Source organism: Delphinapterus leucas, chromosome 5, assembly GCF_059928025.1.
Source record: "Delphinapterus leucas isolate spDelLeu-1000000601 "Yukka" chromosome 5, BTC_Dleu_Yukka2, whole genome shotgun sequence".
In the NCBI taxonomy this organism is placed as follows: Eukaryota; Metazoa; Chordata; class Mammalia; order Artiodactyla; family Monodontidae; genus Delphinapterus; species Delphinapterus leucas.
This window is the reverse complement of record NC_143133.1, coordinates 33,434,991-33,579,169: the sequence shown is the minus strand read 5'-3', so window position 1 is coordinate 33,579,169 and position 144,179 is coordinate 33,434,991. Positions and strand designations below refer to the sequence as shown.

The window sequence follows — 144,179 nt, the reverse complement described above, 5'->3', positions numbered from 1 at the left end:
AATAAGAGAGTAGATAATAAAAAGGAGTAAGTGGTATCTAATCAAGAGTGGGTGAAGAGAGTTCTTGGTATGATGGCAAAGGGAAGTCACAGGACCAGACAGAGCTAGGTAGCAGACACAGAAAGCAGTGAGTCCATGTTTTAATAAAAGGTCAGGAGGCCCAGGAAAGATGTCTTCAGGAAAAAAAAATGGAGCTGGCCAATTATTTGACAGTTTTCACACAGTGGAAAATTTTACCATAGAGCATTTTACAGAACTTCTGTGCAGGAAAAGTCTTGGATGTTAAAAAAAAAAAAAAAAAAGTACGGCACAGGTAGTTTTGATTTGAAAGAGCAGTATACATTGATTATATAGAAAAACAGAGGTGGATTTCAGGAAAGAAAACCAATGAGTTGAAAAGCATTAGCTTTGGTCACCAGATTTTCTTTCGGGGTAGAGAAGTATGTACGGAACAAGGAACTCTTTTTGTCATTACATGCCTTTTAGCATTATTTGAGTCATTACGTGCCTTTTGGCATTATTTGAATTTTAAAGCCAATTACCTATAACATAATTGCGTGAAAGTTTTTAAAGAGGAGCAACAGAAGCGCACAACTGGGACCAAGCTTGCTTCTAAGATATCTGGTTAAGAATCCTTCTTTGAGAAGCAAAGGCTCAGAGCATGATTGGGTTGGGGCAAATTTAGAGGTCATTCAGTTCAACCTTCTCATTTTGTAAATATAAAAGTTGAAGCTCCACCTGGGGAACAGGAACATAGCAAGTTAATGTGAGAGCTGGGACTAGAATCCAGTCATTGACTTCCTGTTCACTCCCCACATCGAAAGAAAGGAGTAAATGGGAACATAGAGAATTAGAATAACTTTTGGTGTCAGAGAGATTGAATTTAAATCTTGTCTTCATCATTTGTGACCTTGGACCAGCCACTTGGCCTTTTTGTAAAATGGGGAATAACAACACCTGTATGCATGGTTTGGACTAGGAAAAGGCTAATAAATGTTAAATGAATCTTTAAAAAGTAAACAAACAAAAACCCCCCAAGGACAGGATGCCTAGTACAGTCACAAATACATCTAGCACAAGCTTAGTTTTGGGAGTATGAATAAGGCATAGTCTTACTATCTGTCAAAATATGTCTTACATTAAAAATCAATACATACTCTTTACCAACATATATGTTCTTAGACTGTATGTGTATCTTTACCAACATATGTGTTCTTAGACTATGTGGGTATCTTTCTCAACATATATTTTCTTAGAGAAGAACCAATCAGTTTGTCTAGAATCTTGCCTTGTTTTTTAGAAGCTGCCAGTTGAAAGGCATTCTGAGAGTGAGTGATGATTAATTTTGTTTATTTACCACCACATATAGCAAAGATACGTGGATTGAGGTCTCCTGCCTGTTCGGTTATGTTTCATTGGCTTACATCGTAAGATGTGTTATAGTTAAAACTTTTATGACATATAGATTAATTGAAGTAGAAATGTGAAGGAAAGGTCCTTAATTTATAGTCTGTGAATTCTGCAGCATTTATTTGGATCAAAAATATTTACATTTACTTTGGAATATGCATTACCTTGGCCAATAGATAAGTTTACAGTTCAATTTTTATCCTTTATTAGAATTCAGTGTATGTACAGAGAACCACAATACTGAATTTTGGGGGGTCAGTCAGTGAAACACTTGTTTGCTATGTTGTCAGCGAACCATTGATTAAATATGGGTGTTTTTCCCCCAGCACATTAACCTTTATTAGATACTCATAGTTTATGTTTTGATACTCTTTCTACAGTTGTCAGATCTATCAGTGTGTATATTAATAAATCTATCTCTCCATTGTATGTTATATTACAAACTCTCTGGGTCAGATGCTTTAAATGTAATTAGAAATTAGATTTCATACCAGTTTCTGTAGATAGGAATGGTTTAAGAAAAAAATTTAGATGTATTTCTCTTCATCCTTTCCTTTCTTTGTCACTTCCTTTATGTGTAACCAGCACATATCCCCTTCCTTCTTCTCTTAAATCAGTGGTGAACCTAAGAGTGATACCCAGAAATTCTTCATTAAAAAAGATGGTCTCTAAGGTTCCTTCCAGCTCCAAGTATGTTGGTCAGAGAAGGCATAGCATGATGTAATGGAAAACCTGTGAGCTTTGGAGTCAGACCTGGATTCAGAGTTCATCTGGAATGTTTGCTGGCTAGGTGATCTTGTCATGTTATTACAAGAGATAATAAGAGCTATTTAAAGTATTAAATTTTTTTTAAAAGAATTAAATGATTAAATCAAGAAAAAATCTATGTAAAGATCTTGACATCTAGCAGACACTGCATACATGCTAGTCCCCTATGGTGTTGTAATTCCAGAAGATAGTAGGACCAATGTGATGAATAAAATGAGAGGAAGTATACAATAGTCCGCCCATATCTGTGCTTTTGCTTTCCTCTGTTTCAGTTACCTTTGGTCTGTCATGGTCCGAAAATATTAAATGGAAAATTCCAAAAAGAAACAATTCATAAGTTTGAAATTATACACTCTCCTCCAACCAGCCCAGGACATGAATCACCCCTTTGTCCAGGGTTTCCATGCTGTATACCCTCTCCCCCTGCCAGCCACCACCCACACCCCCAGCATAGGAACAAGCATAGTATAGTTGATTGACCCTTGAACTACATGGGTTTGAACTGCACGGGTCCACTTATTTTTTTCAGTAAATATATACTACTGTACTACATGAGCTGTGGTTGGTTGAATCCACAGGTGCAGAACCATGGATAACGAGAGCCAACTCTAAAGCTTTAGTTAGATTTTTGGCTGCGTGGGGCGGGGGATAGGGGGGAGAGGTCAAAGCCCCTAAACTCCGCATTGGTTAAGGGTCAACAGTATTTATAGAGTTCGGTACTATCCCTGGTTTCAGGCATCCACTGGGGGTCTTAGAACATATCCCCTGTGGCTAAGGGGGGACTACTGTATTTGTATAGAGTAGTTATCTAGGCTGGAAGACTCCAAACTATCTGAGTTGGGGTCCTTAATTTGTTGTGTCACCTGGAACAAGTTACTTGACCTCTCTGGGCTTCAATTTCCTCATCTTAAAACAGTACCTACTTTAAGATATTTGTACACCCATGTTCATAGCAGCAGTGTTCACAATAGCTGAGGTGGAAGCAACCCAAATGTCCATGGATGGATGAATAGGTAAACAAAATGTGGTACATATATATACAGTTGTCCCTTGGTATCCATGGGGGATTGGTTTCAGGACCCCCTCATATACCAAAGTCCGAGGATGCTCAAGTCCCTTATAAAAAATGGCATAGCATCTGCATATAACCTACACACATTCTTTCATATATTGATACCTTAAATAATCTCTAGATTACTTATAATACCTAATAGAATGTAAATGTTATGTAAATAGTTGTAGGTACAATGTAAATGGTATGTAAATAGTGGCTGGTGCATGGCAAATTGAAGTTTTGCTTTTTGGGAACTTTCCGGAATTTTTTTTTAATATTTTCAGTTCGAGGTTGACTGATCTGCAGATCTGAGACCTGCAGATATGAAGGGATGAGTGTATACAATGGAATATTATTAAGAAGTCCTATCAAATGCTACAACATGGATGAGACTTGAGGACATTATACCAAATGAAATAAGCCAGTCACAAAAAGCCAAATACTGTATGATTCCATTATATGAAGTATCTAAGGTGGTCACATGCATAGAAACAGAAAGTAGAATAGTGGTTACCAGGGGCTGGAGGGAGGGAGGGAGAAAAGGAAAGTTGTTGTTCAATGGGTATAGAGTTTCAGTTTTGCAAGATGAAAACATTCTGAAGGTCTGTTTCACAATGATGTGAATATACTTAACACTATTGGGCTGTACACTTACAATGGTTAAGATGGTAAATTTTATGTTCTCTGTTTTTCTACCACAATAAAATAGGTAGAAAAAATAAATATATATAGTACCTACTTCATAGGGTTGTGCATTAAACAAGTAAATCCATGTAAAGCAGTTAGAATAAGCACTTAGCATTACTCAAATCTATATTATTATTATTAGCATTATTATCAGTGTCACTCCATGCTTCAGGAACGTGCTTTCTGCTGTTTGCTGCTGTGCTTCTTGCTCCTTTGCTTTCGGAATTCCTTTCTATCCTACAAGGCCCTCCTCAAACACCACCTCCTCCAGTTCACCATCCCTGATTTTTCCCCATCTGAATATCCCACTCCCTCCTTTGATGTTTCTATTTGTACTTTTAATGGCACTTAATGCATTCTGTCTTGTATAATACAGGTTTGGGTACTACTTGGTTGCTGTTGGTGTGTAGTGTTTTACTCTTCTTTGTATCCCCTGTGAGTCACACATGTTAGCACATGAAATAACCAGAACTTTGTGAGTTGCTTAAACCTATGCAATTTGCACTTGAGTTAATTAATGTATTACGTGATTTGGATTAAGTTGTCACTGTTGACAGAGCATCAGAAAGGGATCATAGTTTTGACCTTTGTATTCCAAGCCACTACCATAATACTGATATATAGGAAATGCCCAGTGATTGCTGAGTGAATTAATGAATGAACCGATTAATGAATCAATGAATTGTGCAGTTTCTAGAACTATTAATAATTATAGACTTTTAATGATCAATAAGAAAGAATAACAAATTCCTCAACAAAATCACTCAACTTCATGTTGCTGCAGAAGCTCTCCATGCCACTTGTCTCATGATTTTTTTTTCGTGTATTTATTTTACTAAGGATTGAAATAAGATACAAAAATGGAAATGGTTGATGTGAATCTTAAGGCTTAATAGCTATAGGTTTTCATCTGCATTCATTTTCTATTTCTGCTGTAGCAAATTACCACAAATTTGGCAGCTTAAAAATAACATATATTATCTCAACATATAACAAATGTTATCTTAAAATAACATATATTATTTCTGTAGGTCAGAAATCCGGGTGAACTCAACTAGTTTGTCTGCACCAGGTGTCATTAGGTCAAAATCAGCTGTTGACTTGGTTCGGCTCTTACCTGAAGTCTCTGAGGGAGTGGTCCCAGGACTGTTCAAGTTGTTGGTAGAATTCAGCTCCACACAGTTATAAGACTAAGGTTCCTGTTCCCTTGCTGAGTCAGACGGGAGTCGTTCTCAGGTTCTACAGCTACCCACACTCCCTGTCTCATGGCCTCCTTCACCATGAAAGCCAGTAATGGTGGGTCAAGTCCTTCTCTCTGACTTTTCTTTCTATTTCATCTCTTGTTTCCTGCCTGAGAAAGTTACTTTTTTTTTTTTTAAGAAGATGTTGGGGGTAGGAGTTTATTAATTAATTTATTTATTTTTGCTGTGTTGGGTCTTCGTTTCTGTGTGAGGGCTTTCTCTAGTTGTGGCAAGTGGGGGCCACTCTTCATGGCGGTGCGCGGGCCTCTCACTATCACCTCTCTTGTTGCGGAGCACAGGCTCCAGACGCGCAGGCTCAGTAGTTGTGGCTCACGGGCCTAGTTGCTCCGCGGCATGTGAGATCCTCCCAGACCAGGGCTCGAACCCATGTCCCCTGCATTAGCAGGCAGATTCTCAACCACTGGGCCACCAGGGAAGCCCAAAAGTTCTTTACTTTTAAGGCCTCACATAATTAGATTGAGCCCACCCATGTAATCCAAAATAATCTTGTTATTTTAAGGTCTTTAATCTTAATTACATCTGCAAAAATTTCTTGCCATGTTGACGGATTCCAGGTATTAGGATGTGAACATCTTTAGGAGATCATTCTGCCTACCATACCATCCCTGTCTCTTTTTTTTGCAATTTATTTGTTTACATAACCATGTCATTTGTCCTTTAGAGTTTCCTGCAGTGTGGATTTTGCTGATTTCATCCCCCTGGTTTTGTTGCACGTACTACCCTGTTCCCTGTATTGCCTAGAGATTGCTACTTAGGTCTAGATTGTAGAGACATAATCAGATCCAGGTTCACTTTTGGGATAAGACTACATCACAGGTGGTGGTGTGTTCTATCAGTAGACCCATGTCTGGTTGTCTCTTGTATAATGTGAGCAGCATTCATGGTCATTGCCCCAACTCATTATTTCAATAAGGATTGCAAATTGCTGACAGTCTTCTATTTTAATATTCTGCCTCATTTACTTTCCTTTATCAACTATTTGGTTACACTGAGGTACAGTTCACATAGGAAAGGCCAGAGAAAACTTTATTATTTTTCTGTATTTTCCAGTTTTCAAAGTGAATTGGTTATATGCCAGATGTGACCAGTTAGGCTTTTTTTTTTTTTGGTATAATTATTATTGACTCGCCAATTTAATATTTGAAATACTTCAGTCCACTGATGTTACAGTTCTCATTGATGCTTAGATATTCCCATTGGCTCCTGAGTGTTTTTGACAAGGCTTCAATGGTATCTGATAGCATCCATGCTTTCAGTATAACAAGACGTTCCAGCTCATCTTGTGTATTTCCTGCCTCATGTCTGACATCAGCTATGTCTCCATGGAGCTCAAAATTCTTTTAAGAGCAGATGCTATTATTTACCACAGTGTAGGTACTCGGGATGGTCATTGCTACTGGTTTGGTCTTTGTTTCTAGGCTTTTCAGTCATCTGAACTAGGCAATACCTTTTATTTATTTATTTATTTGTTTGTTTGTTTGTTTATTAAACAAAACCTTCATGGGTTCATACTGATACTTCCAACTTAAATTCAGCGCTGTGGGATTTTAACCTAACCTCACTTGTCTATCTCTTATATTTTCTTCTATGCTAAAAACAATTCTGTTTCCTGATGACATAGCATGTTTCTTGTTTTATCCCATAATATGCACATTAGAGTTCTAAAACAACAAACAGTAACAATAATTACTGAAAATAGTTTTGAGAATTTTTAAACGTTATTTTTTATGCAATAGCATCTTCCATAGCCATGTATAGTCTTCATTCCTTTTTATAGCTGCAGAGTACCCCATTACATTTATTCTACCAGTGCTCTGTCAGTGGGAAATTGGCTTGTTTCCATTTTGTTGTTATTTCAAATATTACTTCAGTGAATAAATCTTTTTATATGTTTGTCAGAGTGTCCACTGGATAGATTTTATTACAAGTGAAAGCACGAATTACACATAATTTTGCTGAATATTGCTAAGTTCTTCCTCCAAAGGGTTGTGACATTTTTGTATTCCCACCAGCAATATATGATGGTATCTGTTTCCTTACAGTCTGGCTGATAGACTGTTATCAAATTTTAGGATTTTTGCCACACTAATAGGTGATCATTAGATAATTATCTTAGTATAATTTCAATAATTATTTCTCTTATTTTGAACAATATTGAACAACTTTGGTTTATGGCCTATTTGCATACTATTGTTCACGAACTGTCCAAATCTTTTGCCATTTTACTATGAGATTATTAGGCTTTTTCTTTATATTTAAAAGCTTGTTATATATTAAGGATATTAACCTTTTGTGCTATAAATTGCAAATCTTTTTCTCTCTTTATCATTTGTCTTTTTACATATAATTTTTGGGTTTTGTCATTTGAAAGGTTTTTTTTTTTTTTCATTTTTACTTTGATGTACTTATTAACCTTACCCCTTATTATATGTGGACTTTCAGACATAGTTAGGAAATTATTTCCCACCCCCCTAGGTTATGGAGAAATTTACTTATGTCTTTTTATCTGTTAATTTGTTTTTGCATGTTAAATCTTTAACCCATTTGAAATTTATGTGTGGTGAGAGGAAAGGATCTAATTTTATTTTTTATAGAGCTATCAGGTTAACCCAACGTCACTTATTAAAAAGTCCATCTTGTCCCCAGTGGTTTGAAGTGCCACCTTTGTTGCATGTTAAATTTTTGTATTCATATGGTTTCATTGATCTATATCATTATTTGCCTGTTTTTTGTTTGTTTGTTTTGCGTTACGCGGGCCTCTCACTGTTGTGGCCTCTCCCGTTGCGGAGCACAGGCTCCGGACGCGCAGGCTCAGCGGCCATGTCTCACAGGCCCAGCCGCTCCGCGGCATGTGGCATCTTCCCGGACCGGGGCACGAACCCTTGTCCCCTGCATCGGCAGGCGGACTCTCAACCACTGCGCCACCAGGGAAGCCCTATTTGCCTGTTTTTTTCTGACCTGCGTTTGATGGCATGGAAATTAGGAGCATGTGATGCAATAAAACCTTTTAGACCTAATAAAATCCATCATGTAAATAGTTCTTAGAATTAGTTGTTTTGTTTAAGTGAGGGAAATAAACTCACTCTTTAGCATGTAGCAAAAGGAATGTGAACCTAAGTAAAGGGAGATTTATAAAAATAAATTGTCGAAACTTTTCTTTAAGAGAGTTTCATGGGGAAGTAGCCTGATGTGATTAACACTTGAGGTCAGGCTCTGGGTCAGGATCCCACCCTTCAGGAGCTGCTATGTTGTGAGCATATTCTTCATTTCCCCGAGCTTTAGTTTCCTCACTTCTCAGATGGAGATAATAAAATCTTTCAGGGCTGTTGTGAGCACAGAAGGATCTGCGCACCGTCACCCAGCATAGCTGCCAACACATAAAGGGCACTAGGTGAGTGTTGGGTCTCTTCTCTCTCCCTCCAGGGAAAAATGCATCTATAATTTTTACTATGAGGTTTTCTCCAGCTACTCACGAAAATAAGAACTAGCCCGATTTTTACCCTGCAAAGCTGGTTAAATAAAGGGGCAGATGAGAAACCAAGATTCTTTCATTCTCCAGTAGTTGGTGCTGCCTTCACTGGACGGCAGCCTGCCTAGGCTCTTTTTTCACGGTGGGGCAGGAAGGGAGGTTGACAGCAACCATAGGGATTGTTGACTTCTATGGAGGTGATGGACGCCTGGTAGGAGGGGAGAATTCAGGAACAGTGTTGCGAGCAGAGAGCTTGCTTTCCTCTTCTCAGTACAACTTTGTTTTTGGTTTTCCAGTTCAAAAGGGGAATCTGACTTATACTTAACATCCAGAAATTTCCAGAAAATCTCTTTGTCTTTACCCTAAAAGTGCCTCCTTACCCTGAAGTTGAGAGATTTGTGTCTAGAAAGAACAATTATTATCCAATACAATTTGCCTCTGTTCAGAATGAAATGGAGATCTGAGCATTTTTCTGACAAAATGCTTCATCTTTCAAGATCCCTACATCTGATTTTCTTTCAGGGTTCTAGTTTTCCTTATTTAGTCTAATAATTTTCACAATTGTCTACTTTAGATTGTAAAACAGTATAGATATATTTAAGGGATTTGTTCCAAAAACATGTTTTAAAATCATTTTAAAGTTATTTTTCTTTTCATGAATTATTGATGTGCTAATCATGACTTCAATCCGTAATGTTTTTCCTTTTTAAATAAACCCATTAAAAATATTTCATACAGTTCATCATTCAGTGTTAAGAATTGTAATTATATGAATATGAACAGGTGCTACATAAATATGATTTGATCAGTTTTAGACAACACTGATTAGAGTCTATTCAGACAGCATTTGAAATACTGTTTTCAAATACACTTCTATTAAATCTTTGCAACAGCATTGTCAGTATTATTAACCATAGTTTATGTTTGAGGAGACTGCGGCCCAAAGAAGTTCAATTTTAAGCAGCCCAGGATCACACAGCCAATTGCAGTTCTGGACTAGAAATTCTGATTCCAATGTAGAGTTCTTTCCGCAATGCTACAGCTGAACTGAATTTTCAATCAGCAAGAGCATTAGTTTAGACATGCATACATATTGAATTCTCCATATTTAACATGACATCAGATTTTCCATTGAATGAATCCTGTGCTTCATTACAAATGTTCCATTTGTAATCTTGCAACCTCTTGCTTAATTTTCTTAATTAATATGAATAGCTAATTAGTCCTTTGGTATGTCCAAATGAGAACTATTTAAACTACTATGAAATAATATTCTGGTAACTTGATACCTCTTAAGGAACAGTCCTCACAAAAGGTTTTTTTTTTTTTTTTTAATGGCACAAAGTAGCACTCTTAGTTAAAAAAGAACTTAGTGCTGATGTCTGGTTTTGTTTTCCAGGTGGCGTTGCATGCTTGTGGAGTGGCAACAGACATGGTGATTGAGCAGTGCATCAAAACACGGGCTTCCTTTGTCACGTGCCCTTGCTGTTATGGTTTCATTCAGAACACCTCAAAGTTTAATTTTCCAAAAAGGTGAAATCTTGTATTCTGCCAAAGGCACCAATATGGGTATTAAATTGGTACACAAAACTCATTTGGTATAAAGTTGCAGGGAGGTTTCAGTTTTGAGCTCATTTCCTTTTTCCACAATGGCAAGTATTGTTTATAAGCTGTATAAGGAAGAGAGGATCTCCTCCATGTCTGCCCTTGATTTTTTTCTCCTAAATCCAGCTCTTGCTGAAATTTAGAAGCGAGTGTATACAGGAGTCAGCTGACTGGAAGTCTGCCAGCTTCAGCACTTCTCTGTGTACTTCTAAATGGAAATCATCACCTGTGAGAGGCAGTAGAGTGTAGTGGTTAAGTGCTTAGGACCTGGAAGTATTCCACCTGGATGCAAGTATTGACTCCTCATGCTTTTTTTTTTTTTTTGTGGTACGCGGGCCTCTCACTGTTGTGGCCTCTCCCGCTGCGGAGCACAGGCTCCGGACGCGCAGGCTCAGCGGCCATGGCTCACGGGCCCAGCCACTCCGTGGCATGTGGGATCTTCCCAGACCGGGGCACGAACCCGTGTCCCCTGCATCAGCAGGCAGACTCTCAACCACTGCGCTACCAGGGAAGTCCAACTCCACATGCTTTTGTAAATTGTTTCACCTCAGGCAATCTACTGAAACTCTTTTTGCCTACATTTTCTCATCTACAAAAGGGGGATTATAATAGTAACTACCTCAAGGTTTTTATGAGAATTGAATGATATATACGTTAATCACTTAGAAGTGGCACAGAGTAAGCACTCCATAAATGTGAGCTGTTGCTAACTACAGTAGTAACAGTAGTAGTTTTAAATTCTGCCCGCGAGTGGTGGTGGTTAACCTGCAAGCTCAATGGCCATTTTTACAGTCCTCCTTATCCCACATAGAAAAGGGAGACATTTTAATTCTCACCACTTTAACTCAACCTAGTGGAGGGCCATTCTTGGTGTTTATGACATTTCACTCTGACTTACAGTTACGGAGAATCCAGCTGATCATTTTAATTATAGGAGAGATTAAATATGCTAGTTTTGGAAAGTCTATCCTATCATGTGTCAAAAAAGACTTCTTGATCATTTTCATCATTGCTTTTTAGAAACCTTCGAAATTTCCATTTGAATTTGTACTTAAGAGCTTCTAAGTAATTTAAAGTAAAAATAATAGCCTTTTTCTTTATTTCATTATTTTGTTGTTTCCTATAATTTGCAACTGTTGAGAGAAGAACAAAGGATCTCTGGAAAAGCAAAAAATAAAATATAATTTGAGGGTTATTCAATACTTGAAACTTTATTTTATTCTAAATCTATACAGATAAAATGTGTAGTTTAAACCCATCAAGAAATTTGTAAGTCTAGCACTATAAAGATTCTTAAGAATGGTAATTTGAGTTGTTCAGCCTGCAGTCTCACTTAACTGATTTTAAAGCCTCAATTTAGGGACTGTCAACTTTTTCACATCTGTAGATTTACTGAGATTTGCCCCCTTTGTCATTAGAGGACAACTCCCAGGTCACTAGCCCTTTGCCCTCATCACCCTAGGGCCAGGTGCCAGACAACTAAGGATAGCCCCTATGCTTCAGAACCTACTGACATTGTTCCAACCGGCCAGTCCTAAGCTTGATCACTCTGCCCTGCCATTCCTGGAATACGTAATAAGGGCTATTGACCGTGTTTTACCCCATTGTCTCTGCCTCCTGATCAACCTGGTGCTTTCCCATGTGACCCTGTATGACATGGCTTGCCCCCTCTTCTTGGGAACTCTGAATAACAAACTTTCTTTTCAGTGGCAGTCCTCTCCTGATTTGTTGGCCTCACCGCACCTGAATAACAATAAAACCTACATTTTTAAAGTGCCTGAATCTGTGTGCACCCATGTGGGGAAGAGAAAAAAGTTATACTTCTCTAATAGTGTAAACAATCTTTGAAAGAAATTCTTTAAAATTCATTACATACCGATGGTATACTTTTGTCTTTTTATAAAGATATTTCAAACTGGCGTAGTTTTTAGTTCAGGACAGTATTATATACTCTTCAGATAAAATACATATTTTTGTTTATAATTTAATTTCTTCAAGACTATTTCTACTCTTAATCTTTGGTATTTAAAATGAGTAATTCTTTTCTCTTTTCTATTTCAGTGAACAATTCAAGAAAACTTTATCATACAAGGTAACTTTAAAAAGATCTAGATGTTTTCCTCACATAGTTTTCATTGCTTCTTTATTTTCCTTCTCAAATTTGTAATGGAGTATATAATCTATAGTTATACTTGAATTACTCATGAACATCTAATACGGATTTTTTTTCTTGTTGGCAAATCAAGATTAATCTTCAAGTAGTTGACAAGATTTATGAAAGGTCCGAGAGTTTACCCGACTCACCAGCTAACAAGTTAGCCTGCCACAGTTTCATGGATGCTGGCAGAAGATAGGAAACTCCCGAGTCAGAGACAAGGGATAGAATTGCTCACAGCAGTAGGAGTAGCCAGACTATCATCATTTTTACACTGACTCTCTGAGGCCCAGTTCCCACAGGGCAGCACAAACAGGGCTAGCGGACACCTACATATATACAGTGAGTTGCATTATAGGGGAGGAAACCTGAGTTTAGGAAACTCAGATGTTTTACGATGTAGTCTTTAAGTAAGCATGCCTCCCCTTTTCTCTAGAGGGAAACACTGTATAGCTTCCAAGGCCATTCACTATACAAATGTCTTTGAAAAGATAATCTGGAACAGAGGTGAATTTTTCTGTAAAAGGTAAGATAGTAAATAGTTTAGGCTTTGCTAGCCACTTGCAAATCTCCCACATACTCTACATTGTCCTTGTCATTGTTTTTATTGGTTTACAACCCTTCAAAAATGTAAAAGCCATTCTTAACTTTCAAGCCATACAAAAACAGTTCATAGGCTAGATTTGGGTTGCCAGCCCCTGGTCTGGAACAGAGACAGTGCCTCTGCTTATAAGATGTGAAGAAACACAAGAGACCCGCAGAGAATTGTCTTCCAGCGGTAGTCAGAACATTACATAGTTTTGAGACCCACAGAGAATTGTCTTCCAGCGGTAGTCAGAACAATACATAGTTTTGAGACCCACAGAGAATTGTCTTCCAGCGGTAGTCAGAACATTACATAGTTTTGAGTCACCAGTCTGAGCAAAAAATAAATAACCAAAAACTAGACCTTTGTTTTTAATCCGTACTTGAGTGATGCTGGGTAAAGCAAACTCTTAAGAGGGTATATGGGAAAAACCTAGGGCAGTGAGGAGGTAGGCTGCCACAGCCTCACTGGCTGGGGAAAAAATGTAAACTTTCTAGAGTTGGGAGAGATGGGACACCCAGGCTCTTTCAGAGAGCATAAAACTCCCTGGTACCTCAGTTCATCTTTATCTCCTCTTTCTCCCACACCCCCAGAGCTGCTTGACTACCCGCCCTTTGAGTGTCTTAGGTGTAAATGCTCTACAGAGAAGTCTTAACCTCTCGGATGCTATTGCAAGATGGTATCTCAGTATTTCTTAACCATGGTGGGTGGACTGGCAGGCAGAACTAAATGAACCTAGTGCCCGGATATCTTGAGAGTCACCTTGGAAGTATTTTCCTCCATAGTTCAATTTAGGCAGCAAGCCTTTACTGAGTACCTACTATGTGCTTTCCCCTTTCAGAATTTAACTTCTACTGGGGAGAACACATACACAAATAATTCCAATAAAATATGATGAGACTTATCAGGACAAGGGAAACAAACCTCATCTGAGGTTGTGATTGCCTTGACATTACCTTTACTTAAAGTGAACCTTAATTTACAAACATGAGGACAAAGAGCATGCTTTTCTTCAAATTATATAATTCTAAATTCTTCAGTCTCTTTATGCCAGTTCATGGGAGCTTAGTAAATGTTATTCATTTGAATCATTTTATTAGTATCCTACCCATTGCCACTAAATTTTATAGTGGCCATTAAAGAAGTTTTTTTTTTTTAGAGTTGAGACAAAAGTAACCCTTCTAAAAGAACCAACATCACACAATCACTTATTTAATAAGGTAATCAGAATAAACTTAAAAGTTGAGACAAAAATAACCCTTCAAAAAGAACCAACACTGCAAATCACTTATTTAATAAGGTAATCATTATAACCTTTTTAAAAGATGTAAGCCTCAAATTGAATGTACAAAAGACTAAGGAGACAAATGATTGATCTGAGTTCAACACTGTTTGCTAAGCTGACAGGTGAGATCATTTACACACTTGGAAACTACAGCTGTTTTTTTTTTTTTTTTTTTTTTTTTACTACAGCTGTTTTGAATGAACAGTTGTCACGGGAGCAGTGCAGTCATCTCAACTCTGAGTAATCACTCACCTTGGGCTACTTGCAGATAGATATAAGAGTGCAGTGCAGACTCATCACCTCTCTGTCCCTTTAAAGGCTTGTTCTTTTCATTAAATTAATCTTTCCTAAAATTGTTAAGCAGAAGCAATAATCTCCCTCCCATTCTCTCCAGTCCCCTTTACAGTCTGTCTTAAAGCACAAATAATGCACCTCCTGCAGCCTTCTGGAGTGGGAGGAGGGAGTGGGCCAGCCTTCTCTCCTCTGAAGGGATGGAGGGAATGGAAGGGTCCAGCCAAGCAGAAGAGGAGCCAGCACCCTGCTGGGGATGTGGGAGAACTGCAGAGGCCACAGTAGTGATCTTCTATAGTACTTCCTTTCCTTCTCGTAGTAGAGGCAAAGCCACTTAGAATGTCTTCTTGGAGCCATGTTCCTGAGACTCAAATTTTATTCAAAGGAGAATATAAGTGACTTTTAGGTCTTTTAGTTTAACACATTATAACCACAAAATTGTAAGCATATTTTGGCTAAAAGCAGCTGGGTAAGGAGCCCTGAGGCCCTTCCATGCATCTGTTCTTAAGAACTATATCTGAAGAACAGTCTACTTGAAGGGAGAAAAAGTTATTGAGTACCATTTTCTGAAAATGTGCTTCTTTCAAAAATACTATTTGTGCAGCACTTTATGCAATTAAACAATGTAGAGTTCCAGAAAAAGTAGTTCATTTTTTGTTTTTTAATTTTGAAGCAGATTAAAATAAAGCTACAGTCTATTGCTTTTTCTTTTAGGAACACATGATTCTATGCAGATTTGCAGATCAGACAGCTGTCCAGCTTCCACCCCAACGAAGGCTCATAGGTATGTGTTTTCACAGAGCAGCTGTTGAGTAGATTACGTACAAGATGCCTAGGAATCAATGGACCAACTCTATACGGGAAAATAGGGAACCCCTATTTTGTCCATTTATCAACAAGGCACTAAAGTTTGTTTTTCCCAGAAAAAAAAAATCTGTCTTGAAAAGGGCTCTAACTATAACAATATTTTGTCCCATTTTTGTCAACATTAATACTTTCCAATGTATCTTCAGTGTTTGTACATTGAATAGAATTATTATGTTAAATCTTATTGTTACAAACAAACTGAAGAATCTATCAAAAGCCATAGAAGAAAATATTAAAGATGGAAAAATCAGCTATGCATGCCAAAATTGATATATTACAAAATCTATAAACAAGGATGATAATGTTTTCTTTTCAGAAAAAAGTATACTCGTATATTATTAATCATAGACCAATTTATTTGACATTTGTAATATTAAACATTACCTAACTTGGAAGAAAAATAGCATTTCAAGTTTAAGTAATGAATTTATCCAAGACTTTGCTTTAGAAAAAGTAATCACATTTGGAAGGATAATAGCAGCTAACAGCTATTGCACGTTTAAGCTCTGAGCTAAATGTCCTCCACCCATGATCTCAATAAATTCTTATAAAAATAATTATGGAGTATGTGCTGTTGTTTACATTTTATGGATGGGAGAGCTTGGCCAGGATCCTTCAGCTGGTGGATGGTGAAGCCATACTGTAAACCCTAATTATTTGATTCCAGACATAAAGCTCCATTTTTGCAATGACCCCCAGTGATAGAGTCACATCACTGGAAGGTTAGGTTCCAAAATTAGGGCTTAACATGATTAAATAAAGTCAAAACTAATCTTAAAAATTATTCAGAAAAGCCCTGCATTGGAGACCATCATGATATAGCAGAAAACAGATTGCTGTTTCTTTGGCTCAGCACCAGGTGTAGTAATTAGCTTGCATTCAGGGACCATGTTGCATGAGAAATAGTTATCTTTAAACTGTAAACTCAAGGTCAGCATAGCAAGATAATCACAGTTGGAGAGGCATTTGAGACGTGAGTCTGAAGGAACAAGTGATTTCCTTCTTTTTCTACACCCTGGAGCATAAACATATGGAAGAAGCTTGCTCTTTCCTGCATGCAACCTCTTTCATTCTCTTTCCCTCTTCCTCCTCTTTTTCCCATTCCCAACATTTTGAGTAGTTGAATGCACAGTTGAATCTATATATAGAGAGAGGTATAATTTACATATGTGTGTGTGTGTGTGTGTGTGTATATATATATATTTATATATATCAAGTTACATTTGCTACAGCTCCACTAGAGTCAATGAAGGCATAATTGGTGTGATGGATGGGGGTGTATATGTTGATGTTTAGGCATCAAACCAGAAGGGAGTGGCTGGGAGGGAAATTGCTAGAGTGGAGGAGGAGGACCATTTGGCAAGATCGCTGGCATGAAGGGAGGGAAAGTCAGGTTCAAAGTCACAGACCCCATGAAATGTCTACATCTATTCTTTGAACCATACTTTTGTTCTGTGAACATTTTAGGAAGCTTCCCAGACCCCGAAAGGTAGACTACCAACAACTGACTTTCAGTTGTGAAGACACTTCTTCAACATGTAAAAACATGAGACTCTTCTACGTAATGCAAAAGGAAAAATTAACTGGACTGGGGTCAAAGCCAAGGGTAAATGAGCTGCAGTGTAAACCCAGAGTGGGTACTGAAGGAATGTAGAGCATCCCATTCTGACAGAGAATGTTTCATTTTAAATTGAAAGGTAGGTGGGGTGGAGGGGGGAGCATTTACAGATCTTAAAGGAGGAACAGTATTTTAAGGAAAAAAAGAATGTCAGCCATGCAGCTGTTGATGAAGAGGGGGCCATTTAGCCTAAATAGAATCCTAGACATCTCTTTTTATATCGTTTCTATCGCAGTTCATCCTTTTTGGCATGGGGCCTTTTAGGGGAAATGTACAACGTTTTTTTTGGTTTTTTTTTTTTTTTTGCGGTACGCGGGCCTCTCATTGTTGTGGCCTCTCCCGTTGCGGAGCACAGGCTCCGGACGCGCAGGCTCAGCGGCCATGGCTCACGGGCCCAGCCGCTCCGCGGCATGTGGGATCTTGCCGGACCAGGGCACAAACCCGCGTCCCCTGCTTCGGCAGGCGGACTCTCAACCACTGCGCCACCAGGGAAGCCCATACGACATATTTTAAATCTGAATCTTTCGTTGTCAATTTCTTACCTACTGATTTCACCTTCCACTGTTTTTGTGGGAGGATTCATCTGTCTTCCACAGAAGAACTTTTCTATTTCAGTTACGTCTTTACTTTTAAAGCTGTTCTAGCTTAGCAATTTCTGCTGTCATTCAAATAAATCATTTTAAAATAATGTATAGGAATTATTGTAATTATTGAGGAAAAAATGGAACGAATGAAGTTCTGCATAGTCAGTAACCTTTTTCCAAGAAGATGAAAACGTTTATATATTGAATTTAAAGAAATTGAAAGTGTAAAAGTAAACCTTAGCTTTGAATGTATTCAACCCCAAATCAGTTTTTTTTCCTTAGCTACTTTGAATTAGAAGTTTGCATTTGCCAAAGGACACAAAATAACTGCTTTGCTTGCCAGTCAAGTTTCCTCTTTTGTTTTCCAAGATTAGAAAGAAAATTGAATTACCGCTATTTCATAAGGGTACAGGAGCTCTATTAAATTAAGATTATATTACACTCAACATTACACATCCACCTGAAATAATCAGCACACAGTTGAGAATTTTCTCAAATATTTTTCTGTTATTTCTTCATTGTCCTAAAAACTCCATGTGCAAAATGTAATATGTCTTTCAGGTATCCCTTTGTCTGGATGTTATTTTAGATATTCTTAAAGACAGATTTTTTTTTTTTCTTTTACAATATTGCAGATAATGTATCTTCATAGGGCATGAAGAGGAAAGGTGTTAAAATGGATTTTTAACCAAAGCGGGAAATGGAATCTGTAATTTTTATTTGAGATTTATTTATAAATACATTTTAAAAGGTTAACATTCTTTAAATTACTAGCAGAAACAAATCTGTGAAATGTCCTATATTTGTAATTGTCTTCTGTCCATACTGATCAAGAATTAAATTGAAAGAGACGGAACAGAACTTGGGGGCAAACATCATTTTGCGTAGTACTCGTAGATTTTGTCATTGTAGAGAGTCCCTTAAACAAATTGAAGCTGCACTGTTAGCTGAAGAGTGTCTCATGTTACCATTTTACTGTATTTCAGGAAAACAGTGCATGTTCCTGGTGGATCTGGATCGAGCAAGAGCTGCAGAAGAACGTGGCTACTCCATTCAAGTGATGTCCATGGAGCCAGAGAGCTGCTCTCCCAAAAATAACATGATTGTGGGAGTCCCCATTTAGAATGAGATATTCCACGTTTGATGTTTTGCCATCCATCTCTGTGATGAAAGCCCAGTGGCATCCAGGAGGGTCTTGGCATAACTAGGAAACAGCATTAGCCATCTTGAACCTATTGTGCTCAGGGAAGAACACAGCAGGAAAGTCTTGGAGGAAGGCTGCCTGCAAAGCATCACAAATGCTCTTGTAATTGTGATTAAAGGACTGCTGGTTTTCATAGTGAGAATCCCCTGAAGTCTCAGCTGCCAGCAGAGTGATACTCACAAGAGGAGTTTCCATTACTGGAATAGTGATTTCTTTCTCAGTTCACAGCTTTTCTGATCTTGCCAGTGTGGGGTTCAGTTCAAAAGAATGTACTTGCGGCCTTAAAATCATTTAGAGATTCAAGTGGAGACCAAAACTAGACTCAGTGGGGTTTGTTTGTTTGTTTTTTATATTTTTAACAATTGTACTTTTTAAATAATTTTTTCAAAAATCTAGTCAGATAGTTACAGTGTGCTTATATTTTTAAGCCAGGGTGAGTTGGACTTATATATCATTTCATATACTCCTTTAAACATATTTCTCATAAATTACCAAATAAGATCATTGCTGGTTCAAACATCTTATATGAAGGCATTAAACAATTTCAGTAAATTTCCCATTACAGGAACATGTAATTTGGACCTAAATTCTAACTAAGCAGTAAATACATTGATTTATTAATTCAAGTCAATAAATAATTGTTGCAGATCCATTATTTTCAAGATCCTGACCTAGATTCATCTAAGGATACAAAGATGAGTTGCAATAGACACAGTGCCTTGCCTGTAAAAGTAAATTATGTACAAGAGAAAGATTCATGAATTAGTTAAGTTCTTTACATCATAATATAATGTATGGTCACAGGATTTGTTTTTCGGATACCAATCATTTTTTATTTTTATTTTTTTGGTAAAACATACTGAGTATAAATTGCAGGTGGAAGGAGTTGAGTATGGAAGCTTATTTGAGTAGTTCTCTCCACCCAAATTGTTCTTATTCCACCAGCCAAAGTTTTTAAAACCAGATGGCAGGTCTTTTCTCACATGCTGCTAATTATTTTTTACGTGTCCTGGGTTATTCCACTTGAGCTGAGATTTATTTCATCAATTTTGATGTTTTCAACCCCCCGTATGACACATATCATGAGGAGAAAGGGCTTTAATAAATAACTCTTTCATCACTGTGGATTAAAATACAGGAATAATTTATAAAGGGGACGGGGGTTTGAACTCTTGCTTTCTGGGATAAAATTAAAGAAAAGAATTAACCATCAGCCATGAGTATCTTAGTCATTTGCACGTATAAACACACCATGCTCTTTTAACCAGGGCTTTCTTTTTCAATTGAGGAAAAATTTACAGCCAATAAAATAGCAGATTTTAAGTGTTCAGTTTGAGAAGTTTTGACAACCATATATACTCGTGCAACCACCACCAGAAATAAGATATACAATATTTCTGTCAGTCCAGAAAATTCTCTCATGTTCTTTCAGTTCAATTTCCCCCACCCCAAAGGCAACCACTCTCTGATTTCTATCACCCTACATTTGTTTTGCCTATTTTTGTCCTTCACATACATGAAGTCATTTAGTATGTAGTCTTTTGTGTCTGGCTTCTTTTGCTCAACATGGTATTTTTTGAGAAATATCCACTTTGTTGTGTGTCTCAATGCTTTCTTCTTATTCCTAAGTAGTATTTCATTATATAAATATATCAAAATGTGTTTATCCATTCTCCTATTGGTATTTATTTGGATTGTTTTCACTTTGAGGATATTAAGAATAAGGTCTATGAATGTACAAGTCTTTGTACATTGTACAAGTCTTTTTGTAGACATATATTTTCATTTCTCTTGGATAAATACCCAGTAGTAGAATTGCTGGGTCATTGAAGAAATGAATGTCAGTTGCCAAACAATTTTCCAAAGTTGTTGTACCATTTTATATTCCCACCAGCAACGTATAAAGGGTCTAGTTCTCTAAATCCTCACCAACATTTGATGTCAGTTTTTTAAATTTTTACCATTCTGGTGGATGTGAAATGGTATCTCATTGTGGTTTTAATTTTCATTTCTCTGATAACTAGTATGTTAAGCATATTTATAAAGTGTCTACTCAAGTCTTTTGCTCATTTTTAAAATTAGGTAATTTGGGGTTTTTTATTGTTGATTATATATTCTGGATATGAGTCCAATGTCATATAAATGTATTGAGACTATTTTTCCCAGTCTGTGGCTTGCTTACTCATTTTTATAATGAATGTTTCAATTTTTAATAAGCCTAATTTATATTTTTCTTTTATGGTTAATATTTTCTGTGTCCTCTCTAATAAATCTTTACCTACCCTAAGATTATAAAAATTCTTCCTATGTTCTTATAGAAACGTTATGGTTCTAGCTTTTTACATTTAGGTCTATGATTCATCTCAAATCAATATTCACTTATAGAGGTAAGTTTTGAGGAATATACAGTTGTTTCAGTGCCATTTGTTTAAAAAACTTTCCTCCTCATTGAATTGACTTTCAACTGAATTCTCAGTTGAAAAACGATAGATGTATATGTATGAGTCTATTTCTGAATTCTCTGGTCTGTTCCATTCATCTGTTTGATTATTGGAGCTTTATAGTAAGTCTTGAAATTAGGTAGTTTGTCTTCCAATTTCACTTTTTATTTTGCAGATTATTTTGGCTGTTCTAAATCCATTGTTTTTCCATATAAATTTTTTAATTGGCTTATCAGTTTCTTTTAAAAACAAAAAGGCTGCTGAGATTTTTGGTATTGCCTGGAATCTTTAGATCAGTTTAGGGGAAATGGACACGTTAACAATATTGAGTCTTACAATCCATGAACGTAATGTACCTTTCCATGCATTTAGATCTCCTTTAATTAATCTCAGCAATATTTTGTAATTTTTAGAGTAGATGTTTTATTTATTATTCTTTGATAGTTCTGAGGCTGTTACCTTGAGTTTTTGCATGCTGTTCCCACTACCCAGAATAGCCTCTTTTACCCCTCCCACTAACATAATCTCATTCATCCTTCTGTTCTTAAACTCAACCTCCTGAGGGACGCCTTTCCTAACTTCCCTGGAGTTAGGTACCTGTTATAGAATGTGCACCATCCAGAGGAGTCTTCTCCATCCTCCCCAAGTGACTCAAAGCACCCCTTCCCCACGCACAAAAAAAAAAAAGCCCATATGATGAATATGGAGAATAAAAAAGGAAGTGATCCCACTGTTCTCCCACCCTTGTTCTCAGGCATGGAATTCTTCAGCTGTGTTGGCTGTGGCCAGTTCTAGACATGGGTATTAACAATTGCTCTTGATTTTTTCTGAGTAAATCCTTGCCAAGGCTTCTTCTCAGCCAGAGCAAATAAAAGGGGTTGGATACAGGCAGCAAGGTTGTTGCAGTGACAACAATACCAGAAAGTGACCTGGTCTCACCCCTACCCTTGTCCATCAAAAGCAGCGCTGCTCCTCAATGATTTGTCTCCCCCATGGTTGTAATATTAGAAGCCAGAGCTTATCGTTCATTGACTTTTGAGCCTGGCCCAAAGAAGCAGGGGACAACTTTATCTTATTTAAGGAGACAAATTTCAGTCATATTAGAAAACAAAATATTTTCAGAGCATGCATGCAAAGTAAAATGTGCATAACAACAGTTAAATATTTTACCTCATTCTCAAGATTTTGGCTACAAGTGTTGCCAGCTCTGTGGTTCCAGAAAATTGCTGTTAATAGAACTTCCACATACTGACACCTGTTTTTCTATTGACTTTCATAGTATAATTAGAGCTATGTTCCTGTGGAAGTCAGGGAATTGTACTAAGGCATACATTTTGTTTAAAGTACAAATTTTTGAAAACAGACTCTCAATGCAAAGTAGTTAGGAGTTTTTGAATAGGTTTTTAGATTACACCAGAAATACATGCCTGTTGAGGAAAACCTAGATGTGGCTAAACAAAAAGAGGAAACATTTTAAAGTAACTTAATACTGTGTTGTATTCCTTCCTAGACTTTGTTCTGCACACGTGCGCGCGCACACACACACACACATACACGGATTTATTTAACAAACACTAATACTGTATTTAGTATTTGCTAGGTACTGTTCTTTACAAATAATAACTTATTTATTCTTTTTTTTAAGTTATTTAATCCTCATAATGACCCTAAAAGCTAGACACCATTAGTAATCTCATTTTACAGAACTAAGGCCAACGTTTCATAGTAAGAGCAGACCCAGATTTGAACTTAACCAGTGAATGGCAGAGATAATATTCAAATTCAGGCTCCTCCACAATCCTCTTAGGATCGGCTGAAACAGCCTATACTAACTAAGTCCCTGTACCTTTTGAAGTTCTACACAAGAAAGATGTATTTTTTGCTCACACTACATATCCACGTTAGCGCTGATTCTACATTATCTTCACATCTGACCAGGCAGCCTCTACTAGGAACGTAGCTTGTCTCATGGCAAAGGAAAAATAGGCATGGCAAACTATCAGCTGGCTACTGAAGATTCTGCTCAGATCCGTTATACTGCACTTCCCTTATTTTGTTGACAAAAGCCAATTACATAGCTACTCCTGAGTTTAACAGGGCGGGGATGTGTATATAACCTTGGTGGGGGGCGTGGGGGGAGGCGGGTTGCAGATAATTGCAAACAATAATGTACCACTAACAATATAGTTGAAGGAGAAAGAGAAGAAAAGAAGGAAGAAGAAAACAGAAAGAAAAGGCCATTGTATCTTCCAGTTTAGAAACAGATTCTGAATGCTATTGCCTTGGTGTAGGGCATTTTACTGGATCCATCAAAGAGAGAAAAGGCATGTATGTGCCACAAGCTTTTCTGACATTGCTCTGTGGACTTTTCATACTTACTTTCAGAAAGGAATTTTCCAGAAGACGCTCAAAGGGGTTGTTTTTATTGTTATAGAAGGTTGGAGAAACTTCTACTAAATGGAGTTTCAAATTTGCAAATTCTGCCTCCTGTGTTAAAGTGCTTGATCTATAATGCCAAATATTCCTTCAGGAAGGTATGAGTTTACATGCCTAGGAATGTATGATTGTTTATATCCCTGTACTCTTAACCAACACAGGCATTATCAGAATTTTGTTTTAATCTTGGCCAATTTGATGGTCAAAAATCCTATTTTGTTTTGATATTCATTCTTGAAATTATTCATATAATTGCATATTTTTCATATGTTTATTGGCCACATACATTCTGCCAATTCATCAATTTGTTCATTTAATCAACGTATATTGACCTCTTGCTTTGAGGTCAAGTATTGTGTACATATTTCTGGCTCATTTTTCATCTGGTACTTTCATTTTTTATATAAGGATTAGTAAAGGGTTTTTAAAATATATATATATATATTTCTCAGTTGTTTTATTTTTTAAATTTTTATTGGAGTATAGTTGATTTACACTAAAGGTTTATTTATGGGTTAAAGACTTTTGTTAATTACATTACAATTTAAATTGGCCTTTATGGGGGAAGGTGTTGTGTCTGTTTTTGTTTTGCTGTTATAAAATTTAAAATACACATTTCATCATATATGTCACTCTTTTTCTTGTGATCTCTGCTTAGAAAGATTTTTCCCACCCAGTGATAAAAAAATACTCACCTATATTTTTGGTATTCTAATTCTTTAATAATTTTAGTTTTTACATTTAAATCTTTTACTCAGCAAGAATTCCTTTCAGTGGGTGGTTTGAGGTAGAAATCTAATATTTGTTTTCATGTTATTAGTTACTTTTCACCATACTACTATAAAAATCTAACTTTTTCCATTGATTCCAGATGCCTTTAAAATACTAAGTATGCACTGGACTTTCTTCACTTTTATTCTTTTCTATTGAATTCTTGTACCAGAATCATACTCACTAAATTATTGCAGCTTTATAAGACATTTTGACATCTAGCAATGTCAAATGTTTATGTTTGGTAATAATTTCAAGGGTTTGTGACCTGAGACAGAGAATGTCTCTCTCCTGAAATTGTACCCTATGGTTCAAATAGACATGCATTTTCCTAGAGAGAGGGGCCATAGTCTTAATTAGATTCTCAAAAGGATCCGTGACCCCAAATAACATTATAACTGATCTAAAGGAAGCAAAAATGTAACAGAATTCAATGTTCTGCCCGAAAGAATTAGCCAAATATTAGAATCTTTTTTCAATATTTACAATAAAAGAATCATTATTTGCTTTTGCAGGATTCCTTTTTCATAGCTCTCTAAAGAAGCCAGGTTTTGTTCATTTGTATTTGTTTGTTTGCTTGTAGGTCTAGTTTATCTGACCTGAATAACAACATTTATAATCGAGCAAGAAAACAAAGTTCAACAGCAAACAGAGGAGAATATTTACTGGATGACTGATCTAAAGCATCCTGAACGTTTCCGTAATGTGAGTCAGATACTGTGTTAGCTGCTGTCACCTTCTAGAAGGAAGCTTTCTGCCTAACTAAAGTGGCCTCTCCCGGTTACTTGCTATCTCCCCACCATACCTCTGTGTACATTTATTATTTGTCCCTCCATAGAATTTAAGCTCCAAGCAGTCTGTTTTATCTACCATTATACTTTCAGTACTTAGTCCAGTGTCAGGCACATAGTAGGAACTCAGTGAATGTTTATAAAATGAATACTATATATTTAACACCTTCCATATGGGGTGAAAATGCATATGAGGTTTTCCTTTCCCATCTGTAGACATACATCCAAGCATCAGGCGTGTGGGCTTTTCTTATTGTTTGGGTTTATGTTGTTTTTATTTTGTTTATTGTTCTTCAAACACATTTAGCAAATCCAGTGTAAAGAAGAATTAGCAGTGACAGTTATTGCCTATGTCATCTGAATAGCTTTTATGCAGAAACTACTGGTAAATTATTTTCGCTGTCCAAGGAGGAAAAGGCAAAAGGGAATATGCTTAAGCTAAAGTGAGAAGAAAAGTTTCTCAACAAATGTCAGTTGGATGTTTACCGTTATAAACCTGTCCCAGCATAGAGCAGGGCTCACTCGAAGTGATTAGTAAATATCTGTTAAATGAGTGTTACTGAACGACCATTAAAGAAATAAAACCGTGGAATGTGTAATCTGTAGGGAGAGGCCATTTCTCGGTCACTGGGGCTGCTTCAGTGAGAAAAGAGATGCTTGCTCTTCACATGTCTGATGACTGGGCTCAGTTACTGATCAATTCTCACCATCTGACTGCCTTTCAGTCAGAAGCGGACCGTATGCGTATGCACAGCCTGGGAGTCTCACAGACTACTTTCCTTGTATGATGCTTCCTCCTTTGCACAGAATAGCTCGCTCAATTATCTGAAAATAATAGATATCCCAGTGTAATTTTGGAATGCACCACATATTTTGTTGAGAACGACAAAGTTATCCCTTACGAAGTTCTCAGTAATTAAGAAAAGTGAGCTAGAACTTCTTGGATAGGCAAGGAAACACAGCATAAGGGTAAAAATTTACCATACACAGTTAAGACCATGGTCTATACACATAACCAACTAGGCATTGACTATATATAATAGTAATAAAGGTGACTTTTCTGTATAACCAAATTTACTTTCACTGCAAATTTTAAATGATCATCTGACTCATTTCTTTGTTTCAAACCTGTCTATTGTTTCTATTAGATCCTTCATAGATCATCCCACAGTTTACTTTGAATTTAATGAGACTAAAAACATAAGTACATTCCTAGGTAAATGGCGACTGTTCTTCCTTTATTATATTTTGAGTTTAGAACTTCCACAATGCAGGGATGACAATGATACTCTTTAATTGGATTTTTAACTGAGTACTTGGAGGCACGTTTGCTGCTGAATTGAGAGCAGATAATTACTTTGGGAAAGCATCTGTGTGTGTATTTGGGGAAGTGAAAGAAGTTCATGGGGAGAGAGGAAACAATGCATATAAATTAATACAGCTCAATTCCCTCCTCAATCTCCCCATAAGAGAGCATCTTCACGTTATTCCCAGAATTACACAACTAGAAATAGTTGATGTAGCAAAACATGAATTTCAACACCTTTAGTAAATTGAGCACCCAAATTTCCCGACAGACTAAAGTCAATCTGATTTTTGAAGAAACCCCCAGCAGGAGATTTTAGCTTCTTTCTCCATAAATCTTTAGTATATTTTCCATATCTCACCTCAAGGAAATTCTGTTTTAACCACATTCTTCGTGCTACATTTAAAAGGCATCTCAGGTGCTTATGTCAGTGGAAAGGAGTGGGAGCTATGAACTAACTTTCTTTGTTTTAAATTTGAAGAGACTTGAAAAGTATTATTTTTACCTGTTTATTATTGCTTATGTAGCATTGTTAGAATTATCATCAGAATGAACCGTCCTAATTTTACCTTTTGAGTCTTAGGGCTAAGTCTTTCAATATTCCTAAGGCTCCCTTCCAAACCTAGCTCAATTTCCACCTCCTCCTGGGCTGTAAATCTTGGATGCTTTACAGAAGCTACCTGAATAGAATCATTAATGCTAATTACTGTCTTAATGACCTGCAGCCTTCTAAGTCTAGATGTCTGGCAGGGAGAAGCCCTGCCTTTGTTCTTCCTCAAAATAATCTTGGCTATTCCTGCCCTTTTGCTCTCTTCCATCTAGAATTTAAGATCTACTTGTCAAGTTCTATGAAAAAGCCTTTACTGGATTTAGAGATTGCGTAGAGAAGAATTAACATCTTAACAATGTCCAGCCTTCTTACTTCTGAGCTTGGTGTATATGAACAAGGTAGTTCCCTTCAATTCCCACTTTATCATGTATAGATTGCTGATTTAGCAAATGCTTTTTTTGTATCCACTGAGGTGATCATCTCTTTTTCCCCTTCTAGTATTTTAATGAGGCTAATTCCATTAATATATTGTCTAATGTTAAACTGTCCTTATACTCTTGGGAAAAACATAAATTGCTCAAGGTAAGTTTTTTTCTAGCTATTAATGTTTTATTTTTAATTTTATCATCTTTGTTCATAAGCATTATTGTCATGTGATTGTCATTTTCTGATGTTATCCTGATCTGGTTTAGGTATCAGGATCAAGGCTATTCTAGCACCATTAAGTGATAAGAAAATTATTGTTTCTGTTCTCTAGTACAGTTTTTATAACCTAGAGATTGTCTTCCTCAAATGCTTCGTTCACTGGCCTGTAAAACCATGCAGTATATTTGGGGACAAGATAATAGGAATTAGATTTTAAGCTGCTTATTAAATGTCTTTGGTGATCATTGGTATATTTAGATTTTCTATTTCTTCTTAAATCACTTACCTATTTCTAAGACACTGTCCGGGTTGACTTTTTTATTTCTTTATCTAGGCTGGTGATAAAACTTTAAAAAAAAAAAATCTAGGCTCCTACCTGACTTTGAAACACCTTGTATTATTTTTTGACCCTCTAGCAATTTGTATTCTCATCTAATAGTTATGCTGTGCAGACCACGTTTTCTAAATTTATTGCCTCATACAACTGAATCACCTAACCTTCTGAGAGCCAAGATAAATTAGAACTATCTCTTTTTCTTGATCTACCTGGGACTTTTATCCTAATAGATGAGGTTAGTCTGACAATGTTTATTCTTCACGAAGACTTGCTGGCAGCTATCAGCAAGATGCTTGCAAGTTTTTCTTTCAATGGTGTTTAAATGTACAGACATTTACTGTATAGAATTTATACTCACATTGCTACAGTTTTTGGAGGATTTTACTGTGAATGTCATCAAGAGTGGTTTCCAAGAACAAATTTTAGAAACAGTAATAATAGACAATAGAATGGAACCCTGAACAGATTCCTTAAAGAGGCCTCTTGTCCTTAAGAAGACAAGGTGGGATTAAGTATTGAGAAATGTGTACTAAATCCTGAGAGTTTGCTACCTCCCCAGTCAGAAATTAAATATATTATGACTTATGTCACTGATAAGCACTAATGGATAGCTCTGGTGATGTTCCAAAACAACTGAAAGAAGACACCAGCTGCCATCAGATGCAAATTAAAAGATTGTTATCAAATATGATAGGAGAGGGAAGATCATCTTATCCCATCTTAGGCATTCCAGAGGAAAGGATATATAGCTGCTGCTACTCTTACTGTGGATTTGTATGGCCTTTATAGTGTGTCTGTGTATGTGTGTATTCAGGAGTTTCCCAGTTCTTAACTACTGCAATCCATTCAATCCTTTGAAATAATTAATTCATGGATTGCCAGACTACAGCCCAAGAGCCAAACCAGCCCAAAGCCTGTTTTTGCAAATAAAATTTTATTGGAAAGCAGTCATGCTCATTTGTTTATGTATTTTCTATAACAATTTTTGAGTGCAAATGCAGAGCAGTTTCAATAGAGGCTAGGTGAAAGGTGAAAGTATGTAACCTCCTGCTTTTCACAGAAAACACTTGCTAATCCCTGAGTTAAGTCATTAGGTGTCGAAAAAGCTGGAGAATCACTTAATCTAGGCAAGTGACCTTAAACTGGCCTTCATAAATATGTATCTGGGGTCCATCATTTCAAGAAATAATTTGTGTTATTTATTGTATGTGTGCATTTTACTGGTAAGAGAATCCTGTGTCTTTCATCAGATACTCCAAGAGGTCTTGTGATCCAAAATGTGTTAAGAACTAACTTTTAGGTGAATACTGTTTATTTGTTTATTTTGTTTATTTGTTCTTTTGAAGGCTTATGGGCTAGAAGAAAAAGCAGTTCACAAAACTGACCCAACACAATGAAATACCATTAGACCTGTTAGGATGGCTATTATCAAAAAAAAAAAAAAAAAGATAAATGTTGGCAAGGATGGGGAGAAACTGGAACCCGTGTACAATATTGGTGGGAATGTGAAATGCTCCAGCCCCTACAGAATCAGTACAGAGGTTCCTCAAAAAATTAAAATAGAACTACCATATGATCTAGCGATCCCACTTCTGGGTATATACCTGAAAGAAATAAAATCAGTTGCTCAAAGAGATAGCTGCACTCCCATGTCCACTGCAGTATTATTCACAGTAGCCAAGCTATGAAAACAACCTAAATGACCATCAATAGATGAATGGGTAAAGAAAATGTGATATTGATATTATTCAGCCTTAAAAAAGATGGAAAACCTGTGATATGTGACAACATGGATGAACCTGAGGACATTGTGCTAAATGGAGACAGGCCAGTCACAGAAGGACAAATACTGAATGATTCCACTTATACGTGCTATCTAAAATAGTCAAACTCACAGAAACAGAACAGGATGGTGGTTGCTCGGGGCTGGGGACGGGGGCAATGCTGTTCAATGGGTATAAAGTTTCAGTTAGGCAAGATGAATGAGTTCTAAAAATACGATGTACAAAAAATACAATGTACAATACTGTGCCTATGGTTAACAAACTGTATTGTGCACTTAAAATTTTGTTAAAAGGGTAGATTTCACATTATGTGTTCTTACCACAATAATAATTAAAAAACTGACCCAAAGAGTTTTTTGGAAGAATGAGGAAGTTGGTAAATACTGTTGGGTAAGGGAATTTTGTGTGCAAGAGAATTTTATAACTCTCCAGAGTTAAGTCTAAGTCATTTATTTCTATTGATTATGTGCCACATATTGTTCATAATGTCTAGTTTTCATGACCTTGCCTGATGGGTATTAACCCCTCATTTTACAGAAGCATGAACTAAGGCTCACTAAGGATACATAATTTATTGTCAAGTAATAGTAAAGATTTGGGGCTTCCCTGGTGGCGCAGTGGTTGAGAGTCCGCCTGCCGATGCAGGGGACACGGGTTCGTGCCCCGGTCCGGGAAGATCCCACATGCCGCGGAGCGGCTGGGCCAGTGAGCCACGGCCGTTGAGCCTGTGCGTCCAGAGCCTGTGCTCCGCAGCGGGAGGGGCCACAGCAGTGAGAGGCCCGCGTACCAAAAAGAAAAAGTAAAGATTTGAAAGAGCGTATGATTCCTAAGACTGTGTACCACACACCCTCGTAACCAAAGTTTCATACATTATCAGAAGTTGTCTATGACATGTTGTTAAGGAATTTAATGCTAGTTTTAAATTGAGAAAAATCTTCACTTGTTGCTCTACTGGGAAGCCCAATGCTTGAGGTCCATTATACAACTCTTCCCTCTGAACTCAGATCACCTCTAGAGAGTGGAGTACAGGGCTACTCTCTTCAGAGAACTCATTGACTTTCCACTGAGGAAAATTTTCCTCTCACCAATGCCTTTCTCAAAGTCATTCCTCTCTCTCCCCTCCTTGGCTTTGATACATAGCTTTGCCTTAGCAATGAATTCAGGCTTTCAAAAAAGAGAGAAGGTTATTTTCAAGTTGTGTCTGTTTTAGACCCTGAACAGACCTTTATGCCAAAAAAAATACAAACTTGGTCGTGTGTGTGTGTGTGTGTGTGTGTGTGTGTGTGTGTGTGTGTGTGGAGTGGGAGGGTTATAAGTGGGTTTAGGTAAAGAGAACCAAACCACAGACTAATTTGTAAATACGTTATCATGTGACAATCTTATTGGCAATGAGAAGCCATTTGGTTCTTTGTGGAGGGGAGTGAAGGATGGAAGCATTGTTTTAAGAAAGGGGAAACACATATTTGCTGCAAACTTAGAATCAAGCCTTAGACTTTTCACAATGTAATTATTTCACAATAAAATTACTGTGAAATAAAGTTTACTGAGGTTACTTGAAAATAGGTGCAAATACACAAATGGCCAAAATCTACCTTAAATTGTAACTTGCAAATAGAATGGAATTGAATGGGCTTTCCTACTGCCCACCTCCACCTTACACCTTTGGTGACTTCTACACGTGAGAAAAAGAAATGAAACACTGGAAATTTTAGCTTTTCCACTGTAAAATCACTAATACGTTAAATCACCCTTTAAAACTAGTAACCAGCATCTTTCTTTGTGATACTAGTGTTCCGATGCACTCTTTTTCAAGCTTTTTCTTGGGAAAGGTATTCTGTTTTCTAAATGTACAAATCATTTATATGATGTTCAATCTATCACTCTGGATCAAGTTGCCTTTGGTCTTTTTATATCACTGCACTCCAAGAACATCAGGTCCTGGCAAGGACGTTTGCGCTTCCTGAAGTGGGTGCCGTCCCTTCTGGGTAACCTTTTGTGAAGTCACATGAGTGGCAGCTAGCCTAACTCTGGTTGTCCTCTAGGCAACGACATTTGAGCTGTTGCTGTTTCATCTTGCAGCATCTCAAAGCCAATTTTTCCTCCAGGTTTGATTACTCTTTTCCTTGCTGAATTTGTAAAACGTGTCTTGGCATTTTCAATTACCCAAGCATTCAAGAAGACAGCTTTTGTGTGTGTTGACTCAGGCCCACACCCACGCTAATGATAGAGGCTCTGTAACCGCCCAGCCAACTGCCTGTAATAAGAGTGAATGCACACATAAACTGAATTGTGATTTAATCTATTTTTTTCTTTTTTTTTCTTCTTTTTTTTTCTTTTCCCCTAGGTTCTTCAGAACCATTTCTTTTTTTTTATAGATTCCATATATATGTGTTAGCATACAGTATTTATATAATCTATTATTTTAATTAGCAAAGTAAAATTCTGGATTACCCTTCCTAAATTAGAGGAGCACTTTACAGCTAATCCAAAATATCTTTTGTGTATTAGATTTGGCTCCTTGGTTACAATTTACTACTAACAACATAATAACTAATGAGAGGAGGAGGCAGCACAAAAACATGTAATTCTTACAGCTAGAATTTAGTAAAAACATAGAAAATAAAAAAGTAGAATCAAAAACAGAGTTTAGATTTAAAAACAGTCACGGATCCACAAAGTAAATAGTCTATGCCTAAAGCATGGAGCATGGTTTTAAACGCCCGCTATAAATTGTCTTTTTAGAGAGTCTGAGGGTTTTCCTTATATCATCCACACACCCCCTAACCACTTCCTGCTCTGCCAGTGCCCCCAGGAAACTGACATTGGGGGAGTATGCGCAGAAATTATGAAGGTAGAAAGGAAGGGAGAGAGAGGTAAGGGTATTACTTGCTGCTTCAGGGAGGGGTCTCCAGTACTCTGTCTGCCCTAAAGACTACAGCTCCTTTTGATGGGCCCTTCCTCTTCCTCCATGGTTCCAGTCTGGGCTATGGTTTCCTCCTCTTGTCTTTTTACACCGAAGGCCGTTTACCTGCTTCCCACTTTTGCTGGTCTTTTAGCTTTTCACATCCCTTCATTATTCCCTTTCCCAGGCCTTCACATGCTTGTGGTCCCTGCAGTAAAACCTCTTCATTTGAACCACCTGCTGCAACCCTGATTGATACAAAGAAACTACACTGAATAGCCATGGAGCGCTTTGAAAAGTATCTTTTTCTTTTTTACTGGCCATATTGGAATGTAGGTGTGCATGGCGGGTGGGGGGGGGTGGGGGGGTGGGGGTTGGGGGGGTGGGGGGGTGGGGGTTGGGGGGGTGGGGGGTGGGGGGGTGGGGGGGTGGGGGTGGGGGGGTGGGGGGGGAATCAAGCCTCTGACTAATTTACAGATCAAACAGTTAAGGGTTGGCTATTCATAGCTCCTTTGTTAACCATTTATCATGGTGGCCTCCTAGAATTACACTTCCTGAAGTTAGGTCAAATCGTCATTGTGTTTATAATTTGGTAGCATAGAAACAGGGATTCTTTCATTTATTTCAATTTGGTAACTTCTCAGTCTGGTATTATTTGAAGGAAAATAGAGTTGTGTGACCATAGCAAGCATAAAATGTCTATTAGTAAATCTCAGCATCCATTGGTCATAAAGTCAAACACTTTAGCAAGTTTCCAAATGTTGAACATTAAAGTAGTTAAGGCATTAAGATTCCTCAAAGATCAAATCAAAGTCAGTAATAGAATTCAAAATGAATAACTCACTTATCTGCATAAGCTATCTGAACTTTAACTCTCAGTATTCCACATCAAATACTAATTTCTTTTATATTGTGCAGGTGTCTGTAGTAATGTACCAACTAGCAATGTTAATTTGCTAAAACCTCACCCAGTACTAGCATACTATAACTACATCTGTTAAGTGTGTTTTCTTGTTAACATTTATGTCTCAGTGTAAGATACACAGGCACCCACACACACATGTTTTAGAGAAGCTATTTAAGGTTTTTTCAGTGAAAAATAGAAGTGTTTCTAAAGTGTAGATTTGAGTTCATCCCAAGAAAAATTAAAACAGTCCCTCAGAAATGTCTCTTGTTTGCATTTGGTCTGAAACATTGCTTCTCTAAACTGTCTACTTGTCAGAATTGCCTGGAGAGCATTTTTAAAACACAGATTACTGATTTCAATCTCAGTCCTTCTGTAGAGGCTGGGGCAGAATGGGACTATATCTGTTTCATTCATCACTGTGTATCCAGAATATCATGCAAGGCCCTCAGTAATCATTTGATGAATGAATGAATCAGAATGTCTGAAGGTTGAATCTAGGAACCTGTATGTTTGTAAGGGCCTCCAGGTGATTCTACTGACCAATCACTTCTGGAAAACACTGATCTTTAACTTAGAATTTTAGACCTGGAGGAGATCTTAGCCAGCATTTAATTCAACACACTTACTTTAGAAATGGAAAAACATGAAGTCTGAGAGATTAAATAACATATATAATCATAATATTTTCATACTTAGCAACACATTTTAGGACAAATGATGAGAAACAAAGAGAAAGGGGGACTAAAAGATACACTTTTTCTTTGTGTGTGTGTTAAAATGCCAATATGGCTAGAGTAAAGATTTTTTTTAATTGAAGTATAGTTGATTTACAATATTATGCTAATTTTAGGTGTACAGCATAGCGATTTAGTATTTTTACAGATTATACTCCATTAAAAGTTATTACAAAATAATGGCTATAATTCCTTGTCCTATACAATATAGCCTTGTTGCTTATCTATGTTATACATAGCAGTTTGTATCTTTTAATTCCATACCACTAACTTACCACTCTCTCCCCAATGGTAACCACTAGTTTATTTTCTATGACTGTAAGTCTGTTTCCGTTTCACATATACATTCATTTGTATTATTTTTTAGATTCTACATATAAGTAGTGTCATACAGTATTTGTCTTCCTCTGTCTGACTTATTTCACTAAGCATAATATTCTCAGGGTCCACTGATGTGGCTGCAAATGGCAGAATTTCATTCTTTTTAATGGCTGAGCAATATTCCACATCTTCTTTATCCATTCATCTGTTGATGGGCACAAGGGTTGCTTCCATATCTTGGATATTGTAAATAGTGCTGCTACAAACATTGGGGTGCATGTATCTTTTTGAATTAGTGTTTTCATTTTTTCCAGATACATATCCAGGAGTGGAATTGCTGGGTCATATGATAGTTCTATTTTTCGTTTTTTGAGGAATCTCCATGCTGTTTTCCACAGTGGCTGCACCAATTTACATTCCCACCAACAGTGTACAAGGGTTCCCTTTTCTCCACATCCTCTCCAAGATTTGTTATTTGTGGGGTTTTTTTTTTTTTAGATGATAGGCATTCTGACTGGTGTGAGGTGATACCTCATTGTAGTTTTGATTTGTATCTCTCTAATAATTAGTGATAATTAGTGATGTTGAGCATCTTTTCATGTGCCTGTTAGCCATCTGTATGTCTTCTTTGGAAAAACGTCTATTTAGGTCTTCTGCCCATTTTTTGATTGCATTGTTTGCTTTATATATATATATATTAAAAAATATATATATATTTTGATTGCATTGTTTGCTTTATATATACATATATATATATATATATTTGCTCAATATCAATCTCCAAATTGATATTGAGCTGTATGAGCTGTTTATATATTTTGGATTCAAAGATATTGCTTTTACCTTAAAGACAAGCCATTTTACAGCTTGGCCTTAAGAACTATAAGAGGTCAGCTGAAGGGCATTCACCTACCTGAGACTCTTGGTCAGGATCCTATTTCAGGGATAACTAAGGAGACTTCCCTCCTCTGCTCCCTTTCACTCCCACAGACTTTCATCCAGTTATGTCAAATACTTGAAGAAAAGTGTTTTGCTTTTGCTTAAAGTGTCTATGATGGCCTTCTCTTCCAATGAGAATTTCTCAAACAACTCTCATGTTCTCTGTGCTGCATAAATTAGGCCAATAGTAGTGAAGTTATTTTTTTTATTCCAAAAGAATCTGTCAGTAATGTAAAATTCACTTGCTAACATAATATTTTGTGCAAATACACCAAAAAATGTTTCATGCCTAACCTTCTTACTTCTGCATGCATATTAACATGATTAGAAAATATTAGTGTTTCGATAGTCATCAGAAAGTAAACAGTTAGTCACCTAGCTATTATTCACAAAATTATTTCACTATGTTTCAATGGAATTTACTGCTGACCACAGTAATTCTTATCTCTCTTAAAAGAAGCTATGCAGCTCATATCTTCAAGAGTATTCAATAGCCCAAAATAAAAGTGCTGGCATAATTTTTTAAAGTACTGGCAAAGTAAAATTTAGCATTTGCTAGAAAATGAGCCTCATTCTTTTTAAAAAGGGTGTATATTGCCTTAAAGACTGTAATAATAACAAAACTATAAGAATAATAGTAATTAGCATTGATAAAGCACTTACTATATGCTAGTTATATGCTAAGCAATATGCATAGAGTACTTCATTTATCTAAAAAACGTAAGATACTTAAGCAAGTATCATGTGTGGATATTTGTGTGTATGTGCATATATATACATATGTGACCATATATATGGCATATCCATACATATGATACAGTATATAGTACTCACAATATATTTACTTAAATACATACAGAAAATTTCTGGGCAGATATTAAGACACAGTTGATCATTTTCATTCTGTCCATCACTCGTGGTTGCCTGCCCAATAGCCATTGCCCTTCTTTCTTGCCAACAGAACACTGGTTTTGTTGAGGCAGCCATGTGCCCGCCCAGGGGAGGAGTTACTATGAACCTAAATCAGTCACAGGTCTCGTTCTCTTCTGCCCATGGTGGGTCTAGGGCTAGGAGTCAGTTCTTGTCTGGGGCATGAGAGATTACGGGAAGTCTGCTTAGGGCTTCTAGGAGGATTTCCCTCCTCAGGAAATAAGGATGTGCATGAAGAGAAAGCTTTTTCTGCTTCTAGCCCTTTCCCTCCTGCTTAGGAAACTTTGATTTGAAAACGCCTAGAGCCATGTTAGCCTCCTTGTGGCAATGAGGTGTGACACTGCTGGTACACTGTGAATAGAGGGTGACTTCTTGATTATGTCACAAAGTACAGAATCAACCCTGATACCACCTACCTCTGAATTTCATATAAGTTAACAAAAGCCAGTATTAATAGGGGTTCCTGTTACTTGCAGCCAAAGTATTCATGACTGATACAGTTACTTCTGGGAAGTGGTATTGAGGGTACAGGAAGGGAGAACAGTGTCTTACTTTTGATTGTATATTGTTTTCTGCTGCTTTAATTTGATTTACCATGTATGGGCAATACTTCAAAATTAAAAAACAGGGGCTTCCCTGGTGGCGCAGTGGTTGAGAGTCCGCCTGCCGATGCAGGGGACATGGGTTTGTGCCCCGGTCCGGGAAGATCCCACATGCCACGGAGCAGCTGGGCCCGTGAGCCATGGCCGCTGAACCTGTGCTCAGCAACGGGAGAGGCCACAACAGTGAGAGGCCCGCGTACCGCAAAAAAAAAATTATAAAACAACTCATTTAATTTTTTTAAAATTGCATTTCTGAATAACTGGTATATTAATTTGGAGAAAATTGAGAGCCATAATGTTTTAAATAGTACCCCAACTCAGTAGCTCACAATTTGTACCCAGGCACTCTTTGACCAACATACATATATGCAATCACTTGGAGTATTTGAGCAGTTAGCTAATTTTGAATTTTAACATCAAATTGTCCTTCTTTCCAAACTATCAATATTTGTGAGTGTTTGTGTATCTCCCAAACAATGTAAGTATGAGTCTCCCTAGCATGTGTTTGGAGGGGAGATGTTTAGTGTGTCTACTGGGATTTACTTCCTACCCACAGTTTTTTTCTGAGTAACAGAGTGAGAATGAAGAGTTGCTTCCACTAGCTGGGGCTAATATGAGTCAGGAGATATTTACACCAGGTAGATGCATTGACCGGGATGAGGAAGAAGGGCTGAGGCATCAGGCAACATGAGCTCAAGTTCTCACTGGAATTTCTCCAAGAAAGGACCTTTATCTTTGTACAACCCAACTGACACTAACATCAATTTAACAACTATCAGCCTAGGAGAAGGGTTAGGATTGTGCTCGTGCAGGATTTCTGGGGACTAGGCTTGCCAGGGAATCCATTATTTCCTTCCGATTTCTCCTCGGAGCTCTCACATCTCAGGCTTCTTTCTCCCTTAAATGAGGGTGCAGGAATTGAACAGAAGTTGGTTCTCTGATACTACCGCCTAGAGAAACGACAAACTACTGCATCGTGAAGAGCTAACATCCCCATCCCCATCAGCAATATTTAATTAGATGGATACAGGGTGAAGAATCAGGATCAAGACAGTCAGAGCCAGGCCAGTCTTAATACTGCCTCTCCTGTGAAACTTCCCAAGGAACAGTCCTCGAATTCGGCCTCACATTGACTTCATTATTTATAATGCCATCCTCTACGCCTGATCCATCATCAAGACCTGTTGAGGTTTTCTTGGTTAAAGCTCTTGAAAACCTCACTTCTTTTTCAGTTCCCTGTGCTCTTTTATAACTACGGTATCCTCCCTTCCAGATCTCCACTTCTCCAGGTCATTTACATATAGCTAGCATAATAATCTTTCTTATTTGTCATCATATTATTCCCTACCTAAGTTTTACTGAGAGATAGAAACAAACATTGGAACAAATGGAGAGATTAAAAAAATCAATCATTTCATGACAAGTGATGGGATCCCCATTTATCCATGAGATAGTCCTTCTCCCAATTTTTTTGTCCCACTTGTACATATAAACTTTAAGGGATATAGGGAATTCCCTGGCAGTCCAGTGGTTAGGACTCTGTGCTTTCACTGCCAAGGGGGCCCGAGTTCCTTCCCTGGTCGGGGAACTAAGATCCTGCAAGCCGCATGGCACGGCCAAGGCCAGAAAAAAAAAAAAAAAAAAACTTTTAGGGATATAGATGAAATAACCATAAATCTATTATTTATTTATATTATATTAAATACCCTCACTACTTAAAATCACAAATAAGCAATTTTAGATTGATGAACTTAAAATATTTCTTTTTCTCATCAGTGAAGGAAAAAGTAATTTAAACTGTTTCCATTGCAACTTCTACATGGTATCTTTGTCATGGTTAGAGCTCCTTTTTATCATCTCACAAAAACAGATGTGCACGGCTCTCTCTCTGGGGGAACTTTACTTAAGAGGAGGAAGGTAACAGAAAACCTAAAGGAGGCTCTGAGGGGAGATCAGGAGGAAGAAACTAAGTCTCTGGCTCAAAACTCCTGTGCAGACAGTGCTTGGATAAGGCATTTCCTGGCCCCAGCCTCCTGGGTCTGATACACCACCTCAGTGCTCACTTAGACGTTACATTTTGTTTGGGAAGCCAAAGGAATGTCCTGATTTTTACTAGTTCCATCCATGACTCTTTACCTTAACTTACAGAAGATGCTGTGACATATCCATTCTTCTTAATCTCAGTCTTTACCCAGTCAGCTGAGTATAAATGGCTTTGAGACCTTTCCCCAGTAAGAAAATCTCCAGAATCCCCCAAGAAAAAACAATGTTCCTTTTACCATAACTGTAATGATCATCAATCTTAGAACACTCAAATAGAATAGCCTTGGCTGCACAGACCAGAGGCAGAAGCCTAGGCCACTTGGTCCATGGGGGGACCCAGGCCCCGCCAGGTGGGAGGAAGGAAATTGGAGTGTGAGAGGTGTCCCCCGCTGGCCCCAGATGCACCTGGATGAACCCACAGTATTTTCTTTATTGCCGTGGAGCCTGAGAGGATTACCAAAGTGTGTCTGGTGAAGTAGGGCCAGGGGACCAGGGTTGGGGAGATTAGGGACAGTGGGTTGAACTAGAGATGAGGGAGGTTTAGAGAGGCCTCTGCCACTGTGACTGTGAGCCCTGGTCGACAATGAGGTGACCACTGTGCAGTCCACGTCCTGGAAATCAGGAGATGGAGTGTGTTCTGAGAACCGACTGAGACTGAGGAAAAAAAGAGAAAAGAAAGCCTTGATGTTGCTCTTTTCATGTAATTACAGTACAATGTCTGTGGGTCTACTTCTTGATATAATAATTCAAACCTAATGAGAGTTTACTGAACAAGGCTCTATAGCCAATATATTATCATTCTCCTCTTTTACAGGAGAAAGTGGGTTGTCATAACGTTACAGTGAGTGTAATTTTGTAATGATGGAGTGAGAAAGTCACTTTCCTACCGCCCTAGCATGCTCCTACAGACACTTAAAATGGAGCTTTAAATTGAAGTGGGCTATAACTAATTCAAACATACATGTTCTCTGCCCTAGGAATACCTGCTGTGAATCTAAGTTTGTGGAACCATCAGACCACACGGTGCGAGAGACCATGGGTTTCGGAATCAGACACACCTGAATTAGCAACCAGGCTCTGTCACTTACTAGCCGTGTGACCCTGGGTGAGTTACTTAATCTCTCTAAGTCTCAGGTTCTTCATCTGAAAACCAGAAATAGTGCTGACCTACCAGCACTGTTGTTTTCCCTGGAAAAGTAACTGAAAAATTCTGCTTATTTGTCCAACTTCCTTTCCCTATCTGCAAATAAAGGCCAAGGAGGGCTTCCCTGGTGGCACAGTGGTTAGGAATCCGCCTGCCAATGCAGGGGACATGGGTTTGAGCCCTGGTCCTGAAAGATGCCATATGCCACGGAGCAACTAAGCCCATGTGCCACAACTATTGAGCCTGTGCTCTAGAGCCTGCGGGCCACAACTACTGAGCTTGCATGCCACAACTACTGAAGCCCACAAGCCTAGAGCCCATGCTCTGCAACAAGAGAAGCCACCGTAATGAGAAGCCTGAGCACTGCAACAAAGAGTAGCCCCTGCTCGCTGCAACTAGAGAAAGCCCATACGCAGCAATGAAGACCCAACGCAGCAAAAAGTAAACTAAATAAATAAATTAAAAAAAAAAAAAGGCCAAGGCGTAAGTAGTGTATGCCAAGTGCCAATGCCCAATTAATTGCAGATACATTTTCTTTCCCCTTTGGAAGAATGTTGTTTGTCTTTCATTAAAAACTATAGCTGCGTTTAAAATAAGATATCCTCAAGTGTTAAAAGAATATAAAACTTTTTTTTTTAACTTTTGGCTGAAAATGACAACCACTCAATTATACATGTTTAATGTAAAAGGGTTCAAACAAAATAACAATACAGTGACAAAGTGACATGGAAACTATTTCAAAAGAAAAAAAGATCAATCACACATGCGTCAAACAGAATACAAAATCAAGGTAATAGACAAAAATAAAAATTTTACTTTAATTATAACTGAAAAACTAAAATTAAAAAATCCAAGTTTCAAAATTTTCTAAAGAATATATATAACTGCATAATCAAATGATTTTTTTTGCTTGAATAGGATGTACAACCATTTTTTAAAACAGTGGATATAAACATTGAATATTTAAAACATTGCATATCCTACATTTTAGTTAAAAATTGAAATTAAAAATAATGTAAGATTCAAAAAATGAGAATATTTTGCTACTAAACTATTCCACTGCCAGAGATAAATTCTGATCTGAAATGATGGCCCTGGGAAGTTGAGTCAAGCCAGTTGGTTACATCCTGTGAATTCCCCTCTCTCTGGCCCCCAAATCTGGGCAGGGCTAGGATTTTGCTCTGGCTTTGATCCTATTGGGGGTGACGGAAGCAACAGAAGCTGTCTCTCTAGGAAATTCTTGATCCTGGCCCTTCTCTGATTTAGAAACAAACTTCAACCGGGTTAGGTGAAGGTATCAGAGAAAAAATGAAAAATTCTACTCTCTGCTGACTCTCCTGAAAATGTTCACATTGTCTCAGTCAAGCTATAGCACAATAAAGAGGCATTTTGCTTCAAAATCATGTATTGATAAATATTTATTGCATATACCTGAGTTGGATATTGTCTGCCTTATGTATCACATTATGTTGATCTTAGATACACAACTCCATTGGTGTTTGTCCTAAAAAATCTTCAGTTAATGTTCGAATGTGTCACTAAAAGTTTTTATTTCAATTTTAGAATTTCATTTCATTGGTGGAGAGTAATTCATGAGTTTAAACCTCATTTGGTGGAGAATAATTTACATATATATTACTTTTTCCATTTTAATGGCTTTTTTCCCAAAGCCTGCCCCAATATTTGAACTTGTCCTTGGTAGTTATTTAAGATACTGTGAGGGTTCCAGGACACTGAAGCCCTGGGTCCAGACCGTAGTGATTAGAGACACATTTTGAGATTTCTTCCCAGCTCTCTTCTTGAAGAACACCTCTCTCCCTCGGCCAACTAGAGCAACAGCCCTGGGCCCTTCTTTCCTATGTTTATACCAAATAAACCCAACCCTCCTTGATTAGATAAAAGGTGGACACCTGATCCATGAACCAGACAAGTCTGATTATTTTTCTCTTGAGAATTTGAACTGAGAGACACAGGCTGGGGGTCAGGTGCCGGTGGTCATTAGAGCTTCAAGGTCTTGTGGAATGAGAGGCTATGACAGTTATTAAGGGCCATGCATGCGAGGGGCTCACACAGAGAGCCAGTCTGCAGGGAGAGACTGGACAAGGCAGGGGAAACAGAAAATGTAGGTGAGAGAACTTGCAACCTGAGAACAGCTGCATTGTCCTGAAGCCTTTTCAGTTTCCAAGTCTAATTCCCCATGGGGCTCGACTCTCCTTCCTGTCTTGAATCCCATGAGGAGCTGCTGTATAATAAATCCTCATTTACGTGTAGTAGCCAGAGCGAGGTTCTGTTCCTTGCAACCAAATGAGCCCTAAGACCAAGTGAAGCCTTATTGTTTTAGAAATTCTACATGTTTCACTCCATTGACAGCAAGGGAGCATTTGATAATGGCATCTTCTTTGAAATACTTCCACCAAAGAGTTGCGGATTCACTCTTCTGAGACTGATGACATTTACAACTCAATGTTAATTACGCTGTTGGATTAGGTATCTATGGCCTTAGAGAAAATCAGACCATCATATTTTATAACTTAATTCCTTTGTAGAGAGTGGCTTGTAAAGTCATGACTCGCTTTACATTTGCCCTACTCTCTTCAATGTGAAGATGCTCCATTTTCCTTGAAGAACAGCAGCTGTTGAAAGGCTTTGCCTCCTCCCGGCATCTGTTAACGTTTACCATCTTCCCCAAGCAGTAGGCCTGTTCTCTTCACGGTGATTTTCTCCTTCTAAACATTGCTAAACGAGTTCTGAGGGCCTTAGCATGTTTGTCCAGCTTCAACGTATTTGGGACCTAGCAAAGGACTATTTCTGATAGAAAGCCAGTTCATATACCTTTTAACCTAAGGGATAGGTAAAAGTAAAATGAACTTGGGGAGAGACAGAAATAGGAGAATGAAAAATACGTGATAAAAATAATTGTGGTAAAGAGATGAGTTAAGAATTCACCTTGTGGGGAAAATACACATGACTGCATAGGTTCTGAAGAAGTCCTTAGAGCCAAATGGAATAGCTTGAAATTTCCTATGTGATCATTTGCCTTCACTTGGACATCTCTACAAAAAACGGTCTCTCACAGCCAAGGTGTGTGCTATTTTTAACAGCCACGATTAGGATGCTTCCAACCTTGTCCTGGTGGAAACAGTCCACTCTCTCTCGCTCTACTTCTCTTATTAATGAATAATAGTATAGCAAGAGCAGGAAATGTGATGGTTACAAACAGGTTCTAAAGCCAGACTGCCTGGTTTTGGACTCCAGCTCCACCACTGAACAGCTATGTGACCTTGCAAGTTACTTAACCTCTCTGTGCCTCTCTGTGTTTTAATATGTAAAATGGGAGAATACTGGCACCTACCTCACAAGAAGGATGTAAGAAGTAAATGAGTCCTGCTGTATTGTATGTGCTCCAGGAAGTCAGCTGTCATTGTGAGGGTTGTTGTTAGTATTATTTTAGCAAGTAAAGCCTAGGCGGTATGAGAGAGAATGGAAAGTTGAGTCGTAATCTCCCATCAGGAGTTTACTCTTTCTACTGGATGACATAAGTGAGGGGAGCCAGGGCCATGAAGTCAGGCTTTACTTCTTTTTTTTCTGTTGGTTTTATTTATTTATTTATTTTAACATCTTTATTACAGTACAATTGCTTTACAATGGTGTGTTAGTTTCTGCTTTATAACAAAGTGAATCAGTTATACATATACATATGTCCCCACATCCCCTCCCTCTTGTGTCTCCCTCCCACCCTCCCTATCCCACCCCTCTAGGTGGTCACAAACCACCGAGCTGATCTCCCTGTGCTATGTGGCTGCTTCCCACTAGCTATCTATTTTACATTTGGTAGTGTATATAAGTCCATGCCACTCTCTCACTTTGTCCCAGCTTACCCTTCCCCCTCCCCGTGTCTTCAAGTCCATTCTGTACATCTCCGTCTTTATTTCTGTTCTGCCCCTAATTCTTCAGAACCATTTTTTTTTTTTAGATTCCATATATATGTGTTAGCATACGGTATTTGTTTTTCTCTTTCTGACTTACTTCACTCTGTATGACAGACTCTATGTCCATCCACCTCACTACAAATAACTCAATTTTGTTTCTTTTTATGGCTGAGTAATATTCCATCGTATATATGTGCCACATCTTCTTTATCCAGTCATCTGTTGATGGACACTTAGGTTGCTTCCATGTCCTGGCTATTGTAAATAGAGCTGCAATGAACATTTTGGTAAGTGACTCTTTTTGAATTATGGTTTTCTCAGGGTATATGCCCAGTAGTGGGATTGCTGGGTTGTATGGTAGTAGTACAAACAACCCAATCCAAAAGTGGGCAGAAGTCTTAAATAGACATTTCTCCAAAGAAGATATACAGATTGCCAACAAACACATGAAAGAATGCTCAACATCATTAATCATTAGAGAAATGCAAATCAAAACTACAATGAGATATCATCTCACACCGGTCAGAAGGGGCATCATCAAAAAATCTACAAACAATAAATGCTGGAGAGGGTGTGGAGAAAAGGGAACCCTCTTGCACTGTTGGCGGGAATGTAAATTGATACAGCCACTATGGAGAACAGTATGGAGGTTCCTTAAAAAAACTAAAAATAGAACTATCATACGACCCAGGCTTTACTAGCCCTCTGACCTTAGCCAAATGACTTAACTTCTCTAAGCCTTGGCTCGCTTACCTAAAATTGGGCATAGTAATAGGGGCTACCACATCACAAGTGCTCAAAGTTAGTTATATATATGGTGCAGAGCAGGATTTAAGTACCAATATAATACAATATCCATTGTCGTAAGAAAACACGATAAGGATTTTGAAAATGAGGAATGCTGCCTCAGCTTCCCCAAAGTAACTGACAATGGACAGAAACACAGAGTAAAGCAAAGCCAAGTTCACTTGACCACCTGTGGTCTGTACAGGCCTGCCACACAACGCTCTCCTCTTAGCCCCACCCTAAGAAAGGAAGTAGGAATAGCCAATGAATTTTTTATGTCTTTTTTTTCTTTTACCTGCTTTAAGATTTTGTCTTTGATCTTACCAGCATCATCTAGGTGTGGTTTCCTTTGTATACATCCTGCTTGGGATTCATTATGCTTTGCCTCTCCCATTGCGGAGCACAGGCTCCGGATGCACAGGCTCAGCGGCCATGGCTCATGGGCCCAGCCGCTCCGCGGCATGTGGGATCCTCCCGGACCGGCGCACAAACCCGCGTCCCTTGCATCGGCAGGCAGACTCTCAACCACTGTGCCACCAGGGAAGTCCCCATGGCGCTTTTTAAATCTGGCTTGATATTTTTGCAAATATTTTGGAAAATTCTCAGCCATTATCTCTACATACCTTTACTCTGCCCCATTCTCTCTGTCCTGATGTCTCTCTCCTTCTAGGATTACGATTACATATGTTTTAGACTTTTTCACCTGTCCCAGATGTCGCTCACACTCTTTTGTATATTTTCTATCCGTTTGTCTCTCCATGATTCAATCTAGATGTTTTCTTCTGACTCATCTGATTCTTTTTCAACTGTATCTAATCTGTTATTTAAACCTATTCATTGAATCCTTAGTATCAGTTATTGTGTTTTCAATTCTAGAATTGCCTTTTTTTAACTTTTATTTTCATTCCCTGTTCTCTGCCAAATTTCTCAAGCCAGCCTTTTAATTTCTTAAACATATTAATCCTAATTTTCAAAAATTCTATTGAATAACTCCAATGTCCATACTCCCTGCAAGCCTGTTTCTATCATCCTCTGTTTTTCTTTCAGTCTCATCTTTTTATGTGCTTGATACTTTTGAATTGATAGCCAGACTTTGATATAAAACATTCAGAGATGATTTGTGGCCACAGGTGATGTTGTCTTCCTCCAGAGAGGGTTTGTTTGGCCTCTGGCGGGCAGCTGGGCTAGAGCGGTAGCAGGTAGAGATCACCTAATCAATTAGGCTCTGACCTTTGTGAGGCTAGTCTGTAGCCAGCATACTCTTACTCTTCAGGTATACCCCTCTGAGATTCCAAAAGAACATCTGGGGGGTTGCCCAAGTCCCATCCTCCCCGGCAAGCTCTGAACTCTAACTTTTCTTCCCCCGACCATACAACTGCTGAGAGCTCCACTCAGGGTCCTACCTCTCAGCTCCCACTTTTAGAATTGACATTTGCCTGAAGAAGCGAAGCGGGGAATTTCAGGCTCATTTTTGGGGGGTTCCCTCTGTTCCCATGTCCAGACCCCACGAACCCAGTTCCTTACCACCTAGGTAGCTTTTCTAATTCTTGAAGAGAGGGTTGGTTCAAAACATTCTAGTTCACCATTGCTAGAAGCAGAACTCTTGACTATGCTTTCGTTGAAAATCTGATGATCTTACTCTTCATATTTCAAGCAGCATGCAGATTTCTTAAAAAATAATATTAATAAAGTGATAAAGTTCCAAACAGCTTGCCAAATAAACCTTTAGTGGAGAAAATGAGTTTTAAAGACATAGGTAGGTCAATGGGAAAAGATGGAAGCATCCCTAAGGAGATCCAAATCTTTACCACAGATGGTAAGGCCAACATATTCCTTCAGGTTATAAATCACATTATCTATACCTTGAAGAGTCTTGTGTGACCCCTTTAGTTTCCAGGATGTTACTAAATTCCTTGGGAGCCTTTATTCCTGCCCTATTAGTTTTTTTGTTTTGGACATCTTAAAAAAATATTTATTTACTTAGTTATTTATTTGAAGAGTAATTGATTTACAATGTTTTCATTTCTGCTGTACAGCAAAGTGATTCAGCTATACATATATATACATTCTTTTTTAAATATTCTCTTCCACTATGGTTTATCATAGGGTATTGAATACAGTTCTCTGTGCTATACAGTAGGACCTTGTTGTTTATCCATTCTATATATAATAGCTTACATCTGACCCATGAGGTTTTTTTGTTTTTTTTCGGTACGCGGGCCTCTCACTCTTGTGGCCTCTCCCGTTGCGGAGCACAAGCTCCAGACGTGCAGGCTCAGCGGCCATGGCTCATGGGCCCAGCCGCTCCGCAGCATGTGGGATCTTCCCGGACCGGGGTACGAACCTGTGTCCCCTGCATCGGCAGGCGGACTCTCAACCACTGCGCCACCAGGGAAGCCCCTGACCCATGAGGTTTTAATCTCCTTTCTCCTAGCCCATCCTAAGGTTACTTTTGGTGAGTAAAACAGATTGATTCATTACCATACAAAAGGCAAGAGCATGGTGACAATAATCTGTTTTACAGGTTTGCGGGGGGGGGGGGGGGGGGGCGTTTGAGAAAAGAAAACCAAATTAAATGACTGTAAGGGATGAAGCTGTCTTCAATCCCAGACTGAAAGGTTGGATAGGACTTAGATGTACCGCAGTACAACACACACGAGAGTTATGCAATAGATACCTGTTGAATTATTTATTGAAAAAAATAAATCTCTCTTCTAGACTATAAAGAAATTTGAGTTGATTTCACCAAGGGTTGACATGAGCTGAGAGGACATCTCCCGCCAGGCAGGGAGCATTTGGCACTGCTCCTAGAAACTGAACCTGGATATCAAATCCAGACGGTGCTTTCTTTTCATTCTTTTGAGTTGGTATGTGTCACTTTCATCTTTATTTCATTAAAATAATAAACTCTTTATGTCTCTAGTCCAGGTGAATCCTTCCCTCTCCGTGAGCTTCAATTGGCTAGTCTGTTGGCAGAATTCATACCTGTTGTTGAAAGACAGGTCTTCTGCTTCCAGCCTCTATTACAGTAAGAGATAGGAAATCCCTGTGGCAAAAAACAAACAAAAAAAAAACTGATGTGCTCATAATAATGCAGAAATGGTCAGCATTCCTTTCCATCCCAGATGCTACGTCAGGAGACAGAGGGGCAGACACTCCATGGCTTTATATTTAGATAAAGCATGAGCATTGGACAGTGATCCAGATCATAATGTTGGAGTTATACCTCCTAATCAGGCTTACTTTTCCTAACAGCAACCATTCATTGAAGGTTTTCTACATACTAGGCGCTGTAATGATGGCATTATATTTTACTTTATTTTTTTTTGGCGGTACGTGGGCCTCTCACTGTTGTGGCCTCTCCCGTTGCGGAGCACAGGCTCCGGATGCACAGGTTCAGCGGCCATGGCTCACGGGCCTAACCACTCCACGACATGTGGGATCTTCCCGGACTGGGGCACGAACCCGTGTCCCCTGCATCGGCAGGCGGACTCTCAACCACTGTGCCACCAGGGAAGCCCAGCATTATATTTTAACTGATTATATTTTCACAGTAACTCTGCAAGACACATGTTGGTTGTTTATATTCTTTAATGAGATGGTCAGTCAGGTGAGGCCACAAGAGGAGTCAGACGAGAAGCTTAGGAAGAAACGAAGTTTATTATACTCACAGGTCCTAGAGGCAGGAGGCACACCAAGCAGGGCCACGTGGAAAAAAACAGGGTGATCAGAAGGCAGAAAACTGGATGGGGAGTGGGGAAGCACTTAAGCTACTTCATTGAGGTTTCCATGGGAAATGCAAAGCAGGGCGGGGTAAACAGTTTAGGATTGGTGAATTTGAATAATGTCATTTGGCTCTGGCCTATAAGGGTGGTCCCTAGTTGCCTGGCACCTGGCCCTGGGATGATTAAGGCAGAGGAATATTGCCTCTGTACATGCCAGATAGAAGAGATAGGGCTCTGGATAGGTTAGCTTGCATAACAAAGCCATGCTCCAGGCTGGGCCTTTTGCCATCTCTAAGAATCAGCTAGCCCAGGGAGGGGCAGTCTCTCTGTAGCTAAAATGGTTTCTTCTGATGTCAAAACATCATAATATACAAGAAATTATGTATATACAATATATTAGTATTCCTATGCAACAGAAGAGGAAATTGAGGTTCAGAGAGGTTCATGTAGAGCTCAACTGGTATTTATCAGAGTAAGATTAATTTTGAAGCCTGAATGACCGTTAATTGCTATCCTGCATTAATTTTTATCTTAAGTTCTTCCAAGTCATAGTATTTCTAGATATGCATTTAGAAAAATGAGACAATACTGCTAGAGTGATTTGATTTCTTTGATGTATTATTTTGCAAATTAATTGTAGTTAATATGCACAGTTATCAGAGTTGAAGACACTCTGTAATTAAAAACATTCATCTACCAATATTCTTCAACTGTTCAATTTTAACAAATTTTATATTTCATGTTATTTGCACTGGGCAGTAAGGCTTTGCTCATTCAATAGACCATATAGCTTGAGCTGTATAGTGTTTTGTTTTCGCCAGCTGGGACAGAGCAAGTAAAAATGGTCTTCACTGGGACTTTCCTGGTGGCACAGTGGCTAAGAATCTGCTTGCCAATGCAGGGGACCCAGGTTCGAGCCCTGGTCCGGGAAGATCCCACATGCCGTGGAGCAACTAAGCCCGTGCACCACAACTACTGAGCCTGCATGCCACAACTATTGAAGCCCATGTGCCTAGAGCCTGTGCTCCGCAACAAGAGAAGCCACCACAATGAGAAGCCCGCACACCACAACAAAGAGTACCCCCCACTTGTCACAACTAGAGAAAGCCCACACATAGCAATGAAGACCCAATGCAGCCAAAAATTAATTAATTTTGAAAAAATGGTTTTCACTGATTTAGGTTATATATAAGGAACTTTCCAACAAACAGCTGAGAGGTCTTGGAATTGTATTTTGCATCTTCATTTAGGAAAAGGCAATCTATGCTATGGGAGACAGATTTTACTGTTTGAACAGAAGGGGCAAAAGTAAACTGTTATAAAGAATGTAAACTACAAACATACAGGTAAGATAGTACAATTCGAAATTTAAAGAACTCCTGGGAACAACTCAATGTTAGAAGTAGGGAAAAAGAAAACTTTGATGAGAAATCCTAAAATAACAAACAAGTAACTAAGCTACAGCTTTTAGATCAAGCCTAAATCTTAATAGTTGGGAGACTATATATATATATATATATATATATTTTTTTTTTTTTTTTTTTTTTTTTGCTGTACACGGGCCTCCCACTGTTGTGGACTCTCCCGTTGCGGAGCACAGGCTGCGGGCGTGCAGGCTCAGCAGCCATGGCTCACGGGCCCAGCTGCTCCGCGGCATGTGGGATCTTCCCAGACCAGGGCATGAACCTGTGTCCCCTGCATCGGCAGGCAGATTCTCAACCACTGCGCCACCAGGGAAGCCCAAGACTATATTTTTATCATTTTATTTATTGAATTTACTTTGGTCCTGCTTCTTTCCAAAATGGACTTGGAGAAAAGCCTAAAGGTATGGCAATATAAAATAAGGGTAATAAAAGAAAACTCTGTTTCTTCCTATTCACAACATTTCTGATACCAAATGTGTGGGTTTTCCATGCCAAGCAGTTCTCCAGTTCTCTGTGACACCAGCTGGGTGTCCTACAATTTAATTCATTATGACACTAACTATCCAGATTTAGCACAAATTCCACGAGTTAAGGGCTCAGTCCCCTAAGACTGCCCCCACTTCAGACACCAGTCACAAGTCCCACGTTGTCACTGGTATTTCTGACTAACAGGCTCTAAACCAGAGGTTCCCATGACCCTCTCCTTGAGTTCCATACTTTGTTAGAATGGCTCACAGACTCAAAAAAATACTTTACTTACTATTACCAGTTTATTATAAGGGATAGAACTCAGGAACAGCCAAATGGAGATACACAGAGCAACATATGTGTGAACAGGTGAGGAGTTTCATGCCCTCTCCAGACCACCACCTCCTGGTATGTGGATGTGTTCAACAACCTGGAATCATTCTGAACCAAGTCCTTTAAGACTTCAGTGGAGGCTTCCTTACATAGGCATGGCTGATTAAATCTTTGGCCATTGGTGATTAACTCAGTCTCTGGCCCTTCTCCCCTCCTGAGAGGTCTTGGTGTGGGGCTGAAAGTTCCAACCATCTAATTGCACAGTTGGTTCCTCTGGCAAACAGCCCCCATCCTAAGGCTACCTAGGGTCCCATGGAGAGTCACCTCATTAACTTAAAAACAAGAATGGTCAAAAGGCTTATTATGAATAAGAAAAGACATTCCTCTCACCCTTATCATTCAAGTAATTACAAAGGTTTTAGGGTCTCTGTGCCAGAAACCAGAACAAAGACCAAATATATATTTCTTATCATATCACAACATGTTAGGTAATAAAACAGAAAGAGAAAATCGGGACTAGTGAAAGAAAAAAAAAGAGCACACATGCTAATACACCTCAAGAATTTAAATAACTCTTGTGGCAGAGTTTAACTCAGAGAGACTGGTTTAAGATGGCGGAGTAGAAGGGCGTGTGCTCATTCCCTCTTGAGTGACCATTGGAATAACAACTAACTGCTGAACAATCATTGACAGGAAGACGCTAGAACTCACCAAAAAACATATGCTACGTCCAAAGACAAAGGAGAAGCCTCAATGAGATGGTAGGAGAGGCACAATCACAATAAAATCAAATCCCATAACTTCTGGGTGGGTGACTCACAAACCGGAGAACACTTATACCCACAGAAGTCCACCCAATGGAGTGAAGTTTCTGAGCCTCACATCAGGCTTCCCAACCTGCGGGTCCAGCAACATCAGGAGGAATTCCCAGAGAATCAAACTCTGAATACTAGCGGGATTTGATTGCAGGACTTTGACAGGACTGGGGGAAACAGAGACTCCACTCTTGAATGGCACACACAAAGTAGTGTGCACATCAGGACCCAGGGGGAAGGAGAAGTGACCCCACAGGAGACTGAACCAGACCTACGGGCTAGTGTTGAAGGGTCTCCTGCAGAGGCAGGGGGTGGCTGTGGCTCACCCTGGGGACAAGGACACTGGCAGCAGAAGTTCTGGGAAGTACTCTTTGGCGTAAGCCCTCCTGGAGTCTACCATTAGCTCCACCAAAGAGCTGGGTAGGCTCCAGTATTGGGTCGCCTCAGGCCAAACAACCAACAGGGAGGGAACTCAGCCCCACCCATCAGCAGATAAGCGGATTAAAGTTTTACTGAGCTCTGCCTACCAGAGCAACACCCAGCTCTACCCACCACCAGTCCCTCCCATCAGGAAGCTTGCACAAGCCTTTAGATAGCCTTGTCCACCAGAAGGCAGACAGCAGAAGCAAGAACTACAATCCTGCAGCCTGTGGAACGAAAACCACACTTACAGAAAGTTAGACAAAACGAAAAGGCAGAGGAATATGTACCAGAGGAAGGAACAAGATAAAACCCCAGAAAAAAAAAAAAACAAAAAACTAAATGACATGGAGATAGGTAACCTTCCAGAAAAAGAATTCAGAATAATTATACTGAAGATGATCCAGGAAATCAGAAAAAGAATGGAGGCAAAGATGGAGAAGATGCAAGAAATGTTTAACAAAGACCTAGAAGAATTAAAGAACAAACACCTAGAAGAATTAAAGAACAAACAAACAGAGATGAACAATACAATAACTGAAATGAAAAATACACTAGAAGGAATCAATAGCAGAATAACTGAGGCAGAAGAATGGATAAGTGACCTGGAAGACAGATGGTGGAATTCACTACTGTGGAACAGAATAAAGAAAAAAGAATGAAAAGTAACGAAGAAAGCCTAAGAGACCTCTGGGCAACATTAAACGCACCAACATTCGCATTATAGGGGTCCCAGAAGGAGAAGAGAGAGAGAAAGGACCCGAGAAAATATTTGAAGAGAGTATAGTTAACAACTTCCCTAACATGGGAAAGGAAATAGCCACCCAAGTCCAGGAAGCTCAGAGAGTCCCAGGCAGGATAAACCAAGGAGAAGCATGCCGAAACATAGTAATAAAATTGACAAAAATTACAGGCAAAGAAAAATTATTAAAAGCAACAAGGGAAAAATGACAAATAACATACAAGGAAACTCCCGTAAGGTTAACAGCTGATTTCTCAGCAGAAACTCTACAAGCCAAAAGGGAGTGGCATGATATACTTAAAGTGATGAAAGGGAAGAACCTATAACCAAGATTATACTACCTGGCAAGTATCTCATTCAGATTCGATGGAGAAATCAAAAGATTAACAGACAAGCAAAAGCTAAGAGGATTCAGCACCACCAAACCAGCTCTACAACAAATGCTAAAGGAACTTCTCTAAGTGGGAAACACAAAAGAAGGAAAGGACCTACAATAACAAACCCAGAACAATTAAGGAAATGGTAATAGGAACATACATATCAATAATTACCTTAAATGTGAATGGATTAAATGATCCAACCAAAAGACACAGGCTCACTGAACGGATACAAAAACAAGACACATATATGTGCTGTCTATAAGAGGCCCACTTCAGACCTAGGGACACATACAGACTGAAACTGAGGGGATGGAAAAAGATATTCCATGCAAATGGAAATCAAAAGAAAGCTGGAGTAGCAATACTCATTTCAGATAAAATAAACTTTAAAATTAAGAATGTTACAAGAGACAAGGAAGGACACTACATAATGATCAAGGGATAAATCCAAGAAGAAGATATAAAAATTACAAATATATATGCACCCAACTTAGGAGCACCTCAATACATAAGGCAAATGCTAACACTTATAAAAGAGGAAATCGACAGCAACACAATAATAGTGGGGAACTTTAACACCTCACTTACACCAATGGACAGATCATCCAAACAGAAAAGTAATAGGGAAACACAAGCTTTAAATGACACAATAGACCAGATAGATTTAATTGATATTTATAGGACATTCCATTCAAAAACAGCAGATTACACTTTGTTCTCAAGTGCACACGGAACATTCTCCAGGATAGATCACATCTTGGGTAACAAATCGAATGTTGGTAAATTTAAGAAAACTGAAATTATATCAAGCATTTTCTCTGACCACAATGCTATGAGATTAGAAATCAATTACAGGGATAAAAACCACAAACACATGGAGGCTAAACAATACATTACTAAATAACCAAGAGATCTTAAGAAATCAAGGAGGAAATCAAAAAATACCTAGAGACAAATGACAACAAAAACACGATGATCCAAAACCTATGAGATGCAGCAAAAGCAGTTCTAAGAAGGAAGTTTGTAGCAATAAAATCCTACCTCAAGAAACAAGAAAAATCTCAAATAAACAATCTAACCTTATGCCTAAAGAAACTAGAGAAAGAAGAACAAACAAAACCCAAAGTTAGTAGAAGGAAAGATATCATAAAGATCAGAGCAGAAATAAATGAAATAGAAACAAAGAAAACAATAGCCAAGATCAATAAAACTAAAAGCTGGTTCTTTCAGAAGATAAACAAAATTGATAAACCTTTAGCCAGACTCATCAAGAAAAAGAGGGAGAGGATTCAAATCAATAAAATTAGAAACGAAAAAGAAGTTACAACAGACACCACAGAAATACAAAGCATCCTAAGAGACTACTACAAGCAACTCTACACCAATAAAATGGACAACCTGGAAGAAATGGACAAATTCTTAGAAAGGTATAACCTTCCAAGACTGAACCAAGAAGAAACAGAAAACACGAACAGACCAATCACAAGTAATGAAATTGAAACTGTGATTAAAAATCTTCCAACAAACAAAAGTCCAGGACAAGATGGCTTCACAGGTGAATTCTACCAAACATTTAAAGAACAGCTAACACCTATCCTTCTCAAGCTCTTCCCAAAAATTGCAGAGGAAGGAACACTCCCAAACTCATTTTACTAGGCCACCATCACCCTGATACCAAAACCAGACAAAGATATTAAAAAAAAAGAAAACTACATACCAATATCGCTGATGAATATAGGTGCCAAAATCCTCAACAAAATACTAACAAACAGATTCCAACAACACATTAAAAGGATCATACATCATGATCAAGTGGGATTTATCCCAGAGATGCAAGGATTCTTCAATATATGCAAATCAATCAATGCGATACACCATATTAACAAATTGAAGAATAGAAACCATATGACCATCTCAACAGATGCAGAAAAAGCTTTTGACAAAATTCAACACCAATTTATGATAAAAACTCTCCAGAAAGTGGGCATAGAGGGAACCTGGCCATATATGACAAACCCACAGCAAACATCATTCTCAATGGTGAATGAATTTTCCTCTAAAATCAAGAACAAGACAAAGATGTCCACTGTCACCACTATTATTTAACATAGTTTTAGAAGTCCTAGTCACAGCAATCAGAGAAGAAAAAGAAATAAAAGGGCTACAAATTGGAAAAGAAGAAGTGAAACTGTCACTGTTAGCAGATGACATGATACTATACACAGACAATCCTAAAGATGCCAGCAGAAAACTACTAGAGCTAATCAATGAATTTGGTAAAGTTTCAGGATACAAAATTAATACACAGAAATCTCTTGCATTCCTATACACTAACAACAAAAGATCAGAAAGAGAGATTAAGGAAACAATCCCATTCACCATTGCAACAAAAAGAATAAAATACCTGGGAATAAAGCTACCTAAGGAGGTAAAAGACCTGTACTCAGAAAACTATAAGACACTGATGAAAGAAATCAAAGATGACACAAACAGATGGAGAGATATACCATGTTCCTGGATTGGAAGAATCAATATTGTGGAAAGGACTATACTACCCAAAGCAATCTACAGATTCAGTGAAATCCATATCAAGTTACCAATGGCATTCTTTACAGAACTAGAACAAAAAAATCTTAAAATTTGTATGCAGACACAAAAGACCCCAAATAACCAGAGAAATCTTGAGGGAAGAAAACGGAGCTGGAGGAATCGGACTCCCTGACTTCAGACTCTACCACAAAGCTGCAATGGTCAAGACAATATGGTACTGGCACAAAAACAGAAATATAGATCAATGGAACAGGATAGAAAGCCCAGAGTTAAACCCACGCACCTATGGTCAACTAATCTATGACAAAGGAGCAAGGATATACAATGGAGAAAAGACAGTCTCTTCAATAAGTGGTGCTGGGAAAACTGGACAGCTACATGTAAAAGAATGAAATTAGAACACTTCCTAACACCATACACAAAACTAAACTCAAAATGGATTAAAGACCTAAATGTAAGACTGGACACTATAAAACTCTTAGAGGAAAACATAGGAAGAACACTCTTTGACATAAATCACAGCAAAGTCCTTTTTGACCCACCTCCTAGAGTAATGGAAATAAAAACAAAAATAAACAAATGGGACCTAGTGAAACTTAAAAGCTTTTGCACAGCAAAGGAAACTGTAAACAAGACGTAAAGACAACCCTCAGAATGGGAGAGTATTTGCAAACGAATCAACAGACAAAGGATTGATCTCCAAAATATATAAACAACTCATGCAGCTCAATATTAAAAAAACAAACAACCCAATCAGAAAATGGGCAGAAGACCTAAATAGACATTTCTCCAAAGAAGACATGCAGATGGCCAAGAGGCACATGAAAAGCTGCTCAACATCACTAATTATTAGAGAAATGCAAATCAAAACTACAATGAGGTATTACCTCACACCTATTAGAATGGGCATCATCAGAAAAATCTACAAACAATAAATGCTGGAGAGGGTGTGGAGAAAAGGGAACCCTCTTGCACTGTTGGTGGGAATGTAAATTGATACAGCCACTATGGAGAACAGTATGGAGGTTCCTTAAAAAACTAAAAATAGAATTACCATATGATCCAGCAATCCCACTACTGGGCATATACCCTGAGAAAACCATAATTCAAAAAGACACATGCACCCCAATGTTCATTGCAGCACTGTTTACAATAGCCAAGTCATTGAAGCAACCTAAATGCCCATCAAGAGACTAATGCATCAAGAAGACATGGTACATATATACAATGGAATATTACTAAGCCATTTAAAAGGAACGAAACTGGGTCATTTGTAGAGATGTGGATGGACCTAGAGACAGTCATACAGAGTGAAGTAAGTCAGAAAGAGAAAAACAAATATAGTATATTAACACATATATGTGGAATCTAGAAAATAGTACAGATGAACCCGTTTGCAAGGCAGAAATGGAGACACAGATGTAGAGCACAAATGTATAGACAACAAAGGGGAAAGCGGGGGGCGGGGGGTGGTGGGATGAACTGGGAGATTGGGATTGACATATATACACTAATATGTATAAAATAGATAACTAATAAGAACGTGCTGTAGAAATAAATTAATTTAATTTAATTTAAAAAAAATAAAAAGAAAGAATTTAACTCAGAGCTTCCTGGTAGACACTTAGAAAATACATATGAATTTATTTATCCTCCAAGTTTACATGAAAATTTTAATTGTCCATAATTTAAACTAAATAACATTAAACACAACTGCCATATGAAATTTAAATTACTGGGGAAAATTAATGTAAGATATATAAACCCTTTTAAAAAATTTTTAATAGATTTATTTTTTAGATTCACAGCAGAATTACATGGAAGGTACAGAGTTTTCCCATACACTCCCCTGCTCCCACACACTCATAGCCTCCCCCATTATCAACATCCCCCACCAGAGTGGTACATTTGTTAGTCAGTGCACCTACACTGACACATTATAATCACCCAAAGTTCATAGTTTCTTTGTTTATTTTTTATAAAATTATTTTATTTATTTTTGGCTGTGTTGGGTCTTTGTTGCTGAGTACATGCTTTCTCTAGTTGCGGCGAGCGGAGGCTACTCTTCGTTGTGCTGCATGGGCTCTAGGTGTGCGGGCTTCAGTAGTTGTGGCTTAGCAGGCTCTAGAGCACAGTAGTTGTGGCGCACAGGCTTAGTTGCTCCGTGGCATGTGGGATCTTCCCAGACCAGGGCTCGAACCCATGTTCCCTGCATTGGCAGGTGGATTCTTTAACCACTGGGCCATCAGGGAAGCCCCAAAGTCCATAGTTTCCACTAGGGTTCACTCTTGGTATTGTGCCTTCTATGGGTTTTGACAAATGTATAATGGCATGCATCCCCACCATCACCATATGATACAGAATTGTTCCACTGCTCTAAAATTTCTCTGTGCTCTGCTCATCATCCCCTTCTCCTCATTAACACTTGGCAACCATTGATCTTTTTGCTGTCTGCATAGTTTTCTGGAAGCCACTTTTAAAAGGGAAACGATATAGTAAGTGTTCATCAGAAAATAGAAGACATAACATTTTCTCCAAAGAAACAAAATTTTTATTGGCCTGAAATTCTATAAGAAATTACTTTATGGGATCAAAACATATACATCAGAAAACATCCACAACAATCTTCCAGAAAGTGCAGGTGCAGATCTTATTTAACTATATCTTATAATAAACTCATTTAAGCTGTAGGTCCAACTTAGTAAGAGAAGAATCTTCCAGGTTCTAAGTTAAGTTCCAAGAGACTAACTTGATCCAAGGTTAATATCTGGGAAATCAAGAGGAATTGTTAGAAAGCACATCCCCTTATCTAGGTTGGCTTCCATAAATATCATTTAAGAGGGATTTTTATAAGCACTCAAGTTTTGCCTAAAGAATTGGTCTTCCATGTTGTTTGAGAACAGATACATGCTTTAGAGACCAGAAGAGTAGGTTGATAATTTATTATGAAAGGTGAAAAGCTTAACTAGTACTTCCCCCCGTGTGGCAGTGGGATGCAAGAGTATTTTAGGCAACTTTGAATTTGCCCAAATACTTTGATAAAAGCTAAATTGAGATTAGAGATTCACAACACAGCATTGTCAGAGCTGGTTTAGGCATAGAAAATATTCAGGCAAATGTTTGCAGTTGCCTGTCTTAGACATCGAAAAATCTTAGAGAAGCATTTAATTCCCAACAGTAAAACCAATCAGTATTTGTTGAGCACTTATTACATGTACCATGTGCTTGACTAGGTACTTTACACAATTTACCTAATTTAATTGGGTGAGTTATACATTAAGAATTCCCAAATAAATATATTGACTTACTGTATGATGAAAATCATAGACTAAGTGAATTTTGGAGAATGATTTTCAAGTACAATGATTTTTCAGTGATGTCATAGTTAGTGTTAAGTTTTCTTCCTGGCAGTAATTAAATACTAAGTTTACTGATTTCTTGAGGCTATGGCAAAGACAATGCTAGATATTCAATTAAAAGTTTTCATTTTCCTCCTTCGCACACTGGAAAAATATATTTTCCAAATTCTCTTGCAGTTAAATTGGAGCCATGTAACTAGGTAGTGGCCAGTGGAATGCCACAAACCCCCAGAAACCCCTGGGCTCTCTTTCTCTCTCCCTTGGCCACGTGGCTACAGGAGACCTCCAGGAAGATAAAACCACAGGACAGAAGGAGCCCAGCTGCCCGAATAGCCACTTGCAAAGGATCACTTAGGACAGCTGTTCAACCTGCGTTAAATTTTTGCACTAATAAAAGGAACTGAATTGTGTTAAGCCAAAGATATTAGGAGTAATGTGTTAAAGAAGCTGGCCAGTGTTACCACTCTTGGTTTTGTGATACTAATCATTAAGATACAAATTTAAAACAGCTGAAAGGTAAGAGACTAAACATAACTATTTCATAATTCTTGAAACTGCTTTCTAATGTTGGTCAGCCATTCATGCCTATTTCAATTCTTCCAGTGATATTAAAATAGAATTGAAGGCCTATCATATAAAGTCTTTCATTGTCTTTGCAGAATTACTTGAAGATGGATGAGAATCATTGACAGTGAGTGCAGTTGTCCTTCCATATCCTCAGGGGATTGGTTCCAGGACCCCCACGGAGACCAAAATCCACAGATGCTCAAGCTCCTTAAATAAAATGGTGTAGTACGGTTGGCCCTCCCTTATCCGTGGGTTCCCACATTTGCAGATTCAACCAGTGGTGATGCATCTTCAGTTCCATCTTTGTGACAACCCTATTGGCCTCGTGTCCAGTCTCTGCAAGGGACACGCGCAGTCACTGAACTCAGGTTGTTCCAAAGCTATGGTTTGCCATCTGGCATATTTGGTTCTCCCTGTCTAAATGCAGTTTACCAATCAAGGGTCCATTTTTACCAGCCACATAGCTACACAGTTCACAAATCACCTTATCAGGTTGCCAGGGGAACAATGCTAAAAAGTTAACATAAGGTCAAATTCTCATGAAGAATGGGAAAGGATTTTGTTAACCGTTTACCCACATAGAGGTTTCTGTCAACTTGACTGTAATGGATTCTTTTAATATATTCCTAGATTGTACTTACTAATCATTTATTTAGGGCTTTTGCATTGATATTCATATCTGCACATGTGTGTATGTTTGTGCACATATGAAAAGGCTATTTTTTCAGGTGTAGATATCAATGACTTCTCAGGAATAATTCGTAAGCATTTCTTTTTTGATATTTTAGAAGAATTTAAATAGTATTAGAATTATCTGTTCTTTGAAGGGGTGGTATGCTCTGATTGTGGTATAGCTACAGCTGCTGTGTGTAGGCTGGAAAGCTTGTGACTCATGTTATTTTGTAAAATTATTACTGTGCTCACTTGGAAAGTACAGTAAATCCAGACAAAAGGAATATCATTATAGAAAATGAGAATGTTAGTATATTTGCTGCTCCTTGTCGCTTTTACAAGGTATCTTAAGAAAGGGATGGCCTCGGGCAAGAACTGGCTGTTTTACAAGCAGAAATGGCAGGAAATGAGAATGTCCAGAAATTTCGGGCCTCCCAAGGTTGAAAAAGATAACTGCTTTTATGCCCTGAACATTAATATAAATATATATCTGATCCCTGTGGCAAGGATCAGAGTAAGGGTGTAGCCCTCCCAAACAACCCTATAATTTCAGCTAGCCTCAAGGTGGCCTCCATTAAGATGAAAGAGTAAGGTATGGACACGAGGAATCAAAGAAATAAAGCAGGCTTAAGAACTAGGACTAGAAAAGACTTTGGTTATGTTATCTGCACAAGGAACTGACTGGAAGCAATTAGATCAGAAGTCTATTAGGGTTTTAAGGAGATCTTAAAGGCACAGAAACCATGAGCCTGGACTGAAAATGTGGCCTCTCTTAGCTCCTTAAAAGCAACACTCAGGCCTTCAAATCTGTACCAGTAGAAAAAGAACTGTCAGTGATGTACAGTCCCCAAGGAAGGCATATGCTCCAATAGTCACTTCTGATGTGGCCCTAGAGGATGGATGAATGGACAAGGTAGTAGAAGCAGGGGTGACCTGATTGTCTGACCCTCCCTCTGCTGCCAGAGAAGAGCATCTCCGTAATTCTTGCTCAACTGGGGTCAAAACTGCTGTGAAGGGCTTCCCTGGTGGCGCAGCGGTTGAGAGTCCGCCTGCCCATGCAGGGGACACGGGTTCGTGCCCCGGTCCAGGAAGATCCCACATGCCGTGGAGCGGCTGGGCCTGTGAGCCATGGCCGCTGAGCCTGCGCGTCCGGAGCCTGTGCTCTGCAACAGGAGAGGCCACAACAGTGAGAGGCCTGCGTACTGCAAAAAAAAAAAAAAAAAAACTGCTGTGAATGAGCAGCTGTGTGTTCCTCATCCTTCTCTTTTCTTAATAGGATTTTTTGAAGCAGTAATCCTGTCCCTGTGTCACCACCGCATATGGGACAGGAGGAGCAATAGCTTGCTTAACAGCTTGCCTGACACTGTGAGAACTTGGTAGAGAAAACACATTTTCTCTCTCCTTTGCCCAAACACTACCGCTACCCAACACCCTCACTTTATCCTGACTCTGCTCAAATGACATCTCCCAGAGGTGAACATATCACTCCACCTAAAATCACAGCCCATCTCTTTCTATCACCTTATCCTTCTTTTACTCTATTTACACCTTTATCCTCTCTTTATAGCACATATTGTCTTGCTCCCCCAATGCAATGCAAGCTCTTTCGGGGCATGACTTTGTCTTGTTGCTGAAGTCCTAGCACCTAGAAATGGCCGGTACAGGGTAGGCTCTCAATAAATATTCGCTGGGGGGAAAAAAAAAAGACTAAATAATTAAGAGCTTCTGATTTCCAGGTATTGGAAGTTGTGTGCGCTTAGTTCTATTTTGCCGTTTATCTGTATCACATTGTAACCAGCAATAGATGATTATTTGTGTGCAAGGAAATTGGGATTACTCCTTGCAAGGTGGCATTATCTGGTATGAAACCTAACCAAAACGTACTACCGGAAAAGTACAGATATTGCTAAAAGCTGTTTGGTATGGTTCTTTCTTATTTTATATATATATATATATATATATATATATATATATATATATATATATATTTGGCTGCATTGGGTCTCAGTTGAGGCACGCAGGATCTTTCCCTGTGGCATGTGGGCTCTAGAGCATGTGGGCTTAGTTGCCCCTCTGCATGTGGGATCTTAGTTCCCTGACCAGGGATTGTTCCACGTCCCCTGCATTGGAAGGTGGATCTTAAAAACTGGACCACCAGGGAAGTCCTCTTGTTTGTTTTTAAGACTGAGATAGTGAAATGTCACTCCCATGGGAACTCCACCTCTTTTTTTGGAATGGGCACTGGTGGTCATAATAGCAGCAGATTACCCAGTTAGACCTTGGAATTCCTTTAGAGTCTCCTCACTCCATGATTCAACAAAGACTGATATAATTAGCTACGGCTGACTCAAGGGAGAAGCTAAAGTTCACCAGGCAGAATTTAATCCAACCCAATGCAATCTATTTAATATTTGCTGAATTTAAGCTTTGTGCCAGGCATTGTGCTGGGCGCAAGATACAATGACGACTGCCCTTGCCCTCCTATTGGTTAGATTAGTGTCTCGAGGGAACCTAGATTTGGTAGAGAAGCAGTTCCACCACAGTGCATTAAGAGTTACTCTAGGGGACGCATAGGGCTATAGAAGCACATGCCACAGGCACGCGAAAAATCACAAAGGCTTCCTTCCTGGGTAACTGTCAGCTAAGCTTGGATCCAAAATGTAAGTGGAGAGTGTCCCTATGAAGAAGGAAGATGCTGATTCACTTTGCTGTACACCTGAAACTAACACAATATGGTAAATCAACTATATTCCAATAAAACTTAAAAAAAAAAAAAAGAAGGAAGATGGACTGTTTTCTAGACCAAAGAAAATATATGGAAAAAAAAAAAAAGAGATAGGCAGAGGGGGTATTACACACTTACTCCAGACCTTTGTCCTATTTTCACCTACCACTCATCCTCCTTTCGTTCTATCTCCAGTTTTTAGCCTGTAGGTTAGCCCCTTTCTCTCTAATCATCCATTGCTCAAGCCAGGAACCTATAAACAAAGAAAATGGCTAAGGAGCAGCCACTGAAACCTGGAACCAGGCCTACATCACACTTACAAAAATTTGATTTTCTGCAGAAAAAATATTTTGACTCCTACATTTTTAGAAAGATCTGAAATGGATGACACCAAGCTGTTTGCCTAAAATAATGTCCCAAGCCTGAAATGGAATGGATATTTCCTGAGATTAAAATAGAAACTTGTTTTGCTAACAGAAAACAACTTGGAAATCAAAGAGTCATTTAAGTTGAAACCATTATTTTTCCTTTTCTTGCAGAAAATTCCTGTGTTTATACACACTAAGAGATAGAGATAATGAGGTCCCTCTTCCACAGAACTTTCCATTAAAAATTTAAAGTTGGAGAAATCTCAAAAAAAACAATACAGATGGGGGTGGAGTTTGTAATGTAACAAACTCATTCAATAAACATTTACGAGCACCTACTACATGCCAGGCACTGAACAAAGAAACTTGCCCTTGTAGAGTCTGCATTCTAGCAGAAAGAAGACATGCAAAACAAGAAATAAGCAAATTATATAGGAAACTAGAAGATGAGTGCTTTGGAGAAAAGACAAATTAGAAAAGGCAGGGACAGGTTGCAATTTTAAATAGGGTGGTCAAGGTTCGTCTCCTCAAAGAGGTGACATATGAGCAAAGACTGAAGTGAGAAAGGGAGCCATACCGATATCTGGGTCCAGGCAGAAGTAACAGTCAACGGCCCGAGGCAAGGGGCATGCCTGGAGTGTGGGAGAAAGGCACGGAGGCCATGGATTAGAGGAGAGGTATGGGAGACCAGATCACCGGCCTGGGCAGTTATTCCGGGTAGGGCTTGGGAAGAGTGGTGACTTGATTGGACTGATGTTTTAACGTGCATTTTAGGTTAAGCACTGAGTGTTTTCATTTGAACACAGTCCTTTTATAATACATTTTACTCTGCAACAACAGAACAATGATGGTTCAAAATAGTTTTCTAAATGATCTCCGCAGTATCGGGCACCACAGCACTGCTAAGTAGTAACCGCCCTCCCTCTCCGGGGGACACGTACCCCTAAAAGGGCAGCCGTTGCTCTCCTTCTAATGTGCTCAGTGTTGAGCAGGCAGAGATGGAAACAGTCTGCACGTCTCTTCTTCAAAACTCGAAAAAGAAGCCAAGCATTTCTTTCGCTTGGTTACAAAATTTTTAAAAATCTGCCTCTGCCAACTCTGCGGGAGAAGCAAACTCCCGGAGTTTGCCTTTGCTAATTTGTCCAAGTCGTGCTGCGGTTTCACTACATGCAGACACTGCTCAGCTCCAGTCCCACAAACCTCTCTCATCTTGGACTTCGCCCTCCGGTGAAAGCTGCGGCTCGCCCCTTCGGTCACCACCTGCTCTGAAGGAGCCCGCGGAGCGCGCACCTCCGCCCCGGGCCCCTTTCCTCCCCGGCTCTGCCTTTCCTGCCGAGCACCCTGCTCTCTCCAGCCCAGGCCAGGCTTGCAACTTTCCTCCCAGCCTGGCGCTCACCCCGCTTGGCTGGTCCCCAAGAGACGCTGCCTTCCCGCGGCGCCCCCGCCCCCGAGCTTCCCGCAGCCGGGCCGAGCGCCCTCACCCCTCACCCGGGGCCCCGAGAGCGGCTAGTCGGGCGCACGCGCGCCCCCCGCCCCTCCCCGCAGGCGGCGCAGCTTCCCCTGCAGCACCTCCCCTCTCGGGGAGGGAGCCGGAGGGGGCTCGGGACGCCGCGCGCAGACCTGCTCCGGCTGCGCGCCGCGCCGCCCTCCTCCGAGAGCGGCAGCAGTAGCCGCGGCGGCCGCAGGGGTTCCCGGCTGCCGCAGCTCCTCAGGGGAGACGAACGCGCCTCTCCTGCGAGCCCAGCACCCCCAGCCTGCTCGCTGCGCGCAGCTGAGCCGCCGCGCGGGACTCGTCGCCCAACATGGATTTCCTCCTGGCGCTGGTGCTCGGGTCCTCGCTCTATCTGCAGGCGGCCGCGGAGTTCGACGGGAGGTGAGTCGGGCCCCGGGGCGCCCTCTCCTGCTCGTTGCAGCGCTAATTTCACACCGCCCTGGGGTTCCCCCTCTCTGCTCTCGCTCCAGAAGTTGGGCCACCGCACAGCCTCGGCGGGAGGAGAGCCGTCGAGCCGCCCTCTCTACCAGTGGCTGCCCGAGGCCTGGAGGGCGCGCCCCCTGCGAGTCCGGGAACCCGGCCGCGGCTCCCCGGGAGAGGCTGCGCGGCGGCGCGAGCCGCCCACCCACGGCTCGGCAAAGAGGGCTGGGAGAGAGGGGTGGCTCGAGCCGGGCGTCTGGGTTCTGAGGGTGCGGGTTAGCCGCCCCAGAGGAGGTGACGCGCGGGACATCTCTTGCCTGGGAAACTCTCGCTCTTGGTTTAGACAGCTCTGCAGTGGGGAAACTTCTAGGTGGTCGGGGCCAAATCCCGGCTGGGAGCTGTCAGGGCAGCTCACACAAAGGGTGGGGAGAGGAAGCGACTGGGCTTTCAGGGAGGGACCTGTTTGCCTCCCCACTTGGTTTCCTTGGCGGGGGTGGGGAACTTTGCGTGCGTGCGTGTGTCTGTGTGGTGTCTGTGTGTCTGTACGCACACACAGCTCCCGAGACTTAGGGCGAGCCTGACTCCTGCGTGCTCTGACAGGTTCCAACAACGCAAGGCTGTGCTCCGCTCCCTTGTCACTCAGCCTCTCCTCCCGCCTCTGCGCGCGGAGCCCTCTTCCCCATCGCCGGATCGGTTCCCGCGACTGTGTGTGTGTGTGTGTGTGTGTGTGTGTGTGTGTGTGTGTGTGTGTGTGTGTGTGTGTGTGTGTGTGTGTGTGTGTGTGTTCCCGCGACTGTGTGTGTGTGTGTGTGTGTGTGTGTCTGCGTGTGTCTCTCTCTGTGTGTGTCTGTGTGTGTAGGGAGGGCGTGCTCGGTTACCCCACCTCGGCGCAACTGCAGACCAGACTCACCCCGAAACCAGGCAGGAGCAGCCAGGAGAGTTTTTAACTTGGGTCACACCGCCCTGCAGTCGCCCTCAGGCAACGACCGGCACCCACACTCCCGAGCCCGCGCAGCCGGAAAGACTGCCGCACCTGTTTTTCCTGCAATCTTGGAACGAATCAATTCCACAATTGATTGGTTTTCTTCTACCTGGAAGGAACGGAGGGAAGCCAGTGGAGCGCTGAAGAGAAGAAGCGCAGCCGCTGGTTTACCACCTGGTTGGAGGAAATGGAAAGTTCGTGGTTATTTGTCCTTTGGGCTTGGGGGCATAAGGGGGAGATGAAAGGAAGGGGAATTGAAAAGATTAGGGAGCTAAAAAAAACGTGGGTAGCGGCCAGAGGCTGTTTTATTAAAGTAATTATTTGCCCACATTCGTGTCTGTTGTGCGTTTCTTTGCACACATATTTGCAACAAGAAATACATCACATGATTATGTATAAGATTTCCATACAGCCTTAAAAAGATGTCTAAAACAGACACTTAAAATATTGATCCTCTAGGGGGAAAATGTCATTGAGGTAGGTGTGAATCTAAACAACGAACCGATTTACCAAATAAGGTGTCAAAGTGGAATCTGGTAGTAAATCTTATCCTGAAATCGAGTGCTTGCTTTAGTCCTTATTTACATTAGAGAGGACGGTAACACGAATAGTTGATGCAGGAAAGTTTCAAACCACAAGGACACTTGAGATGTTAGCTACACTTTAAACTCTCCTTGGTTTTATTTAGTCTTCTTCCTCAAGTACATTATTTTCTGGGAACTTTTTCTGAAGAAGAGTCATGCCTGGCAAAGAGTTCTGTTTCATTTGATTTTGAGAAACCTCCCTTCCTTCTCCTTCCCACATGTACCTGTTATATAAGGCAGAAAACATTTTTCTTTCTGCTTTGACATGTCTTACTTAATACTTTTCAGTTTACAGTGTATCAGTCAAAACTGACTTTCCTCTCAGGAACAGGTGTGGGCCTTTGAGGAATCTGTTTTATTTCAAGCTTCAGAAACCATCCTATGAGTGGCAGCCTTGAGAATTCTTGGTTTTAGCTGGTGCTCTTTCCTTGTAAGAAAGGCTCTTCCCCTCCCTTCCCCACCCCCCTACTCTTGGGCGGTTGTATCTGCATTTGTCTGATGTTTGAAATTAGATCATGGCAGAACTATTTCCCTGAAGGTGTGTTATTGTTTTATTTCTTCAGGCATGAAGGAGTTCATAGAAAGTTTTTGGGTGTGATTAAAATTTTTTCCAAAGTAATAACAAAGAGGAAATTATTTTTAATTTCGAAAGTGTCTTTATTTAATTCGAATCTTTTTGTTTGGTAGGTGGCCCAGGCAAATAGTGTCATCCATTGGCCTGTGTCGTTATGGTGGGAGGATTGACTGCTGCTGGGCCTGGGCCCGCCGGTCCTGGGGACAGTGTCAGCGTGAGTATCACCCCTGGGACTTCAGCTTCCTTTGAGGGCGGGCTGTCCACCATCCGTCATGGCTTCGCTCTGCACGTCGGAGGGCTCTTTCCTGAGCGAGGCTTGGTGGTGTGGTTCTGACGGAATCTGCAGTCCCTGACCTCTTATTCTGCCACTTTCCAACCTGAGCCACCTGTAGGAAGGTGCCAGTTTTGTTATTCACAGAGAGCCACCTAGGATGCTCGGTTTAGCTTTTGTCCCCCATACCTCCAGCTCTTGTTTTCCCATCAGGCTTACTCTTCCCTTTGCTCTGGGCCCTGAGGTGGGAGTAAGATAGTGAGTCTAGACTGTATTTACACTAAATAAACTCTGAACCTTGTAGCACTTATAAATTCCTTACCATGACTGTTGTATAAACTGGCCTATTTGTAAACCTTTTTTTTGAAGTGAGATGGTATTGACTGGCTTCTAAATGGACCACCCAGTATAATCCAATAATACCTCTGGAAAAAACCCCATCATCTTTAAGTTCCATGAGTAATCAACATCACGTAATAAGTACCCAATCAGAACACTGATTTTTAATTTTACATGATCACAAATGGGTATTTTAATGGTAGAAGTCAGAGCCACATCCCAGAAGTTTGAGAAATTCATTCCCAGCATTTTATCTGGATCTTAACATTTTATCCCCCTCTCCCTAACAAAAGAATCCACAAACTACCAAGTAAATTTCTGGGATATCTTTGGAGCACGAGGTTGGCGTGTCTGGTTAGATAGTGGGAACTGAGTTGGGTGCCATATATCCCAGTGTTTACTGCTGATGAGAAAGGGGCTTAGAGAAATAGGGAAGGATAGTTAAGTCTGGAGCTGGAAAGGGAGGAGCCTGCCTTAGAGAAGTGCTGGCAGGATGAGGAATCAGGTAGATTCCAGTTTGGAAAGCTAGGCACTCCCTCAGCTATTTCAGTCTTTGAGAACTGTGCATGATGTCTGTCCTTAACTTTGTGAAGGAGGGAGAGTGACAGTCCCAGGTTGACCTCTCTGGTTAGGGATGGAAAGGTAAAGGGGACTAAAGTTTGTCTACCTGCTCCCTGCAAGCCACTGGGCCAGACTTTTTGCACAGTTGGGTCATTGCTGCTTTTTATAAAGGCAGGTGGTGGTAACTTCAGTTTTCAGTAAACAAAAGAACTAGGTAAAGGTTCTGTGCTCCCACTGGTTGGTCTATTCCCGTTGTTTTTAAGGGGAGATGGTCAAAAAAGAAGAATGATACCTGGTGAAATAAAGTCTTATGCCACAGGGCCAGAGGTATTTGCACAGCTGGAGGCCACAGGTGTGGAATTTGAAGAGCAATCCGGTGTTGATAAGCAAAGGGTGAAGAGAGGATTCTTCTCTTGACCCAATACACACATCTCTCCTGAATAAAAAATAAGTAGTTTCTTTGCAGGAAGGGAGACAGTTTTCTCCTCCTTCACTGCCTTAATTTTCAGGACACTCCCAAAGCAAATGTTGCAGTGCCTTTGGGTGTGCACAGGCCGCCAGCCCCGCCCAGGACAAGACTGCCTGGCACAGTGCCCTGAGCTCAGTGGAGTACACCTTCCATGAAGGCAGCGTGTCAGGGCAGTCGGCAGAAGCACGCGGAGGAGTATATTTGCACTCTGCCAGATGTGCTAAAAGAATTCCTCGGAGAAAACTCGATCTCTTAGAGGTTCATCACCTGCGGAATTCCCCAGAAAGAACCTCTAGGAGCTGTTTTATGTCTCTTTACCTCGGAATTAAATTTTCTCTAATATACACTGGCTTGGCAGTTCTGAATTTGAATGAGTTTAAAGACCTTTGAAAGGTCCAGTGGCTTTACAAAACTTAAACATCCAAGTGATTTCCTAGCATTCCACTTTCTGCACAGTAGCTTTCCCAGCAGATATGGGACACTATTCTATTATTTTCTATACCTTCATTTTGTTTCTAAAAGACTGCACAGTGGTCAAATATAGTATTGGATAGTACTTATCTTTTCCTTCCTGTTACTGAATCTGTGGAAGCTACAACATGGCATGAGGTAATTACTGAAATGGTAATAAATGCGTAAGGTGATCCTGCACAAATCACAGTTTACCTTAGATTTGGTGGAAGTTTGAGAGGCAGCATAATGGAGGGAACGTGGACTCTGGAGCTAGATTGCCTGGGTTTAAATTAGTTCCACCTCTTATTAGCTGTGTGACCTTGATCAGGTTATTCAGTCCCTCTGTGCTTCATTTTCCTCGTCACTAAAATGGATCTAAAGTAGTACAATACCTCCTAGGACCACAACACGGCTTAAGTAAGTTATGATTTGTAAAGCACGTAAAACTACTGGCACAGAGTAAACACTGTTATGTGTGTTTGGTGAAATTAAAGAAATATAAAGGACTACTGCTACTGACAGTGTTCTGGGATGGGACATACCCATGCTATCAGATTCTTTGTTCTTTAGGCATGATATATTCATTTTTGCATTTATACTGCTGAAATAAAAAAATGGTTCCAAGGTTCTGTGTTGCAATAAAACAAAATGCCTTTAAACTAAAAAGGGCCAGATGGATCTTTACCATTAATATTACAGATGGCAGAGTTGTAAAAATGAGTTCACAGATGGATGCTGCCTTGTCTGTGTTTTATTTTTGCAGAACCTCAGATGGTCCAAAAGTCTCTTGCCAGTTCAGAGATCCCCCTGTTTTTGTTTTGCTGTAAACAGGTAGAGGAATGTGGTCACCTCAGAGTGGGAAGGAAGAATGGCGGCAAAACGAGGCTTGTCGGGGACAAATGGAAAAGTCCTGATTAGTTTTTAAAGAAACCTTTTGTGAAATGAAAACCTTTGTCACTATATTTATTCAAGGAAAGTACCTTGCTATTCTTTAACAGTTACATCTGGTAATGGATTACCTATAAAAATTCCAAACAGCTTCTGGGAAATCTAATGTGAAAAATGTTTTTGCCTTCCTGACCCTTAGATAATCTCAGAGTTCTTTTTCCCATGAGGCGCATTCTCCCTTCCTTAGCAAAAGTGCCCTGGTTCTCGTTTTTCTGAATGATTCACTTTGGAATTTTCCTTCAAATCAGCACAGCAAAGCAAAAGGAAACTGTTCCCACCTGCATGTAGAAGCTCCCAATTTATCCCTTAGAAGATGTGTAAGTTGGGGGAGACCATACCCTCATCGTACTGTTTGTCGGGTCTCACACCCTAGAGCACTTAACCATGGGTGAGTGTTTACCTCCATTTGGTTGAGCATATGTGAGACATATTGACTCAATATTGTGTGAGTCGAGTATATGTATTTACACAAAACATGCTGCATTTCATTTTCACTTGCTGCCCCCCTTTCCATGGACTTGTTGGGAGAGGACAACGGACATGGCAGGGGGCTTGCGTTGCCCAGCCTCTCTCCTGCCTCACCAAGTCCACCCGCAAAGCTGTGTTCAGCCAGACTTCCCGCCCTTCCCTCTGGGACTGAGGAAGGAAGGACCAGAGCTGCTACCCAAACAGGCACAGGAGCTGTCCTTCTGCCTCCCGCCTGTGCCACCCAATATTCCCGCCCCACTGGGGAACGCATGACCTATTCCAGACATAGGCAGGTTATGTTTTCATTGTTCTTTTAGAGATCATCCCCGTACCTTCTTTCTATCCTTTGATTCTTTGTTCTGTGTTCTTGACTTATAAACGGATCTCTACATGTTGAGAATTCAAAATTGGGTTTTCCAGTTAATTGTCTTGGGCTTTACCTTTATTGACTATTGATATGGCTCTTGATTGTAAACGGGAAATTTCTTAATATGTTTATAACACACCGATGCTTCCATATTTACAGCACACAGCGCCTTAATCACTTAGATTATCACAAAATACTTGTTTCTTGCTCTGTAGTTATTCTATTTAACTTCCTTAACTTTTCCATCTTGTTAATGGCACATTTCATTTTAATTATTTTAACAATTTCTCTACTCAAGTGGAGATCTCTGTAATAAAGGTTTCTCAGGGTTTGTATATCTGATTTTAAAAAGCCATGTATTCCGTGGAAACAGTTCTTAACTAAAAGCACTACACAATTTGGGACAGCTGAGTGGAGCCCTGACTTTTGTACCTGATTAGCTATTTAACATTTCTCAGCTGCAGTTTTCTTATTTTACAAGTGGATTTCTAAGGTGCCCTGCAGCTCTAAACCCCATCTGAGAACTTACTTAATATTGAAAAGGGTATATAGGATCTAGATATTGCATTTCTGTATGGTTGTCTTTCTGTTTACTTTACTTGGACATTTGGCTCTATATGTGGCTATAACAATAGTGTTTCTGTTGAAAGCACTTTGTAAAGGTATGAAGAAAAACTCAAAATACAACTAGTTCTAGGTTTCAACAAAGCTGTTCAGTTCCTGAGTTCTTTGGCTGTCATTGAGCAATTTGTGGTTTTTGAAAGAATTTATATAAATTAGGATGGTTTTGTATCACTTTTCCTTAAGACCAGGCAAAATGCAGGTGTTTTGTTATGTTTCTTTGGAGATTTTGGTGAGAAGTGAAACCTACTCCTAGAGTTTGCTTTGCTTTATTAGTTCTAAACCTCATTTTCTCCTCCCTCCTCTCTGAAGTTAGTAAAGGCTACAACTGTACAATTGCCATGTAAAGTGAAAATTCTGGATTTTTATCAGCGCTAGATAAACTTATAGGTTAGTGCAACTTAAGGACTGAGAAACAGTAATTCATTCTGAAACTGTTTTGGAGTTGTCAAATAATTTCACTTGGATAATGTATGTTATGGCTAATGATCGTGGACCACTAGAAAGAATGATGAACAAAGCATTGAATTATTTATTTCTGTATTTCAAATGAAATGGTTATTAGTTTAAGCAGAGAATTTTGATTTGGTAAGTGAAACATTTAAATGTTCACTTCATATTTCATTCCTTATTCATATCTGGGTTCAGAAATCGGCCTCTTAAAAGGAACATGATTTTTTAATTTTTGCTCCCTATGTCGGTCATTGATTTCCTGTCCCTAGTCACAAAAGTATATAGATTACACTCTTCTTTGATTTTTTGGATTTTGAGTACTTTCTTTAAAATAGTTAAGAGTAAACAAGAAATATTGGAAGTGACTTTTTAAAAAAATTTTTTAAATTTATTTTATTTATTTTTGGCTGCATTGGTTCTTCGTTGCTGGGCACAGGCTTTCTGTAGTTGCAGGGGGTGAGGGATATTCTTCATTGCAGTGTGCGGGCTTCTCATTGTGAGGGTTTCTCTTTGTTGCAGAGTACGGGCTCTAGGCACACAGGCTTCAGTAGTTGTGGCACTCGGGCTCAGTATTTGTGGCTTGCGGGCTCTAGAGCACAGGCTCAGTAGTTGGGGCGCACGGGCTTAGTTGCTCCATGGCATGTGCGATCTTCCCAGACCAGGGCACAAACCCATGTCCCCTGCATTGGCAGGCGGATTCTTAACCACTGTGCCACCAAGGAAATCCCTGGAAGTGACTTTGAAGGCCACACATAGTGTTCCCCTACTGTTCCTAGTGAGTGCCTTTCCATTAGTAGTGAACAACCATGGCAACCTCCACTGGCCATGAATCAGCATTTTATAGATGAAGCAGGTTTTTATATCCATACAGCTGTACATGCTCCAGGAGTAACTGGGAATCTCAAGGCAGGTTGTGCTGCTCAGAGCCGTGTTGAAGATTGCCAGCAGGTCCCAGGCCAGCTTAATGGAGCTGAGCACGCTTCACTGTCTTAATGTTTATCAGCTTCCTCCTCTGATTTTGGGGTGAGAATGCAAAATCTCATGTTTTATTTTTTGAGGTAGGAATAAATGCAAAGCAGTGGACAGTCTTATAACTACGTTCAGCGCTAAACCTGAATCTCCAAATCCTTAGCAAGTCAGTTTTTTGATTAAGATTATCCAACCGCCACTTTCCATGAAAAGGTTAAGAACAGCATGTACTTTGGGTGACTTCAAGTGGTCTTGGAATGCAGATTCCAAACTAGAATCAGTGTTGAAGAAGTTTGACCTTTTTCCGTAGGTAGTTTTGGAGTATGTGTCGTCTTGAAAGTTAAGGTTCACAGAAATTACCTTGTTCCTTCATTCTTTCCCCGCATTAGTACTGATCTTTATATCATACTGTTGAGAGCTACTAATTTCCTTAGATCCCCTCATAAATTAATCTGGGAAGGTCTTAACCTTTACAGACTAGAAGATTTTAGCACTTCTCAGGCTGGGAGGTCAGGTCAAATCAAGGGAAGCCCTTCAGTGGGCTTCAGCTGCTCCGTCTGCCCTCACATACCTGCCACAAGGAGATGCTACCTGAAAGCGCACGTGTGCGTACACCTGGTCCTGAGGAGCCGCTTCCAGCCCAGAAACAGCACTTTGCTACTGGGAAACTTTTTGATAAGCTTTGGAAAATGTAGGTGTGCTTCCCCCACCCCATTCTGTAGCAATGGTAATGGTGGTTTTCATCCGTAGAATTCATGTTATATGCATTTTCTTTTTTTTTTTTAATCTTTATTGGAGTATAATTGCTTTACAATGGTGTGTTAGTTTCTACTTTATAACAAAGTGAATCAGTTATACATATACCTATTTCCCATATCTCTTCCCTCTTGCATCTCCCCGCATTTTCAGTCGGTTGAATCAATTGCTTGCTTTTAAAGCAAATCCAGAGATGCTGAGTGATTCCCTGCAGTTTCCTTCAGTGAGTAATGGAAGATATTCATCACAGGGGCTGCGCCTTCATCACGGGGGAGATGAAAGGGAACGAGAGAAGGGTTATAATGGTCTAATCCTCATCACTCCTCCCCTCCCCCACTGCCATAACAGATACTTTTGCCCCTTTCCCACCGATTTTGTGCAGGTTTAAAATTTTTTCCCCTCAGCCTTTTTTTTTTTTTTTTGCGGTATGTGGGCCTCTCACTGTTGTGGCCTCTCCCGTTGCGGAGCACAGGCTCCGGACACGCAGGCTGAGCGGCCATGGCTCATGGGCCCAGCCGCTCCGCGGCATGTGGGATCCTCCTGGACCGGGGCACGAACCCATGTCCCCTGCATCAGCAGGCGGACTCTCAACCACTGTGCCACCAGGGAAGCCCTCCCATCAGTCTTTTAAAAATATTTATTTATTTTATAAGAGAAGATGCGTTCATCGCCTCAAATACCCCTCCTTAGAGCAGTAAATGTTACCAGGTTTTTGTATACCTTTCAGAAGTACTTTACATACTTATGGGTAAATTCTTATATATCTTTATATATATATATATATATATATATTCTTATATATAGCATGCTATATACACCATTTTACCCTCTTTTTCCTAAAACTGCATCTTGAAAGACTTTCTTTATCAGCACATGAAGAGCCTGCTCACTTTTTTATGGACGTGTAGCATTCCACTGTATGGCTGTACCATAATTTGTTAACCAGTTTCTTATTGGTGGACATTTATGTTGATTCTGATCTTTTGCTAACATAATTCTAAAATAAGCAACCTTAAACATACATTGAAAAAAATATTGTTTTTCAAGATAACTTTTATATGTGGTCAAATGACATATACAGTTGTAATTTGGACCGGGTTACCAATGGTTTCTTCCTTGGTAGTAAGCAGGTAAACGAAAGACTGGATGCAATGCTGACTTAAGGCTCTGGGAATTCCACATCCAGAATCTGATCTGTTGCTTGACTCTAGGATGCTCTAATCCCTACTTTTTTCCCAAAAAACCCCTCTGATAAGTCAGTGAAGGTCCCTCTGCCCCCATTTTTCATCTGTTTAATCTTGGACTAGAGGCAACTGGTTGGGAGGATGGGGTGAGGTTGTCCGTTAGCCAGGATCCCCACCTGGCGTCCTGCCTGTCAGTTATCTACTCTTTATGGATGTGAGGTCCTTTTTACTTATAAGAAAGACTCATACATTCTTTTAGGAATTGCTTAATTCGTTGACCTTTTATTATGTTTATAGTTCAGCCGTAATTCTTACAGCTATGTATAGAGTGTTTGCTTTTTTACTAGACCCATTACCTGTTAGGGAGGAGTATGTAGAATTTTGATACCTGAATAAAGTTTTTTGGGACACCTGCTATGACATGAGTATTTTCAGGAAATATTAAACTATTGTACCAAAATACTTTTAAAAAGTGACTTTGAAACTGTAGGGGTGGGACTTTCCTGGCGGTCCAGTGGTTAGGACTCTGCACTTTTACTGCCGAGGACCCGGGTTCAATCCCTCGTCGGGGAACTAAGATCCCACAAGCCACGCGGCATGGCCAAAGGAGGAAAAAAAAAAAGAACTGTAGGGGCATATCATTTCCATTAGTTATTCTAATCCTTATTCCAATTATATCTTAAGTCATCTTATTTTTAAAAATTAAGAAATGCATGCATAAGTTAAAAATTAAAAGAACCAGATTGGGAGAGAGAGAAGGCAGTGAAGGTAAGTCTTTCTAACTTTGTTTTCCTGACACCTAGTTCCAGCCTCCAGCAGGCCACCACTGTTCCCTGTTAATCTTTGCAGAGATTTCTAGGCATTTCCAAAATTTTCCTTTTTCATAAAATGATGGCATGAAGTAAAACTAGTCTGTACCTTCTTTTTTCATGTAATATTACATTTGGGAGGCTAGTCCTTATCAATTCATGTAAACCTGACTCATTCTTTTATTTTATTTATTTATTTAAAAAAATTTTTTGCGGTATGCGGGCCTCTCACTGCTGTGGCCTCTCCCGTTGCGGAGCACAGGCTCTGGACGCGCAGGCTCAGCGGCCATGGCTCACGGGCCCAGCCGCTCCGCCGCATGTGGGATCCTCCTGGACCGGGACACGAACCCACGTCCCCTGAATGGGCAGGCGGACTCTCAACCACTGTGCCACCAGGGAAGCCCCTGACTCATTCTTTTAAATATGGGTGTATCATATGTCTTTTAAATAGGGATGTACCATAATTAATTTTAAATTAATTAATTAAAAAATCCCCTATTTGTGTACATTTAGGTGGTTTTCAATATTTTGTTTTTACAAAATATGCTGTAGTGAATATCTTTACACATTCATCATCACTGTTATATACATACAGATATGGGAGAGAGAGTCATCCTATTTTTATGTAAGTACAGTTGTTGAAGAGCTCTCATTTTATTTTTATAAATTTTCTTACATGAAATATGTAACTTAAAGGTGATTAAGTCACGGATAATACAGAGTGGAAACCTTCCATTCAGTCATTTTCTATTTTTGATTCCTTAGAAGATACCTTAAAAGACGAATAGAATGGATTTATTTCTATGTTTTTATGCCCTACCTTGTGTGGGAAAGGATGTGAAGTGGCTTCCAGGAATGAATGCAGTAAAATAGGAAGATAGAATTAACAATGGCTAGAGGAAGAAAAAAGGATAGAATAAAAGATAAGATGGGAGGCGAGTTAATAAGTGCAGATATGTAAGCCATAGGATTTAAATTAATGTTTCATAATTTAGCTCTTAGTTGCTGCTAGCCAAAGGAAAAAGGGAAGTTTCATTGCTTATATAATTCATGTTGTTTGTTAGGGAAAAATCAAGCCAGTTATTTGGGGAAATTATGGCTTTTCCCACATATAGTACTGAAAAAAGACTTTCATGTGGTCTTCAGAGAGTGGGGTTGAATGATGGAGTGGAAGGGGCTACAGCAACGTTTTTATCATGAAGCAAGTGGTGGTTTTGTAAAGCTGTTCCATAGAAGAGCCTCCAACCTAAGAGGAGACCCTTACTCTAGAGCTGCAGTTCATAGAAAACTATTTTACAAGCAGCTTCAGAGACGTTATACATACTTAGCTTTCTGATGACTCAGCTTGATTCAGCCCTGAATATCTAGCAGTGATGGGTGAACTGTATAGTACAGGGCTTTGGGTGGACAATTCCAGGTTAGACAAAAGACAGTGTCAAGTTAGGACCTCTGACAATGTCAAGTTTGCTGTAATATTAATTAAAAGCTAGTCCATATATTTTTTCTTTTCTGTTTTTTTCAGCCCATGCATTTTAAAAATCAGTCAGCAGTTGATGGAATTGGTACCCAGAGGCATTGGGAATGGAATACAGATAGGTGTCTCCTAGGATCCAGTATTAGGAGGCTCTGTGGGAAATCAGTGGGAGAATTTTTTGTATCAATTTTGTATGAGTTATTATTTTTGTGTTCATTGAATATCAGTATAAAAAGTCATTACCATTTTGTATGTACTTACTCATTTTCATGCAAATTATAACTTGGGGTAAGAGGTGAGGCACAAACGTGGCTTCCAGGCATCATTTATCCTACTTATGCTGTTACTTGGAGTAAGGGCCAGTGAGCCCAGGAACAACAAAATCTTTGACCAGTGCTCATTTCCCCAAAGCTCCTGATTGTTATAGGTGTGCAAAGGAGCCCAAATGACCCTTAGTTTTTTGGGGTTTTTTTTTTGCAGTACACGGGCCTCTCAGTGTTGTGGCCTCTCCCGTTGAGGAGCACAGGCTCCAGATGCGCAGGCTCAGCGGCCATGGCTCACAGGCCCAGCCACTCCGTGGTGTGTGGGATCTTCCTGGACCGGGGCACGAACCTGTGTCCTCTGCATCGGCAGGCAGACTCTCAACCACTGCGCCACCAGGGAAGCCCAGACCCTTAGTTTTTATTCTAGTTCATCTGGATCTCATGGAGGGCTGCTTTAAATAAGTCACTGGGGCCTGAATAGACTCAAAGCAGAGTCTCATGTCACCGTCCAGACACAAACTTAACTTGTTTTCACTGGGGTATGAGGAAAGGTTAATCCTCATGCACTCCTGAAGCTCCATTGGCAATGGAACCTGAAACTCTGGGATACCTATGCCCTAGGAGAATCTCTCTCTCAAAAAAAGAAAAAAAAAAAGAAAGAGAAAGGCTCAACATGATGTGTCTGGAGAGGGCCCCAATCCAGTAAGTGCCCCATCTCCTTGGGAGAAACAGAGAAAGGGACTTTGAATGCCTTTCCCCAGAGATCAGCACCAACCAAGGATCTAACCTGTCCAAGAATTGTCACCCTATATCAACCTGGAGGGGAGCCGAGGAGTTTACATTGCCAGGGCCAAGATCTTACATTTCTTTGTGAGAATAAATAAATGATCAGTTCTCAAAGATAATAGAATGTAGCCAAGATAATTTCGCTTGAAAAAATTTCAAAGTGATATCAATCGCTGACTATAGAAAAATACTGTAGCATAGGCCTAATGTGATTGACAGTGCATCCCTGGGAATCCACCAGAGAAAATTGGTTTCAAAATGTATATCTAGTTACTTAAAAATCATCAGTGTGTTACAAGGTATAGAGTTCAGTTAAGTAATATCAAATATAAAGAAATTTATATTTGTGCATTTTTAATTATATTTAGTGCATTTTAATGCACTAAAGCTTCATTTTCCAATTTCATCACGTAATTACTACTGGTGCCTAGCCGAGATAATTATGGTCATAATATAAATACTAATAAAATTCCTAATAAAGCCAGCATAAAAGAGTACGTTACAGCCTAGATGTGATAATGTATTATTATGTATGGTAAAATAGTGTAGATATCCATGTGTTATTACATATTCTTTCATAGATAGTCTCAAGAATTTTAGTTTTAACTTAGCCTGATGAAACACTGTTAAGTCAACTTGTTATTCTTACGTGTGATAGAAGGAAAAAGAGATATGAATAATCAAATTGGTTTCGTAGCTTTACAATATAGTAGTTGATTTTGTAGAAGAAACAGTTTTTCTCCTAATTATATTTAATTAGAAGCCCTCATTTTCTGCCATATATTAACCAAAGGCTGGAGACAGCCTTGGTAGGTGTTAGATGCTGGGGAAAGCCAACCTGAGACTAAGAATTTGCTGTAGGTGATTTGCATGAGGATAGTCTAGAATCAAATAAATTTTAAAACTGAACACTTCATTTAGTTAGTATCTCTTTAATCATCCTGTAGATTAATGCTATAAATTCTCCAAAACTGACATTGTTTTCCTATTATAACATCATCAGATCACAAGGTTAAGGTTGTCTTTTGTAAATATTACTGACTTATTCTGAACTTTTAGGAACTATGTCATCACAGTTTAAATTTGTGCTAATGTACACAAAAGAAGAAACTATTAGACCTTTCTGGATTTATGCTTACTTTGCCAAAAACAGTGTTGTTTTTCAAAAATCTCTAGCCTTGTTTTTATAGATCAGAGTTTTCAAACTCAGTTTCTATGAAAAATCCCTAAATGGTCAAAGGTGTGTGTTTAGCACAGAAGACTAACTCCTTGGATAGATTTTCCGAACATAAGCTTCCTGCCACCCAAAATATTTTTCTAAAGCCTTTGTTACCTCCTATTTTATTTTAATGTTGATTTTGTAGGTACTTGGTAACTATCTGTCAAATGCTTTCATGCCAACAAATAGCAAATAATAGAAAAACACAAATTGCAGCTCATGCTTAAGTGTATGTGTTTTTTTTAATGTACATGGATGTTTAGAGTTGATTTTATATTATATAACTTACTGTGGCAATAGTTTCTACTGGGTAAATTGTCCCAAGCTCATCTGATTACATAAATATTTTGTGGTGTTTCATATAGATAATGGTGGTTTCAATTTCTTTTGTCCCTTGGATTGAGTTTTTAAATCAAAACTCAATTGAGTTTTTACTGATGAATTAAAAGGTTCATTGCATCTTGGTGTCTGTGTATGGCCAAAAATTAGGATATTCCCCTGTATAGTTTATTTCCTAATTAAGGCAGAATTGTGTTTTTTTGAAACAGGTAAATTGGGGGAGAAAATATAAAATTATGAAGAAATGATTTGTAGATTTGTTAAATTTTCTGTTCTCTAATCTTGTGCTGAGGTCTGATGAATGCTATAGCTTTAATGCGTATAAAGCAGTAGACTGAAAGTTGGGGTCATCCAAATTCTTACTCAAAATGCTATTCGTGGGCGTGGGATCTGTTGTCCTGGATGTTGGTGTTACAAACATGCAGAGTTGGAGAGCTGTCTATGAATAGAGTTTGCCAGGCTAATATTAACTTTTTTGACAATGAGAAATATGTGAAATTTAGGGTTGGGGTATGGAGAACATCTTAGAGTTACTTTTTTCCTAGCTAGAGATTAGGGTTAGAAGGTAGAAGTACAGTGTCAGGGAGGACCATTCCCTTTCATCTATGTACCTGGCATTTATCACCTGGAAAGCGGTGCCTGTATCATGCTTAAGAGACTGTCTGACGATATGCCAGAAGATAGGGATACCTTTGGCTAATAAGGAGGCTCAGTTCCTTTGGGTTTCTTATCCCTCATTTTCCCTAACTCTGTCCAAAGCCCAGGATGGACTCCAAATCTGTAACCTGTGTTTAGCAGGCAAGAAAAGTCATCCCCGAATAGTTCAGTTTCTTTGGTTTATATTAGTCACAGTTTTATAAAATCATTAGGGTGCTTATGATCTTTAACCATGCCTGATAATCACTGACACCCCTCAGTAGAGCGTAGTGTCACTGAGAGCCCTCAGGTGAACTGAAGCAGTGGTCTGGGACAAGTTGCAAGAGAGAGTTCTACAGTTGTGAATTCTCACCAGGTGGCTTTGCTGGCGAGATTGCATGTGTTAACCGCTGTGGCTCTTTACAGTGGCTGTCGGGAAGCAGGTTATCAGGAAAAAATGGGACAGATTTTTCTATATTATGTGCTAGTAATGAATCCTATTTTAGTGCTTTTTAGTGGGGTTTATACCACAAAACAATACATGTAGGGCATTTATTTTTGGCAGCTTTCACAAAAAAACGTGGTGATGGTTGCCTATGAAAATTTCCTTACGTGTCAATAGAGAATAGATTCCAGAAACTTTCTGGAAATAATCTTCTCCATGTTTAAAATTGCTTTGATTTAAAATGCAGTTTTGTATAGTTTTAAAATGCAAATTTTAGAATATGGGGCATTGGCTAAAATTTCATGCTAAGAAGTCTTACTTAATGGCTATACATACTGATAACATAAAACTTGCTAAATCTATGTGTGTCAAGGCTGATTTAAGTTAAGTAAGAGAAATGTGACCCAACTTAAGATATTATGAACAAAAATAAACTATACAGAACTGTTGGATGCTTGGTACTAACATAACTACTTAGAAAACAATGACGTTTGCTATTCTTTATTAGCTTGTTTTACCTCTGTTTAAAATCATTTAATATTTTTTCTTGATAAATTAGATTTTTCAAAATTGGCATTTAAAGAGTATTAAAGAAACGGTATCCTTTTATATTTTTCCCTTCTCATACATAACCATAGTCATAAACAGTTTTCTTTAATATGTGATCCAGAATTAATTTGCAATTTATACTTTGATTTATTTTCAGCTTTTTGCTTAGATTGTGCCTGATATATTTCATTACTTTTTTTTAAGAAATGTATCAACATCAAGATATGGTGAGTTCTTTTAAAGTTATAAACCTAACCAACACACAAAAAAACCTCTAACAAGCAAAAGTAATGTGTACCTTTAAAAGTACAGAGCAATCATTCTGGATCGATAGTTAGATTATTACTTTAATTGAATCAAATTGGACTTAGAATTATTTTCTTCTAATATTACCTAAAAGAAGGCTCCATTCACCTGATTTTAAATTACACAAATAAATACACAAATGGAAAGTTAAAAGTCTTTCCTCTTTAAAGCATATTTTATGCTTTAAAGAGGAAAGACATTAATCCAAAAGAGAAGTCATACAATCATCTCTTCCCTTACCTCTAGGATCTCTAGGTTGGTCGAATGCTGACCATTACTAGTAGTGTTTCAAGTTTCTTCCATTTACTTTCATTAAAATGGGTAATTTACGTATCTTCAAGTGAAATGGCTGAGCTTTCACACTAATTCTTGTTGCTATTGACAACCAAAGCAGCCATGCAAGAAGAAAATGCTGTGGAAGGAAAGAAAAAAAAACCTTAATATTTCCTCCGCAAAGTTGGAGAGAAAAGGGAACACACAGTATGTAAGAAACAGGTAAGTAAAGATATATCAATTTAAAAACTACCAGACTTGGTTACTAATTTATCAAAAGTTTTAATTTTTTTCAGATATTTTGTCCAACACTCATTTAAATAAAAGGATACTGTCTCTTGGAACCAAAAATTAATATTCTGAAAATGAAAAATTGGATTGGAAGGTACCGTGTCACAAAAGGTCTGAAATACTTTAATTTAGAATTTGAACTATGAAAGAATAGCACAACTTCAATTATTGGTTAATATTTTTGTTACAAAATGTTTTTTAATGACAAAATGGTGACTAAAATATTACTATTTTGAACATGTCCTAGATTTTTTTGTTTGTTTCAGAAAAGCACTGAAAGTTGCATATGTGTAAGTCTCCGGGAATGTAACAAGTTGATAAATACCCAAGTCCAGCCTCCTTACAGAGAAAAGATCTGGAATTTCTTTTTTTGGACATTTGTTTTGCAGCTTTCTACGTCTTAAGGCAGAGAATAGCCAGGATAAGGTGCCAGCTCAAAGGTTAGATGAACATATTTTTTGAAATAATTTTGGCTAATCTATGTCTTGAAAGACATACAGTACTTCTAAATAATAACTTTACAAAGTTATTAATAAAGCGTAACACTAGTTGTGTTTTTGAGTTGCTTTTGGTGGTGGTGGGGAACTATATTCCTTAGAGATGTGTTTCTTCTGTTCATAATTTTATTTCAGTTATTACATTAAACTTCTCCCTTTCAGTTTATAATTCCTTTCTCCTGTTTTATGAATCTAATAAATTGACCTCCATTCTAACCTAAAGGACAGTTTATGTTTTTAATACTTAAAGAAGCAAAAAATAAAAATAAAAAGTCCACCAAATGAAATTACTAACACCATCCTATCATTAACCTGAGGGAATTGTATCTCATATTCATTAATTCTCCATGGAAAGAATCAGGTAAGAAATATTTTTATTGTATAAGATATGTAAGATGTTATAATAGCACCTCGTAGTATTCATGCTATTGTTTTGGTGCGTAAAGTGTTTCTTGTTTTAAATATTTTTGGAAGTGAACAGTGTTACCTAACAAATCACCCTTGTGATACTTCTGTGGAAATTTTTGGTGAAATATGCGAAATTCTATTTAACGGAGTTGGGGCCAAGAAGACAATGTACTTTAAACTGATAGATGGAAGATACTGTGACATGTCAGAGAAAATGTTTTTAAGGGGAGATTTTAATAAAATCACTTGGGAACAAAATTGATAGTTCTAGAAATAAAAGTTAAGAAATTTCTCTGTTCAGGGACACTTAAAAAACCAAAGCATATGTATCTTATATTTACTATCAGCTATAGTATTAACTAGCAGAGCTATGACAGAGGTTAAGGAGGTCATAACAAAGAGTATAATGTGGGCTTTGTCACCAACAGATGTGGGTTCAGGACCTGTTCCTGTGACTCACCAACTATGACATACTAGATATTTTACTTAAATCTTCTGAGCCACAATTTCCTAATCTTTAAACCTACTTGGCAAGATTGTTGCTGGCCATAAGGAGAATGCCTCATGCAGAACAGTTCTTGATAAATGTTTGCTATTATTATTGTATGGTCAATATAAAGAATACAAATGAACTTTGAAACAGTGTTTTATTTTTACTAGGGTCCATGGTGGCATCCATGGTATAGCGTATTTTAAAATACATTTTGTTTACCATGCCCATCATTTGGAAAAAACCCATTGGAAGTAGTAGAAGATTTCTCAGATTATTCATTTCTAAAATAAAAACTGTCATTGGATGACCATCTGTGCTTTTGAACCATTCCTTTTCCACTTCTTTAATAACATTCATTTGCAAATGTCTGAGTGAAGTAGGGCTTTGGTTACCAAACCCAAGGAAAAGGAACTGGAAGGATCGAGAATTGAATTGTAGAATTACATGTAGAGTTACTTAGTCATTTATTTGACACACATTTGAGAGTTTACTAGAGGCAAGGAGCTAAGTTAGGGGCTGGCAGAGATACAGAGATTAGTAACACATGCACTCTTGCTTGGGAGGAGCTGATTTGGTAAGATGGTTGTCTCTTATTCCTTCCAGGATTCTAAAGTAGGCAAGAGTTAAGGATAAAGAGTTGAGGCTGTTTAGAGGAAGAATTACTTCCTGCTGGTGAGGATCAAGGAAGATTTCACAGACTCAGTAGTGTTCAGTTGATTCATTCATTCAGTAGCTACATACTGAGGGCGATTACCTGTCTGATCCTGTGCCAGCCACTGCAGATACATTAGTAAGATGAAGCTACAGGCATTTATGTCATTCCCTGTCAATGTTGAAGGCCCACAGATGAAGACAATATTGGATGAGAGGTGTGTTTTGAGATAGGATATTGTGAGAGCATGTCTCAGTGGGCAAGAGTGATGGACTGGCGGCCTAGCTAAATCCGGAGGGATAAGTAAGTCAAGTAAAGGGCACCCTGGCCAGACAGAAAAATGCACTGAAACCTCAGAAGCCAGAGTGAGAGGCACATTCCAGGAAATGTAAGAACCTTCATTTGGCATTGGGGTATGTGTTTGAAGGATATCTGATGAGAGATGCTGTGGGAGAGGTAGGAATGGGCTGACTCATGGAAGGCCTTTGATGTCATCTTAAATAGAGTAGGGTTTATCCCAAAGTTGCAGAGAGACATTGTACAGATTTTAAGCAGGGGAATTACATAATCAGATTTATGTTTCATAAGTTGTAAGCTGGTGCCAGTGGGTCAGATCTAGCATACAGGTGAATTTGATTTTGCTCACAGAGAGTGTTAAGATTTTTCGAAATAGTTGCCAGTGTTTCTGAGGAAAAGTGGGTATCAGGCTTTGTTGATAAATCAGTAGCTCTGCGTTGCTGCAAGGAATTGGTGGGCTGGAGTTGCTTAGCGTTGCCCCATTTGGAGAAACATGTACTCCTTTTTATCATAGGGCTCACTGCTTCAGGCAGATGCCCAGGATCTGTAGGCATTTGGGGCTCTGGGGCCAATTTCTGAACATTTTGCTGATTGGCAATTAAGAGATAGCCTTTTGAGGCTCGGGACTAGAGGCTGTTACAGTAAACCTGGTGAGAAATTGAGTTTTAAGCGGTATTGGTGGGACCAGAGGGAAGAATAGGGATTGAAAGATACGAAAAAGAAAGGATGGGGAGGCATGCTTTAGGACAGTGCCGGGGAGTGCAGGCTTCGTAGACAGACTTGGCTGCTACCAGACCTGTGTTTTTGAGAAACTTACCTAACCTTCCTGAGCAATAGCTTCTTTTTTGGTAAAATATAGATAAGAGCCCTACCTTACGGGGTTTTTATGAGGATCAAATGAGAAAATGCAAAACACTTAGTTCAGTAACTGGCTCCCATTGATTCACATTCAGGAAAACGGTGGCTGGTGGTGGTGAGGATGGTTGTAAGGAAGATGGACTCCAGGATGATGCCTGCATTTCTGGTGTGTGATTTGGTGAGCTAGAGAACATGGGAGAAAGTGCAGACGAAGACTTCAGTGTTGGATGTGATATGTGTGAAGTGCTTGTGAGACTTTGAAGTGGAGAGATGTGATATGTGGTTGGATTCCAGGGCCTGGAGCTCAGGGGCGCGATGTGAGAAGGGCACAGGCTGTGATTTGATGATCTCTCCACCCCTGTCCTACCCAAACCTTCCTTCCCCTCCGTCACCTTCAGTCAACATTAATGATCCTCACAACTACCTCCATAGAGGATCAACGTTACACAGTATCAGAAGAATGTGGAGAGGTAAAATACTATATTGCCTGTTGGCTGAAATGTTCTCTGAGAGTTTTCAATTCTTGAAAAACTTTCTTTCCGGTTTACCATTTTGGCCTCCAGCCGAAAGAAATGAGTAATTCAATATTTGTTTATATCAAAGGCTGAAAAACATCACACTCTACAAACATTCTATCTTTTTTCCCCTTTTGGTTGGCTTTTTCTGTTTCCCATCACTATCACTCCTAAAAGCAAATTTTCAACTAAAAGTAAATCATTGTTAGGAATGAATGACTGTACTTATATTTGAAATTTATATTCTTTCTTAGCTGAACATACTGAGAATCAGCCCTGCCTCCAGGCCTGGCTCAGATGCCACCTCCCCCTTTCTTTCTTCCTGATTTTAGCGACAGGAAGTCTCTTCTTTCTCTACATTTAGTTATTAACACTGGCACGGAGCCTATCTCATCCTGCCCTACGTTGTGGTTACTTGTGGATTTATACCATTTGTTCTGCTAGGCTGTTAGTTCCATGAAGCTGGGGACTGTATCTTATACATCTTTAGCTTCTGCAGTGCCTAGTCTAGCTCGGTCAGTACTTTGAAGGTATAAGGACCAGGCACTTCTATACAAAAGGCCTAAAAAGTGTGAACATGATGTAATCTTAATAAGCAGATTGTAGTTTTAGGAAAGACTGTTTACTGGGAAAATAAATATATTTAATTTGTCTGCCTATCTTATGACCTTATTACATATTAGAGATCTTAACTCTTTTTTTTTTTTTTTTTTTTTTTTTTTTTTGCGGTACGCGGGCCTCTCACTGTTGTGACCTCTCCCGTTGCGGAGCACAGGCTGCGGACGCGCAGGCTCAGCGGCCATGGCTCACGGGCCCAGCCGCTCCACGGCATGTGGGATCCTCCCGGACCGGGGCACGAACCCGTGTTCCCTGCATCGGCAGGCGGACTCTCAACCACTGCGCCGCCAGGGAAGCCCTAGAGATCTTAACTCTCGATGAAGCTTCTTAAAAGAAATCTATTTACATGCCTGAAAACACATAAAGTGTAACCTGATTGCGTCATCTACTGCTTATAATCCATTATTGTTCGCCATTATGGATAGAATACTGATTCCCTGAGTACGAGAGTCTTCAGGCTGATGATTGCCTTATTTTATAAAGGACTGTTTTTTGCAATGTGGACCCAATCCCAGTGCACTGCCCTCTCATTGCCAGACCCTCTGCTGCTTCATGCCTCTCTGGCTTTGCTTATGCTGCTTGTTCTGAATAAGGCCCTTCACCCAGCCACATGGTGAATTCCTACCCACCCTTTAAGATTCAGTTCACATTTCTTCCTGCCACCTTTCCTGACATTTTTCCTACTCCCTCCTGTCTGCAGAGAAATTCTTCCTTCTATATTCTTTTAACACCTTGTACACCTGTCATGTCTGTCTTTGTCAGGAGACTGTATGAGATTTCAGAGCAGGTACTGTGTATTTAAAGAGCTCAGAGCTAGTGGGGGAGCAGGATAAGAAGAATAACTGTGATAATAAAGCATGATATATGTGTATATATAAATATATGTGTATAAAATTTATGGCAGAGGTATGCACAGAGGTTTAGGAAAGCGCTGAGGAGGGCTCCAAACTCAGAAGGAGGGGCAAAAGCAAATACTGTTTAAGCTGGGTATTGAAGTCTGTCTAGATGTTAGTCCATCAGACAAGGGGAAGAATGACATTCCATGTAAAAGCATGCAAGTATTAGAGTATGTTACTTCCTGAGAACTGCCATCAGTTGGTCTGTTTGTGGATATGATTGGAGATGAGGCTGGTGGGACAGACAGGAGTCAAATTATGAAATGTGGGGTTGAATGCCATACTGAGAGTTTGAACCGGTATGATAAGTGTAACGATAAGTAAACATAGTGAGGACTCAGTGAGTATAAGGGGGAGAGTGACATGGTGAAACCCCCAGTTTTTTTTTTTTTTAGATGTTGGGGGTAGGAGTTTATTTATTTATTTTTGCTGTGTTGGGTCTTCGTTTCTGTGCGAGGGCTTTCTCTAGTTGTAGCAAGCGGGGGCCACTCTTCATCGCGGTGCGCGGGCCTCTCACTATTGCGGCCTCTCCCTTTGCGGAGCACAGGCTCCAGACGCGCAGGCTTAGTAGTTGTGGCTCACGGGCCCAGCCGCTCCGCGGCACGCGGGACCCTCCCAGACCAGGGCTCGAACCCGTGTCCCCTGCACTAGCAGGCAGACTCCCAACCACTGCGCCACCAGGGAAGCCCCACCCCCAGTTCTTAATACAGTTTCTTAGACACTGTAGCTATTCCTCTTTGTCATTATAATTCTCATGATAGATAACATTTTATTGAGCTCTTACTATGAGATGGGTACTGTTCTAAGTACTTTATTTGCATTTTCTCATTTAATCATCCCAGTAAACCTATGGGTAAATTCTATATGCACCATGTTGCTTTACTATTTTGTAAGTAAAAAATGGCAGTGCTGACAACTTCCTCTGGTTCAACCTATGATCTTCATTTTAGATCAGAGAGAAGCTGGGTAATCTGCATGGGTCACTCATTTCCCAAGTGGTAGAGCTGGGACCCAGCAGTCTAACTCCAGCACGTGTGCCTTACCCTCTTCTCTAGAGTGCACTAAGTGAGCAACAGCTCACATGTTAAGAAATATTTGTCAAAGTATACATATTATCTACTCATGTTTATAATTTTTTTCCCCATTTTTGTGTTTGAAAATTTCAAATCCACAGAGGAATTGAAAGTATAGCAACAGTAAATAGCCATATACTCTTCATGTACAGTTGTTAACATATTACATATTTGCATGTATGCACACTCCTCTCTCTCTCTCTATATATATATATACACACACACACATATACACACACACACATACACACATATTAGTGAGCCATTGGAAAGTAACTTACAACATAATGACTCTTTGTACCTGTATACTTCAGCATGCATATCATGATCACACTTAAGAAATTTAGCATAGGTACAATAATATTATGTAACAAACAGTCCATAATTAGATTTCCCAAATTACCTCCAGATGATTTTTATGGTTTTTTTCTGATCCAGGTCCAATCAAGGATTATATATTTCATTTAGTTGACATTCCTCTTTGGTCTTCTTTAATTTAGAAGAGTTCTAGATCTACTAATTTTTTCCTTCTTGACAATAACATTTTTCAAGGTCAACTGCTTGGTAGAATATTGCACAATCTAAATTTGTCTAAGGTTTCCTCATTATTAGATACTAGTTAAACCTTTTTTGCAAGAATATTACTAGGTGATCATATATTATAACATTCCCATTGCACATAATGTCAGTTTGTTCTATTACTGGTGGTGCTAAGTTTGATCACTAGATTAAGGTTTTGACTACCAGATTTTTCCACTGAAAGGCACCTTCTTCTCTTTGTAATTAGTAAGTAATTTATGGGGTGATACATTGAAACTGTTTGAATATACTGTTCCCCAACAAACTTCTGGATAATTTTTGCTCAAATTATTTGATGGTGGTTATAAAGTTGCTTTTTTCAGATTCTGTCATTCCTTCTGCGTGTTCACTGGCATTCTGTAAAGAGGAGCTCTGTTCTCTTCTTTTTTAGAATCACTTTGGACCCGTGGATTCTTTTATTATTCAGTTGTTATCAATTACTATTCTTATTCTTCTTGGTGCTCAAATTATCCCAAATTTGGCCAATGGGAACACTTCCAAGCAGCTCCTGTGTCCTTTTCACTTGTTTCCATCATTCTTTCAATATGTCCTTGCTTTTTGTCACAGCAAAACATTTCAGCCTCTCTGCCCCAGCCCTGATTCCTTTTATTGTGGGACGGTATTTAGAAACAAAGATCTGGAGACTTCCCTAGTGATCCAGTGGTTGAGACTTCGCCTTCCAATGCGGGGGCCTGGGTTCGATCCCTGGTCGGGGAGCTGGGATCCCACATGTCTTGCGGCCAAAAAACCAAAACATAAAGAACAGAGCCAATATTGTAACAAATTCAATGAAGACTTTAAAAATGGTCCAGGTCAAAAAAAAAATCTTGACAAAAAAAAGAAACAAAGATCTGGGTGTTATGTGTGCTCATTGCTACTATTACCCTACTTAAAAAAACAAAAACAAAAATCTACTTCACACTTCCTGATAAGTAATAACACTTTCTGATGTGTTCTTAAAGTCTCATTTGGCATTAATCTAAATTCCACTCTTCTACCACAACGAAAACAGAAAGAAAAGTTAAAATTTCAAGTAAACCAAAAATGACAATACTTTTCAGAAGATTTCTTAAGTGGAAATGGATATTGTTTAATTATGGTGAATAAAAGTTAGCTTGAGATTCAAAGATGCAGATGCAGGCACTTATTTTCTTTGGTCTACTTCAGGAAGTAAAAGTTAAATAGAGATTAAATAGGTACTTGAGAAATTTGAATTGACTTTTCCCAAAGACAAAAATAAAATAAGGTAGCCAGACAGCTCTTGGAATATAACATTATATAGAGCAGAAATCCTTATTTATTTTAATGTTATACTCTAAATTATTAATCAGTTGGTTCACTTAATATTTGACTGTAGTTTATGATTAGTTTAAATTCTTAATAAAAATAATGTTACTTAAAATATGAGAACAAAAATAATCATAGTTGTAGTAATACATCAGAAGAGATAACAATTCTGTACTTCATTAATGATTCAAAATCTGGGTTCCGCACAAAACAAGCAGTAGAGCAAAGAGATTATTTTATGCTGAAACATTCTGGCAGGGTTACTTTAATTTTCTTAACTTACAGATTGTATTCTTAACTGCAACTTTTCCTTCCTAGAAATGTAACCTAAATACCTTTATGCCTTTAATTACCTTTGATATTCTCTATCCCTCTCATCCTTTCCTGTTTAATATTACTATGATCTCACTCTCTTCCAAATCCACTCAAAAAGCTGGGTTTCTGGCCTTTTTCTGACTACCAGAAGTATTAGCAGATTCTCCATGGAACTGGGATAAGAAATTTTTACTGAAATCGGGCAAGTCACTTAACTTTCTGTGCTTTTGCTTCTCTGCTGGTAAAATGAGGATAATGTCTGTCTCTCTCCTGCCTTATATGGATACTGTGAGGGTAAATTTAATCAGTCATATATAGTGGTTTTGCATTCTGTATTCATGAGATCGTTTAACAGTATTTTATAGTGGTAACAATCAGAGGCCCTTTTATTTCAGTTTTTACTACAGAGGGAATTTAGATTTGAAAATAGGATATTCAACACTAGAATACAGGATATTAGGAAGGCTGGAGGGTTGTTTTCCTCTGGAGATCTTGGAATCTGTAGGATTCTTCCCTCTGGATTTGTTATACCTATGATATAGGGAAGCTCGCTCGAGGTCCTTTCCAGTGGAGCCCTATAAAAATTCTGCCTCCATTCCTTCCAGGCCCCGTTAATATAGCAATATAGCAATGACTTGTTTAATGCCTCTTTCAGCTACTCTTTCTCTCCCAAGGCCAACTTGCATACTTTATGTCACCTGTTTCTAAGTTACAGACTCTGGAGAACAAGGTTCTTTTTTCTGCTTTTAGTGTTCCATGTCTGAATAGCAACATGATGTAGATTGCAAAAATTACAAATGATTCTTAGGATTCGAAACACAATCTTATTTACATTAAGAAAATCATTTTCGGGCTTCCCTGGTGACGCAGTGGTTAAGAATCCGCCTGCCAATGCAGGGGACACGGGTTCGAGCCCTGGTCCGGGAAGATTTCACACGCCGCGGAGCAACTAAGCCCGTGCGCCACAACTACTGAGCCTGAGCTCTAGAGCCATGAGCCACAGTTACTGAGCCCATGTGCCACAACTACTGAAACCCACGCGCCTAGAGCCCACACACTGCAACGAAGAGTAGCCTCCGCTTACCACAGCTAGAGAAAGCCCACAAGCCCAACACAACCAAAAATAAAAAGAAATTTTTAAAAAAAAGAAAGAAAAAAAATCATTTTCAAGTTTCAACAACACCTGAGGTTGAGTTGGCTTTTCCCTTGTCACTTTCCAGAGCCACCACCTGCTTGGGCAACTCATCATGTCCTTATTTTTTTACAAATGTTGGCACTTGACTCCCAAGTGTGGTTAGATTACCTAAGAAATATTATATAGAACTGGTGTGGGAGTTTAATTTTCCCCCGACTTATTTGATAACATTGTCCAACTCAGTGTCAGAAAACATTGTCCAACTCTCAGAACCCCAGTTATATCAGTTAGGATGAATTTTTAAGAGTAAAGTCTTAGATTGCAGTCAAACAGAAGAGGCTTGGAACATGTGACATTAAAGAGCTATGTTTGCTTTGCCAGTTGAGACATGTTTCTTTTTCTAGTTAAAGTAATGACTTAGGGGTTATTTTAAGGGCACTTTGGAGATCGTGTTGCAGGAATGTGAGAGAGTGAATTTTGAGTGTGATTTGCCCATTTGACCTTAATTCCAGCATCTGATTTTGGGGGAAAAAGAATCTGTCATTAATTGACTACCTGTGATCCTCACCTGAATTTTATTTCTTGAGCTGCCAAACCATATGTGGATGCTAGTGGCCAGTGGACCAAATGTGGCCCAACTTCTTGTCATTGATCCATGTGAAGGTCAGAGAAACAATGCTGACTTTTGTGATTAAACTATAACGACAACAGACACATCCTTTCCTACAAATCAGTGTCTCATCTATTTTTGATGTTTTGAGAAGATCATTCTAAAATAGACTACTAAAGATAGTCCATTTATTTTATTTCTTTCCTGATCTGCTATTCACAGCAGATTGTGAAGGTTGGTGTGTGCTGGCCACTGAGAACTCACATTACAGTGAAGTGGGTTGTCAAAAGGTGGGTCTGAAAATGAAGTTGGGAATCATTTTCCTCTAGTCTCAAGGTGGCTAAGTATTTTCTAATCTAATTTTTAGATGTAGAAATGAAATTCTTTAGATACTTCTAAAGTATATGACATTATAGGTATAAGATAACTTTGACAAATTTTATTTCTTTACTAAGATTTAATCATAACATTTCTGTCCTAACTGTGTATCCAAAGAAAGCATTTGTTGGCTTGATGGTAAACACAGATTAAGTCCACATTCCTCAGCCTCGTGCTCAAGGATAGTTAGGAATTGTAATTGTAACTGTATTGTAATTGTGTTTGGCTACAAGTAACACTGACACAAAGACAAGTGTCCTAAATTACTTGGATGGCCATTTAGGGTTAATATTATGACTTCCAGCTTTGCCTCTTTTCCATTTCAAGATTCCCCTCATGATCACAAAGTAGCTGCTGTAGTTCAGCCATGACTTCCATATTCCAGGCAAGAAGACAGAGGAGCCACCTGTCAGCCACCTTTTTTTTTTTAACATCTCTATTGGAGTATAATTGCTTTACAATAGTGTGCTAGTTTCTGCTTTATAACATAGTGAATCAGCTATACATTTACATATATCCCCATATCTCCTCCCTCTTGCGTCTCTCTCCCACCCTTCCTATCCCACCCCTCTAGGTGGTCACAAAGCACCGAGCTGATCTCCCTGTGCTATGCAGCTGCTTCCCACTTGCTATCTGTTTTACATTTGGTAGTGTATGTAAGTCCATGCCACTCTCTCACTTCGTCCCAGCTTACCCTTCCCCCTCCCCATGTCCTCAAGTCCATTCTCTACGTCTGCGTCTTTATTCCTGTCCTGCCCCTAAGTTCTCCTCCATAACCAATTTTTTTCTTTTTAGATTCCGTATATATGTGTTAGCATATGGTATTTGTTTTTCTCTTTCTGACTTACTTCACTCTGTATGACAGACTCACCTTTTTAAGTAGCTTTTAAGTTCCAAAAGCCCCACCCAATAACTTCTGATTACATACAATTGACCAGAATTTAGTCTCTTGGCTACCCAAATATGTCAGGGAGGATAGGGAATGTAATTTTCCACTGCTGACTCATTATCCCCTCCAGAAAAAAAAAAAAAAAGCCATTCTGTTTTCAAGAAGAAGGGGAAAATAGTACTAGTAAGCACCCAGCAGTTTCTGCCACCAGTGCCTTTTAAGACCTGCCTTAGCCCTGTCTTTTGCTGCCATCCACTGTTGTAAGCACTTTGTACTGTGGCTCCACCAGAGCCGTGGTGCTCCCTGAGAACTCCCTTCATTGTCCTTCCCCATCCTTTGCTCATAGTTTGAAAGGCTTTGTCTCCCATCCCAACTATCTCTGCCTCTTACCTCTAAGGCATTGCTCAGATCACATTTCCTTTTTTTTTTTTAACATCTCTGTTGGAGTATAATTGCTTTACAGTGGTGTGTTAGTTTCTGCTTTATAACAAAGTGAATCAGTTATACATATACATATATCCCCATATCTCTTCCCTCTTGCGTCTCCCTCCCTCCCACCCTCCCTATCCCACCCCTCTAGGTGGTCACATAGCACCGAGCTGATCTCCCTGTGCTATGCGGCTGCTTCCCACTAGCTATCTATTACGTTTGGTAGTGTATATATGTCCATACTACTCTCTCACTTTGTCACAGCTTACCCTTCCCCCTCCCCATGTCCTTAAGTCCATTCTCTAGTAGGTCTGTGTCTTTATTCCCGTCTTACCCCTAGGTTCTTCATGACTTTTTTTTTTTTTTCTTAGATTCCATATGTATGTGTTAGCATACGGTATTTGTTTTTCTCTTTCTGACTTACTTCACTCTGTATGACAGACTCTAGGTCCATCCACCTCACTACAAATAACTCAATTTCGTTTCTTTTTATAGCTGAGGAATATTCCATTGTATATATGAGCCACATCTTCTTTATCCATTCATCTGTCGACAGACACTTAGGTTGCTTCCATGTCCTGGCTATTGTAAATAGAGCTGCAATGAACATTTTGGTACATGACTCTTTTTGACCTCAGTCACAGTTATGATCTGCCCCTCCCCCCTTCTTTTATCTCATCTCTCTATCATAGCCCTTGTTAGCTTTCAGCCAGTGTATTAAAGTTTCACAGTTAATTTTCAAATCCTCTGTGATTCCTTCATCACCCTCACTTGCCTAGCAGAATAATTGCATGTATTAAATATTCAGTTCATGTTTATTGGACTGAACATCACATTGCAGACTTAATGCCAGCAAGATAATAGGAGATAGTCTTTTGTGCAACCGTTTTCAAAGGGTGTTCTTTTTGTAAGAGAAAAAAAATTGGTTACATCAGCATTGTGAGTATCCTATTCCATTTAATACCTGTTGGCTAATATATAGGTCGTTGGTTACTTCAGTGAATAGTCTGTTGGGTAGACGTGCAAACAGCAGTTTGTTTGAAAATACTGACTCCCTAAACATGTAAGAAACATTAACAGCCTGGGTCTCTTGGAATGAGGGCATTTGATGTGCCCCAGATTGGGGCACCCCACTGAGAACAAACAATGAGAAAGGGAGGGTGACAATAAAATCCTTTGTTCCTGAAAAGCACCTGAAAGTACTATAAATGGATGATCTTCAAGCTGGTCAGTGGGTCAAAAGGCAACACAGCCTGAGCGCCTCACATTTGTTTCATAAATAAACTTTTTCATGATTTTTAGTGGTACTTTCTAAACTTCTTTTTCATGTTTTTGAGATGTTTTCAAATTCCAATTATTTGGGGAGGTTATTACCTAGACTTGCATTTAATTATTTTGAGGTGTTTACTTTTTCTTTTTTAATAATTTATTTTATTCAAGTGTAGTTGATATACTACTTTTTCTTTTTAAATATGGCACTTTGGATGCCTCTGTGATAACTTGATTCATTCAGGTTGTATTCATATATAATTGTTAGAATTTATGGAACATCTTTTTTTAAGATTAAAGAAATTTCTTTCTAACTTGCATTTCTTGGTGATTGGGCCTGGAAATTACATAAAAGGTGGTTTATATCTGGGACTTGCTTTCAAAACTGCGTATAAACCATCTACCAGGTATATAATTGACTGAAGCATAATACTGGAAGGCCTTCCTAGGTAGTGCATTTCTTCTCACAGATCTGAACAGAATTGTTTCCTGTTGAATGTCATGCCGTATCTAAAATCAGATTTTTATGAATTTCCCCATTGCATTTCTCTACCATTTACACTCTGCTCACCCTTTCTTTCTGCAAACTTTTGCATTAAATACCTACCGAGCAGCAGTAAGGATTAATCATGGTACAGGGTCCAGTTGGGGTGACAAATATACAGGTAGGAAAGGCCTGAAAGTAAGACTGGCAAATAAAGCCTGTGGAGTGCCAGGCGAGGGAAGGGTTGGTGAGAGTTGAATGAGGGAATGTAGAAAACACCAAAAATAACATGCGCATCAGCTTCACAGGAGTGTTAGAGTTTTGAAGGGAATGTTTGAGAATTGTCCGAAAATGGGAGCATCTCCCAGAATGGAGAAAAGCATGGGCTAATGTGAGAGGGACTGGAGAAAACAGGGTCACTGTTGACCCCACTCCACCTGGTCCTCAAGACCTGTCTGCTCTTCACTCAGGGGTTACTGAAGCCCATGCCTTCCTGTCCTAAGAACACATCATGCCTTCTGCGTGTTAGTTAGACTCCAGTCTATCCCACGTATCATCACTATGCTCACGTTCCTAGAGTTTATATTTTATCAGGTAACCCTCCTGATGATGATGGTGATGAAGCTTTCATTTATAGATAAAGTGTATAATCCTCAGTCTGAAATTTAGGGAACATCATCGTCTGGTACCACTCACCTATGATTGCCCACCTCTTACTCTTCCCCCAGCATTTGCCCATCTCTTTAGCTTGACAGGCCTCCTCAGTGTCCTCTAAATAAATGATGGCCTGTTTGGCTCTACAGTTCTCCATGCCTTGGGTGGTCCGCTCTCTTCTCTGTCTCCGCTAGCTTCAAGATCCAACTCAAGATCTCTCCTTTGAGGTTTTCTGTGCAACTCTATATGGATATGCTTGTGTGATGATTTCTTCCCAAATTTCATATGTGCCACCAATTTTGCTCATACATAAATATTTGCCTTGAATTTAAAACATGATTGTTTTGTCTCTTCATCTAGATTGTAAGCTCTATGAGACCAATGACCACACTGTACAATTATTTTTCATCTATTTTAGTATCTGGTGTAGCACGATACGTATATTTGGTATAGAGCGATTTCTCAGTCTGGCACCATCACGTTTTGGGCTGGATAATTTGTTTCCGTCAGGGGTTATCTGAGCATTGTAGGATGTTTAGCAGCATCCCAGTATTCTACCCACTAGATGCCAGTAGCACCCTCTTCCCAGTGTGACAATAAAAAATGTCTCCATTTGTGCTAAATGCCCCATAGGCAGCAAAAATATCCCCTGCTGAGAATCGCTGTATAAACGGAATAAATTCTAACCAGTATTTTGGTAGGAATTGGAGACTGTGAAAAGATTTAAGTGATGATGATTTATAGCATTTTGGGGTCTTGAAGGAAGACAAACTCAGTTGATGGAAGACTGGAAATGTAAAATACAACTTTCTATTTTCTGTGTTAGGCTGTAGAAAGTGTATTATAGATTGATGAGCAATTACGATGCAACTTAAGGTTAAGAATGGGCAAAATGACAGAAGTATTCTTAAGTTGAGGTTTCAAAAATATTTAGTTTTAGTTTTTAATTCATTTTGAACCATTTTATTCTTGGAAATACCATTTTCAATAAAATATTATTTAATGGGAAATTTATTTGGAGTTCATACTTAACCGGTATCTTTGGATTAAGAAGTATGTTTTGAAGCATATTTGAGAAAATGATTTTGAAAGTATGGGTGCAGGTTATTATAAAGGGATAGCTATTGACAAACATCAGTTGTGTTTATGCATAGTTTTCCAATTTTTCTTCTATTTGGCTATTTGAGTATTGTCCTCAAGTTTAGCAAAATTTTCAGCCCCAAGTAATACACCACCCCCCCACACACACACAGCACATGTATGTGAGTCTGTAGTCTAGACAATGTTTACTGCTCCAGGACACAATGATCTTGTATATTTCTGTTACTCTATTGTAAGTTCTTAGTTTTTTCTTTTATTATCAAACTAGTACATGAGGTAGATTCTACTTGGTTGACATGCTCCTGACCTAGAAATAATGCATGATATCCTTTTTTCACAGCTGTGTGCCAGCCACAGTGCAAACACGGTGAATGCATCGGACCGAACAAGTGCAAGTGTCATCCTGGATATGCCGGCAAAACCTGCAATCAAGGTAGGGAAACTGTGTGACACAAGTAAACAGTCATAAGCCCTCTCTACTCCTGCCTGATATAAAAATTTAAGTTCTCATGCAAACCACTTTTCTATAACTATTGTCACCAAATATATGAGATGCCATTTTGCTGAAAGACAAAAATATAATAAGGGTAAATCTTTTAAAATCTGTTTAATCGGAGTGCAATTAAAATAATTTTATACTCTTATTCACTATTAATAATGAAAATGGATTTTGAAAAAGAGAATTGCAGCATCAGTAACCTTAGAAGCCTTACGTTCTGCTCCTCCTTGTTCTTCCACTAACTAGTTGGGAAGCTTTGGCAAATTGATAGCCTCCTTGGATCTCTGTTAGATGAAAACACTTTAATAGTCAGGTAGGAGGTTTGGCTTGAAATTTTGAGGTCCCTTCCAACTCTGAGCTCTTTGATCTTTGTGATTAACTTCCCTTCAACTGTTGACCAGTTTGTAATGTTCCTCTGAGAAGGATTTTGATTACCTTAGCAAGTTATTTTTAATTGGTGTCAGATGCTTATAAAAGCAAATCATTATTTAGCCCTCACAGTGCTTGGGTATTTTACATATATTATCTATTTTCATCACTACAATAGCATTAGGAGGTAGAGTGTTATTTATTATAATAAGCTATAAATAATATTTCATTTTTCATTTGAAGAGACATCAGGGATATTCAGTGTCTTGTCCAAGTTCACAAAAGTAGTTGGTAAAAGATCTGCTATGTCAACTTAGAGCAATTGTCTATATAACTCCTGTTCTTTCTACCAGTGTAGTTTTGGATGAAGAAAACGTCATTGGAAATGTGATCCTCTGACGCATGCTGCATTACAAGGCTGACAAGACTTGTCTTTTTCATTAATTTCAACCGAGAACTTTCTACCATTAGGTGTTAAAAAGAAAAATACAGAAATAAAGAAAAGATAGGGTTAGATTTCACTAGAAAGATGCAAGGATAAAAGAGTAAAATTTTTCACTTATTCCTTAAAGTAATATTCCCTAGCATTTTAAAAATTTATTTATTTATTTGGCTGTGTTGGGTCTTCGTTGCTGTGTGCAGCTTTCTCTAGTTGCAGCGAGCGTGGGCTACTCTTTGTTGCGGTGCGCGGGCTTCTCATTGCAGTGGCTTCTCTTGTTGCAGAGCACGGGTTCTACGGCACGGGTGCTTCAGTAGTTGTGGCTCATGGGCTTAGTTGCTCCGCGGCATGTGGGATCTTCCCGGACCAGGCATCGAACCTGTGTCCCCTGCATTGGCAGGCGGATTCTTAACTACTGCACCACCAGGGAAGTCCTTTTCCTAGCATTTTAAATGTCAAATGAAAGAGTTATGTAGGGTCTAACTGTCCCATAGATACATAGTTGGCCTCACCTGATACAGAAATAATCTTGTTGAAATACTCTTATTCTTCAGTATCTGATACTCCTTTAAGTGTGTCATGTAAACTCATGATTTATAGACATAGTTTTCACAAGAACTAGGAACACTGAAATTTGAAAGTATATGTAATTGTTCCTGAACCAGATGAAATCCATGTTAGTAAAATGTGACGTGTCCAATGGTAGGACAAGCTGTTTATTCTAAAGTGTGTTCTTTAGTATCAGCTACTTGACTGATAGCTGATATTTTCCAAAGTTTCTTTTCTAATAATATATTTTTTTAACTTGGAATTTACCTAACATACGTGGGTAGTATTTTCAAAATAAGTGGGGTTCTTATTATATCAGCTCACTCTTTTAAAAACCCATTTGATTTTTCCTCTCCAGTGTAAGTTCTCAAGTAGCAGCATGTTCAGTTCTGATTATTGAGTTGTCAGTGTTCATCTGAGAGTGCCAGCATGCTTCTTTTTTTTAAGCGCTGAACATAAACCATCAAAGGTTCCCTTAATATGTCAACACCATAAAACTTTGTTGTCCTGATGCCAGGAATGTATACATAGAAGACTTATTAAAAGAAGCCACTGTTGAGATTGCAGAGAAATTCATTTAAATTTATTTGCAGGAACTACATCAACTTTAATGTGCTTCAGACACTAAAACTATCATTGGAACATGGATCCATCTCTGGGTAGCTCTTATTTTCAGAAAACCAGTTTACCATGTACTTTACCCTGCAATACATACCCATTTCTCTTAAGAAAAATCAAAATATACCGAGTTGAAATCTTGCCTCCCAAAACTAAATATAGTTGGGGGAAGAGGATTTTATTAGTGGCAAAATGGGATTTGACACCTGTAAACATAGTGCTGCCACTGAAGATGTAATTTCAGGTTCAGCCTTGAATATAAAATTCCAGTCCATATTAAACCTATGTGTTTTAATCATCTCTTTCTTTTCCTTCCTTACCATAAAAGCAATTGTGGCAGGTTCTTGATGGGAAGGTTTATGTTCTTTGAGAGCAGGAACCCTTTGTGGGGTCCCTCTGATTTCTAGGTTCCCGAAAACTTTTATCAAAATGATTTGCAGGTGATGAGTGCACATTAAAGATTTGCTTAGTGACTGTTTCATATAATGGCTCTTGGTCCTGAACACCATAGGAATGGGAAAGAGTTCCATGGGCTTGTCTGGTGTAGCGCCTTAGTCTCTGAATCCGTGGACTATCTGTCAGAGTGAGAGAGGCAGCCAGGCGTGAGCCAGGTAAGTGGGAGAGCTGTCCAGAGACCCCCAGAAACGTTATCAGAGCAAATTGTCTGTATCTGCTACATGACAAATTAACTTAGACAGTTTTTTATTCAGACCGTACATTTTAATAAAATGGAAAACGTGCCTCAGAGATATGGGAAGTCAAATAGGTTTCTTTTTTCTTTGTTTTTAAGCACAGAGGTTTTGGCGGGGGGTGTTGTTTGTTTGTTTTGGGTTTTTTTGTTTGTTTGTTATTTTTTGGTCGGGCCACGAGGCATATGGGATCTTAGTTCCCCGACTAGGGATCAAACCTGTGCCCCCTGCAGTGGAAGCGTGGAGTCTTAACCAATGGACAGTCAGGGAAGTCCCTAGTTTCTTTTTTCTTGAGGAGAGAAATGTTAAGAAGAGGTATACTTGAAATAGTTAATTTCCACAGAACTGGAAATTAACATTTGATTAAAAGGAGGTTTTGGTATAAGGCAAAAATTATATCTGCTAAAAATTGTGTTGCGAGCTGTGTGCTTTGGGAACTCACCCCCTGGGAACTTGCTTGGCTGAGTGAACAGCTTGAGTAGATGAGTGCTTTCAGAGCTACCTGGGGAGCAGCAGGGATAGCGGGGCAGGCCCACTGTGGAACTGGCTTAAGTTAGCAGACTTGTTACAAGATTAGTGTGAATCTGCTGGTGGTGACTTTTGCTTGCCTCTGAGTTATTCTCTGGATTTGCCATAGCCAGATCATGTATCAAATCATGGCCTTGGACTGACCATATTCTGTAAGGCACAAGGTGCCTTTCATGGTAGATGAAATTCTAACCTGAACTCTGGCAAGATTTGCTTTTTCCCACCTTACTTTCTCTGGTAATTTTTTTTTTAATAAATTTATTTATTTTATTTATTTTTATCTTTGGCTACTTTGGGCCTTCGTTGCTGTACACGGGCTTTCTCTGGTTGCGGCAAGCGGGGGCTACTCTTCATTGCAGTGCTTAGGCTTCTCATTTCAGTGGCTTCTCTTATTGCGGAGCACGGGCTCTAGGGGCATGGGCTTCAGTAGTTGTGGCTCGTGAGCTCTAGAGCACAGGCTCAGTAGCTGTGGTGCACAGGCTTAGTTGCCCCGCGGCATGTAGGATCTTCCCAGGCCAGGGCTCGAACCCATGTCCCCTGCACTGGCAGGCAGATTCTTAACCACTGCACCACCAGGGAAGCCCTCTGGTAATTTTAATTCATTCAGACTTCCCCCTCCTTGAGTCTCTGTACCCATACAAATCTCCTCAGCCAAAAAAGGATACTATTATAGATAATAATCTTTTTCATAACTTTCCCATTAGAGAATAATTTGGGGCATGTAATATACCATATCATTGCATATTTTCAGGAATGAAAGATATTCTTTTGAATTTACAGCATGCTTTATAATAATTTCAGAAGAAACAATTTATAAATATCAATTATTAATGTTTTGACATGGTTTATGTTTCACGTGTTGAATTCCTTACCCCAAGGAAAGAATCGGTATCGTATAGCACAGAACCAGACAGTAAACTTTGGTGAGCTAGTTAAGCCTCAGTTGATTGCTTTCCTTAGCACAATAGTCGAAGTGCTTTAACCCTAATATTAAGGGAGTTTCTTAAGGCCTTAGTGTTTGAACGATATGTGGTTTCAACCCCAGGAACCAATGTTCATTTAATTTGGTAGTTTAACTGGCTGTTGATAATATGAAGTCTTGAAACTTCATATTATTAAAGGATATTTAATATCCTTTAATATGGGATCCTTTAATCCCATATTAAAGGATGGGATTGCCTTTTTGACTCTACTTTGGGTCTCACCCATCTTATAATATTTTGGTTAGGTAATAATGGCCACAGTTACCATTTTTTGCAGAAAGCATCTTATGTATATTCTTCTCTTTTATTTCCAGCCCCAGATATCTCAGTCCTATTTGTCTTTGCATGGGGGTGTCTTATGTATATTCTAATTAAATGTGACCTAAATGTGACATAAGTTCTTACACTTGAATTAAAACATCCATGATCTATTGTGTTATTTATTTAAATGAGATCTTTATGCAAATCATAAATTTATGCATAATTCTAGAGTGTTTTAAACTATTGGACAACATAATAATATAGGAAAATATTTTAAATTGGTCCTATAAGACCTAGGTGTACCTAAACAGAGCAGGTTGATAATAATCAGTTTTTACATAATCTTTTTTTTTGAGTTTTCTGTCTGTGTTGATGACTAAAATCATCTTTTGAAAAAGGACCATCTCCTTTTTGGTGCTTAAAAAAATCGATATGAGGATGTACGTGGATGTTAACTTATAATGTTTGTGTGTTCTTGGGACACAAAATAGCAGTGATAAATTTTAAGGAACATAGAAATTAAAATTAAAAAAGAGAAACCAGGAGAACTAGAAACTAATTTTTGTAAAGTATCTAAAGCATTCTTTTTGAACTCCACCAACTTTATGTAATTGTTTAATATACACTTATAAAGATTTTTAGGGCTAAAAATGACAACAGTTCAAAGTTGACTCTTATTACCTTCTTCCTGGTGTGAAGACGAACACTTGTACCCAACTCCTCTTGACCAAGGCAGTGAACAGCCTCTTTCACAACCCCTGGATCATCAAGCCACAAGTTTACCTTCAAGGGGTGAGCGTGCATTATCTCAGGTGGTCTCCTCCTCCCACCTGCACGGCTTCCTGCAGTGTTGTCACTTCTTGCCAATGTTCTGAAGACTCACCCCCGGAGTACCTAGTCCTCCACATTCCTGAGCATGTGAAGCAAGCAGCAGGAATTGTCACCTGGTGCTGATTCTCTGTGCTCTACAAAGCCTGGAGCCTCTGCTGTCCCTTCCCTGCCTCAAGTATCCGTTGCTTTTCTTCTTCTTCTCTGGGTTTCAAAATGTTTTCTAAGAAATCAGATAACAAAATAACTTTTGTTTTCCTGTGTAGGTGAAGTCAGGAATTCCAAAGCACCTGAGATTGGGGTTTTGATGACTTTCGCTAAATAGATTTTAGAAGTGCTCAAGTCCTCTTCCCCATGACCACATTTGGGGTGTAGAGTTTTTAGGTCACTTGGAAATCAAACCATACATTAGCTTCCTTCTTTTGGTGAACATTTTGTGATACTAGAAAGCCTGAGTTCTGGTTCTAGCACAGTGCTGAAGTAGCTCAATGATTGAGAGCAAGTCTTAGCAAACCAGTTCGTAATAGAAGGAGAGTAACTCCTGCTCTCTTCACCTACAGGACTGGTGTGAGAATAGAAACACCAAAAGTATTAATGTCTTCATTAGGCTGGAAGATTTTGTAGAAAAATTAGGTGGCAGTATGACTCTACAGTATTTCTAAAAGACTTTATTCCTCACTCACTCATACATTTAGGAACTTAGAATGACTAAATTAAACTCATTTAAATTATTAATTACTGTTTCTGCTCATAGGGAGCTTGATGCATTTGGATCAAGAAATTAGGGCAATGGGATGAATTTCAGAATCATTGAAAAATTTTTTTTCTTTTAAAAAAATTTTTTATTGAAGTATATAATTAAAAATTTAAAGAGTAAAAGTTATGGCAGTTGACATATTGAAATCTGTTTGCCTGTGACCTCCACTTGAGTCAGATAAAATGTAAAAGCTTAGACTTCTGAGACATTGCACAGTTTAAGCCTCAAAGGGAAAAAAATGGTCCAAATTACATTAAATGAATGAAAGATTATTTTCCTTAAAAATCCATTGGGTTATCATACTCAATCTCTTCCAGATTTTCAAGCACTTTTCAGTGTCTGCATGCTAATAAAATTTCTGATTCTTTTTTCTTCCTGAAGTGTAATTATAATGCTACACAGCTTGCATTTTTTGTTCTGAACCAGCCCCTTCCCCTTCTCCCCCAACCCAAGCTCCTGAATTCACCAACTTGCTAAAATATACTCCTGACTGGAATAGATGCTCTTTAAGAATTGTATATACAACAATTTAAGCATTTGAATATAAGTGGTTTAATTGTAAAGTTCTGTCCTTGATGTAAGATAGGTACATGATAGAATTCATTAGTTTTGTTTGTTTGTTTTTTTGCGGTACACAGGCCTCTCACTGTTGTGGCCTCTCCCGTTGCGGAGCACAGGCTCCGGACGTGCAGGCTCAGCGGCCATGGCTCATGGGCACAGCCGCTCCGCGGCGTGTGGGATCCTCCCGGACCAGGGCATGAACCTGTGTCCCCTGCATCGGCAGGTGGACTCTGAACCACTGCGCCACAAGGGAAGCCCGAATTCATTAGTTTTTTATCATAGATTTTCCTTATAGTGTATGTTACATTACAAACTTCTAGAAAAAAGAGCAAGATTTAAGTAAATCTAAAATAAAGACACTGAAGTTTTCTTCCTACATTCTCTTATCAACTTTTAAGATTGATTTGAGAAAGTGAGATCAAGAGTAATTGTTCTCTACATTTTGCTTATTATTATAGGAGCATTTACTATAAATTGGAAGTGTCATTTTTGAATTTCTGACTTAATCTGATAGTAATAAAACTGTCACTAGGTTTATAATCCAAGACATTTTGGAAGCAGCAAGTATTAACTCAATTTTATAAGGCATTTGGTCAGTAAGAAAATAAGGTATAATAATCATAGACTAGAAACCCTGAATATTGAGGAAAAAGTTCATCACCAGGACACCAGATGCTTTTAATCTTTTGAAGCTTCCTGCTTTAGCAAAGTTCTGATATTTGGTAAAAATTGATCATTGTTGACTATTATGGAATCCTATTTCATCGTTTCTGCAGTGGTTTTGTAAGGGTCAGTGGGAAGTTTTTAGGAGACACATGCGTGTGGTCAATGGCAATGGTAGCAGTCACGGGGGACATCGACAGCAGCCAACTATTAGGGAGTGTCATCCAGCCCGTCACCAACTGTTAGAGTACAGCTTTCTCAAATTGCTTTCAGCCTATCTGGATACTTACGTGTCAGTTCATTAATAGTAAAATAGCCAACAAGCATCTCTGCATTTGCCCACTGAATGCATGTTTATTTCCTTTTCCATATTATTTCATAGGTGATTCTCAGGTTGGTTTGGGTCTTTTTATTGGAATTATGACATCTTATCGATTTTACATTTCCTTTCAATTTCATGATTCTTAACCCCAAAGTGCTTTTGCTTATGGGAAGGGAAAGATAAATTTGGATTGAAGACCACCAGCAACCCCAGTCTGGATCATAAAGACTCTCATAGCCATCCTAAGGGGCCCTTTATCAGCCAAGACTGGAGTGGCCTCAGCTTTAGTTCATGGCCATAGTGTCTGAAGAAATTTCCATCAGCGTAAATACACCTTGTATGTGAGCAGCCTGGAGCTATAAATATCTAACCAGTTCCAATCAGGAACACACGGAAGTTTCTGAGGCTTGTTAAGAATAAACTTAAGGGTTCTTAATTGACACATTTTATATCCATCAGTATCCTACCCTTGAGGTATAGAATTCAGTCTTACTCTGTTATTTGTTGTACTATTCTGTTATATTTCTACTTAAGTGCAAAAGAATATTTAAAACACAAAGCCTTTCTCTAACAATATATTCAGATTTAAATACTATTTACTATAATGTCAATCAGGGATTTTTCAAAGCCAGATGTGAATCTGCAGGGACATATTAGGCATGATAATTAACTCCTCTTAGAACATGAGAAAAGATTCCCTGACTCTAATTTTTAATAAATATTAAAATACAAGGTAGAAGAATATGAGAAGTGAAGTGAATACCCTTGACTGGGCAAGAGAGTATGAAGTTTAAAATTAAAGAAAGCATAGGAGATGATGAAGGCGTCTGGTTTATTTATGTAACCTCCGCAGGCTTCACCCAGCTGCAGATCTGTTTACAGTTGTGTTAAGGTTAGAAAAAAGGCCAAGCTGGCAAGATTTAAATTTGGTTAGATTTGAAAACAACTTGCAACTAGATATATCCTTATTTCTGATTTGACGATATGGATTAGTGGATAATTAAATTATGCTAACCAGGTGCTGATGCTGGCAGTGCAGACAAAATAAACATGTCATTTCTTCTTAATGAAGTCTATATTTTGGACATTACTGTTTCAGTGTATATTTGCCATTATGAGATTTATTTTCACTTGAGGCAGTGTTCAACTTGAGTTGGAAAATTCTCAAGTGAAGTTTATTAACTCACTTCATATTGATATTTAAACCAATAAACCTGAAATACATAATGATAATCTATTATATATTATCCACTAGTATTTCTTTATGCCCTTCCTAACTGCAGAATGAATGAAACTATGATGTTGGAGGGTCTTTTTTTTTTTTAAGTTTACTTTGTGACTCAAATGCTTTACTAAAGTAGGAGACTGACATTTCTTCTTTAATCTGAGATCAATATACACTTTATAAGATTGAACAAGAGGAACCTCAGTATTGATCACTCTAATTCAATGAGCTTCTATCCTCTGAAAAAAGAGCTTTTCTTTGGGGAGGTCAAAGCAGTCTGGTGTTAAAAATCCATGTACTTTCTGTAAACTAAGGTAGGCTCACACAGTATGTTCTTTAAACAGAGACAGGAAGAAATTGAAATAGGAAGATCACATTGTCAGGAGTGAATCTAGTAGTATCATCCAGATATTTTGAGGTTCTGGAGTCAGAAAGATGGTTTGTGCTCTGCTCTTTCTAGGGATGATAAGCCACGTGTCTGTGAGGGGAATCTTCCCAACTGTCCTTTGTAAACAGAGATCACATGCACTACATTACTTAAGCTCCAGAAATTCACACGGCCTTCCATTATTATAAGGCTTTCGGTCACCTCTGATAGGAAACTCCTGGTGGCCCCCAGTGTAACCAGCATTAAAACGAAGACATTGTGAACAGACTCTATCTCTCATGTAAATGGCTGGTTACTATAGCTTGACTGACTCTTCTTCATTCTTCGGAATAGAGAAGCATTTTCAGTGGTTTGCTTTAATGTTGAGGCTTTGTCAGATTTCTGCTTCAACCCCATTCTTTTCAGATCTAAACGAGTGTGGCCTGAAGCCGCGGCCCTGCAAACACAGGTGCATGAACACTTACGGCAGCTACAAGTGCTACTGTCTCAACGGATACATGCTTATGCCGGATGGATCCTGCTCAAGTATGTCAAGAATCTTAACTGCTTTGGGCTTGACTTCATGCTGTGCTCTGGGAGTGTGTGAAAAGTGGCCTCCTAGCCCTTCTCCTAAACAGGATGTGATCATGTGTTTGTATGTGTGCCTAAGGAGTGGAAAATCAAAATAAGAGTTGCCCATTGTAGATGTCTAACATTCTTTTGTCAGGGGTGCCAATGTTAAATTGATTCGGAAATAGTCTTTAGAACAAGAATCACAAAACTAATGTATTTTCTAACGTTTTTCCTAGCACTTTTCCGCTTGTCTTCTATCTGGACATAGAACTATTCCATGTAGAAAAAGAACATTGGTGACCCCTTGAGGGCTGTTGTGCTCTTGGTAAGGATGGACACTAAATTATTTGCTGGTAGAGAATCCATCCAGCCTGGTGATTGAGTATAAACTGTCCATAAGTACCTCCTCACTTCATTTTTTTTTTTTTTTTTGCGGTACGCGGGCCTCTCACTGTTGTGGCCTCTCCCGTTGCCGAGCACAGGCTCCGGACGCGCAGGCTCAGCGGCCATGGCTCACGGGCCCAGCCTCTCCGCGGCATGTGGGACCTTCCCGGACCGGGGCACAAACCCGTGTCCGCTGCATCGGCAGGCGGACTCTCAACCACTGCGCCACCAGCGAAGCCCCTCACTTCATTTTTACATTTCTTTATAATAGTCTGAAGACTAAGCTTTTTTCTTAAAAAAAAAAAACCTACTTCAAATTAAAAAAAATGATTATAATAACATAAAAGTAGATTTCATGTGTGTCTTTGTAAGAAAGAAATGGATGGTGTTTCCTACTATCATTTTGATGTGTTTATAAAACAGACAATGGCCTGAAATTCTCTGCAGGCTGAACATTGAATTGAGATTGTGGTTCTATGATATCCAACAATTGATGACTTGATTTTTAATTTTACTGAACTGTCAGTTAAATTGGTTAATTATCAATCAGTTAATTATCAGTTGTCTCTCTCTAACTGGGTTGCATTTTATAAAATAAAAAAGGTTAGCTAATTTTATTTATCATTGCATATTTAGCATGGAACTTTTTGCAATAAGGTGAGTTCATGTTTATTAACATGTGGCAGTGATGCTAGAATCCTCTAACATTGTACAACTCAGTGCCTGGAGAAGTTTAATGGATGGTTGAGACAGTTACTTGGATGCCTTAGTTAAGACCAGCACTTAACATGAGTAATCTGGAAAAATACCTCAATGCTCCAATTTCCTTGGCCACTGGAAAAGCTTCCAGATAATCTCTCTGAGATAAAGTTTTACATTTGTCTTCTATTTTTTCAAATACATTAAAGGTCTTCCCCAGATGCTAACAGAGCTGGTTCCCTTCTTAATTATCCCTGAGGGAAGAAGGTCTTTGTGTTCTTCCTCCTATTTTTGACTTTCTTTAGACTGTTAGCCCTTTTCATCTGCATTGTTGATTTCAGTGTCACTGATTTCAGAACAAGTAGAAAACATAGTTATATTAGATACAGAGTATGCCCTCTGCCTCTCTTGGACAGTCACTGTCTTTCCAGGTGCCCTGACGTGCTCCATGGCAAACTGTCAGTATGGCTGTGATGTTGTCAAAGGACAAATTCGGTGCCAGTGCCCCTCTCCTGGCCTACGGCTGGCTCCTGATGGGAGGACCTGTGTGGGTGAGTTGTAAAATCAAGCATCTCTATCAGCAGTCTCTCTAGGGTAAGGAAGAAAGTGAAATGTGATGGCAGGAAGGAAAAAGGGCAGTTACTTAACATCAGGTAATTAGCTATCCTTTAGACAATATCAGATGTCTCAGAAGGGGACCTCTCTCTGTGAAAAGACGGTGGAAACTTTGTTTCCAAAAAAAAATGAGGGACAGGAGGAAGCTTCAGGCAGAGGAAACCACACGTGCAAAGGCATCGAAGTTTAGAGGGAGCATAATATTCAGGGAACAAGAAGAGCTCAGTATTTCTAGGACGTAAGAGGCAATGAATATTGAAGCTGAGCTGGTAGACAGGGCTAGACTGTATATATTACACTAAAGGGTTAGTTTTTTTTTTTTTTCCCCTGTAAATTAGGAAGGCAGTAAAAGATCGTGGTTAAGAGTCTGGGCTTTGATTTTAAACCTGGCTCTGCCATAGACTTGATATGTAACCTTAGGTAAGAGGCTTCCTTTCTTGGAGCTTCAGTCTTCTCATCTTTAAAATGGGAGTAATGTTCTTGTGAGGATTGAATGAGATCGTGAATGCAAAGAGCTTAGCACGGTACCTCACGTGTAGTAAGCACTGAATGAATGGAGGTATTTGGGGGCTCAAGAGATATTTACTGAGTACTTTGTATATACCAGGCACTGTGCTAAGTGCAAGGATATAGAGTAATGGACAAAGCAGACAAGATTTCAATCATCTGGAAGAGGCAGAAAAGAAAGAAATATTCAGTAAAATTACAAACAATGCCAAGTGTTAATATGAATAACTAAGGGAGTGAAAAACAAAAAGGATCTATTTTAGAAAATAATGGTCAAGGAAAGCCCTGAAGTTAGACATGGACCATTGGCCACATGAAGAATCAGCCAAGCTGGTGAAAACGTTGCAGAGCACTGCAGTGAAAGAGAGGTTGGTGTGTTTGAGGTTCTGAAAGAAAGAAAACCATATCCTTAAGTACAGAGTATGGGGGGGGTGGCTTGAGATACAGCCAGTGAGGCGGGTGAGGACTGTTTATTACAAGGTCGTTAAAGACGTGATGAGGAATGAGGAATGAATTCAGAAAGCAAGTAGAAACAGTTGAGAGTTTTGAGCATGGGAATAATCCCTTCTTATGTCTTAATAAAATCATTTGTTGACAGTTGAGTGGGAATGCTTTGGAGAGGCTAAGATTGGCAGGGAAAAGGCCAGTTTGGAGGCTCTTGGAATAGTCTATCCTGGGAGATGGTGGCTTGGGCTAGGGTAAAGGCAGTGGGTGAAGAGCAGAGTAAATGAGTTCAAAGAATTTGTCAGAGGTAGAATCAGCTGAGGTTAAGGGAAATATGGTTGTCAAGGATGACTCATGTTTCTAGTTCAAGCAACTGGGGGGGATACAGGTGCAGTACATGCTGAGATACGGTACAAGAGGAGGACGGCTTGGCTTAGAAGGATGAGTTGAAATTTGGAGATATGGGATTTATGTTGCCTGTCAGGGCAACCAGCTGGATAACATTTATGATGAGCCACTACGTGCGCACAACCATTTGCACATAGTGCATTTTAAAAGCTCCTCCATCTGAACGTGCTGTTGCCCTTCCTAAGACGCATTGGCTTATGTTTCTAGACATTGATGAATGTGCTACTGGAAGAGCCTCCTGCCCTAGATACAGGCAGTGTGTCAACACTTTTGGGAGTTACATCTGCAAATGTCATAAAGGCTTCGACCTCATGTACATTGGAGGCAAATACCAATGTCACGGTAATGAACCCCAACCCTTGCTTTGTGTTGTTTTTTCCTGTGGAGCGGAAAGGTCTCTTAATTATGGTGATGACTGGGATGTCAAGGGCAGGGGAGGGTACTGGCATTAAATTAAACAAACAGAAGTGAAACTCAAACACTAGTAGTTCTGGATGCACACTACTTTACTTCTTCTCTTTATCTGCCAATTTTACACGAACCTTCACATTGCAAAAAAAATTTTTATTTGAAACTGTATTTTTGGTGTAATCATATTATCATAAAATAATCATATTTATTTTATGTGTAATCATATTTATCTCCCAAATAAACCTCTTCTTTTCCTACTTCCTGATGCAGATATAGATGAATGCTCCCTTGGTCAGTATCAATGCAGCAGCTTTGCTCGATGTTACAACGTACACGGGTCCTACAAGTGTAAATGTAAAGACGGATACCAGGGCGATGGACTGAATTGTGTTTGTGAGTCATGCTTGTCTCCCAGCTCTAAATTCCAGCAGGAAGTACAAGATTACACAAAGGCCATTACTAGGAAAGATAAGGAACAAGATTAATTATCAAACGAATATCACTTTTCATATCTAGTAATACTAGTCCGTGATTTCCACAAACAATAAAATCACTTGCTCAGTAATTTTTAAAAATTAAAGACTCAGTAATACATTCTAATCTTAAAAGCATTCAGTTCCTTGACTAAACTCTCTCAGTAGCTTCCCCTTAGCTGATACGAAATTATAGAGCCCTCCTTGAGAATTTGATCTTAAATGTATGTTTGTCATTAGCATTAGATTATAATGGTGGGATAATCTGAATATATTCTTTCCTCTGTTTTATGCCTCCAATTCTGCTCTTAAAAATCATTTCCATATTTATTTTCTCTACGTTCAGAACTGTTTTGCTTTTTAAATTTTTACAAGCTCCATTTGTAGTATGGCTATGTATGTCAGTAGATAAACATTAAAAAAGTACCCTCCAAGATGAAAGTTTCACAAACCAAAGGCCACAATTTAGCATACATTTCATGCAACGATAGATCATTTTTTAAATTTCTGGAGTAAAATATTTACTGAAAATCATGGGGCATAAAATCATGAGGATTAAAGGATTTTTGAAGGGTCATGTAGTTATACTCCCAGTCTGGAATATATGCTTACAAGAAGATTAAATATTAATTCCTTTCGGTGAATACAATCAAGGACAGAGTTTCCACAGGTGATCTTGGTGACCTCTGAAATTTTTTTTAAAAAGCAATTGTATAAATTAGTAAAGGGGAAGGAAAACCAAATATAAAACAGTGAGTAGAACATTTAATGAAAATGTATTTGTGTGAATTTAATTTATATAAAGTGTGGAAGAGAAAACTATTAGTCTTCAGACAATTCTAAACATGATTTTATAATATACACATACCATGGAGACACTTAACATAGACTCTAAATATACATTTCTCATATTTTAAAATTTTAAAATATCTCTGCATTTAAAAATCTCATTGATTCTTCTCTCTTTCCACCTTACAAATACTTAAAACATTTTATGTTTCAGATGATACATTTCATTACAGAAAAACAATATAATTTTTGTGTATATCCACCAAATAGATATAGGTGTGTATGAATATATATGTGTATATATTACATATACACACACATACTAATTTTTTTTGGAAAACAGCCTGACTTAACAGGAGGGGAATATTCTCAATGTGAAAAGTAAGCCAGTTGGCATGAGGTATTTTGATGTGTTTGTTTTTTACAATTTGATATTTTACTTCTTAAGGTGAGAGGGTTGTACACTAATTTAAATACATTTACTGTTTTAGATATTCCAAAAGTCATGATTGAACCTTCAGGTCCAATTCACGTACCAAAGGAAAATGGTACCATTTCAAAGGGCGATGGAGGACACAGTAATTGGATCCCTGATGTCAGAAGTACTAGGTGGCCTCTGAAGACACCCTATGTACCTGCTGTCATTACCAGCAGGCCCACCTCTGAGCCAACAGCAAGTCCTGCCCTGAAGCCAGCGCCACAGCCTGCCCCACCCACAGAACTCAGAACACCTCCGCCAGCAGCAGCCCCAGGAGGACCAACCACCAGCCTGACAAGTGTAGCACCAGTTGCCACTGTGTCTCCAAGAAGGATTACAGTTGACAACAGGATACAGACAGAGCCTCAGAAACCCCGAGGAGATGTGTTCAGTAAGTCATAAACGTTACCACATTTTTTTGAGGGTTTTTTGAGATGTAATTGACATACAGCACCGTATACGTTTGAGTACAGCATAGTGGTTTGGCTTATCCGTATCATGAAATGATTACCACAGTATGTTTAGTTAACATCCATCATTTCACGTAGATACAAAATAGAAGAAAAAGTAAACCACATTTTTTTTCTTTGGTATGGGAACTCTTAGGACTTACTGTCTTAACAACTTCCATATAAGTTATACAGCAGGCATAACTATAGTCGTTGTTGTATATATTGTTGTATGCTACATCCCTGGTACTAGTGTATCTTATAACTGGATTTGTACCTTTTGACCACCTTCATCCTGTTTTCCCTTCCCACCTCTAGTAACCACAAATCTGATCCCTTTTTCTATGAGTTTGTTTTCTTTTAATAGTCCACATGTAAGTGAGGTCATGTACAGTATTTGCCTTTCTCTGTCAGATTTATTTCACTTAGCATTCTATCCTCAAGGTCCATCCATGTTGTCTCAGATGGCAGGATCTTCTCATTGTTACGGCTCACTAATATTCCACTGTAGATAAGTTTATATATACCACAATTTCTTCATTCATCTGTCAGTGGACACTTAGGTTGTTTCCATGTCTTGGCTATTGTAAATAATGCTGTGAACGAAGAGGTGCAGATATCTCTTACGCATAGTGTTTTTATTTCCTTTGGATATATTCCCAGAACTAGGATTGCTGGATCATATGGTAGTTCTGTTTTCAGTTTTTTGTGGAACCTCCATACTGTTTTCCATAGTGGCTGCACCGGCTTAAAATCCCACCAACAGCGCATCAGGGTTCCCTTATCTCCACACCCTCACCCACTTGTTATCTCTTGTCCTTTTGGTAAACAGCCATTCTAACAGGTATGAGGTGATATCTCATTGTGGTTTTGATTTGCATTCCCTAATAATTAATGATGCTGAGCATCTTTTCATGTATCTGCTGGCCATTTAGTATATATTCTTTGGACAAATGCCTGTTCAGGTCCTTTGCCCACTTTTTAACTGGATTATTGGATTTTTTGCTATTAAGTTGTATGAGTTCCCTATATATTTTAGATGTTAACCCCTTGCCAGATACATGATTGGCAAACATTTTTTCCCATTCCATAGGTTGTCTTTTCGTTTTGTTGATGGTTTCTTTTGCTGTGCAGAAGCTTTTTAGTTTGATGTCATCCCACTTATTATTTTATTGCTTGTACTTTAGGTGTCATATCAAAAAATCATTGCCAAGACCCATGTCAAGGATCTTTCTTCCTACGTTTTCTTCTAGGAGTTTTGTGGTTCCAGGTCTTATGTTCAAGTCTTTAATTCATTTCGAGCTAATTTTTGTGAGTGGTGTAAGTTTAGGGTCTAGATTCATTCTTTTGCATGTGGCTATCCAATTTTTCCAGCACCATTTATGAAGAGACTGAATTTTCTCCCTTGAGTATTCTTGGCTCCTTTGTCAAATATTATTTGACCACATGTGCTTAGGTTTATTTCTGGGCTCTTAATTTTGTTCCATTGGTCTATGTGTCTGTTTTTATGCCAGTACAATACTCTTTGATGACTATATCTTTTTAGTATAGCTTGAAATCAGGAAGTGTGATTCCTACCACTTTGTTCTTCTTTCTCAGGATTGCTTTGGCTCTTTGGGGTCTTTTGTGTTAGCACATTTTTAATAAGCTTTTTATGATGGCATTTCAACCACAGGCCATGGCTTGAATAAGAATAAAACTCATAGATACAAAGTGTAAGTTATATATCCCTATTGTTAAATATTGTAAAGAGCTATATAGAAGCCAGTCAGTTGGGCAAATAAGAATGTGAATAGAAATGGAGTATCACAAAGTTATATAGTAGATCACAGCTTCTATCCAGTATGAGAATTCTCCTAATATATTCATATTTACTTGAAAACTATCAGAGATGGGGAGCTTAATATAGCACGTGCCATTTAACTTTTAATCTAAGTGTTCATTCATTCAATCAGTAAACATTTTTAGTGTGTTTTAGAATGCCAGGCCCTATATTAGGCATTGGGCTTACAAAGGTAAAACAGAAAACCTTATAGTCTGGTGGAAAAGACAGTTGCCCCGAAGATAATTGTGGTACTGTGTTAGTGGGAGAGATTTGTGTGGGACATTATGGGGGTAGAGAGAAAGGGTACCTAACCCATCTTTGGCCGGGGACAGTTTGGGGAATGGGGAGTCTTCTTGAGTGAAACGGGGCAAAGGGGATGAAAAAAGGGAGGCATTATAATTCACGGGGACCACACAACAGAGGCACAAGCGTAGGAAGCAGCACAGCATGTGCAATACACTACCAACAAACTGGCAGTTTGAGTCAAGGATTGATGAGAAAAACTGGACAGCTACCCCTTGTATTTACTGTAAGCTGGTGGTTAAATCTAAACTGGAGCTAGGTTGGATTTAAAGATTCCAGATTTTTAATGGGTGACTAGGTACCACCAATGGTGATAGAGGCTATAAGTAAAAGAGAAGTTTTGAAGGAGGAAGAGGCTTTTCCCTTATTACCAGAACAAAATTTGTAATTTTTCAACCTCTTTCTGAGCCTTTTAATATGTTCTCTTTTTAAAAGTTTCTCTTGCTTCCCATTATTCCTCTCTATACCAACACACATACGAATTAAAAATAACATTGAAGGGCTTCCCTGGTGGCGCAGTGGTTGAGAGTCCGCCTGCCGATGCAGGGGACACGGGTTCGTGCCCCGGTCTGGGAAGATCCCACATGCCGCGGAGCAGCTGGGCCCGTGAGCCATGGCCGCTGAGCCTGTGCATCCGGAGCCTGTGCTCTGCAACGGGAGAGGCCACAACAGTGAGAGGCCCGCGTACCACAAAAATAAATAAATAACATTGAAGTTCACCAACAGAATTTAGCAGGATGAAACTGGGGAGACACGGAGTTCCGATGATGTTTGAGAGCACTTGTTCTAAGAGAGTGTGATCTTAAAGACATGCCCTGGGAAAGAAGTACCTTGATCCCATGCCAAGGCTGTTGCATGCCACAGATAGCATTGCTGCCTTTGGATATTCCTGCCAAAACTTAAATTCCACCCTCATTTCATCTTCAGCCCTAGCTGCTGGTTAATGTCAGCATGGATGAGGATATTTTGGACACTTCTTAATTTGCTGTCTGGAGACTTTAGCATATATTCCAAATAAGGGAGTGGTTCTGTTTTTAATTCAGAACAAATAACTAGTATTTTATTCATTGTGAAAACAGAAAGGAACCTTAGCACTATTTTAGTTCAACACCATTTATTCATTGACTATTTTCTTCATTTCTGACATAATAATTTCTTAAGCCATCCTTATTCTCCACTGGTCTGAGAGTAGACTTTGGCTCTCCTCATTCCATGAATTTTCAGGTGATGTTAATTACAGCCACTGTTGCTCAGTCTCCAAATAGCCCCATACTTCAGTTGTGTTTTTCTTTACATTGAAAGATATATATATGTTTAATGGAAGAGGTTGTTAAACAGAACTTTCCTCTGTGATGCGTATATGTGTGTGTGTGTGTGTGTGTGTGTGTGTGTGTGTGTGTAGGTATGTATTGTCCCCCAAGAAAAGACTATAAAGATATTCTAAAAGGAAATCAAGGAAGAAAAACAATTATAGCACAAGTACATCTCTAGCCCAGACTTCTCCCCAAACTCTAGACTTGTATATCACCTGCCTGTTTAACTGCTCTAGTTGGATGAAGATACATGTCTCAAAATCAACTTGTCTAATCATTCCTGATCGTCACCCCAAACACATTCTACCCACAGCTTTTCCCGCCCCAGGAGATGGCACCTCCATCCTACCAATTGCTAAGGCCAAAAAACTTGGAGTCATTTTAAATTACCTTTTATACCCACATTGAAGCTGTATGGAAATCCTGTCAGTCCTGCCTTCAAATTATATCTGAAGTGTGCCTACTGCTCACCATCGCCAGGGCTACCAGTCTGGCCCAGGCCATACTTCCCCCTGGTGTACAGGTCCAAAATCCTTTTTCCAGATACGTAATAGAGCATTTTTTTAGATTTTAGAAAAGTAATAAGGCGCATTTGCTGTATAGCACACACTGAAGCATATTAATGTTTCTACAGGGAAACATGAATATTTACACTAATTTGGCTACTAAAGCCATTTAAGTTAGGTTAAGTGAAGGTTAGATTTGCCACCTAATGAGTTTACGGAAGCAGCTTTTGGATTTGAGAATGACGGGTGAGGACCCACGGATCTGTACTGCGGTAGCCTTCCAGCCGGTCTGCCTGCTCCCACCCTTGTCCCTCTGCTGTCTCTCCTCAACCCAGCAGCCAGAGTCATCTTTTAAAACTTAAACGAGATGTCATTGTTCAAAGCTCTGCATTAGCACTCACTTCCTTCAGTGAGAACAGAAGCCCTCCCGGCGGCTTCCAAAGTCCTCAGATCACATCTCCTAGCACTCTTCCCCACATTCACTTCACTCCAGCCTCCTCGCTGTTCCTCCAGCTTCTCCCATCTTAGGATTTTTGCTCCAGTCCTTCCCTCTTTCTGGAACACTCTTCCTCCAGCTATCAGCTTGTCTCACTTTCTCACCTCTTCATGCACATCTCAACTTGCCAGTGAGGCCACTCTGACCCCCCCTCTTCAATACTGTGACCTCTGCAGCCACTGCCAGCACACCTGATCTCACAACTCTCTACTGTTTTTAAAAATAGCATTTATCACCTTCTATATACTATCTTGTTTACTTATTTATAATGTCTATTTTTGTCTCTTCTGACTAGAATATAAGCTTTTTGAGGGGCAGGGGTCTTTCTCGGATTTGCTCATTGGTATATCTCAAGAACCTGGAATAGTGCCTGGCACATAATCAGCAATTGAATACTATTTGTGGGACATAGAAATGAATGATTAGATCAATCACTCTTGACATTTTAAAATAAAAGTTATCATCATGTAATCAATTTCCATACACAAGCTAGTTTAGTAACACATTAAATCTATATTTAAGAAATAAAAAATATTCTTTCCTGATTGTGACTTATTTTTATGATATGGGGAGGTTTTTAATTGTGCTTCCACCATCTTTCTCTCTCTCTCTCCCTTTCCTCCCTTCGTTTTTGGAGATTGATGTTCTATTCAGTGGATTATTAAATCTGAAAAGTCAAAGTTAGTGAGAAGGAAAACGATGATAATGTTTCAAAGTATATATTTCCTAGCTCCTGAAACTAGCTCAAATAATTTTTCTGTTACACTTTTATTATTTATTTTATTTATTTTTGGCCGCGCTGGGTCTTCATTGCTGTGAGCGGGCTTTTTCTAGTTGCAACGAGCCGGGGCTACTCTTCGTTGTGGTGCGCGGGCTTCTCATTGTGGTGGCTTCTCTTGTCGTGGAGCACGGGCTCTAGGAACACGGGCTTCAGTAGTCATGGTGTGCAGGCTCAGTAGTTGTGGCGCATGGGCTCAGTAGTTGTGGCTCACAGGCTCTAGAGCACAGGCTCAGTAGTTGTGGCGCATGGGCTTAGTTGCTCCGCAGCACGTGGGATCTTCCCAGACCAGGGCTCAAACCTGTGTTCCCTGCATTGGCAGGCGGATTCTTAACCACTGCACCACCAGGGAAGTCCCAGGAGCATTTAAATAATACATGATTAAGGAAATGACTTTTTATGTATGATATGAAATATTAAACATGTGTTTTAAAAATAATTTTAACTTGAGGAACCCTAGGTTTTTCAGATTGTGTGAACAGAATTATAACCAGATGTATTTTCAGGGCTAGTTCTATAGGCGTGATTTGAGCAACACTAAAGTTACCTGATACAGCATGAAATTCTTGTTCCTTCACTAATGGGACAGACCAGTGCTTCTTAAAGTGTGTTTCATAGAATATTAGTTCTCTGGAATATTATGCAAGTGTATGCCTAAAAAAGTTCTGAGGTCAAATAAATTTAAGAGACCCTTGGTTTAGCCACTTAAATAGGTTTGTTAAGTGTGGACTTTTCAATATGCTAATGGTCACTGTGAATCTCTTGGAGAGGTATATAATGTGCATCATTTCCTGAGTGGATTTAACTGGGTTTATTTAACTGTTGGGATTAGAGTTTATTATAACCCACTTCAGATCAGGCTGGGCTGAACTAAGAATTATAGAAACCATGCTCCACAAATCGAATAGCCTTCTACCATTGGCTCTCATTTGCATGGTTTCTGAGAACAGTGGGTTGATCTTGGACTCTGGAAGAGCCTGTGGGGGAGGGGAGAGCAGCAAAGGGCTGGGCAGACTTAGAGCAAGAAAGGCAGATTTAACTGGTGGGCTGCCTGTCTGGACACCAGAGGTATGCTGTAGGGGATTGCTAAAAAGTTGGAGACCAAGTGAACACCAAAGATAAAAATCTGGTATAAGAGCAGGTAGGAGCTATCCCAGAGCAGAGAACATAAGAAAAACATTATGTAGAATCCAAAGTAAAGGACATTAGAGGAAAATGCAATTCCAGTCTAGCAATACCATGAAATAGTATGAAGTAATGTTTTTTTTTAAAAAAAATGTTTAATGACTTGGGAAAGTACCTAGGTTATAAAAATGTTAAGTGAAAAGAATATACAAAACTGTGCATACCATTTGATCCCAATTACGTGTAAAATACACGTCTTCATATGTCTGGGTGAATATAAAAGTCTGGAAGAAAAAAGACCAAAATAGTAACCATGGATCTATCCAGCTGTTGATATTTGAGGTGATTTTCATTGTTTTTGTGTTATCCTCATGCAGTGATTTTTGATCTTCCCATTCCCACTGTCACTGGTCACAGTAATTTATTATAGTAGTCAATCCTTAGGAGAAGGGCCAGGGGTAATAGAATCCCGCTCTCCCAGCAGGAGAGTTGAGTCGTGTGTTTTGAAAAAGTACCCTGGGGGATTCTGATTGTGAATCATGTTAACTTTATTTAGAACTTACTGGTTTTTAAAAATTCATTCAAAGTTCTAACTTATTTTTATTAACCTTTCAAAATTTCTTTACAATTGAGCATGTCAGATCTGTCCAGTTTTAGCTAGGAAGCTCTGCAAGGAATATAATAGCACTTGGATCAGGAAGTAGATTTTTCTCAAAGTGTTACCAGAAGCCCAGTTGAACCAGAACAACCTAGGCTGCTTATTGAAAATGTAGATGCCTAATTCCTACCACCAACTTACTGAATCGGACTTTCTAGGGACGTACGTCTCAGTCTTTAGTGTGTGTACAGGTCACACAGAGACTTTGTTAAAATGAAAACTTTTGATTCAGTGGGTCTAGGTTAGGGCCTGAGATTCTGCATTTTTAACAAGCTCAGAAGTAACACTGCTGATCTGCTGACTACACTGAAGAGTAGGGCTCTCTAAACCAATAATGGCAGCTCCAACCCAGCAGAACCATGTCTTGAATGGAGACAGAATTAGCCAGATGTGGGTTGTTTAAAATTATGCCTAAAATATAGCATATAGCCTCTGGGTCATATAAAGAAAAAAAGTGTTGCAGAGTAAAGATTATAGAATACATTGTAATACGTATCAGGTGCTCTTATGAGTGGCCATATCAGGAAACCAGACTCATGGTTGCTGTGATGTTCATGAGAATGTGTTGAAATTCCAAGCACCACCAGTAAGAACAAAACTGTTTGCACGTTAATGATTGCTGCTTTGCTGCCTGCTGTCCACAGGTTTTTTTCTCTCATTTCCCTTTTACGGATTTTACAGTCTGGCTGGTGTGGTCACATTGTGCTTAGTCATGGAAATACGATCTTTTCTGATTCTATGTGGTGATGAGTGAAAAGATTGTTTCTGCTGAGGGGTGAACAGGTCTTCAAACTAGTTTGCTTTCTAGTAAACCGTAAGGCCTAGAGAGACCCTGAGAAGATGCCTGACATCTCCCTGAAGATGAAATTTCAGCAAGGGTTTTGAAGGACTGCTTGTAGGTCAGATTCTGGTGCTGTGAATTCTGAAAGTTTTCAAGGCATTTTATGTATATTTTAATTGGATCCTATGATGGCTGGTAAAGAAAAAAATAGCTCTTTCCGGAAAGTATAAATTGAGTTCTTAGTGAACGTGACCAAAGTCAAAAATCAGATTTTTTGTTGAGTTTTATGCACATTAGTCTATAGAGTTGTAATGAAAAGTATTGTGCCATAGCCACTCTGAGATTTGGGGCATGTTACTAAATCTTCCTATGTTTCCTCATCTGTAAGTGGTGATAATAATAGTATCTACTACATTGGGCTGTTGTGAAAATTAGGTGAGAGAGTGCTTGGCATATAATAAGAACTCAATACACAATAGCTATACTACTTCTGTTGATGTTGTTGAATTCATTTATATGGTAATGATAACATTTCCTACTTAACTCATAAAAACACAGCCCTATTTTGTGTTCTGGTTTTGAGTTTATATTTTTCTGATGCTTTTTATTATGGTTCATTAAGTTTTAATGTTCACAATATTTTAAATGTTATTTTTGGCTAACCAGATCCTTTAGAAACAAATTGATTTGCAAGTATGAGCTATTAGGGGAGCAGAGAAAATGAAAATAGAAGGAAGCTGCTATTTTATAGACCCTTTACTTACGACCAAATAATTGGAACATCCTGTTTTATTTAGGGGTTTACAGTACCTAATTGAACAGTTGTGATGTTAAAACAGAGACAGCATCGCCTCAACTTCTTTACCGAGCAGATAGTAACGACAGCCTTTTCAGAGATGAATCTGTCTAGATGAGAAACATACATGATGGGTCTGATAAGTATCAGAAATAAAAGCTTCCTTTCTTCCTGTAAAGTGATTCATTTGGCCTGAGCGCATTGACACCTGTCCCCCACAAGTGTCACCTGTGTCACCTCGGGGGTGTTCGTGCCGCACTCACCCAAGCAGCTGTACTGTAGTCAAATAGTCGGCCGTGGCACCGCCTGCGTTCCGTTCCAGTACTCGGACTCAGTCCTGACAGCGCCTAACCTTCTGACTTCCTTTGGCTTAGAAGAGGGCAAGGGGATAAAAACGGTAGGGATCTTTAGAGATGACAGAGTGGGGATGAAAGACAAGGGGTCTAAGATGCCATCTCTTGCCTCGCCCCTGCATCCCCTCTCTCGTCTCCTTCCTCCTTCTCTCCCTCCACGTTCCCTGTCAAATGATCTCCTGATCTAGAAAAGTTGAGTCATCACCTTTATGGCCACACTTAGCAATTGTTCCAGGCAGTGCTTCAAGTTGTCCTGAAACTTTATTAGAAGAGAGAGAGGGGAGTCACAAATTGGGGCTCATTATTGTTAGCTGTGTGTATGTTGCACCTTTCACTAGAGCTTTAATTTTTCCCAGCTCTGCTCTTTACTCTCAGCCCAAAGGTGTCTTTTGAACTTTTTGGATTTTTCCTACACAGTGAAAGCTTTAGCACACAAGGGCTTATTTCTGTTGAGCCCAGAAGACTTTTGCTTTTTGCTAGAAATCAGTAGTAGATGGCTGGGAATTTTCTCTCTAATGTAGTTAAGGAAGTGTCAGAGTCTCTTTTCCAATCTTTTTATTTGCTTCTCTCTGGTAATTTAAAGCTGTAAGGTGTATGTTCTTCATCTGGAGAGGGAAAGAAAGGGGCAGAGGAGAAAAGGGAGGGGGCAGAGGGAGAGGAGGAGAAGAGAAAGCAGTGTGGAGGGGAGATGCAAGAGGTGGCCTCTTAAAACCCTTGTCACTCATCCCCACTCTGTCATCTCTAAATTTCGCCACCAGAAAGAGCCTTCAGGATATTAGGAAAGTTACATACATACCATTCTCTTCAGATGAACTAAATCCCTAAGCACAGAAAGAATTTAAGACCGTGTTATCTTTAATCTTTTAGTCCAACAACAAATGCCAGAGCTGGCCTGGGTAATGTCATGGGAGCCACCCTAGAACAGAAACAGAATTTGCAAACCTACCTTTAATAAATTGTGCTTACATTCTGCTATAGTACTTACTGTTTGGAAGAAGTCTGGTAGTGGGAGATGTGTGTGATAATATTTACATTTACTTCACTGTGCTTACTTTTAATGCTTTTTGGTAAAAATATGCAGTCGACTCTTTGGGAAACTTCATTCATGAACACAGGCTATATATTAATATTATATCCCTGGGGAAAATATATTTAATAGAATGTTCTGGGATGGAGTTCCTTTTAAGAAGTTTCTTGCTTATCTGTGTGGCCAGTTCTTCTCACAGGCTCCAGGGCTCCGGGTTCCCCAGCCACTAGGAACGTACTGGGCCCCTGAGCCCCAGCCAACCACGTTTTTATCCAGCTGTCTGCTGGCTTTAGTGCCTGTACGTTCCCTGTGTTTTAGTTCATGCGGAAGATTATAAAACATACGTCTTGGTGGATGAAACGTTAACTAATGGGAGAAAAATGTTTAGGAAATCTTCTAAAGAGTATATGAACATTCTTTTTTTTAATGTTAATTTTGGTCATAACTGCCCTCTGACAGCCACTCCCTCCTCCCTCCTGTTCATTCTCTGTGCACCAGCCAGAATGATGTACCTGATCTTGGCGCTCCTCTGTTAGAATCTTTGAGACTTCCAGTTTCCGCCAGAATAAAGTCCACGATATTTACAGAGCTTTAAAAGGCCCCGCAACGTCTGCCTGCATCTCCAGCTTCATTTGCTTCCCTCCTTCCCTCCCCCTTCCTCTCCCCCTGTGAGCTCTACACCTAGAATGATGTTTGAGTTCACACCCATTCTCTCTCTAGGGCGCTAGCTCAGTGACTCATCCTTGAGGTCGCAGCGTAAGCAGCACCTCTCAGAGATTTTCATGCGTCTTCCTCCTGGGCTAGCTTAGACAGCCCCCCTTCTCCCCCACCACCAAAGCTCACATAGCATCCTCTAGTTCTCCTCTAAAGCATTCGTTACATGGGAGATTGTTAGATGTCTGTCTTCACCTCTAGAATGTAGATCCCATGAAGGAAAGAGTATCCTCATTGCTTCACAAAAGTGAGCCCAGTGCCTCGTACTCAGCGGATGGTCAGTTTCTTGATTGAGAGCATTAATAAGTGGATGGAATAGAGCGAGGGAGGATGGACAGACAGATGGTAGAGGAATTGTGTTGTTAGCATTTCTCTTATCCTTTTCTAATCTCTAAAATTATACCATTCTGATTCTAAGGATTAATGGTCCAACTACAGAAAATATCAGATATGTGTTTGTCTTTATAAATATAAATATATGTGTGTGTGTGTGTTAGCATCTCTCCCGGTTATAATTCTATTTTTAGATAAGGCTAGTCATGTATTTTAATTAGCATTTTCTGCATTGAATCAAAGAATATGTTTGAATTTCACAAATACATCTCAATTTCATAGCCTCACATTTAATAACAGGTATCAAGACTATTCAGAGTTCTCTTTGAGGGGCTTCCCTGGTGGCGCAGTGGTTGAGAGTCCACCTGACGATGCAGCGGACAAGGGTTTGTGCCCTGGTCCGGGAGGATCCCACATGCCGCAGAGCGTCTGGGCCCGGGAGCCATGGCCGCTGGGCCTGCGCGTCCGGAGCCTGTGCTCCGCAACGGGAGAGGCCACAGCAGTGCGTGGCCCGCGTACCACAAAAAACAAAAAAAAAACAAAGTTCTCTTTGAGCAATCAAAATTCAAATAACAGACATATAGCTGCTTATGGGGTAGGAGACTGTGTATATACTCTGACAGAACTCTCTTTTCTTTCAATGTTTTAGGTACTTTTTCTTTCATAATAGAAATCCTTTTTATAAACAATCTTAAAAAATACAGAACTACAAAAGACAAACCAATAAATGATAAAATATTACTTTTATTTCCAGTACTCAGACTACTTCTATTAGCATATTGGTGTATTTCTTTATTATTATTATTGATGTATATGGACATGTAACATTACATCGGTTTAGGTGTACAATATGATTCCGTATTTGCATATGTTACAAAATGATCACCACAATAAGTCTAGTTAACGCTTGTCACCAAACATAGTTATAATTTTTTTTTTCTTGTGATTGGAAACTTTTAAGATGTGCTCTCTTAGTAACTTTCAAATATGCAACACAGTGTTATTAACTACAGTCACCATGCATACATTATACGTCCTCATTTTTTACTTATAACTGGAAGTTTGTACCCTTTGACCCCTTTCACCCATTTCATTCACCTCCTACCTCCTGCCTCTGGCGGCCACCAATCTGTTGTTCTATGAGCTTTTTTTTTTTTTTTTAGATGCCACATATAAGTGAGATCATACAGTATTTGTCTTTTTCTGTCTGCCATAATAGTACCCTTAGCATAATACCCTCAGGATCCATCCATGTTGTTACAAATGGCAGGATTTCATTCTTTTTTATGGCTGAGGAACATTTAATTGTGTGTATGTATATACCACCACTTCTTTTCCCATTCATCTATTGATGGGAACTTAGGTTGTTTCCATGTCTTGGCTGTTGTAAACAATGCAGTGAACACGGGGGTGCATATATCTTTTCAAATTAGTGTGTTCACTTTCTTCAGATATATACCCAAGAGTGGAATTGCTGTATTACGCAGTAGTTCTATTTTTAATTTTTTGAGGACTCTCCATAACGTTTTCAAATTCCTATTCCCACCAACAGTGCATGACAGTTCCCTTTCCTCCGCATGCAAATAGCCATCTGTTATTTCCTGGGCAGTCAATTTCCTGAATTGTTCAAGGGTTGGAGTACTAACCCTCTGCACAGTTGAAAATCTGCATCTAACTTTACATTTGGCCCACCCCATCCAAGGTTCCATATCATGTGGTGGATTCAACCAGCTGTGGACGGTGTGGTGGATCTGTTGCACATGTTCAGTGAAAAATACTCATATGCATAAGCGTGGACCCGTACAGTTCAAACTCGTGTTGTTCCGGGGCCCACTGTCTTTTTGATAGTAGCCATCCTAATAGATGTGAGGTGACATCTCATCATGGTTTTGGTGTGCATTTCCCTGGTGATTAGTGATGATGAGTGCCTTTTCATGCACTTTTAGTATATCTTCTTTGGAAAAATCTCTCTTCAGATCTTCCCATTTCTTTAATCAGATTGTTTTTTTTCCTATGGAGTTGTATGAGTTCTTTATATATTTTGGATATCAACTCCTTATCAGATAAATGATCTGCAAATATTTCTCCCATTCATTTTTGTCGATCATTTCCTTTCCTGCGCAGAAGGTTTTTTGTGATGTAGTCCCACTTATTCATTTTGCTTTCGGCGTCAGACCTAAAAAAATCATCTCCAAGGCCAGCATTAAGGAGCTTAACGCCTATGGTTTTTATTCTACGAGTTTTATGATTTCAAGTCTTACGTTCAAGTCTTTAGCCCATTCTGTCCTTTTTTGTGCGTAGTGTAAGAAAATGATCCAGTTTCATTCTTTTGCATGTGGCTGTCCAGTTTTCCCAACATTATTTATTGAGGAGACTGTCCTTTCCCCATTGTATATTCTTGGTTCCTTTGTCATATGTTAATTGACCATATAAGTGTGAAGTGTGGGAGTGTATTTATCACTGTTTTTTCTAGTCTGTTTTTTTTGTTTGTTCACCTGTTTCTCTTGTACATAGTGGAAATTATTTCGCTTAATATTTTTATATAAACTGTAAAACATACCAGGGAGTGAGTAGTGAACCTTCTCTTGGCACGTCAGTGGGATGCTTACCAATCCATACTGGTATGCGTAAGGAAGGAGGATTCGTTCAGTACTTTGGCAGAGCTACAGACTGGAGCACACAAAATTGTAAGAACTAATAGCTGCTGAGCATTTCAGGTCTAAATTCCTTGGCATGTTTCCCAGTGAATTGCAATGAAGGTGTGTGCATGATCGTCCACTGCTAAATTAAAAGGTTCTTGGAAACCAAGTGCCTAAAATACTAATAACCATCTGGCACTTTGCGAGTTGTTAGATAACTAATTTTCTGGGTGACTGTTTTCCAAACATGTGGTCTCATTCGTTCCTTTTAACCTCCTCCCATCCCACTTTCTTCGTTTCTGAACATCCTCCAGACACTGTGAACTCCTTTCTCTAATGTTCCCGAGCACTGCCTTTGTACTTACTGCCTGAAATACTCCGTCTTCCCCCACTCCAGCACTTTGCTTTTTGCTTGGAAGGTTCCATGTTCTTTCACTCTCAGACTGAATGGTGCTTGCTCAGAGAGGATGTCCTTGATCTTTTATAAAACAGGTCCCTGTGCCAGGAAACCTTTTTAGGATCCTCTCCCTCTGCACCAAGACTCCATTTACCATTTGACCATCCTTCACTTGGAGAAAAGGGTGCTGACAAACCATCATAATGCCCCTAAAATATGGTACTGTAAGATTTGAACTATTACAATCCAGAGATGATTTCTATAAGTTACAACAAGAGAAGGGAACAAAAATGTTGTTCTATAGAGTTATGTGTGTGTGTTTTAACTTTCTCTGTCATGAGAAATGAAGCATGTATGCCTACAACTCTGTAATATTTCTAATAAATAGGAGGCGGTCTCCCTCTCAGAGCTCCAAATGAGGAAAGGAAAGCTGGAATTGAATGTCATTGCTGTCAGTCATCTGAGTGTAAAAGAGGGCGGCCGTTTGCCTCTCCCAGGGCACCTGTGATCAGTCTGTGTCCCCAGATCTTGTCCGTTGACCCGCTTCTCTTCTTTCATCTTTCTCAGGCTGTGTGTAGAGGGGTATATGTGAGTGGGGGAAGTGGAAGAGGAAGGGGCTTCACTGTTTGGACTTTTGCAACAAAAATGAAAAACTTCAAAAGCAGTAAGCTCAAAAAATCAGTGCAAATATTATGGGTTTGTTTACTTGATTTAAAAAGTTACTGCTAAAAATAATTGGAACATTAATGAAAAAGAACCCTTTTGACTGATGTGTGTTTTTTGGTGTTCTACATCTTTTACTCCCTGCCTTATAAAAATAGAGCTAATTAATTTAAGTTCTGGCAAAGAAAAGGGAGGATTCCCTGATCTTTGGCCAAGAATTCCCCTCCACTACCACCAACATTCTCACACACTCCCCACTCCCAACCAAGCTATTCTCCCTGACATCATCTGGTGTTTTTCCGTCCTAGTTTTCATCAGAATTTAGAGTTGTGGTGTTCTTTTATCTACATGTTTAATGTTTGCCTCTCCCATTAGAATGCAAGCTCCACAGGGGCCAGGTCCTTGTTGGTCTTGTTCACCCTTTTACCTTGTCTCCTCGGGACCTACCCCAGTGCTCGGCATGTGGGTGGCGATCAGATGTACATTGAATGAATGAGCAAATAATGATTTATACGAATCCATTTTTTAAAGTGTATTTTTCAGCTCTGTCCCACTTGTTTCATTTGAGGAAAAGGGTTGACAAAGTACGTGGGTTTCTGACAAGACCTTCCCATTCATTCAATAAACACTTGTTGAGTGCCTGTCACTAGGTCAAGCCCTGGGAATGCCACATGAGTAAGACATGATCGATGCCCTCCAGGACCTCAGAGACCAGCAGAGGCAGAGACACACATGTGTGTAAATAACTGCGGTTCTTTAGGAAAGAGTGTAATAGAGGCGTGTAAGCATGAGCCATCAAAGTACAAGGGGGAAGATTTGAACTCGCCCAGAATGTGAAAGTTTTCACCCAGTCAGTGATATTTACACTGACCCTTGAACAGAGAGGGGAACTTTGGCTGGTTAATTACCAGGGAGAAGAGCGTCCCAAGCTGGGGATGGGGTCAGAGACGTGAACATGAATGGCATATTTGGGCAGTACTGTGTGTTTTGGGGGTGGATTGTGAATGCTGTGCAATTTGGAGTTTGGATTTGATCTTAAAGGAGCCAAGGAACCTGCTTAAGCCCAGAAGACATAGCATACGTAGGGTTCACTGGAGAGGAGTCCATGTTTTGGTTAGAAAGTCAAACCATTCGCTGCAATTACGGGCATTTTGTTTTCCATTAAAACAGCCTTAATTTAGAGTTCATAATGTATCTTTCATAGACAAGTTTTAGAATTTCATAGAGATATTTTGCTCGCCATTGGTAGCTGTTTTAAAATGTATTTTCCAGATAAAGATGTTTTCATGTATTTTATGTTGAATTTTAGAAACTTTTGAAACCCATTTTTAAAAATGGTACCCAGATAAATGTTACCGTATAAGATCTCTGCAGAACAAACTTCATGAATCTTCATGTGAACTGTGATTAAATATTTTGGATTCTTCCAGATGAACGAAATACCTAGATCTTTTCCCCCTGCCCCATCGGTAAAGGTAATGCTTCTTTGTCAATGCCTCATCGAAACAAAACAAAATGCCTCTCTCTCTCTCGTAGTTCCGCGGCAGCCTTCAAATGACTTGTTTGAAATATTTGAAATTGAAAGAGGAGTCAGTGCAGGTGATGAAGCAAAGGACGATCCAGGTAGATCCCTATATTCTTAGGACCGTTATGATGACATTTTATTTTTCCCTCCATTTCATTAAAATAACTTTTAAATTGTAGATTGTTCGGTTACATCTGGGAAAATTATACTTTTCTCTTAACCACTTGGTTTCCTCTCTAGTTAAATCAGTTGAGCAAAAACTGAATCATCATTATCTTTTTAAAAAAAATATAGAAAAGCAGCATTTAAGCTGAGGAGGAAATCATCTTTTATAAGTGATGTAAGAAGGTCATAATTTGGCAACAATTGTGTGTTCTATTTTTACAGCTGAACACTGATGCACAATTGTGCTGAGAAAGGATTCATGTGATTTCCTTTTGATCTCATGAAGAGACATTCTGGTGGGATAATTAAGTGCAGACAGGAGAGAACACTTGTACAGATACCCCTAGTTCACAGATTCATTTTTGTCATTAGCTGTTGGGTTTGTGGTCTACTCATGTTTCTGGTTATTTCCTTGCAGGTGTTCTGATACACAGTTGTAATTTTGACCATGGGCTTTGTGGATGGATCCGAGAAAAAGACAGTGACTTGCACTGGGAACCAGTGAGGGATCCAGCAGGTAAAACCATTCATCTAACCCTAGTACACATTTCGGTTGGATCCTATCTGAGGAACCCAGTTGTGCTAATCAAGGATACTATAATGCAGCTCTGTGTTTACTTAATAGAGAGGATAAAGAAAGCTTGTCCAGCATTCATCTTCTATTTTTTTAGGTGATCTGAATTTGTTAGCTGTCAATTAGAATTTTAAGTAGACAAGCAGTTTATTAAAAGGCCAGCTAATTTCTCTCAAAAAAAGCTTTGTATATATAAAACATGTAGACTCATTCTAAAATATAATATCCAAGTTACGTATAGTGCCCCATTCCCAAGCATAAAAATAATATTGTGGTACAGCAGCCATCATAGTAGCCTGTGGTTGTTTCCTTGATTATGTCTTTCTTTTTTAAGATGTAGCAGAAGGAGACAGTGGAAATTCCTGCAAAGTTGTGAATATCTCTCACAGTCTAATTTTCAGTCTAATTTGGATGCTGGAGAAATTAGTTATAAATTACCACCACTTATTCCACAAGAGAATGTTATAAGAAAGGGAGATTTAAATATAGTCCCTTGGAAAACTAAGACTTTTAAATTGCACACTTCCTATGAATCTATAAAGTTTCAGAACTTACAATATGTTTTGTCATCTTATTTCAGGAAGCAAAGCTACATATTACTGTTGGCTTTTTACCCTCCCTGTAGTAGTTAAATCTTATATGGGTGAGTCCAACTTAATGGAAGGGTGAGGAGTTTGGTTTCTTTTTTTCCTTTTTATACTCCTGATTCTAGACTTAGAAATGAAAGATACGAGACATGAAGAAAAAGTATGTTACTTGTTTTTAAAAGCCTAGTTCCTAAATACCATCCCAAGTGTACAGATAGAGCACAAAACATGTAAAAGTTAACTTGAGGATATGCTCTGTTAAAACCAGCTCTTCTCAACGGTCAGTGTGCACACAGGTCAGCTGGAGGCCTTGTTAAAATGTAGATTTTGATGCATTTCTCACACGCTCCTTGGGGATAATTTTAGGGCTCATCCTTAATGCACATGTTGAGTAGCAAGTTATTAAAGAATTTGTGCAAAAATATATTCATTAGATCCCCTAAGGTTGAAATGTTAGAGATAATTAAAAAATGAAAATTTGAGGCAAGCTTTTAAAAAATGAGTATCCAACAAACTCAAAGGAGTTTTAAGATTACTTTTAACTATAAAATAATTTTTAACGCCCCCCCCAACACACGCACACACACCAGTACACTCCCTCTCATTCTCACTTTCATGTTCTCCCTCTCACTTATTTAAGGTTAACTCTGAGCCAGACCACATTATTATTAATATCATAGATAACTGTGAATAAGAGAGAAACCAACATTTATTTAATACCAGCTACAGTCCTGACTCATTCATCATCTCAGTTTTATCTAATCCTCTTATCTACCCTGGGAAGCAGGTAATATTGTTTTTGTTTCACAGAGGGCCAGAGGTTACATCAGTTTCCTAAGGCCACAGAGCTAAAGAATGGACTTCCCATCCAGGCCTCTCTGTACTGCCTGTGCAGCCATCTCAGCAGTTCAGTGCCCACAACATCAGAAGCGTAATTCTGGGGTTTTCACTACCCAGTCTGGCCTCTGTGTCCTGGTTGTGTGCATGATCCGATTAGCAGATCTCAGGCCTGTAGATTTGAGTGACCTCTGACCTGGAGTAGTGTGCTACAGAAGGAAGGATCTTTAGCAACCATGTGTGATAGAATGGTGAATAATGTTCATGGTCGTAATGAATAACTCTTTCAAGTAAGGTATACACTGGGGAGAATAATTCATGCTAAAGTCAGAAGAATTCATTGCACTTCTCTGTAGACAGTCTATGTAAAATGTTTGAGCTTTAGAACTTAAATACTATCTTTTAGAACCAATTTAGTACTTTTCAACAGTTTCTATTATTCGTCACATATGTAAATGTTAAATTTGTTGTGACCCCAAATCCACTTGCCCTCCAATAGAAAAATGAGAAGAGAATTGACAGAGTGGTAGACAAAAAAAAAGGTTTGAAATGGTTCTTTGGCTGTGATAATACAGAACAAGTTGAAAGGAAGTGGTGGCTGCTTGTGATTGGATAGCTCCTGGTGATTGGCTCCGGCCCTTCAAGGATGCTCTTCTGGGGTTGCTCCAGGTTTTTACCAACAACTTGGATGAACTGGATATTGAAGGTATACTAACCAATCTGTGGCTAACGTAAAGCCAGAGGAGAAAGCGACTGTGTGCGCTGACACAAACAGCATGCAAAGATTAGATCAATGGGTCCCACTTAAGAGGGTGAAATCTACTGGGGATGAATACACGGTGTAGCTCATGGTCGAGAAACCACCTACACAGCTGTAGGAGGGGGAAGATGTGACTTAGCAGAAAGCGTGAAAGACTTTTAGACTTTTTGTGGGTAATAAATCAATATGAGTGAACCCTGTATCATTGCTGCCCAAAAGCTGGGTCAGCTCCATAGAAATACGTATTTTTTCCAGCACAGAAAATACACTTTGGTAGGTTCTTACCAGTCTGAGAAGTATAGAGGTAATTGTAGGTCACTCAAAAGAGAATGACCTGGATGGAGAGGTGTCTCAGAGCCTGTAGAAAAACAGGTGAGAAACCCAGAATGTTTAGCCTGGAGAAGAAATAATGGAGCGGGGCAGCTTTTCAAATACAAGACCGACAACATCTATCTCAGTCTCAGAGCCTGTAGAAAAACAGGTGAGAAACCCAGAATGTTTAGCCTGGAGAAGAAATAATGGAGCGGGGCAGCTTTTCAAATACAAGACCGACAACATCTGTCTCAGTTGTTCTGTGATCACAAGGGGATAAGAAGTCGGATCAGTAGGTGAAAACTGCAGGGGGATCGATTTTTGCTCACTCTCAGAACTTTACCATAGTCAGAGCTGTCTAAAGAGAAATCAGGCAGCCACGGAAGCAGGGAGCTCTCTGTTGGTGGAGATGTTTGACTGGGTGACATATGACAAGATGTTGTTTTGAGAATTAGACAAAGGGTGGATTAGAAAGCCTCTTATACCGGCTCTGGGAGCCTCTGACTCAGAATGGAATGTCCCAGGTATCAGTGAGCAGCGTTCTAGCCTGGAGAATGGATGGGAAGACCAAAGATGGCAGAGATTTAGTTAGAAGAGGTAGGAGGACATAGCTTATGTCAGGGCGGAATCGTAGGCGGGCTTTTTAGAATATGTCGGGGAGTTCTAACCATATACAGATTCTGACATATCCAGATGGAGAATGCTAATGAAGCTTACTTTCCGTGCCTATTATTTTTCTTCTAGGCAGTTCAGGTGGGGTTATGTATGTATCTCATGCTAAGGCCAGAGAAGACTATAAGCAATTTAATCAATTATTTTTGTGTATCATTTTAACTACCAAACTAACAGTTTGCATGTTTCTATGTAGATTATACCATTAGTAAAGGAACATATGTTTGGATTTCCACATATGATTTTTATGTTGTGCATTTCTTATCCAAGATCCAGATTTGCAAATATTCTTATATGCTAATATCTCTAAAAAACCTTCCCTTAAACAAACTTATAACTTTGAGAAACAGCTGCAAAATAAGTGCATTTGCTAGTCACCTTCCTGGTGCTCATTAGGTTTTGTTATCACATTCAGTCTTAAACTTACTTGCGAGATAGTGAAATTAATCCATCCTCTAGGGAATGGAAAATTGTGCTCCTGACAGATGTGATAATGTGCTACAGACTTATAGCTGTGGCCCTGAACACACGCCCTTCTCCTGTAGTGTCAAGGCTAAACTTGAGGCCCTTTTCCTGGAACCCTAATCTCAACCGACTCAGCACTCTGTCGGCTACTGGTAGCTACAAGGAATTCGTTTAAATATAAAATATGCCAGCGTGTACGTACAACTATGTCTATTGCAGCATTAAGAAACATTATTTTGAAATACATGACAATGGAAAAATAAATCAACAGTGAAAATAAAAGCTCCCTCCCAACCGTGGGCCCCAGTCATCCTCCCCAGATGCAACCAGTTTCTTGGTTACCTTTCCAGAGAGCTATTTTTCCTCACAACAGCCCTCTCTTCTGTACCTTGCTTCTTCCACTTAACAATATTATCTTAAGAGTTAACCTGAGTGTGGACCTGCTATATAACACAGGGAGCTCAGCTCGGTGCTCTGTGACGACCTAATGGGTGGGATGGGGCTGTGGGAGGGAGGTCCAAGAGGGAGGGGATATAGGTATACATAGAGCTGAATCACTACACTGTACAGCAGAAACTAACACAACATCGTAAAGCAATTTTACTCCAAAGGAAAAAAAAACAACAACATGAGTGGACTTTGAAGCCAGAATGCCTGGGCTGAAACCCACCATCACCACTTACGAGCTTTGATCTTGAGCAGGTTATTTAAATGGGGTCATCAGTAGTGTCCAGTAAACGTATGTAAAGCATTTAAAGCAGTCCCTGTCCTAGAGTCACCATTAAAATAGTATTAGCCATTGTTGTCAAAGATGGTTCTGTATCAGTGCATACATAACACCTTCATTCTTAAATGAATGGCGGTTACTCCATCACTTCTTAAACGTATTTAATCAGACATCCATTGAGGGACGTTTCAGTTGTTTCCAGCCTTTTGGTAGTTCAGACAATGCTGCAGTTAGTAACCCTGTCCAGATATCATTTCATATATGTTTGAAATTAAAATTTTATCACCTATATATCTGGCAACTGTTACAGGATCTATTATTTACCAAAAAACAGCTTTAGATATTGTGATGCTTTAAACTGAATCCATGAAAATATGTAATGTAATTTTTTTATTTAAACCAGTATTTTGGAATCAGAAGTGAAATTTTTATTTAATAGGTAATTTGGAGTGCTAGATCAATTTTTCCCTTAGCTACTGTTCCAACTTTGTAATACTTCCATTTGTTAAAAAGGGAAAGAATTCTTCATGGTAAAAAGAAAAACAATCCTAGTGGCCACAGAGTAGCCCTCTAGGGGAAGAGCAATTGTAACCTCATTTATAGAGTTTTAAAAATCTATATAAAGTGATTATTTGACTCTTTTATTAGGATGTCTTGGTTTTTGTTAGGTTGTCTTGCTGCAGGCAGCGTCTGGCATAGTGATATTAGTATACATTCCACAGGGATTTAAGATAATCCTTGTTTTCTTAAAACTTGCAGGTTAACTGTAATAACCTTATATCTTAGTCTTAACCAAAATACCTGTGATGATTCAAAAAGCTGACTAACGGGGAGACGTTCTAAATCCATCTAAATATTTTGGCTCAAAATATTGTTTGGATTAATTTGGGGAAGACGGGGGTGGAAGGAGTACAAAAAACTGTGTTTGTTTTTGGTGAGTCAAGTACCTGACTCAGGATCTATTTCTCTGTTGTTTTTTGCTGTATTCTTGGAATGTCATTTATTCAACAAATGGCATTAAACTCCTACCATACGCTAGGAGTGTAATGGGGTTTGGAGAGAGGTTGGCTCTGACATCAAAGAGTTCACAGTCTCTTTGACTGTAAGAGACCCTCTTTGACTGCGGGAGAGAAACGTGTAAACCAGTGATTCCTGTGCTGAATAGGGGTTCAGGCAGTTCTGAACTCAAACTGTTACTCTGCTGCCTACTGGCTGGGTGACACCTTGGGTGACTTCACCTCTCAAAGCCTTAGGCTTGTTTTGCAGGTGCAGAAGCTAATAAGTGTTCACTCCACGGGCTTGTTAGCAAGGTTAAATGAGATGCTCCCCGGAGAGCCCTCGTACAGAACCTGGCCCTCGCAGGTACACACAACTCACTTATTTGGGCCTTTAAAGGCTCAGAGGAGACTTGATAGAGGAGAAGTCACTTGAAGAATAGGACATCCCAAACCTTGTCATGTCTTGTACAGATTAAGCATAAGGAATGCTTTTCAATGAAAGATAAGTGGGGTTTCTACCAAAACAGTTACAGGTGTTCAGCATTCCAACCACATTTTTCCTATGGATAAGTCAGTGTTGAGACAACAGTGTGTTTTTCAGGTGGCTGCAATAAAACAGCCTGAGGGGAATGTCACTTGTACTCGGACTGAGTTTCAAACTACTACTTGAAACTTTCCATCTCTTGAGAAGCACCGTCCCCCACGTCACTGCTGCTCAAACTTTTTTTCCCCCTTAACTGCAGTTCCTCTAACAATAGAGGGAAGCAAACTCTGGAGCCCTAGGGATCCAAGGACATCATCAAAGCGACCTTTCCAAAGGGAAAGATTTTACTAACATTTTGTGTTCATGTATGTGTAATGGAAAATTTCTATATCAATTATATTGTTATGGATTTGTATTTATATAAAAAATCTTTTTAACTGCTTACCTCCAAATACTATTGATGCTCCAGGAAGATGTGGCAGGTTTCCAGAACACTTCTGCATCTTCTTGAGGTCAGGTATGAGAAGCACAGCAAACTCATTTTTAAAGGATCCTTCTCCCTTTAGAGCATTGGTCCCCAACCTTTTTGGCACCAGGAACCGGTTTCTTGGAAGACAGTTTTTCCACGGACTGGGGAAGGAGGGATGGTTTGGGGATGATTCAAGCGCATTACATTTATTGTGTCCTTTATTTCTATTATTATTACTTTGTAATATATAATGAAATAATTATACAACTCACCAGGAGGCAGAGCTCAGGCGGTAATGCAAGCGATGGGGAGTGGCTGTAAACACAGATGAAGCTTCGCTCTTTCGCCCACCGCTCGCCTCCTCCTGTGCGGCCCGCTTCCTAACAGGCCACGGACCGGTACTGGTCTGTGGCCCGGGGTTTGGGGACCCGTGCTTTAGAGATTATCTTTCTTTTAAAAGAGGGGAGAGGAGAGAATAAACAGATCTACTGCCCCTTTAAATCACCATCTGCTTTACTGCCAGGAGACAGAAAATCCACCTAGAAAATTCTCCCTGGTAACTTCACCACCATACCAGCCAGCCAGCATGACAGTATAATTCTAGGTGCAAGAAGATCAAGAGGAGTGTATGTCTGATCATATTTAACTGGAAATATTTATAGCGTTAGGATGACTAATTATTGTCTGTCCCTGGCATAATCTGGACTCCTCAGGAGCGAAGTGTTTTCTGTAAATACAAAACCATAGAATTTAAGACAGCCATGGACCTAAATCCTGTTTTTCTCCTTCGAAAACCTGGAATTCTTTACTGATGACCGGCACCGTCTGAAGTTCACTAAAACAAGAGGAGCGAAATGCCCGTCCCCGCCGTCGCACCAGCAGGGACCTGGGCGCGCGCATACACGGCCCCGCTTTTCCCCTGCAGGTGGACAGTATCTGACAGTCTCGGCAGCCAAAGGCCCGGCAGGAAAGGCCGCTCGCCTGCTGCTCCCACTCGGCCACCTCCTGCACTCAGGGGACTTGTGCCTGTCGTTCAGGCACAAGGTGACGGGGCTGCACTCCGGCACGCTCCAGGTGTTTGTGAGAAAACACGGTGCCCACGGAGCAGCCCTGTGGGGAAGAAATGGTGGCCACAGCTGGAGGCAAACGCGCATCACCCTGCGAGGGGCTGACGTCAAGAGCGTAAGTAGACCCGCCGGGGAGGTAGAACCGGAGAGGGTTTCCTTTCAGAGGAGAGCTCTGGGATCTGCGGTGGACGCCTCCGTCTCTTCCTGAATTTAGGCGGAAGGCTTGTGCCTTGGCTGGGCGTGGTGACCCCATGCGTTGCCTCTTTCTATACCCCCTCTGCCCCTTCGTACACATTCTTCATGGCAACCTCTGACCACTGTCACTCTCCCCACCCTGGTGAATAGCCCCTATTTTTAATGAAAAAAAATTGTAGGAGTTGAAAAAGTGAAAAAAAAAAAAGTTAACAGAAACTTCAAAGGGTGGCGGCGGGGTACCTGCTTTTCCTTTTCCTTAAACTCCTTGTACTTCAAACTTTGACCAACATGAGTTACCCTAAACTGTTTTTTTTGGGGGGGGTGGGGGAATGTTTCTTTAAAGTCTTTGTTTTCCCTTTGCCTCAGAGATCATAGTTAAGCAGCCTTGGATGGAAACTAGAACAATACGCTTGGAAAGTATTATCCTATGAAGGACAGGTGGTGGGAAAAGCTTTGATTGAATATATAAAATTTATCCTAAGTAATCAAGTCATAGGTAGCAATAAAATGATCTATAACACCCCACTGAAATAGTGAATGTATTTGGAAAAAGTGTCTTCTTTATGTTGATCCTAATAAAACAGTTATTAGGAAATTCTGCCTCTATACCTATAGGTATAGTGTCTAGAAACTTTTTAAAAGAAAGAATAGACTCCATGAAGATAGCTTGTATCAGAGTCTTGGATTTTGTTTTACTCTGTTTCTCTTTCTTAAAATTTTTCTTAATATTTACATTGTTTGGAAATATAAAAATAAGTTGTTTCACATCCTAACATAGGTTTCTGTTAGATAAAATACAGGAAAGATTTTGGTCTTTACGTAAGTGAAACAACACTGTGATTGTATTAGGGTGTTTGATTCTATTCCATTTTAGGCAACAAAACTATATTAAATTAACCCAGAGGAGGAACTAGAAAACATCTAAGATAGGCTGCACGATTATGATCTTTCAAATCTTTGGCTCATAATTTCTACACCTTTATATTCCATCACACTCTTTACTTCTGACCTTGGTAATCTTTGACAAAAGTGTCCACTTCATAATCATTCCTAAATGTAAGTAGTCCATTGTTTAGAATGACTTTTTTAAAGAGTAACTGATTCTGAGCAATGGGGTCTGGTTAACGATTTACTGACAACTTAAGTTCCTACCAGAAGGCAAGCCTCATTGACACTGGCAACTCTGTTCTAGTCTTTCCTTCTGTTAAGTAAGTTTACTATATAGTTTTGGGGAAAGTTTGTCTTTATTTTGCTAAACGAGCAGGCATTGGAAAGGGGCAGAGGAGGCTTGACCGGTGTGTACATTCTCTCCCTAGGTCATCTTCAAAGGTGAAAAAAGGCGTGGTCACACTGGGGAGATTGGATTGGATGATGTGAGCTTGAAAAAAGGCCACTGCTCTGAAGAACGCGAGCAACTCCAGAACTAGCAATGAACCCCCGTGTTGCCCCTCTTCTTTTTCCAACCTTCACCTCCTGTCCTTTCCTCCCTCGTATCAGGCCTAGGAGAAGAGTGGGTCAGGAGAAAGTCTGGTTGGTGACCCACATCTTGCTGGCCTGCTTTTGTGCAATCCCAGTGAACAGTGACACCTTCCTTGAAATACAGGGGGGCATCTGTAGATGTGTCCAAAGCCATCTTTGGGTGTTACCTTTCATCCTATGTCTCTTAAGAAGGCCTTCAGTGTGTGTGACCTATACCATCCTTCATCCTGGTTACAAGGTGTTCCTTGTAGCAAATTAGAGGAGAAGTTTTCAAAAGAAATCTGTGCAAATGACCATTCTGTTATCTGTTCAGTGTTGTACCATGAGTAGTATTGACTTCCCCTAAGATGCGTTGTACAATGTGCTTGTGAAATTGGTTTCTCCTCTCCACTTGGTAGTTCTGGTCTGACCTGAACTCTGACTTTTACTGCCACTCACTTTATAAAAGAAGGGTATGTAGCATATCAAGATGCATTTATTCTTGTTATCTGTATTTTTCTTTTAAAGACAATTATGTAGAGTGGGCACGCAATCCCTCGTTAGTAGTACTGTGTTTTGTGTAAATGTGTTATTGGTATTAAGTAGTCATGTGTTCCTAATATTTACAGACTCTAGTTGCAAGGGAAAGGCCGCTTATGATCTCTTGAGTTAAAAAAATACATGGTGGAATGGCATCCAGTTCCATGACCTTATATTGGCAGCAAGAGAAAATTGGAAGAGGTGTCTGTGGTTGTAGGGAGATGAATTTTTTAACGGCCTTGAGTTTGATCACTACAAAGTAATAGACAGGAAACTGTAGTTAACATGTAAAACCCTCACTGTTTCAGGTTACACTTTAAAACCAACAGCCTTTACCATAACAATGTGGTTCTTTCTGGTAATATGTAAGAAGCTTTTGGAAGTTCTGGTTGTTTCAGAGAAAAGCTTCTGTTTGTGGAAGCTGGGTGTGGGGAAACATGGGGGAAGCTCCGTTGAAATAGATTTTCATACTGACTTTTCAATGAGTATAAATTTAGGCAGGTCTAGATCACAACTTATGTGCTGTTGTGTCAGGAAGGGTTGGGAAGCGAGTCTCATGCTTTGAGGCATCGGACGTGCTGGAATGGGATTCTCACACACACACACTAAATCAACAGGACAAGATTGGAATTCTAAGATCTATGAACCCCTAACTATATTTCCTCCCTGCAAAGTTTACCTTTAGATTTAAACAAAATACATAACTTTTAAAAGACAACTTATTCCTGAGGCTTTTCTTTAGTTCCAATTAAGTAATCAAACTATTTTCTGCTGTTTTTGCCAGGAATCACAAAGATGATTAAAGGGTTGGAAAAAAAGATCTATGATGAAAAGTTAAAGGAACTGGGATTATTCAGCGTGGAGAAGAGAAGACTGAGGGGCAAACAACTGCTGGTTTTCAAGTATATGAAGGGCTGGTACAGAGAGGATGGTGACCAGCTGTTCTCCATATGCACTGAGAATAGAACAAGAGGAAACAGGCTTAGACTGGAGTGTGAGGGAGCATTTCCTGGCAGGGACGTTTATTAAGTTAGAATCCTTTGTCTAAAAGAAAAAGTGTGAATTTTTTTTTGAGGCTTTTTAAAAATTTGATAACTCTTTTTTTCTATTTAAGATGGTTAAAGACATTCTTACCTCAAGGTAGAGTAACATTACAGAATCTCCCCAAAGATGTTTTCATCCTATTACTATGTAATGAAAGTCTCCAGAACTAAGTAACTTGGACCAGGGCTAAGGTCTAATTTAGGTACTTCCCTCTTGACCGCCTAATAGCGAGGAATCAAAAGGGGAAAAGCTACCAAATGCTGAGGTCATGAAAATGTCTCTCCCTTTATGGCAAACCCAGCAGCATTTAAAAAAACAAAAACAAAAAAATTAAAAATCTGTTTGTTCCAAAAGAGTATGATGGGCAGATATTTTAGTATCTCAGTAATGTCCTAATGTGGTGGTATATATTTCTTTTCTTGGTAAAGGTATAACCCTTTCACTTGCTTAATGGATGATATTTCAGGTTTTTAAAGAGACCATAACAAAGGACACAGTTTAGAGAGATTTTTATCTGGTGCATTCTCTCTGCAGCCTGTGTGACAGCTTAATTTGGCTACTGAAAAAGAGAGTGCCACTGCCAGGACCTTTCCTTCTCCTAATGGTAGAAGTTTCTCTTATCAATGGGAATCTCCCAAGTCCCACAAAATGGTATTGTTTTGGGAACAGTAGGTACAATAGACAACAATAGGTCTTTCATCATTTAACTTGGTGGACGCAAGGCCAGAGGGGGATATAAATCAGTAAGCCTTTGAGTAGGGGCCAGAAAATATGGCTTTAGATCCATTTTTTAATGATTCATTTCCTTTTTGGTCATATAACTGCACAACTGGTGATGAAAGGGGAAAATAATAGAAAGTTTCACTTTTAGGTGCCAATAATGCATTGCACTACACTGATGGAAGAAGTTATCCAAAGTACTGTATAACATCTTGTTTATTATTTAATGTTTTCTAAAGTGAAAAATGTTAGTGGTTTTCCAAACAGCCAAATAAAAATAATTCTTTATAAATAAAAACAATAATACCAGTTGTCTCTTGTTTTTTTTTAAACTGGAAGAATTATCGAGGTGATTTGATTTTTCACAAAAGCCATCTATAGTATTGCTTTAGTTATGTTTTCTCAAATCTCATTTAGTTGTAAACATTTGCCTCAGATCCTTTTATATAAAGGCAGGATAAGTAAAGATATAAATACATATGAATTATAAATGAAGTCTTTTACTAGTGTTGATTTTGTTAATTTATGACATTTTACTCATATTCCAATAACCTTTCCTGATGGAGAAAAATAATTATAAGGAAACAAAATTAATGAAATCATTCAAGATCAAAAATTAGTCCTCCCACAGAATTATAATAAATAGAGAATATGCTTAATGGCGTCTTTCTTTCCAATACTCAGAGAACCCTTAGTGGCAAGGAAACTCAAGTTTTGGATAAATACATACTTTAAGCAAAAGGTAAAGAAAAATTGCAGCTTCCTTATCTCAGAGTTGTTTCCTTATCTCAGAGGTCCTTCCTAATCATCCATGGGAGATCTGAGAAACCTGAGGTTTTCCAAATATGTTAAGAAGTTAAACCTCTTCTGAAACTGAGGTGGGAGGAAGCAGATAAAATATGAGATCCCAGAGTCCAGTTCATCTATTTACTTGACAGATCTTACAGCACTTACTGTGTGCCTGGCTCTGGGCTACAACAGTAAGCAGACTCCCCTTTGTGGAGCTTCAATCTAGAGAGGAAGATGGACATGTATCAAAGTTATATAGATAAATGCAAAATTGCTATTCTGAAAACTGGCATACTTTGAAGGCTCTGAAAGTGTGGTGGGTTCCAGGACGTTTGGCCCATTGTCTTTCAAACTCTAATGTGCATGTTTATGGGAATCACCTGGAGATCTTGTTAAAATGCAGCTTATGATTCAGTGGATCTGTAGTGGGACTTGAGATTCTGCATTTCTAACCAGCTCCTGGGTGATGCCCATGCTGCTGGTGTTGGGGCCAAATTTGGATTACAGGTCCTTAGTGATAATACACTGAGGAGCCTGGGGCCTTCATCTCTGTTAACATTCATTGCTGGAAGGCATAAAGGTCCCTGGTTGCAAGATCTACATTCACAAATATTCACTAAGTTCCAGTGAATTTTTTCCTTCAAAAAATGTTTGGGCTTAGACAAATAGAGAATATCAATAAGTAGACAAATATTATTTTAAAAGAACAGAAACTACGGTTATAATAGTACAATCACTAAAATGAAAAACTGACCAAGGTATTCAAC

The 144,179-nt window shown here is 39.3% G+C and overlaps 2 protein-coding genes and 1 non-coding gene across 10 annotated transcripts in view; all 3 read left to right on the top strand.

The window, feature by feature from the left end:
• Positions 1–20,349, top strand: part of GSTCD (glutathione S-transferase C-terminal domain containing) — a 132,080-nt gene extending 111,731 nt beyond the window's left edge. Inside the window, exons 9-12 of one of the 2 annotated variants that reach the window (XM_022567073.3) lie at positions 10,050–10,183; positions 12,317–12,347; positions 15,287–15,356; positions 18,628–20,349. In XM_022567073.3, coding sequence (XP_022422781.1) covers positions 10,050–10,183; positions 12,317–12,347; positions 15,287–15,356; positions 18,628–18,764 — 372 coding nt within the window. In that variant the 3' untranslated portion in view covers positions 18,765–20,349. Of the gene's footprint in view, positions 8,573–10,049; positions 10,184–12,316; positions 12,348–15,286; positions 15,357–18,627 lie in introns of those variants that run through there. The other variant, XR_016393225.1, reaches the window with a different exon arrangement.
• Positions 20,350–39,858: 19,509 nt separating this feature from the next.
• On the top strand, positions 39,859–39,941 carry LOC115801984 (small Cajal body-specific RNA 18). Its single transcript, XR_004022358.1, has one exon.
• Positions 39,942–65,402: 25,461 nt separating this feature from the next.
• NPNT (nephronectin) lies at positions 65,403–142,962 on the top strand. Of its 7 annotated transcripts, XM_089911608.1 has the most exons (14): positions 65,403–65,564; positions 67,857–67,957; positions 83,382–83,432; positions 98,770–98,862; positions 104,064–104,156; positions 108,514–108,633; positions 110,175–110,294; positions 111,925–112,059; positions 112,399–112,521; positions 113,882–114,259; positions 130,561–130,647; positions 131,133–131,231; positions 138,525–138,781; positions 140,178–141,639. In XM_089911608.1, exons 1-14 carry the CDS (start codon positions 65,494–65,496, stop codon positions 140,286–140,288), a joined length of 1,839 nt encoding a protein of 612 aa, XP_089767734.1. In that variant the 5' UTR covers positions 65,403–65,493; the 3' UTR covers positions 140,289–141,639. The 7 variants fall into 7 exon arrangements, with proteins under 7 accessions (XP_089767734.1, XP_022422786.1, XP_022422784.1 ...); XM_022567078.2 differs by lacking the exon at positions 83,382–83,432; XM_022567076.2 differs by lacking the exon at positions 104,064–104,156.
• The last annotated feature ends 1,217 nt before the right edge of the window (positions 142,963–144,179 follow it).

Coding starts and splice junctions, on each gene's coding strand:
- NPNT (XM_089911608.1), top strand. CDS start 65,494: ATGGATTTCCTCCTGGCGCTGGTGCTCGGGTCCTCGCTCTATCTGCAG. Junction 110,295..111,924: donor TGATGGGAGGACCTGTGTGG/GTGAGTTGTAAA, acceptor TTATGTTTCTAG/ACATTGATGAATGTGCTACT. Junction 130,648..131,132: donor TGAAGCAAAGGACGATCCAG/GTAGATCCCTAT, acceptor ATTTCCTTGCAG/GTGTTCTGATACACAGTTGT.